This window comes from Moschus berezovskii, chromosome 8 (genome assembly GCF_049115385.1).
Source record: "Moschus berezovskii isolate FMDL1 chromosome 8, NW_MosBer_1.0, whole genome shotgun sequence".
Taxonomy (NCBI): domain Eukaryota; kingdom Metazoa; phylum Chordata; class Mammalia; order Artiodactyla; family Moschidae; genus Moschus; species Moschus berezovskii.
The window spans coordinates 109,532,235-109,675,444 of record NC_142467.1 but is presented as its reverse complement, the minus strand read 5'-3'; the positions used below and the strand labels follow the sequence as shown (position 1 = coordinate 109,675,444).

General features: G+C 45.9%; 6 protein-coding genes and 1 pseudogene across 8 annotated transcripts; 4 read left to right on the top strand and 3 right to left on the bottom strand.

The window, feature by feature from the left end:
- Positions 1-47,981: 47,981 nt before the first annotated feature.
- RNF187 (ring finger protein 187) lies at positions 47,982-52,360 on the bottom strand. The gene is made up of 5 exons (XM_088839330.1): positions 52,324-52,360; positions 50,926-51,395; positions 49,544-49,636; positions 49,111-49,332; positions 47,982-48,290 (listed from the first exon to the last, which is right to left on the bottom strand). Exons 1-5 carry the CDS (start codon positions 52,358-52,360, stop codon positions 48,288-48,290), a joined length of 825 nt encoding a protein of 274 aa, XP_088695456.1. The 3' UTR covers positions 47,982-48,287.
- On the top strand, positions 51,835-130,950 carry TRIM17 (tripartite motif containing 17). Its single transcript, XM_055428999.2, has 7 exons — positions 51,835-52,028; positions 125,862-126,295; positions 127,511-127,606; positions 128,122-128,352; positions 129,679-129,701; positions 129,792-129,892; positions 130,189-130,950. The coding sequence occupies exons 2-7, from the start codon at positions 125,867-125,869 to the stop codon at positions 130,734-130,736; spliced, it is 1,428 nt and encodes a 475-aa protein (XP_055284974.2). The 5' UTR covers positions 51,835-52,028; positions 125,862-125,866; the 3' UTR covers positions 130,737-130,950.
- LOC129558054 (protein SAAL1 pseudogene) lies at positions 74,292-77,497 on the bottom strand (annotated as a pseudogene).
- H2BC26 (H2B clustered histone 26) lies at positions 75,947-78,414 on the bottom strand. The gene has a single exon (XM_055429004.2). It carries the CDS (start codon positions 78,412-78,414, stop codon positions 78,034-78,036), a length of 381 nt encoding a protein of 126 aa, XP_055284979.1. The 3' UTR covers positions 75,947-78,033.
- H2AC25 (H2A clustered histone 25) lies at positions 78,420-84,275 on the top strand. Its single transcript, XM_055429003.2, has one exon. It carries the CDS (start codon positions 78,735-78,737, stop codon positions 79,125-79,127), a length of 393 nt encoding a protein of 130 aa, XP_055284978.1. The 5' UTR covers positions 78,420-78,734; the 3' UTR covers positions 79,128-84,275.
- H3-4 (H3.4 histone, cluster member) lies at positions 89,097-96,165 on the top strand. The gene has a single exon (XM_055429000.2). It carries the CDS (start codon positions 89,947-89,949, stop codon positions 90,355-90,357), a length of 411 nt encoding a protein of 136 aa, XP_055284975.1. The 5' UTR covers positions 89,097-89,946; the 3' UTR covers positions 90,358-96,165.
- An 838-nt stretch (positions 130,951-131,788) lies between the features above and the next one.
- Positions 131,789-139,658, top strand: TRIM11 (tripartite motif containing 11). Of its 3 annotated transcripts, none has more exons than XM_055430390.2 (6): positions 131,789-132,441; positions 134,617-134,712; positions 135,165-135,392; positions 137,150-137,172; positions 137,256-137,356; positions 137,863-139,658. In XM_055430390.2, the coding sequence occupies exons 1-6, from the start codon at positions 132,034-132,036 to the stop codon at positions 138,408-138,410; spliced, it is 1,404 nt and encodes a 467-aa protein (XP_055286365.2). In that variant the 5' UTR covers positions 131,789-132,033; the 3' UTR covers positions 138,411-139,658. The 3 variants fall into 3 exon arrangements, with proteins under 3 accessions (XP_055286365.2, XP_055286366.2, XP_055286364.2); XM_055430389.2 differs by having other exon boundaries at positions 131,790-132,441; positions 135,162-135,392; XM_055430391.2 differs by lacking the exon at positions 134,617-134,712 and having other exon boundaries at positions 135,162-135,392.
- Positions 139,659-143,210: the final 3,552 nt, after the last annotated feature.

Sequence of the window (143,210 nt, the reverse complement as noted above, 5' to 3'; positions counted from 1 at the left end):
CACTTGGCTTTTACTCATCCTGGCTAGTGTTAGCTTACGGGCTTACCGAAACTGACCGAGACAAGCGTGCAGTTCAAGACAAGGGCACGGATGCAAGTGGGACATAAAATAATGAGCTGGCCACACGTGGACTAAAATGGGTGTCAGACTCTGAGTTAAAACCTGCCTCCAAATGCAGCATAATTTTCACCTGCCACTCATTGATAGCATTTTGATGAGTCTGTAAGCAACTGGTTTATTATGGTCTCAGAGTCCTACCTCTGTGCTACTTATAATCTGTATTCGCAGCCACTCCTCAGTGCTAAGCCACTCATCACCGCATTAGTGCCACCTCAGATCATCAAGCATTAGATTCTCATAAGGAGTGAGCAACGTGGATCCCTCATATGCACAGTTCACAATAGGCTTTGCACACCTATGAAAATCTAATGCCACCGGTGATCTGACAGGAGGTAGACCTCAGTAATGTGAGCAATGGAGAGCAGCTGTAAGTACAGATTAAGCTTCACTCACTTGTCCGCTGCTCACCTCTGCTGTGTGGCCTGGTTCCTAACAGGCCACAGACTCTACTGGTCCATGGCCCTGTGGTTGGGGAACCCTCCTGTATGGGGCTCCTTCCCTGGTGGCTCAGCGGGTACAGAATTTGCTGCAGTGCAGGAGACCCGGGTTTGAAGATCTTCCTTTCCTGGGTCAAAAAGATCCCCTGGAAAAGAAAATGGCAACCCTCTCCAGTATTTTTGCCTGAGAAATTCCATAGACAGAGGAGCCTTGTATAGAATTCTACAGTATAGAATGCAGCTGTATAAAATGCAGACAAAGTCTCCAGTTTAATTTGTGGGCAGAGTGGTCAGTTAAGCTGGATCTGCCACTGGAATCCAGAGAAGTATATGACATTCAGGTCAGATCAACATGGTGGCTTAGACTGTAATATTTGGATGTCTTCACTGTGTTTCAGTTCAGTTCAGTCGCTCAGTCGTGTCCGACTCTCTGCAACCCCATGAATCACAGCACGCCAGGCCTCCCTGTCCATCACCAACTCCCAGAGTTCACTCAAACTCATGTCCATAGAGTCGGTGATGCCATCCAGCCATCTCATTCTCCGTCGTCCCCTTCTCCTCCCGCCCCCAACCTTTCCCAGCATCAGAGTCTTTTCCAGTGAGTCAACTCATCGCATGAGGTGGCCAAAGTATTGCAGTTTCAGCTTCAGCATCAGTCCTTCCAATGAACACCCAGGACTGATCTCCTTTAGAATGGACTGGTTGGATCTCCTTGCAGTCCAAGGGACTCTCAAGAGTCTTCTCCAGCACCACAGCTCAAAAGCATCAGTTCTTCGGCGATCAGCTTTCTTCACAGTCCAACTCTCACATCCATACATGACCATGGGAAAAGTGCTCAACTCTTTCGCTTGAGAGCTTTTTGAACTGTATCATAATATTTGATATATGAAATTTGATATATATTTGATATCTGAAAGTTCAGCTTCTCTGTACACCAGTGCCAAATCAAATCTCAGAGACAAAGTTCTGGGTGAAGTAGAAAGGATAGCTTCATTGCTTTGCCAGGCAAAGGGAGACACAGTGGAATGTGTCATGCCTTCAAAACCACGTGTCCCAACATGGGGAAGATAGTAAGAAGTTTTACAGTAATTATTCAAAGAAGGCATGATCAGTTCATGGACATTCTTCCAATGGGTGGATGGTGAGGCGAATAAAAGTTAACATCATCAAGCTTCAGGTCCAATTGGTCTGGGGTATGCTTGTGGTCAGTGTATCACCATTAATCATTAACTTCTCCCACCTGGATGGGATTTCAGTATCTGGGAAACAGCTCAAAGACGTTGTGTGTAACTGTTGATGGGGAAGCAGGACCTTGTCACAAGGCTGCTCTTGACTGTTTGTTTCCCCTGGTCTCACATCCTCTTCCTTCCCATCCTCTTCCTTCCCTAATTAACAACAGCTTGAATCTGCCCATTGGAACCAGGGAAGTGACCTTCTGAAGGAAGCCTAAATGAAGGTTTTTCCTTATAATCAAAGAAATGGGGGACACAGAAATTCTCTGTGCCCAGGAGACTCACAGGGCTCTGCAAGGTATCATACCGAAAAACATGAAAATCTTCACAGTTCATTTAATCAAGTGAAGGTAACCCAGATGGCAACAAACAAAGTAAAACTCAACCACTGTATTTTTTAAATTCAAATACATTGAATCAAACAGTTGCTTCAGAACTACAAAGTCATTCTTACATTAAAAATTGCATGAACATTTTTATCGTGGTCTGGTAGAGAAATGGCCCTTGATAAAACCCATAATACAGAGTGTGCAGTTTCAAAAGAAAAGCAGACAGAGAATGTAGAATGGGGAGAGGGAGAAGGAACAGAACAAACTAACCTTCCTTCTAACCCAACAATCCACTAATATAAAAACTCGGATAAATAAAAAACACATAAGAAGAGGACAGCAATAAATCCAAGTTTATCAGTAATTACTACATATGCACATGAACTGAACTTCCAATGGAAAGAAAAATACTGCCAGACTTGCATACTTATAAATCTAAGCTACACGTTAAAACATAAGGATCACAAACTTTGAAAGTGGAAAACTGGCAAAAGATATACCTGGCAAATATTAACCCCCAAAAGTTAAGAGTTACTTCATCAGGAAAAGAAAATATTCATAAACTTTCATATATTTAATAACTGAGTTTCAAAAGAAATATAGCAACAATTGACAGAACAACAAAGAGAACTGACAAATTCACTGAGTTATTCTTAAACTACTTTTTTCAGTAATTGACAGGAAAACCCCCCCCACACACTCACCAAAATCACTAGATATACAATATCTGAAGAGCAAATTAACCAACTTTGATTTAACTGACAAACATACAGAATGTTGCACGCCCAAAGCAATGAAAACACATTTTTAATCACACAGTTATGACAAATGACTTCGAGTTAGTCTACAAAACTAGCCTCAACACATTTCAAAGAATTGGTTTCATAAATATCACATTCTTTGACAACAATGCAATGAGACATTTTTTAAAAGACCAGAAACCAGAAATCAAATTTCTGGATGCCAAAGGGGAAGGAGAGCAGGATGAATTGGGAGATTGGTGTTCACATATATACACTACTGTGTATAAGTAGATAACGAAAGAGAACCTTCTACTCCATCCTGTGATAGCACATAAGGAATTATCTAAATCCAGATCAAATTCAAGGGAAGTTGTGATGCTCACTGCCCTTGTAGGAGTCCACATGTATGAAGAAGCACTGTGGAAAGAGTCGGTTAGTAGCCACCATGTCTTGGGTCCTCTGGATGACCCGCAGCATGCAACCCTCCATTCGGTGCTCCAGTGCCACTGGGGTGCCAGAGACCCATGGCTGGGTCTTTCCCAGCCCCCCACGCGCTGGATCCAGGGACTCCTGCACATTGCTGTGGCCCACGGCCATACAAAGATGGGCACAACGAAGGACAGAAATGGTATGGACCTAACAGAAGCAGAAGATATTAAGAAGAGGTGACAAGAATGCGCGAAGAAATATACAAAAAAGGTCTTCATGACCCAGATAACCATGATGGTATGATCGTTCACCTAGAACCTGACATCCTGGAATGTGAAGTGAAGTTGGCCTTAGGAAGCATCACTATGAACAGAGCTAGTGGAGGTGACGGAATTCCAGTTGAGCCATTTCAAATCCTAAAAGATGATGCTGGTAAAGTGATACACTCAATATGCCAACAAATCTGGAAAACTCAGCAGCAGCCACACGACTGGAAAAGGTCAGTTTTCTTTGCAATCCCAAAGAAGGGCAATGTCAAAGAATGCTCAAACTACCACACAATTGCACTCATTCAATGCTAGCAAAGTAATGCTCAAAATTCTCCAAGCCAGGCTTCAACAGTACGTGAATGGTGAACTTCCAGATGTTCAAGCTGGATTTAGAAAAGGCAGAGGAACCAGAGATCAAATTGCCAACATCCACTGGATCATTGAAAAAGCAAGAGAATTCCAGAGAGGGAGGGAAGAAGATTGTGGAGGAATAGGACGAGGAGACCACTTTCTCTGCCACAAATTCATCAAAAGAACATTTGAACGCTGAGTAAATTCCACAAAACAATTTCTGAATGCTGGCAGAGGACATCAGGCACCCAGAAAAACAGCCCATTGTCTTTGAAAGGAGGTAGAAAAAAACATGAAAGATAAAAAGAGAGACAAAGGGAGACAAAGTCTGGAAGGGAGGCTTAAAAAAGAGAGACGTTTCCAAACACCAGGAAACATTCTCACTGGCAAGTCTGTGGCAAGCCCTGGAATCTCAGAGGGCCACATAACCAGGAGGAAAAAGAAATAAATAATTAAAACCCACAGATTACACGCCCAACGGTAACTCCCAGCAGAGAAGCAGTGCAGACGCCGGTATCCGCCATGAGCAAGAGGGAGGCGCAGGCTGCATTGAGGACCCAGCCTGAATGCCACGAGAGCAATTTGAGAGTGCTAACTGGAGATAGCAAAGCAGACTGTGGGATAGCTACCCTGCAAAAAGGCAAAAAGCCCTAACCTAAGACTCCGCCAGACCAACTCACAGAACAAAGGACTGAGCAGAGCTAGCCGGCTGTGGACGGCCCATCCCCCGCTGAGACAGGCAGGGTAGGGCAGCCAGAGCTGGAAGGGGCAATCGCGGCCCCAGAGAGGTATCCGATACCAAACTGCAAGCAAGCTTCGTTGCTAACCAAGACTTCTTGGGTTTCTGGCCGGTCGACATCTGCCTGAGAAGGTGTGCCAGTTGTACACTCAGAAAATTGCCGGTTGTACACTCAGAAAACCGAGCAGCAGGGACTGGGGAGGTGATAAGTTGCAGCAACTGCACTTGCCAAACACCTGGTCACCTGAGCTGCTTGGACTGGGGAAGGGCACAAAACGCAGGCCCAACCAAATCTGCGCCTTTTTGGAGTACCCGAACCTGAGTGACTTAGACCTGGGAAGTGCATGCAACCCAGTGCCAGCCTCAGACAGTTCCTGGCAGAACAACCTAGAGCCTGTGCAGTGTAGACGGGGAGAGCACACACGCCGTGAGCAGGGGCAAACCCAGTGTGGCCGAGACACTGCGAGCACTCCCCACAGATGCCAGTGATATTTGTCTGCACTGTTCCTCCCTGCCCACAGCAAGACTGAACAAGTGAGCCTTTAAAAGTGCCCACCACCGCCCCCTAGTGTCAGGGAGGAAATTAGACACTGAAGAGACCAGCAAACGGAAGAAGCTAAAACAGAGGGAACCACCTTGAAAGTGACAAACGGAGAAGTCTTGAGGCTACTGCAAGAATAAGACTGAAAACCAGAGGCAGGAGGCTTAAGTCCAAATTCGGATAACACCAAAGAACTCCTGACTCCAGGGAACATTAATCGATAGGAGCTCATCAAACGCCTCCATATCTACACTGAAATGAAGCACCACCCAAGGGTCGACTAGTTCCAGAGCAAGACATACCACACAAATTCTCCAGCAACACAGGAAAAATAGCCCTGAGCTTCAATATACAAGCTGCCCAAAGCCACTCCAAACCCATTGACATCTCATAACTCATTACTGGACACTTCATTGCACTCCAGAGAGAAGAAATCCAGCTCCACCCACCAGAACACTGACACAAACTTCCCTAACCAGGGAACCCTGACAAGCCACCTGTCCAACCTCACCCATAGCAAGGAAACGCCACAATAAAGAGAACTCCACAAACTGCCAGAAGACGGAAAGGCCACCCCAAGCAAAGCAATATAAGCAAGATGAAGAGACAGAGAAATATACAGCAGGTAAAGGAACAGGAAAAATGCCTACCAACCCAAACAAAAGAGGAAGAGATAGAGAACCTGCCTGATAAAGAATTCTGAGTAATGATAGTGAAAATGATCCAAAATCTTGAAAACAAATTGGAGTTACAGATAAATAACCTGGAGACAAGGATCGAGAAGATGGGAGAAACCCTTAATAAGGATCTAGAAGAAATAAAGAGTCAATATACAATGAATAATGCAATAAATGAGATCAAAAACACTCTGGAGGGAACCAACAGTAGAATAACGGAGGCAGAAGACAGAATAAGTGAGTTATAAGATAGAATGTTAGTAATAAATGAAAGAGAGGAAAAAAGAAATTAAAAGAAATGAGGACAATCTCAGAGACCTCTGGGACAATGTTAAACGCCCCAACATCTGAATCATAGGAGTCCCAGAAGAAGAAGACAAAAAGAAAGACCATGAAAGAATACTTGAGATAATAGTTGAAAATTTCCCTAAAATGGGGAAGGAAATAATCACCAAAGTCCAAGAATCCCAAACAGGATAAACCCAAGGCGAAATACCCCAAGGCACATATTAATCAAATTAACAAAGATCAAACACAAAGAACAAATATTAAAAGCAGCAAGGGAAAAGCAACAAATAACACACAAGGGGATCCCCATAAGGATAACAGCTGATCTTTCAATAGAAACTCTTCAGGCCAGGAGGGAATGGCAGGGCATACTTAAAGTGCTGAAAAAAAATAACGTACAGCTCAGATTACTGTACCCAGCAAGGATCTCATTCAAATATGAAGGAGGAATCAAAAGCTTTACAGACAAGCAAAAGCTGAGAGAATTCAGCACCACCAAACCAGCTCTCCAACAAATGCTAAAGGACCTTCTCTAGACAGGAAACACAGAAAGGGTGTATAAACTAGAACCCAAAACAATAAAGAAAATGGCAATGGGATCATACCTATCAATAATTACCTTAAACATAAATGGGTTGAATGCCCCAACCAAAATACAAAGACTGGCTGAATGGATACAAAAACAAGACCCCCATATATCTTGTCTACAAGAGACCCACCTCAAAACGAGGGACACATACACATTGAAAGTGAAGGGCTGGAAAAAGATATTCCACGCAAATAGAGACCAAAAGAAAGCAGGAGTAGCAATACTCATATCAGATAAAATAGACTTTAAAACAAAGGCTGTGAAAAGAGACAAAGAAGGACACTACATAATGATTAAAGGATCAATCCAAGAAGAAGATATTACAATTATAAATACATATGCACCTAACATAGGAGCACTGCAATATGTAAGACAAATGCTAACAAGTATGAAAGGGGAATTTAACAATAACACAATAATAGTGGGAGAAGTGGGAGACTTTAATACCCCACTCACACCTATTGCTAGATCAACTAAACAGAAAATTAACAAGGAAACAAAAATGTTAAATGATACAATAGACCAGTGAGACCTAATAGATATCTATAGGATATTTCACCCCAAGACAATGAATTTTACCTTCTTCTCAAGCGCACACGGAACCTTTTCCAGGATAGATCACATCCTGGGCCATAAATCTAGCCTTGGTAAATTCAAAACAACTGAAATCATTACAAGCATCTTTTCTGACCACAATGCAGTAAGATTAGATCTCAATTATAGGAGAAAAACTATTAAAAATTCCAACATATGGAGGCTGAACAACATGCTGCTGAATAACAAATCATAGAAGAAATCAAAAAAGAAATCAAAATATGCATAGAAATGAGTGAAAATGAAAACACAACAACCCAAAACCTCTGGGACACTGTAAAAGCAGTGCTAAGGGGAAGGTTCATAGCAATACAGGCACACCTCAAGAAACAAGAAAAAAGTCAACTAAATAACCTAACTCTACATCTAAAGCAACTAGAAAAGGAAGAAATGAAGAACCCCAGAGTTAGTAGAAGGAAAGAAATTTTAAAAATTGGGGCAGAAATAAATGCAAAAGAAACAAAAGAGGCCATAGCAAAATCAACAAAGCCAAAAGCTGGTTCTTTGAGAGGGTAAATAAAATTGACAAACCACTAGCCAGACTCATCAAGAAACAAAGGGAGAAAAACCAAATCAATAAAATTAGAATTGAAAATGCAGAGATCGGCAGACGCGAGAGACGCCCGGCTCCGGCGCAACCGACCACGTGCAGAATCGTGGCTGAGAGGAGCTGCCCCACGCCCAGGGTTAGGGCAGTGGCCAAGAGGAGTTGTACCACGTCCAGGAGGCGGTGGCTGCTTGGGCACCGGAGGGCCGAGAGGAGCTGATCCACATTCAAAGCAGGAGGGGCGGCCTTGAGGAGATACCCCTCGTCCAAGGTAAGGTACAGTGGCTGCACCTTGCTGGAGCAGCTGGGAAGAGATACTCCACGACCAAGTGGAATATAAGAATCCAGTGTTCTGGGGAGGAAGGAACAAGATGGCGGAGGGATAAGACGGCGAGACCACTTTCTCCCCCACAAATTTATCAAAAGAACATTTGAACGCGGAGTAAAGTCCACAAAACAACTTCTGAATACTGGCAGAGGACATCAGGCTCCCAGAAAAGCAGCCCATTGTCTTCTAAAGGAGAGAGAAGAAATCCAGCTCCACCCACCAGAACACCGACACATGCTTCCCTAACCAGGGAACCCGGACAAGTCACCCGTCCAACCCCACACACAGCGAAGAAACTACGTAATAAAGAGAACTCCACAAACTGCAAGAAGAGGGAAAGGCCACCCCAAGCAAAGCAATATAAGCAAGATGAAGAGGCAGAGAAATACCCAGCAAGTAAAGGAACAAGATAATTGCCCACCAACACAAACAAAAGAAGAAGATATAGGGAATTTACCTGATAAAGAATTTCAAATTTTGATGGTGAAAATGATTCAAAATCTTGAAAGCAAAATGGAGTTACAGATAAATAACCTGGAGAATAGGATTGAGAAGATGGAAGAAAGATTTAATAAGGACTTAGAAGAAATAAAAAAGAGTCAATATACAATGAATAATGCAATAGATGAGATCAGAAACACTCTGGAGGGAACAAACAGTAGAATAACAGAGGCAGAAGACAAGATAAGCAAACCAGAAGATAGAATTGTAGAAATAAATGAAACAGAGAGGAAAAAAGAAAAACGAATTAAAAGAAATGAGGACAATATTAGAGACCTCTGGGACAATGTTAAACGCTCCAACATTCGAATCATAGGAGTCCAAGAAGAAGACAAAAAGAAAGACCCTGAGAGAATACTTGAGGAGATAATAGTTGAAAACTTCCCTAAAATAGGGAAAGAAATAATCGCCCAAGTACAAGAAACCCAGAGAGTCCCCAACAGGATAAACCCAAGGAGAAATACTCCAAGACACATATTAATCAAATTAACAAAGATTAAACACAAAGAACAAATATTAAAAGCAGCAAGGGAAAAGCAGCAAATAACACATAAGGGGATTCCCATAAGGATAACGTGATGAAAGAAAATACCCTACAGCCCAGATTACTATACCCAGCAAAAATCTCATTCAAATATGAAGGAGAAATCAAAAGCTTTACAGACAAGCAAAAGCTAAGGGAATTCAGCATCACCAAACCAGCTCTCCAACAAATGCTAAAGGATCTGCTATAGACAGGAAACACAGAAAGAGTGTATAAACTTGAACCCAAAGCAATAAAGAAAATGGCTACGGGATCGTACTTATCAATAATTACCTTAAATGTAAATGGGTGGAAATTTTCAAAAAGGCTAGGAAACAATTCTCATAGCCATCAATAGTTCAGTGTTGAGTTCATGAATAGTTTTTAAAGTTTGGGACAAACTATAGTATTTGCTATTTGAAGTACTATTTGTAATTGGCATATTACGATGTAACATTGGTCTTCATTTCCAACTTAAAACGCCTAAAAATGCCAAACAGGTTTTTAGATTTGTGAATCTTAGTTGATATGTATTTTATGATGTTACTGAACCTGCAGGAATATTGAAATATTTCAGAGAACTTATTCACTGTACATTTAATTTATTTTATTTATAAAAGTTATGAACTGTAGAAAGTTTTACTTGTTGGGTCAAATGCTTGTTGCTTCAAATGCTTGTTGCATTTGAAGTGCTAGTTACAAGAAAATCAAATACCTTCAATGTATAAATGCTATTAAGTTTTTAAAGGACTCTGGAGTATAAGTAAGTTTGTTTAAAGAAATTTAGTCTGTTCAACTTGAATCAGCTCTGTCAAACATTAATTAAAAGCCTCATTTTAAAAAAAAATAAATAAATAATGGTGGTGGGAGGGAGGGTTGGGAAGCTGGCTGGAGGTGGAGGTGGTGAAGTTTATAAATCTAATTAAAAATGAAGTTGCATTTCCATTTTCCAAAACCACCCATCCACCAGCGTATTGTGTTACTAGACATTATGTACAATTTTACTTTGTGACAGAAACCATTACATTTAAAAATTCATTACAGCAAGGTTAGTTAGACACATGATGGATGCAGCTTTAATCCTGCCATATATTATTACAGTTAAAATATAAATGATGAAAAATATTTTGTGCTTATCAACATTTATGTGGAAATGTGTTTTACAGTGATATATGGTGTTATATTTCTATTATTGTGATGAAAAAAAAAGCAATACAAAAAGACAAAGGGTTTATTAAAACGTGAAAAAAAAAAGAAAGAAATGGTTTTGCAGCACTGAAGAGATTATAGAAAGTAAATAAGCTAGATCAGACCTGTTTTATGTAGTAATTTTATAGTTTAATTATTTCAGTTGTAAAATATTGTTATACTGTTAATTAGTTCTGATTGTTCATATTAAACTATTGAAATGCAAAATAAATAAATAAATAAATTTTGAAAAAAAAAAAAAGAAAATGGAGAGATCACAACAGACAACACAGAAACACAAAGGATCATAAGAGACTACTATCAGCAATTATATGGCAATAAAATGGACAACTTGGAAGAAATGGATAAATTCTTAGAAAAGTACAACTTTCCAAAACTGAACCAGGAAGAAATAGAAAATCTTAACATACCCATCACAAGCACAGAAATTGAAACTGTAATCAGAACTCTTCAAGCAAACAAAAGCCCAGGTCCAGACGGCTTCACAGCTGAATTCTACCAAAAATTTAGAGAAGAGCTAACACCTATCCTACTCAAACTGTTCCAGAAAATTGCAGAGGAAGGTAAACTTCCAAATTCATTCTATGAGGGCACCATCACCCTAATATCGAAACCTGACAAAGATGCCACACAAAAAGAGAACTACAGGCCAATATCTCTGATGAACATAGATGCAAAACTCCTTAATAAAATTCTAGCAATCAGAATCCAACAGCACATTAAAAAGATCATACATCATGACCAAGTGGGCTTTATCCCAGGGATGTAAGGATTCTTCAATATCCGCAAATCAATGTAATACACTGCATTAACAAAATGAACAATAAAAACTATATGATTATCTCAATAGATGCAGAGAAAGCCTTTGACAGAATTCAACATCCATTTATGATAAAAACCCTCCAGAAGGCAGGAATAGAAGGAACATTCCTCAACATAATAAAAGCGATATATGACAAACCCACAGCAAACATTATCCTTAATGATGAAAAACTGAAAGCATTTCCCTTAAAGTCAGGAGCAAGACAAGGGTGCCCACTCTCACCACTACTATTCAACATAGTTCTGGAAGTTTTGGCCACAGCAATCAAAGAAAAAGACATAAAAGGAATCCAAATTGGAAAAGAAGAAGTAAAACTCTCACTGTTTGCAGATGACATGATCCTCTACACAGAAAACCCTAAAGATTCTACCAGAAAATTACTAGAACCAATGAATATAGCAGGATATAAAATCAACACACAGAAATCCCTTGCATTCCTATACACTAATAATGAGAAAATAGAGAAATTAAGGAAACAATTCCATTCACCATTGCAACGAAAAGAATAAAATACTTAGGAATATATCTACCTAAAGAAACAAAAGAGCTATATATAGAAAACTATAAAACACTGGTGAAAGAAATCAGAGAGAACACTAATGGATGGAGAAATATACCATGTTCGTGGATTGGAAGAATAAATATTGTGAAAATGAGTATATTACCCAAAGTAATTTATGGGTTCAATGCAATCCCTATCAAGCTACCAACGGTATTTTTCAGAGAACTAGAACAAATAATTTCACAATTTGTATGGAAATACAAAAAACCTCGCATAGCCAAAGCAATCTTGAGAAAGAAGAATGGAACTTGGGGAATCAACCTGCCGGACTTCAGGCTCTACTACAAAGCCACAGTCATCAAGCCACAGTCATCAAGACAGTATGGTACTGGCATAAAGACAGAAATATAGATCAATGGAACAAAATAGAAAGCCCAGAGATAAGGTGTCCATAGGGGTGTGGATTTATCTTTGACAAAGGAGACAAGAATATTCAATGGAGAAAAGACAATCTCTTTTATAAGTGGTGCTGGGAAAACTGGTCAACCACTTGTAAAAGAATGAAACTAGAATACTCCCTAACACCACATACAAAAATAACTCAACATGGATTAAAGATCTAAGTGTAAGACCAGGAACTATAAAACTCCTAGAGGAGAACACAGGCAGAACACTCTCTGACACAAATCACAGCAGGATCCTCCATGACCCACCTCTTAGAATATTGGAAATAAAAGCAAAAATAAACAAATGGGACATAATTAAAAACTTCTACACAGCAAAGGAAACTATAAGTAAGGTGAAAAGATAGCCTTCAGAATGGGAGAAAATAATAGCAAATGAAGCAACTGACAAAGGATTAATCTCAAATATATACAAAGAACTCCTGCAGCTCAACTCCAGAAAAACAAACGACCCAATCAAAAAATGGGCCAAAGAACTCAACAGACATTTCTCCAAAGAAGACATACAGAAGGCTAACACACACATGAAAAGATGCTCAACATCACTCATAATCAGAGAAATGCAAATCAAAACCACAATAAGGTATCATTTCACGCCAGTCAGAATGGCTGCTATCCAAAAGTCTACATGCAATAAATGCTGGAGAGGGTGTGGAGAAAAGAGAACCCTCTTATACCATTGGTGGGAATTAAAACTAGTACAGCCAGTATGGAGAACACTGTGGAGATTCCTTAAAAAATTGGAAATAGAACTGCCATATGACCCAGCAATCCCTGGGCAACACACTGAGGAAACCAGAATTGAAACAGACACATGTACTCCAATGTTCATCGCAGCACTGTTTATAATAGCCAGGACATGGAAGCAACCCAGATGTCCATCAGCAGATGAATGGGTAAGAAAGCTGTGGTACATATACACAATGGAGTATTACTCAGCCATTAAAAAGAATACATTTGAATCAGTTCTAATGAGGTGGATGAAACTGGAGCCTATTATACAGAGTGAAGTAAGGCGGAAAGAAAAATACCAATACAGTATACTAACGCATATATACGGAATTTAGAAAGTTGGTAACGATAACCCTGTATATGAGACAGCAAAAGAGACACAGATGTCTAGAACAGTCTTTTGGACTCTGTGGGAGAGGGCGAGGGTGGGATGATTTGGGAGAATGGCGTTGAAACATGTATATTATCATATGTGAAACGAATCGCCAGTCCAGGCTCGATGCATGATACAGGATGCTCGGGGCTGGTGCACTGGGATGACCCAGAGGGATAATACAATACAATATTGTAAAGTAATTAGCCTCCAATTAAAATAAATTTTAAAAATAAAAAATATACGAATGGGAAAAAAAATAAAATCACTGCGAATGGTGACTGCAGTCATGAAATTAGAAGACGATTGCTTCTTGGCATGAAAGTTATGACAAACCTAGACACTGTGTTAAAAACAGAGACATCACTTTACCAACAAAGGTATATAGTGTATACATATATATATACACACTATACATTAACATTGTATATACTTACATTGTATATAGTCAGTGTTATGGTCTTCACAGTAGTCACATACGGATGTGAGATCTGGACCATAAAGAAGGCTGAGCTCCGAAGAATTGATGCTTTTGAACTGTGCTTCTGGAGAACATGCAAAGATGGGCTCGATAAAGGACAGAAATGATATAGACCTAACAGAAGCAGAAGATATTAAGAAAAGGTGGCAAGAACACACAGAAGAACTGTACAAAAAAGATCTTCACGACCAAGATAGTCACGATAACGTGATCACTGACCTAGAGCCAGACATCTTGGAATGTGAAGTCAAGTGGGCCTTAGAAAGCATCACTACGAACAAAGCTAGTGGAGGTGATGGAATTCCAGTTGAGCTATTTCAAATCTTGAAAGATGATGCTGTGAAAGTGCTGCACTCAACATGCCAGCAAATTTGGAAAACTCAGCAGTGGCCACAGGACTGGAAAAGGTCAGTCTTCATTCCAATCCCAAAGAAAAGCAATGCCAAAGAATGCTCAAACTACTGCACAATTGCACTCATCTCACATGCTAGTAAAGTCATGCTCAAAATTCTGCAAGCCAGGCTTCAGCAATATGTGAACCGTAAACTCCCAAATGTTCAAGCAGGTTTAGAAAAGGCAGAGGCACCAGAGATCAAATTGCCAACATCCGCTGGATCATGGAGAAAGCAAGAGAGTTCCAGAAAAACATCTATTTCTGCTTCATTGACTATGCCAAAGCCTTTGACTGTGTGGATCACAATAAACTGTGGAACATTCTGAAAGAGATGGGCATACCGGACCACCTGACCTGCCTCTTGAGAAACCTGTATGCAGGTCAGGAAGCAACAGTCAGAACTGGACATGGAACAACCGACTGGTTCCAAATAGGAAAAGGAGTACGTCAAGGTTGTATATTGTCACCCTGCTTATTTAATTTATATGCAGAGTACATCATGAGGGACGCTGGGCTGGAAGAAGCACAAGCTGGAATCAAGATTGCTGGGAGAAATATCAATAATCTCAGATATGCAGATGACACTACCCTTATGGCAGAAAGTAAAGAGGAACTCAAAAGCCTCTTGATGAAAGTGAAAGAGGAGAGTGAAAAGGTTGGCTTGAAGCTCAACATTCAGAAAACAAAGATCATGGCATCTGGTCCCATCACTTCATGGGAAATGGTAAAACAGTGGAAACAGTGTCATACTTTATTTTTGGGGGCTCCAAAATCACTGCAGATGCTGATTGCAGCCAGGAAATTAAAAGACGCTTACTCCTTGGAAGGAAAGTTATGACCAACCTTGATAGTATACTAAAAAGCAGAGACATTACTTTGCCAACAAAGGTCCGTCTAGTCAAGGCTATGGTTTTTCCCGTGGTCATGTATGGATGTGAGAGTTGGACTGTGAAGAAAGCTGATCGCCGAAGAATCGATGCTTTTGAACTGTGGTGTTGGAGAAGACTCTTGAGAGTCCCTTGGACTGCAAGGAGATCCAACCAGTCCATTCTAAAGGAGATCAGTCCTGGGTGTTCATTGGAAGGACTGATGCTAAAGCTGAAACTGCAATACTTTGGCCACCTCATGCGACGGGTTGACTCACTAGAAAAGACTCTGATGCTGGGAAGGATTGGGGGCAGGAGGAGAAGGAGATGACGGAGAATGAGATGGCTGGATGGCATCACCGACTCTGTGGACATGAGTTTGAGTGAACTCTGGGAGTTGGTGCTGGACAGGGAGGCCTGGTGTGCTGTGATTCATGGGGTTGCAGAGAGTCGGACACGACTAAGCGACTGAACTTGAGAACACTCCTGAGAGTCCCTTGAAGAGGAAGGAGATCACATCTAAAGGAAATAAATTTTAAACACTCATTGGAAGGACTGATGCTAAAACTCCAATACTTTGGCCACCTGATACGAAGAACTGACTCATTTGAGAAGATCCTGGTGAGAAAGATTGATGGCAGGAAAAAGGGACGACAGAGAATGAGATGGTTCGGATGGCATGGACATGGGTTTGGGTGAACTCCGGGAGTTGGTGATGGACAGGGAGGCTTGGCATGCTGTGGTTCATGGGGTCGCAAAGAGTCAGACACGACTGAGCGACTAAACTTAAGCTTGATTTTCCTTGGTGCTTGACACAGCATAGCAAAGGTCGGGAAAGATGTACCACCTATAGCTCCAATACGCAGAATTCTAGTAAGCAGGCACCACGTACGATTCCTAATTACAGCTCAGTTGTTCACTAAGTACTGGCCCCAGCTCAGTTGTTCAGTGGGTTACGTACTGTCTTCACCATTTCCCAAAGTATGCTCAAATTGTTCCGTTGAGTCGGTGGTGCCATCCCGTCTTGTCTTCCGTCTACCTTTTTCTCTCCTTGCCAGTATTGCGCAGCATCAGCTTTTTGCACGAGATGACCAAAATATGGAACCCACAGCAGCCGTCCTTCCGAGGACGCATCATAATTGACTTTTTAGAGACGGCTCTCTTAGAAAGAGCACCACAGAACATTACATTTTGAACATGCCACGGCATAGTTGGCTTCCCTTTTTATAGTTTTTGTCTCCTCCCCCTGGAACCTGATTGGTTCAGCCCTATGCAAAATAGGACTTGTACCAGCTACCAAAAAGGACCTACACTCAAGGCCAATCAGGGAAGGGGGCGTGTTTGGGGCGTGTGTCCTGCCGAGGTTCTCCCTCTGGTCCTCCAGGCGTCTTTCCGAGGCTTTTGTTGTTCTGCACGTATTTCTGCCTTCCTGGACTCCTTCCTCTAGTCTTATCTGGCGGTGTCTTTCCATGTTTCAGTTACTTTTGTGGGAGTCAGTTGTTGCAGGCAAGAATTCACTTAAGTAATGGCATTTGGCTCTCCCTTTCTTGGAAGTGAAGAGTGGAACACAGCTGGGGAAAAAAAATGTTCTTCATCAGACCAGGTGCACCTATAAAGACAGAATGTGTCACTTTCTGACCTCATCCATAACATTCGTCTTCTGGCTGAGCTTCAGAAATTAGTTGATAAAAGATTTCCAGCTGATTGAAAGAGTATTTTTTTTAACTGAAATGTAAAATTAAAATATGAAACAAGCTGAGTTACATCATTTCCATTTCTGTTTGTAATGTTACTCGGGACACAATTTTGGTGTTCTAAAGCCAGGTATAAATTGTGAATCTGAGAGCAAAAAAATCGTATGGTATCCTTTTGTGCCAGAGATTGTGCCAAATCTGAAGGATGGCATTTGTCGAGGAAATTGGACCTTGAGTTTGTGGTCTTCAATCCGGTCCAGTGTCTGCTTATACAGTATTGCGTATAAGCGGCTGGCTTTTAGTGTTTCCGTGTTTCGACCACTGTGGTCTCTAAGCATTGATCTTCTGTGTGTGGGGGGTGGTATATTTCGGAGGAAATCTGGGTGTTCCAAAGTGGTCGCCCAGTGCGCTGCTCTCCAGTGAACTTGGCGGAATGTCATCGCTTGAGGGAAAATTGTGACGGCCGTGTGGCCGTGCTTGGTCAATGGGCACACGTTTTTCTGGCTGCCCAGCGGGCTGCACAGGCTGCAACATCCCCTTCAGGGCCTGTTCATATAAGGGAGGCTAGCGGGCAGACTCCGAGGAGAGAGGGGGAACCCCGCGGTTTGAAGTACCCTGGATGTGCTTTACGTGAGAAGAGTTGCTGCAAGACATTTTTTGTTGAAGACAGCACTTAAGCTTTGGGAGTTTATGCATGTTTAGCGGCTGATGTCGTAGGAGTTAATTCATTCTTAGCTGGATAAGTCGTGTTCAGTTCACAACACAAAATAACAGAACCTAGGCTGTGGTTTGTGCTGTTTAATTTGTATTTTGGGCTAGTCATGAACACTTCTATATCTAGTGTTTATCTTATAGGGACTACTCCCCGCTACGACCTGTGCCTGTCCTCAAAGGGTCTTCTGACCAGACACTGGGTTGCCAGTGGGAATGCGAAGGCCGGGAGCAAGTCGCAATGGTAAATCAGAATGTGGTTGGACAGATCAATCCTAGGATTCTTACAATCTTAATGAAATCTGTGAAAATGGAAGTAGGGTGTGAAAATGATGTTTACCCACCAAAGGCTAAAGCAGCCTATTTAATCTTTTTACCCGGAAGTGGGGAAATCTAGACTGGAGTCGGGCTGACTGAACTTCTCCAGAAACGGAGTTGCCAGTGAACAACCACAGTTCAGGGTGGGTGAAGCCAGTGAAAAACAAAACAGTCAGAAGCAGAAACCACACCCAAGGACTCTGTTTAGAGCTGTTTTACGTGTCACAGGAATTTTGCACGCAAAAAGTCGCCTGGAGTAGGTTTTATATATAAGCAGGGGAAGTTGGCTTTTTAAAGGTCGTGTTGAAAGTCAGCCTCCTGAAAGGCGCTAGTGAGGGATCTGTCACGATGTCAGTGACATGGAGCGCATATGGGAGAGAGGGGATCTGCGAGTGCAGCACTCAGAGTCTGCGTATGCTGGGGCAAGCACACAGCAGCTATGTTCCGTGAGGAAGAAAAGAATCGATTAATAATTTCTCCCAGATCAACACTGTGTCACATTTTGAGTTCCAGTAACTAGATGTCTTGCTTTGCATCTGGGAAATCAAATCACTGGGGCTGACAAATCATCAATGTTTCAGTGAAGAAAAGTCACAAATAATCGGAAATTATTGCAGACTTTGGGAAACCTGTCCCCCAAATATAGACCTAAAAGAACTTCAGATGTGGGCTAACCCTGACTCCATTCAAAACAAACGTCTTTGTCTAGGTCAGATGCATAGGTAGGTTCTGCAGAGGGGAAAATATGAGACCCAAGGCATGGAATTTATTGGTCCATCAAAGTAAAGTTTATTGGCCTATCTCCTTCAACTGTCAGCAAGCAGAAGGGGAGGAGAAGACACCTGCAGGCCAACCTGTGAGCTGGAGGATGGATGGATCTGGCTGTGCATGCATGCTCAGTCACCACAGTCATGTCTGACTCTTTGCCTCCCCATGGGCTGTAGCCTGCCAGGCTCCTCTGTCCATGGGATTCTCCAGGCAAGATTACTGGAGTGGGTTGCCACGCCCTCCTCCAGGGGATCTTCCCGACTCAGGGATCGAAGTCACATCTTTGGCATTGCAGGCAGATTCTTTACTGCTGAGCCACCAGGGAAGCCCAGATCCAGCTGTATCCAACCTTAACCAGACATGGGAAAGAAAAGGGAGTTACAATGACATTTCCCTCTGCTGGTACATCTTTACCATCTCTCTGGCTTGAGAAGGTGGTCATTTCCCTGGTTACAAAGACTCCTTCCTAGAAAGTCTAGGAGACTGTGATAGTTCTAACATACTTAAGCATACCACCATGCTCCAATTAAAAACCAGGAAGAAATCATAGGGAAAATAGTAATGCATAATCTTGATGACACTTTGCAAGTGAGTTCTGCAGACATATCTTGGCCACCAGGAGTAATGGTGATCAGAGGGCTTGTGTTACTAGCAAGAGATTCACAGCTGAAGCAGCATTCCCCTGGAGCCTTGGAGGGTGGATTCAAGTGAGTGAATATTTTTTATGAAGCAAATACTAGGAAATGTGCCCATACTGTTCATTACTCCTAGGACATCCTTCCTTTTCCTTTCCCTTTTATCAACACACAGCTCTTTTTATTCCTCATTGAAAATTTTCCTGACTTTTCTAGACATGAGGCAGTAGCTTCTTCTGAACACTGGAAGTTCCATGCTCCACTGGGGATCATGCAGTGGAGGGGTAATTGCTCTTCCTTCTGCTGAGTGACCATTCACACCCCACCCTCCCATTTGACTGTGAGATTAGCACATCACAGATTATCATTTTTGCATCTGTGTTTCTCACTCACTGTGCTGAACACTCTGATAGGCACAGAACAGGGACCCCCTGCAGCTTTTTCGAGGGAAGCTGGGCACTTGGACCTTTCCTGGTCTGTCTCACTTGATGCCCTTATAGGAATCCAACAAGTATCCAAGGGTCACATCAGCACTTCTCTGCTTTTAAAGACTAACAAGTCAATTCTTAGAGCAATGCAGGATATTCCTGGCCCTGTAGTTAGTTGGAGTCCTAGTTTGCCTTGTTATTTGTTTCTCTAGGAAGGAAATAAAAAACTTTTCCAGTAATTTAGAGCAGAGCTCTGGAACAGATATCTTCATTGATAATGTTTCTAGCTTCATACCATTTCTCAGTTTCTCAAACACATAATAAAATATGCACCTTTTTTTATATTGTTATTGGCATTATCATAATGCAAATTGTACACACACAGGACAAGAGTTGTAACGTTAAATAATACTGCATTTCCCATGAATGTGTGGCATTGTTAATTTGGTAATGCAAAATTAGCAAAATCAAACTTTAGTCTGTGGAAAAGTGACTTGTGCAAACAAGGCAAAAAGGAACCTTGTAATGTGTGTGCAAGTGCAGAGAGGGCATGAAATGGAGGGGTTACAGAGTTGGCAAACAGAATGTTCACAAAAGTGGCCCACTGAAGAAAGATAGAGGAAGCAGTAAATCAAATCAAGATGGCAGGTTTGCTGTCTAAAGCAAGATAAAAATAGCTTGTCCTATCAATTACTAGGAGGAAATCTGGAGCAAGATGTTCTGAGAAGACAGGAATGTTGGGTCTTAACCAAGAAAGTAATATAAAAATAAATATGTGTGTGTGTGTGTGAATGATCAGGTTGCCTCTGGGGCTGTCAGTCCACCCTCTAATGGTTTTCAACTCAGTAAGCCTTGAGAGAATGCAGGCTGTCTACAGGCATGAGCAACTGACCAGGCAGGAGCCCTTGACACCAGGAGTAGTAAGCCAACAGGTGCAAGTTTGGCCTCCAAGCTGCTGCCTCTGATTCTTCTCAGGCTTCAGACCAAGTTACAAAATACACTTTGCTTATTTCCTAGTAATGGAACAGTTTTGTTTTCTTTGACGCTAAGGATTATCCATGAACTTCTTGACAGTGTGCCATAAAATTTGCTCATACTGGAAGGTTGTTGCTGAATGAAAAGAGGTCAGGATTCTTGGCCTCCGGAAGAGAAGAATTCAATCCAGGGCCAGAGACAAGGCTTGATTGCTCAGAGCTTTTGTGTGATAAAGTTATATTAAAGTATAGAAGATAAGGAAAGCTTCTGACACAGGCATTAGAAGGGAGCAGAAAGAGTACCCACCTTCTAGTCTTCAGCTGGATGTTATATAGTCACAGCTGCTGCTGCTCCTGCTAAGTCGCTTCAGTAGTGTCCGACTCTGTGCGACCCCATAGACGGAAGCCCACCAGGCTCCCCCATCCCTGGGATTCTCCAGGCAAGAACACTGGAGTGGATTGCCATTTCCTTCTCCACTAGCAGTCTGTTAATGAAACAAAGGAATGTCTTAAAACTCAGAATGGCACCAGGCCCCTCATCCATAAGATGCATTTTGGGATAATCTTGGCACCAGATGATTCATCCCGGGCCATAACGATTGACTTAAATCTTGTAGAAGGGCAGATTACCATACAAATAGTTTTGTTTACATAGATTAGGGGAACAATATCTGAGTATAACATACTGGTTTGTCAAGTAGGTTCTGAGCCATCATGCGGAACCAACTTGAAGACAGAGTCTGGGGTAAATGCATAGTACCTTAACGTAGCTTAAGACAGACATTTCCATAAGAAAAATGCATTGGTTAACTCAAGGTTTGAGAATAGTTAGGGGATGACAGAGAATGATATGGCTGGATGGCATCACCGACTCGATGAACGTGAGTTTGAGTGAACTCCGGGAGTTGGTGATGGACAGGGAGGCCTGGCGTGCTGTGATTCATGGGGTCGCAAACAGTCGGACAAGACTGAGCCACTGAACTGAACTGAACTGATAATAGTTAAGATCAGGTGAAACCATGTGTCATTATGGCAACACAGTATTTTAAGAGAAACCTCCTTTTAAATTTGTATAGAGAAGAAAAATATATCGCTAGTTTGTTTCCTCCTGCCTCTTAAGAGAGATAAAAATGTCTGACACTTGCAGCCTATTTCCTCCGTTTGGAGACCCCTGGCCTTCCTGTCTGTTACCCTCTCAATATTTGGTATGAATCCCGTATATGTGGGGTAGCCTGTCATTCTCAGCCAGGAAACAAACCAATTTCATGGTTTTCCCTTGAAATATTTTACCCTTTCATTCCATCTCCAGTCCCTCCTATAAACAGAAAACGTGGAGCTTCCAACCTCTAGTGTTCTAGCCCTCTGATGTTTAGATGCCCCAGGGGAGCATGCTTAAAAAACTCATCCTGCAAGATCATATTCAGATCATTACAAAGCAGCTTCACATACAATAACTCAGTAAAGTTGGTAATATTATCCCCACTTTTATCAAGACCTAGAAGTTTGGAGGAGAGGGGAAGGAAATGGGTGGGCCATGGGAAAAGAGAACCCAATCTTGAAAGCTTGTGTTCCAGGCACTGTATGTGGACAGAAAAATGAAGCCTAGGTCTCCTACTGAGGTGGGCTCTCCACTCACATACACAGTAGCTCCCTATTTTATCATGGCAGCTAAGAGTTCATCAAATATGAATTCCAGGCTGACCTTGAGTATGTGACTTCAAGGCTCTCCATCTTTCTAGGCCTTTGCTTCCTCGTCTGTGAACTAAGTGGATTGTGCAAATATCATTTTAGGCTTTGACATTTCATTTAGTCATTAAGCCTTTTTGATGAGGCAGTCACGAGGGACAGAACAACAAACAAAACATGCCAAAAAAATAATTTTTAAAAAGCTTTGCTCTTATCCTGTAGATAGGAGCTTTAATAATTGAATTAAGTTTGTTTGTAAGTAAAATATCAAGTGGTGTTAAGTGCTATAAAAACACATAGAATGGAAGGAGGTGGAGAACATGGAAGGTCGGAATTTCAGTGGGAAGGTCCAGAAGGCCTTTTTGATGGCACCTGGGCACACATCTGAAGGAAGTGAACCCGAAGTCTGCCAGAAGGAAGCTAGAACAGAAGAGAACCTCAGAGGATTTGGGATTCCAAAGGATCTAAGACTGGTGAATAGGAGCTACGTGAGGTTCGCAAGGCTATGGTAAAACCCCACTTGTCCCCACTGCCTTGGCAGCTAATCAGCCTTGCATGCACATGTGCATGCTCAGTCATGTCTGACACTTCCCGAACTTCTGGGTTGTAGTCAGCCAAGCTCCTCTGTCCATAGGATTCTTCAGGCAAGAATACTGCTGTGGGTTGCCATTTCCTCCTCCAGGGGATCTTCCTGACCTGGGGACTGAACCCACAACTCCTGCACCTCCTGCATTGGCAGGCAGACTCTTCACCACTCCACCACCTGGGAAGCCCTAATCAGCCTTAATTAATCCTTGTTGAATCTTGCAGCCTTGCCTGACCTTCCTGCTGTCCCTGGCAAATCAGGCAGGCTTTGTGGATGAAGGAACCAAATACCTCAATATAAACCTAAGTCTCAGACTGGGAGGTCCCCTCAGCAGAGCTGTCCCCTCTGCCCCGTCAGGGACCTGCAGTGGAGCCAGATCTTCAAGAAGACTGCACACCCGTCTCCCCACCTACCCCCGCCCCAAACCCTCACTCCTTCTTGTACCTCTTTGCAGGTGTGCAGCACCCACCTCCCTGCTCCCTAGCCTCCCTGGCCACGTTGGCCCAGAGAATGGGAGGTCTGAGGGGCAGATAGGGCCAGCCATGCCAGGACACTAGTAGTCCTAATTTCTGCTTGGAAACCCATGTCCAGGATGATGGCAAGGTAAGCACAGTGGGTGGTGGGCTCTGGGCCTCAGAGGTCAGAACATGGAAGGGGGCTGATCTGTCTCGGGGGATCAGGCCCACAGTGGGTAGAGGGTCCAAGGGTGGTGTCCCTGCATGGCAGGGTCCAGGTGCAACTGGGTTTCTGTTGAGATCATCAGGGTGAGGTGGAGACTTGAGGTAAAGAGATAGGGGTCAGAGGCTGGGATGGAAGGGATCTGGCCTGTCATGAAGACGAGGTAGGGTTTGCATCTCACGGTGCATATCCACATGAGTCTACAGCCAAGAATGATCCTGTCAGGCTCTTGTAGGGGAAGCAGAGAGCCACGTCTGTTCAGTTCAGTCGCTCAGTCGTGTCCGACTCTCCGCGACCCCATGAATCACAGCACGCCAGGCCTCCCTGTCCATCACCAACTCCCGGAGTACACTCAAACTCATGTCCACAGAGTCGGTGATGCCATCCAGCCATCTCATTCTCCGTCGTCCCCTTCTCCTCCCGCCCCCAACCTTTCCCAGCATCAGAGTCTTTTCCAGTGAGTCAACTCGTCGCATGAGGTGGCCAAAGTATTGCAGTTTCAGCTTTAGCATCAGTCCCTCCAATGATCATCCAGGATTGATCTCCTTTAGAATGGACTGGTTGGATCTCCTTGCAGAATAAGGGACTCTCAAGAGTCTTCTCCAACACCACAGTTCAAAAGCATCGATTCTTCGGCGATCAGCTTTCTTCACAGTCCAACTCTCACATCCATACATGACCACGGGAAAAACCATTGCCTTGACTAGACGGACCTTGGTTGGCAAAGTAATGTCTCTGCTTTTTAATATACTATCAAGGTTGGTCATAACTTTCCTTCCAAGGAGCAAGCATCTTTTAATTTCATGGCTGCAATCAGCATCTGCAGTGATTTTGGAGCCCAAAAAAACAAAGTCTGACACTGTTTCCACTGTTTTTCCATCTATTTCCCATGAAGTGATGGGACCAGATGCCATGATCTTTGTTTTCTGAATGTTGAGCTTCAAGCCAACCTTTTCACTCTCCTCTTTCACTTTCATCAAGAGGTCTTTGAGTTCCTCTTCACTTTCTGCCATAAGGGTGGTGTCATCTGCATATCTGAGGTTATTGATATTTCTCCCGGCAATCTTGATTCCAGCTTGTGCTTCTTCCAGCCCAGTGTTCGTCATGATGTACTCTGCATATAAGTTAAATAAGCAAGGTGACAATATACAGCCTTGACGTACACCTTTTCCTATTTGGAACCAGTCGGTTGTTCCATGTCCAGTTCTGACTGTTGCTTCCTGAGCTGCATACAGGTTTCTAAAGAGGCAGGTCAGGTGGTCTGGGATTCCCATCTCTTTCAGAATGTTCCACAGTTTATTGTGATCGACACAGTCAAAGGCTTTGGCATAGTCAATGAAGCAGAAATAGATGTTTTTCTGAAACTCTCTTGCTTTCTCCATGATCCAGCGGATGTTGGCAATTTGATCTCTGGTGCCTCTGCCTTTTCTAAACCTGCTTGAACATCTGGGAGTTCACGGTTTACATACTGCTGAAGCCTGGCTTGGAGAATTTTGAGCATGACTTTACTAGCGTGTGAGATGAGTGCAATTGTGCGGTAGTTTGAGCGTTCTTTGGCATTGCCTTTCTTTGGGATTGGAATGAAGACTGACCTCTTCCAGTCCTGTGGCCACTGCTGAGTTTTCCAAATCTGCTGGCATATTGAGTGCAGCACTTTCACAGCATCATCTTTCAAGATTTGAAATAGCTCAACTGGAATTCCATCCCCTCCACTAGCTTTGTTCGTAGTGATGCTTTCTAAGGCCCACTTGACTTCTGCTGCTGCTGCTAAGTCACTTCAGTCGTGTCCGACTCTGTGTGACGCCATAGACGGAAGCCCACCAGGCCCCCCGTCCCTGGGATTCTCCAGGCAAGAACACTGGAGTGGGTTGCCATTTCCTTCTCCAATGTGTGAAAGTGAAAAGTGAAAGTGAAGTTGCTCAGTCGTGTCCGACCCTTAGCGACCCCATGGACTGCAGCCTACGAGGCTCCTCCATCCATGGGATTTTCTAGGCAATAGTACTGGAGTGGCTTGCCATTGCCTTCTCCTTGCCATTGCCTTGACTTCACATTCCAAGATGTCTGGCTCTAGGTCAGTGATCACGTTATCGTGACTATCTTGGTCGTGAAGATCCTTTTTGTACAGTTCTTCTGTGTATTCCTGCCACCTCTTCTTAATATCTTCTGCTTCTGTTAGGTCCATACCATTTCTGTCCTTTATCGCGCCCATCTTTGCATGAAATGTTCCCTTGGAATCTCTAATTTTCTTGAAGAGCTCTCTTGTTTTTCCTATTCTGTTGTTTTCCTCTATTTCTTTGCATTGATCACTGAGGAAGGCTTTCTTATCTCTCCTTGCTATTCTTTGGAACTCTGCATTCAGATGCTTATATCTTTCCTTTTCTCCTTTGCTTTTTGCCTCTCTTCTTTTTACGTCCAACAGGCGGTGGCTGCGTGGGCGCAGGAGGGCCGAGAGGAGCTACTCCGCGTTCAAGGTCAGGAGGGGCGGCCTTGAGGAGATACCCCTCGTCCAAGGTAAGGTACAGCGGCTGCACTTTGCTGGAGTGGCTGTGAAGAGATTTTCCACGACCAAGGTAAGAGAAACCCAAATAAGACGGTAGGTATTGCTAGGGGGCACCAGAGGGCAGACAAACTGAAATCATAATCACAGGAAACTAGCTGATCTGATCACATGGACCACAGCTGAATGTGGTCCCCTGGAGAAGGGAATGGCAAAGTATACTTCAGTATACTTGCCTTGAGAACCCCATGAACAGTGACAAAGGGCAAAATGATAGGATACTGAATGAGGAATTCCCCAGGTCGGTAGGTGCCCAGTATGCTACTGGAGCTCAGTGGAGAACTAACTATAGAAGGAATAAAGGGATGGAGCAAAAGCAAAACCAATACCCAGTTGTGGATGTGACCAATGATAGAAACAAGGTCCGGTGCTGTAAAGAGCAATATTGCATAGGAACCTGGAATGTTAGGTCCATGAATCAAGGCAAATTGGAAGTGGTCAAACAGGAGATGGCAAGAGTGAACATAGACATTCTAGGAATCAGTGAATTAAAATGGACTGGAATGGGTGAATTTAACTCGGATGACCATTATATCTACTACTGTGGGCAGGAATCCCTTAGAAGAAATGGAGTAGCCATCACGGTCAACAAAAGAGTCCGAAATGCAGTACTTGGATGCAATCTTAAAAATGACAGGATGATTTCTGTTCGTTTCCAAGGCAAACCATTCAATATTACAGTAATCCAGGGCTATGCCCCAACCAGTAATGCTGAAGAAGCCGAAGTTAATCGGTTCTATGAAGACCTACAAGACCTTTTAGAACTAACACCCAAAAAAGATGTCCTTTTCATTCTAGGGGACTGGAATGCAAAAGTAGGAAGTCAAGAAACACCTGGAGTAACTGGCAAATTTGGCCTTGGAGCACGGAATGAAGCAGGGCAAAGGCTAATAGAGTTTTGTCAAGAGAATGCACTGGTCATAGCAAACACCCTCACAAGAGAAGACTGTACACATGGACATCACCAGATGGTCAACACCGAAATCAGATTGATTATATTCTTTGCAACCAAAGATGGAGAAGCTGTATACAGTTAGCGAAAACAAGACCAGGAGCTGACTGTGGCTCAGATCATGAACTCCTTATTGCGAAGTTCAGACTTAAATTGAAGAAAGTAGGGAAAACCACTAGACCATTCAGATATGACCTCAATCAAATCCCTTATGATTATACAGTGGAAGTGAGAAATAGATTTAAGGGACTAGATCTGATTGATAGAGTGCCTGATGAACTCTGGACGGAGGTTCGTGACATTGTACAGGAGACAGGGACCAAGACCATCCCCATGGAAAAGAAATGCAAAAGAGCAAAATGGCTGTCTGAGGAGGACTTACAAATAGCTGTAAAAAGAAGAGAGGCAAAAAGCAAAGGAGAAAAGGAAAGATATAAGCATCTGAATGCAGAGAGCCACGTCTAGGCTAAAGCTATTCCAAACTTATTGTGGGCCTCTGGGCTCCTTTATAGAAGAATGACCAATTACCACTGCAGGTCCAGCTCAGGATCTGGCCCTCCCTTCCTGGTTGGTCATGGGAGGGTCTGGTAGACCTGAGTGTATGAGATGGGAGTCTGGAAGAGGCTCCCATACGTCTTTCCTTGGATCAGCCCCCTCCAGGAATGCTCAAAAAACTGGCAACCAAATGGCAGAGCTTGCATTCGGTCTGGGGTCTGAGTTCCTGCTCCAAAATGAGTCTGTCATGTGTAATCTCTCAAATTCTGAGTCATGGTGTTTTCTTCTTTTTCCATTCATTAATTAATATTTTTATTAAAATAAACTTTTTGTTTCATTTTAATGAGAAAACAGTGAAACATGGCAACAATAGAAGATTTGACAAAAAGACTTCTTTCTTCTCCTCTTCCCAGCTCTCTGAATACCGAGGCCCTTGGACCTGCTGACCTTCATTCCCTGTATGTGTCAATTTGGCCAGGCCATGGTGCCCAGATATTTGGTCAAACATCAGTCTAGATTTGCTATGAAGGTATTTTTTTAGAAATGATTAACATTTAAACCAGTAGACTTTGAGTAAAGCAGATGACTCTCCATAATGTGGGTGGGCCACATCCAATCAACTGAAGTCCTTAAGAACCAAGACTTGAGCTTCCACTTAGACTCTTCCCTGAGTTTCCAGCCTACCGATCTGCTCTGTAGATTTCAGACTTAACAGCCCCACAATCAAATGAGTCATTTTCTTAAAACAATTCTGTCTCTCTCTCTACAGAAACACACACACACACACACTTGATCATTCTTTTCTTTTCCAGCCAGGTCCACATCATTCAGCCATCAGAGCAGGGTTTTAAGTCCATCTGGGTTTTAAACCACTTTGTAGCTAACATATGTGTCCAAATGCTTGATTGTTGTTGTTATATAGTTTCTCAGTCATATCCAGCTCTTTTGTGATCCCATAGACGATAGCCCAATAGGTTCCTCAGTCCATGAAATTCTCCAGGCAAGAATACTAGAGTGGGTTGCCATTTACTTCTCCAAGGGATCTTCCCAACACAGGTATCAAACATGTGTCTCCTGCATTGCAAGCAGAATCTTTACCACTGAACCACCAGAAATGCTTGATTTAGAAATGTATAATAATCAAAGTGTTACTGCTGCTTTCTCTATGATCCCTAGGCAACATTGCCCTTCCACTCCATCGGTCTCATATGACCTGTGATAGCTTGGTTAAGATTCATCCCTGGGGCACGCGCTTCTGTGTGTGCCCATTGATCTAATTCTAAGCTCCATGGAACCTGGAGAACCCTTGGCACAATGGCATGCAATAGTCACACAAATAAAATTAAAATGTCTCTATCCCTGGTGGCTCAGAGGTTAAAGCGTCTGCCTCCAATGCGGGAAACCCGGGTTCGATCCCTGGGTCGGGAAGATCCCCTGGAGAAGGAAACGGTAACCCACTCCAGTATTCTTGCCTGGAGAATCCCATGGACAGAGAAGCCTGGTAGGCTACAGTCCACGGGGTCGCATAGAGTCGGACACGACTGAGCGAGGGAACGGAACGGAACGGATCCCTGACTTATACTGACAGCCTGTGCATCTTTCCCTACAGCCACTAACTTTCAGCCTGGTACAAAACTCTAAGATTTTTATGCCAAGTTCGGGAGCTTGTCCTAGAGATCCACAAGCAGACTAGATTTTCCTTCAGTGGCATTCTTTCGGACCTTCTTCCTTTCTTCCCAACTGTGAAATAATAAGAAAATACACACATTGGTTTTTGCTCCACATTTCTGACCCTTGTAAATAGAGGTGCTAGAATTTTTTGCTCTAACATTTAGTCTTTGACCCCAGTTCCTGACCCGGCACTCCTAAATCCCTTGGCATTTCCTGGGTGATAGGAGTATCTTTTATTCCAATGAGGTGACTCTGGGTGAACTCCTGGATTAGGGCTGGTTACCAGAAAGACAAAATCATTAGAAGCTTGGAATTTTCAGTCCTACTCTCCTTCTCCAGAGAGGGGAGAGGGGTTGAAAATGGAGTTAATGATCTATCATGCTTACATGACAAAACCTCCATTAAAGTCTCAATAGTAGGGGGTTGAGGAGCTTCTGGATTGGTGGACACATCCACTTGCCCAGAGGGTGGTGCACCCCAACTCTATAGGGACAGAAGCTCCCGGGCTTAGGATTCTTCGGACATTGCCCCGTGTACCTCTTCATCAGTATCCTCTATCACACCCTTTATTATACAATAAAAGGTAAATACAAGTGTTTCCTGAGTCCTGTAAGCTCTTCTAGCAAATGTTTGAATGGGACCCTCCGATTTGCATGCAAGTCAGACGGAAGTTGTGGGTAACATGGCCTTGCTATCTGTGATGACGTCTGGAGTAGGAGCAGTCTTGTGAGACTGTGCCCTCACTTGTGTGGTCTGCACCAACTCCAGCTAGTGTCAGAAATGAATTTTAGGACACCCCTCTGGTGTCACAGACAGCTACCTGGTGTGGGGAAAACCCTCACACATCTAGTTGGTGTCAGAAGTGTTGAGTGTGGTATTCGTGGAGAATAAAGAGAAACACACAGGGAGTGCTTTGCCCCACTCACCAGCCATGCTTATGCTCATTTTCTGGAGCTCTGAGTCAGTCCTGTGCATCAGGGTGCCTAGGGGATGGCTCACCATTTCGTGAGTGCTGTGTTTAGATGATTTGCTGTGTCACTGTGCACTTTTCCTCTCACTTCATCCTCATGGCTACCTGGTAGGCTTTATGAGTAGAAGTTAGTGAAACCCTCTCTCACTGAGGACATACAAACATTCAGTCTGCAATATTGTAGACTAAATGTATGTCCCCAAAAATCTTATGTTGAAATCCTAATCTGCAGTATGATGGTGTTTTTTGAGAAGTGATTACGTCATGGGGTGGAACCCTCATGAATGGGATTAGTACCCTTATTAAAGAGCACATCACCAAGCTTTCTAACCCTTTCCAGGAGAACACAACCAATAGATGGCCTTGAAGGGAACTGGCCTCTCTCTAGAGCCTAATCTGCAGCATGTTGACACTGGACTCCATAACTGTGAAAAGTATCTATTATTTATAAGCTGCAGTTTGTGGCATTTTTGTTATAGCAGCCCAGGTGGACTATGACAATACATATATATGTATTTCTCATTTTCTACATATGTAGATTGTATCTCTATTTACATACATAAGTATTTCATAATATTCTCAATATGTATTTCATATGTAAGTTATCTCTATATAAATTATACATATATAATTGTAAGCTATCTCTATAAATTATATACATATATATAATCTCTCTACATACAGATATATAAATTCTATGTATATAGACATATATAACTTCTCCCTATACAGATTTTCCCTCTCTCTATATATATGTATATATGTATGAATTCTCTCCATCAGTTCAGTTGAGTTGCTCAGTCATGTCCGACTTTTCGTGACCCCATGGACTGCAGTACCCCAGGCCTCCCTGTCCATCACCAACTCCTGGATGGAGTTGCTTGCTCAAACTCATGTCCATCGAGTCAGTGATGCCATCCAACTGTTGTCCCCTTCTCCTTCCAATCTTTCCCAGCATTAAGGTCTTTTCCACTGAGTCAGTTCTTCACAGCAAGTGGCCAAAATATTAGAGCTTCAGCATCAGTCCTTCCAATGAATATTCAGGACTGATTTTCTTTAGGATTGACTGGTTTGATCTCCTTGAAGTCCAAGGAACTCTCAAGAGTCTTCTCCAACACCACAGTTCAAAAGCATCAATTCTTTGGCACTCAGCTTTCTTTATTCTCTCTAGACATATGTCTAAATATAAATTCCCTGTATATATATTTTAAAATTCCCTCTCTATATAAATTATATATATATATAAATTCTATCTATATATACAAATTCTCTATATATCTATATATAAATTATCTCTATATATACATATATAAATTATATATGTATAAATTATTCCTCTGTCCACATACCTATATATGTGTTTGTATGTATTATGTGTGTGTGTGTGTGTGTGTGTGTGTGTGTGTGTAATCTACTGGGAATTTAAAGAGAAATCTGCCTTGTTCATGATTAAGCTGAACAGGCTGATGCTCATGCATCCAAACATACAAGGGGCTTTCTGCTGATGTTCTGAGCTGCATCTGCCTTCTCTTTTGCAGGCAAATCAAGGTAGCTTACTCCCTAGAAGGCAGAACACTTAAGGCCAGTTGCCTACAAGTCCTTAAAAATGGTGAGGGCCTTGAGTGAGCAGCCACCTAAGGGATTCCTGTCCCCTTGGGCATCAAATGGGAGGAACTATTTCCCAAACAGACACGGGGATCTCCTTCCCAAGCAGACACTGGCTTCTTCATGAGCCAGAAGGAAACAAATTTCTCTTCATACAAATCCACAGTACATTTCCATTACTGTATGGGTGGAAGGAATCTAGGGCTCCCCAAATGACCTAGCAAGTAGGTTTAATTGTTTTATCTCAGATTTAATGAAAATACCACCTAACGACAGTCAGTTTCTGAGACCAAATCAAACCTGAATCTCTCCTGATTAGAATGAAACCAGAATGGGGGAAATGCCACCACCTGGAGAATACAAATGGGAAACTGGGCCATTTGCAGCACTCATTCTAACTGCTTAACAGCCTTGTATGTAACCATCAGGGTCACACTTGTACAGATAAAGAACCCAAGAAAGCCAGGCTTCATGACAGTCTAGCTCAGAGACAAAACAATTGACCTCAAATCTATCTACTTTGACCCTGAGCATCCACCCACCACTGGCCATGCTGCTCCACGTAATCTCAAAATGAGTCCTGGAACTTATGCAAATACATAAGTGGTATGAGATGAAGCTCCCAGTCCCTTAAGTGAGATGTTTTCAGGCAGCACTTTCCTCATACAAATATATATATATAGCAATTCTTTTACTGTCCGATGCATTCTCAGTGAGAGCAATATATCCCTCTCATGGGGGCAAAAATTGATCCTTGGGGCTGAAATCCGATACACAGTGGCTTGTGGCCCTCCAAAGGCCTAGCACATAAACAGATACCCAGTGTATCTGCGGTATGATACGGCGTATTTCACAGTGATGGGAGCAGTTAGAAAACATAATGCCTAAAAAGTCTTAGAGGGACAAAATGATATAAAGGCTGAGAAGAAGTGAAGTGAAAGTCACTCAGTCGTGTCCAACTCTTTGCGATCCCATGGACTATATAGTCCATGGAATTTTCCAGGCCAGAATACTGGAGTGGGTTGGCCTTTCCCTTCTCCGGGGGATCTTCCCAACTCAGGGATCGAACCCAGGTCTCGCACATTGAGGGCGGATTCTTTACCAGCTGAGCCACAAGGGAAGCCCAAAGGCTGAGAAGCACCACCTTATACTATTACTTCTTTTCCCCTTTGAATCGAAGCTGGAATGCAGTGTTTCTCAGATGGATTCCAGGGACCAAGGAGCATGTGTAAGACAATTTGGAACCTGGGTTCCACCACAGACCTACAAGATCAGTTTCATGGAAAGGAGCAGGAATTTTCATTTTTAATAAGTTCTTGTATCAGTCAGCTTGGAATGCAAAACAAAATCACAGATCGAGTGGTTTAAACAATGCATTTATTCTCTCACAGTCCTGGAGGCTAGAAGTCGAGATCAAGGTGTGAGAAGGCCGGTTTCTCCCAAGGCCTCTTTCCTTGGCTTATAGATGGCCATCTTCTCCCTGTGTCCTCACAGTTGTCCCTCTGCCAGTATGTGTCCTAATCTCCTCTTACTATCAGAATGGGATTCATGTTGGGTTAGGGCTCGTTTCACCTTCATCACCTCTTTAAGCCTGCATATCGAAATATAGTCATATTCTGAGCTCCTAGGGATTGGGGCTTCACCATATGGATTGGGGGAAACACAGTCAACCAGTAACAATTCTCAGGATGTTTCTCACGCACTGAAAGTTTAAGACCTGCTCTGAGGGGTGAAGAGAAAGATACTGCCGTCACCCACCAGGATGAGCACACGGGGTCACTTGTTCACTCCTCAGTGTTCATTGACACCCCCTCCCAAATGCGGAATACAGAGGAATGAATGAATTACAAAAATGGAACCCGGACTTGGAACACCCTCAATGAGCCTGCGATATCAGAGAATGAGGGCAATCCCAGTAACAGGAGGTGTGTCTCAGAGCCAGGGCTGGAGGTCCCTTTGTCCAGAATGCTCCATCAGGGAGGGCACACCCTGGTAGACCTGGTGGCTGCCATATTTATGGTGGGGACTGCTACTCATTGTTAATCAGTTTTCTCTATCAAAGCATGGTCCCCATGGTATTTACTAAGGGTATAGGGTTCCTAGGGTTCCCCTGGTAGCTCAGCTGGTAAAGAATCCACCTGCAATGCAGGAGACTCCAGTTCGATTCCTGGGTTTGGAAGATCCCTTGGAGAAGGGATAGCCTACCCACTCCAATATCCTGGGCTTCCCTGGTGGTTCAGATGGTAAAGAATCCACCTGAAATGTGGGAGACCTGGGTTTGATCCCTGGGTTGAGAAGATCCCCTGGAGCAGGGAATGGCAACCCACTCCAGTATTCTTGCTTGGAGAATCCCCATGGACAGAAGAACATGGCAGGCAGAAGAAGAACATGGCAGGCAGAAGAACAAGGCAGGACAGAACATATAGTCCATGGGATCACAAAGAATCAGACATGACTGAGTGACTAAGCACAGCACAGCACATAGGGTTCCTAAGGTTTGATTTGGGGGCACTGTGTACACAAAGTCAAAGCCAGGGAAAAGCATTTCAGATGGAAGGAATAGAAGAAACAGATGTGCAGGACCATAGTAGCAATATGTGTCAGCAATGCCTTGGTCTCCTAATCTGTAAAATGGGCGTGTTAGGTACATATACCCTCCACAAAAGATAACCAAGAAGACTGGTATCAACACCCCCATTTTGTGGGTTGAATGGTGACTCCCCAAAATGACATCTATGAGCTTGGGAAGATGACTTTATTTGGAAGAAGAATCTTTGCAGATATGATTAGATGAAGATCTTGAAATGACATAGCCTTGGATTAGGGTAGGCCCTGAATCCAATGACAAATGTCCTTATAAGAAAAAAGAGGAGACACATGGAAACAGTTATGTGATGACAGCGGCAGAGTTACAGGTGACTTGGCCACAAGCCTGAGAATACCAGGGCTATCATAGAGTCAGGAAGGATCAAGAGCCAGGAAGAATCCTCCCCTGCAGCTTTGAGGGAGCACTATCTCTTTCCCTGACATGCTGTGTCCCAATCTTCTTCCTGTCCTGTTGAACCACATGTTGCTTCTGGAACATAAGCCAGTAAAACCAATTGCAGAATGAGTTGAGACTGAGTGTTCTGGACCTCCCGAAGGGTCTCTCCTTGCCCACCTTCCTTGAGCAGAACTTCCCAGACATAGATGGCAGCTCATTAGTAGCTTCTCAAATCCATATAGTGGGTAATGATCAACATTTTTCTAAATGGAACAGAAAACAAGATGTTTCAGACACAGAACGAGATGAACTCTTCATGCATGGACTGGACCATAGTGACTTTCTCCATTTGGGCCAGCTTTGCCGGCCTGCCTAGTCCTAGGCCCAGAGACGATGTGGTGATGCTTCCATCATGATCCCACCACACTGGGTCTGCAGTGCCCCTGGGAACCACCTGCATACACTTCAGAATCAGCTTCCCATCGAGCCCAGGCCAAAACGTGGGTCATGGAGAAGAACCTTGGAATGTGTCTTGTGGCAAAATACATTGTGCCATCTTTATTTTATTGAAGTAAGATATACATACCATTTACTATTTTAACCATTTTTAAGCATACAATTCTGCAGCATTAAGTACATTCACATTGTTGTACAACTATCACTCCATCTATCTCCAGAATGTTTTATCTTCCCAAACTGTAACTCTACACCCTTTGAAAAATGACTCCTCCTTCCCTGAGCCCCTGGGATCTTTCTATGTTTACGGCTTTGACTACTCTAGGGGCCTTATTCATACACATGGAACCACACATTATCTGTCCTTTTGTGACTGGCCTATTTGACTCAATATATTGTTCTTAAGGTTCACCTGGTTAGTAGAATGTATCAAAATTTCCTTCCTTTTCAAGAATGAATAACATTCCACTGTATGAAAAACCCTGGGCCCCCTCCTTACCGAAATCAAGTCTACTAAGTAATGGCCAGGTGCTTTGGGAGACCACTGCTCAGGTCGGCAAGGGAACAGGCACATCCACGAATGAACTTCAATGGATGCAAGGTTCAGCTGCCTCCGAGGTCCAAGCATATGTGAAGGACAAAGTGCCAAGCAGGGAATGACATGGGGACTGTCAGTGCTATCAGCCTATAGGTTATTAGGGAGGGGAGACTGACGGGAGAAGTCTATGTGCAGTGGACACTCCCGCAAGAGACAGGACAGGAACCTGGAGCTGGGGGCCCCTGGGCAACTCTGAGGAGGAGCTTGTGACGTGGTGTGGTGGAGAAAGTGCTGGGAGGCGGGCCCAGAAAGGCCTTTGAAGGTTCTCTTGAAGCAGCAAGACACTGTGGAAAGGCTAGTGGGGAGCGGCCCTATGGAGAAAGGAACAGGAGAGAGGGGCAAGTGACTATTCTAGGGGTCCAGGGAGAAGGGAGGCAGGTCCCAACTGTGTCTACAGGAGGGCAGAATCATGATATAATTCATGCAGTAGAACTTTTATGTTAGTTTTACATTTTTTTCCTAAAAGAGCACACAAAATTTGCAAAGAGGAGTATAACATTATAAGGACTATATATTGGTCTCTGACCCTCAGTTTTTAACACAGAGCTCCTAAAACCCTGAGACTTTCCTGTGATGAAAAGGGTAAAGGTGTTAATGAGGTGACTTTTGGAAAGCACCAAAGGACTGAGTCTGGTTGTCAGACTCAATGGCAACCATGCTTATTAGAGGGTTGGAACTTTTAGCTGCACCCCTTGACTTTCAGGGGCTTCCCTGGTGGCTCACCAGGTAAAGAATCTGCCTGCAATGCGGGAGACCTGGGTTTGATCCCTGGGTTGGAAAGATCCCCTGGAGAAGAGAAAGGCTACCCACTCCAGTATTCTGGCCTGGAGAATTCCATGGACTGTATAGTCCACAGGGTCACAAAGTGCTGAACACAACAGAAGGACTTTCACTTCACTTGACTTTCAGTCAGGGGAGAGGGGCTAAAGACAGACTCAATGATTTGACCAATCATGTCTATGTAATGAAGCCTTCATAAAAACCCAAAAGACAGGCTTCAGAGAGTTTCTAGGATGGTGATGTCAACGAAAAAATAATCAACTTTATTCAAGCCAGTCTAAGGATTATAACCTGGGAGCCAGTCTCTCAGAAAGTCCGTCAAAGCAGTTTTTGAGATAAAAGTTTATATGTTAAATGATATAAAGATAGTTTACACAATCCAGATCTGCAGATACAAAGCAAAAAGTGGGTCGCTGTGATCCCGTAAGAAGGAATGCTATCCCCTAAAGAGGTAGAGTTAATGCAGGTGCATAATACACACTGATGAGACGGAGGAGGCCCACAGGGGCAGAAAACAAATTTTACATCTAAATTTTTGTCTTTCATAAAATATGCATTTTATTTAATCAGTGAACATACATCCACATGCCATGCCAGAGGAGGGTACACTGCAAATTCTACGGGGACAGAAGCTGCTGCACTCAGGACACCTCCAAAGTTCAGAACAGCCGAGTGTTTCCTAGAGCCAGGCTTATTCGCAGACCTAAGGGATTCCCCGGGAAATGACTGGTGTTTGGACAAGCATGCAAAGTTGACATAGTGCAGACAGCTCAGGTTGAAGAAGGCAGAAAGCTGAGGCCTGAAAGCTACCCTCCCTGTTAATGAGAACACAACTGAACAGAATGATAATCATTGTCTGAGACCCTCAGGGTCATGCTCTGGGTTTTCTGTCCAGTGCTCTCCCTTTTGCTCAATTTGAGCTTCTTGGAAGATCTCCAGGAAAGAAAGGGTTATTGAGTTCTAACCTTCCCATGTATCTTGGTCTTGAGAGGGGAGTGGAGTGTGACTGCTCCTTCTGGGGTGAAGAAAATGTTTTGGAATTAGAGGTGGTGGTTGCACAACATTGTGAATGTGCTAAATGCCACTGAATTGTTCCCTTTTAAATGGCTAACTTTATGTTATGTGAATTAGACCTAATACACAGACACAAACGGTACAGCAATCCCGTGCTCCAAAGCTCAGCTTGCAGACAATACAGGATAGCCAACTGATCATGAATCTTCATGTCCAGGATCTCTTTGGTTTTTTTTAAAAGCCCCCCTTTCCATAGGCTGGTAAATTCCCCTGTGTTCCTAGATTTCTTAGCTTATTCCCATCACTGGCAAGCAAGCACCTACAAACTTTTCAGGCTGTGTCCAAATTCAGAATCAGCCAACACTTAGGCCAAGTGAGGAGAAGATTTGGGAAGAGCTCAGACACTTGTGTAACCAGGGGCTGGAAGTCAGCAGTACAGAGGAAGGTTGCCTGGATGGTAGTGTCTGCATCCTAGTAGAAATATTTGTGGTCCTTCTGCACAAAAGACCATCCTGTTAGTTCACGCATTTTCTGTCTTTACTTTTCTCTCCCCTTGCTTTGCCTCCCATACAGGGCACACGGACTCGACAGTACGAGGAGTACGAGGTCAGAACTCCAGGAGACTGGACTGGTCTCACCTCTTGGGTCATTTGTCTTAGACTTCCTCCAGGCCACAGCCATTTTGAAGGACCAGTAGCTTTGCCTACTTAGGGTTCTTAGTTGTATAATTTAGATGGCAATGGAGAAAAGGCAGCAAGTGAGTGAAAGGGGATGGAAAGGTTTTCCTTAGATTTGAATATTTTATGCTGTTTGATGAGGAGTTGTGCATAAATATGACAGGTAAGGAGGGTGAGGTAAGTATAGTGAACAGCAGGAAACTTAGCAAAGCCTGTGTGTTCAGGTTCTTGTCAGAGTTCCCTTGTTCTCAGAGATAAGGATTCTCCTTTCTTCTGGGTATTGGGAGGATATGTTTCAAGTAGGGCCTATGGGAGAAGGGGCAGGTAGGGGGAGATCAGAGTAAACTTCCTGTTTCTTTCATTTTCTCAAATCCCCTCAGCTTAAAATATTCAATATGTCAAGGTGCTATGATCAGCTGTAGCATATCCTGAACCCCATCACAAGCTAACGTAAAGTTCTATGTTCTAGATGGAATCATTGGAAAAAAAACTTCTGTATTAAAGATCTGTGTGAAGCAGTAGGAGGGCAGAGCCCAGACTGAGTCTGGCACTGAGCCAATTTATTTCCCAGAGATGACTTCTGCCCAGGTGTACCAGGCCTGCTGCGAACCAGAGGGCCTTAAGCCACCTTGGGTTGCATCCCCAGGGAGACCTGTTCATTATCCCATGTCTATATGTGCTTCCAATCCCATGCAGCATTCTTGTCGAGAACTAAGGCACAAAATGAGGTCCAATGGCCAAGGCCCAAAGTGCTTGCTGTGGCCGACGGTGATACACACTTTTCCCACTTAAGGGCCAGGGGCATTGCCAGCTGGTGCACCAATCTTTCAGCCGCACAGAGGCTAGGAAAGATAAGGACAGAGGAGAGAGGAAGTGATATATCACAGCTCTTCTCCTGGCCATGTGAGTGGCTTTGAGAAGAGCCGTTGGTGTCACAGGGCCCGTTGGTGTTGCAGCAGCACGGCCTGGATACCGGAAGGGATACTATGCTGCCGATGACCGTGTGGCTTTAGCAGCTTGTTGAGCTCCTCACCTCTGTGGAAGGCCAACAGCGGGAGGCGTGTGCAGCCCCTCCCTGCTTTGACAACCAGACTTCTCTAGGCGTGCCGCAGCCGATAGGTTTCATACTCGGAGAGTATGCCGCTGCATGCGGCAAGCGCCAATAGGATAAAAGCGCTCTGCAACCTCGTAGCCCCACTGGCTCCTCCACTACAAGCCCTATGGCTTGTCCAATCAGATGAGACCTAAAAGTCACCTCATTTGCATACGGCCTAGGATATAGGTCGCAGAGAGCCGGTTTGTGCATGCCCTTCCTTACCTATCTTTGCCTTTTCAGGGCCCAGAGAGCAACCTGGTTGTTTTTGCCGGCTGGAAGGAGGGCGGGTAGGCGTCTTGCTCCGCTACACTCCTCAGATCCCTATTCAGTCTCCGGTTTCCTCCGATGCTGTTGGCCCCAAGGGGACAGATGACCGTGCCAGGGCAGCCTGAGAGGGGCCTTCCAGGAGCCTCAGAAACTCCGAGCCCAAGACCAACTGGTCTTTGCCATAGAATGTCGTGCCAGACCCCAGGAAGTGGGCGGGACGCTCGGGTGGCTAGCTCTCCGCAGAAGCGCGGGCGGCCATAAGCTCAGCGTAGCCCGGGGTGGAGGTGCCGGGGAGGAAGCCCTTGCAGACCTGCTCGGTCTCCGGACACAGAGGATTGGTGTTCAGCAACGTAACCGTGAGAATAAAATCTTTAAAATTAACAAGAAAGGAGTCTGAGGCAAAAGCAACCAGGAGAGAGTGCTCGTGTGGAGGAAGACTTCTCCGCACTGCACGAATTCAGTGGTTGATCCAAGATGTGGGACTGAGAAATGTTACAAGACGATAGTCTTGTACTCTTGACAAATAGGAGACATGAGGAGTCTTTGTGTATATAACCAATTTGTTAGATATTCTTTTAACTTCTCAGACCTGCCTGAGAGCAACTTCTCTTCGCTGCCTTTTCCGTAGACTCCTTTCTTCCTTAATTGATACCATTGCCTGTGACAATTTAATTGATTATTCGATCATCCGTTGTATTGATGACAATGTTTAACGCACATTTCTTCATTTCTAAAATAGTTTTATAAATATTTGAAAGACTTATCAAGAGAAAATGACTCACTAGCACATACTTCTTCAGGAATGAAGGTTTAATAACCCCAAGAGTCCAAAAGGTTATTTTTAAAAACAAAGACTTGGAGGACGGGCGCTCCAGCTGCCAACCGTGAGCTAGCCGTCGGCATGCTGGGTCACCGCTGTGTCAGCCTGTTATGATCCCGTCTCCTACCAACCTGGCTACTGGAATTCCTGGTAGCAAAGTAAAATACTCAAGACTCTCTAATATAGTTGATGGCTACATGGACCTTCAGGGAGAAACTTAACTACTAAAGCCACCAGATTGTGGGAATCTTCCTTCTTTCCTGACGTAACCAGATCCAATTTATTAAAGGTATTCTTTGTGGCAAACATTTAAGAAAAGCCCTCCTAAGATCCCATATAAGGCCATTGTGCTTAATACAGTGCTGTTTTTGATTGGAGCCTTTCTCACTATCATAGGCTGCCTCCTGCTGGCAGGCTATATCACAAAGGGGGTGGGGGCTGCGGGGACAGACCGGCGGTTCCTGTTCAGATCATTGGCATCCTAGTGTTCTTGCCAGGATTTTACCACCTATGCATTGCTTACTATGCATCCAAAGGCTACTGAGGACACTCCTACAATGACATTCCAGACTTTGATGACTAGCACCCACCCCAGCCGTGAAGAAGAGTCACAGATGGAACTGAGGCCAGCTTTAAGACACTGAGCAAACTATGGCTGAGGGCTAAGGAGTTCTGCAGCTTGCAGGTGTTTAACAAAACAGTGGTCAGATTTCACAGGTCCATCCTCAAAGACGTTAACTAAGCTCACAATAACTGTCATCAGCGCATTATCTATTTTTCATTTCCTGGCCCTGGCAAAAGCTCCTGACAAGTTTTTCCACATGAATATACATCATAGCAGTATCAATCGTTTGGGAAAGTGGGAGGTTATTCTGTAGTGGGAAGTGTTCTGTCACCACCCTTTTAAGAGTTGAACATTCTTTTAAACGGTCCTCATGGTCAGTATGTTCTTGTGGCAAAGGGAAGAATACAATATGTCAGATTTCTTATTACTAATTTATTTTGAAAATATCTAGGTGTCTTATCCCCATACTCTTTAACTTTGCATTCTAGTGGAAGATGTTGGCAAAATCAAATATCAGTGTGGTGCATCTATAATATTTCCTACTTGCTTCCTTATTAACAACAACTAGGAATTTTTTAAACCTCAGAGCAAATTTTCAAAATGTAAACACTTTTCTCTGTTCACCAATCCTTGGCCAGCTCTGATCTGACTCACTGATAGGTTGGCCAGCATATAATTTGGATCATTCTTTCCTGTGTGGATCAAGGTGTTCTGTGTATCATGCCCTTACGGACTAGACTTGGGCTGTTTCCTAAGGAAAAAATACAGGCGAATAGTATTGCGTTTATAACCCTGTTGTTAGCACCTTGTATTATGTTTTTAGGGGAACCACATTGACTGAAACCGCCCACCGTGGCCAGGCTCTCTAGTAACCATTCATGAGCTGTTTTATGACAGGAGATCCTGGTAAGGAATACAGAACTAATAAGCCACCAGTGGAAACAGTGTCAGACTTTATTTTTTGGGCTCCAAAATCACTGCAGATGCTGATTGCAGCCATGAAATTAAAAGACGCTTATTCCTTGGAAGAAAAGTTATGACTAACCTTGATAATATATTAAAAAGCAGAGACATTACTTTGCCAACAAAGGTCCGTCTAGTCAAGGCTATGGTTTTTCCCGTGGTCATGTATGGATGTGAGAGTTGGACTGTGAAGAAAGCTGATCGCCGAAGAATTGATGCTTTTGAACTGTGGTGTTGGAGAAGACTCTTGAGAGTCCCTTGTACCCCAAGATCTAACCAGTCCATTCTAAGGGAGATCGATCCTGGGTGTTCATTGGAAGGACTGATGCTAAAGCTGAGACTGCAATACTTTGGCCACCTCATGTGACGAGTTGACTCACTGGAAAAGACTCTGATGCTGGGAAGTGTTGGGGGCGGGAGGAGAAGGGGACCACTAAGGATGAGATGGCTGGATGGCATCACCGACTCTGTGGACTTGAGTCTGAGTGAACTCCGGGAGTTGGTGATGGACAGGGAGGCCTGGTGTGCTGTGATTCATGGGGTCACGGAGAGTCGGACACGACTGAGTGACTGAATTGAACTGAACTGAAGCCACCACCAACCGGAAGAGTTCAGGAAAGGTCAAAAGGAGACACCGTGAGTCCATCCACCTCCCAGAATCCCCCTCGCTAGTATCCATCTTGGCTGAGTGATGTGTGCGCCACCAGGAAAGACTCTGAATTAGAATGATTGGCCAAAGACAACCTGGAAACTAATCCCATCACCATAAAACCCGAGACTGCGAGGCACGTGGCAGAGCAGTTCTGGGTTTCCTTACCCTGCTGCTCTCCGCCCCGGTGCCTTCTTCCAATTGTCTCTTGCTTTGTCAGCACATGTCTCCTCTGGCAATTCTTTTCCAAGTGTTAGACAAAAGCCCGCTTTTGGGGCCCTGAAGCCCCCACCCCCACCCCCCCCACACCCGACTTCCTACAACAATGTCATTCTGCTAAAGAGTTTAAGAATTGGCCTGGATCTCTAGAGGACTGGACTGCCTTAGCTTGATCTGCCTGTTAGCTTGCAAAAAGTGATTTGTATTCAAAAGAAATTAAAATGTCAAAAATCTAAAAAAAAAAAAAGACTTAAGGATCTTTATCTTCAAATTGATCAAGATTCTGTCAGGAAATGTAACACCTCAAGTTTGTACCACCTGACTTGGCAAAGAGTAGGGGTGCCTCAACTGTCAGCCACCTTGTGGCCTTTTTCTCCTCCCAGGCATCAGCCTTCCCAGAGAAAACACTAGCTGTACTGAGGCCATCTCTGAACCCCAGTGAGAACAGCTGACTCCACTCCTCCACACCTGGGGGCGAGTGAAGCACAGACACCCAGGGAACAGTGCTTTGAAGCTGCCACTGCTGGGGCTCAACAGAGAAAAAGGAGAAAAGAAATGAAGACATTCCAAGGTGAGAGGGCACAGCCCTCCCAAAAAGTCAGAGTATGGGGGAAGGTCGCCTGAAATCTGAGTGAGGTAGACAGCCAGACACACCCACTGAGTCTGTAAGATCAAACCGGAGTACTTGCACATTCAAGTATTCTTTGTTCACTTATTGCAAGGGCCCCCAGCTTTTTCCAGCATGCATACCACCTTAATGTTCCAAAACTTCTAAGGCTCCTTTCACACACCTAGACACCCAGATTTGATAGGGAGCTAGTTAAAGAACTAGCTTGCCACTACAGAAACCCAGAAGTGACTTGAAATACTCTGGAACCCAACTTCCTTTCCTAACATGAAGTCCTGAGTGATCTCAGGACGACCAGACTCTCCCCTTCTCATTTTCCATCCCAGTCCTGTGTGTCACCTTGGTTCTTTAGCTTTTGTTTGTCGCTATTCCCCATTCCATAGGAAGCTCCCCTAATGGATTCCATTTACCGGCTTGAAGTATTCTTCCAAGCAGACGGTGCTCTCTGCGCACACATTAAACGCTGTTTTGGTCTTCACTTTGTTTGCAGCGTGATGCTGAGCCACATGCCGTAAGCTCCACCGTGTGTCCAGCAGCTCTGCATCTCTTTATCTCAGGGCTTGGCCTGACTTCCCACCTCCCCCACTGAGGGGCACTGATGCAGAGGGTACCTAAGTGTGCATCCCCCTGTGGGCCTGGAGAAGACTAAAGAACACCTGGGAGTGGGTCACTGGGTCCAGGGTCACTCTGCCCCAAACCTGGTGACAGCTGGCAGCAGTGCTGAAGGACTCAGCAGCAGTACAGGCAACAAAACATGGCAGCTCTCCCACCTCCATCAACCCCGCAGTGCCATTACGCTTGTGGGCATGTGATTCCTCTGCCACAAAAACTAAGGAGTTTGAGCATCTCCTCCTGGGGTGCTGAGCTCTCTGGCTCCTCTCATGCACGTGTCCACATCTCTGCTGTTTTAACTCCAGGCACTTTTGGCTCTTCATGAATTTGCAGGAGCTCCTTGCAGTTTTGGTACAAACCATGTCGGTCTGGACACTGCAAACATCTACTCCTCTGTCTGTACTGACTCTGGCCATGGGACACTTGGTTGAACGGAGGAGGCCTGTTTATAAGACCAGCCAGCTCAACCGAGGAAACCATTTCCAGCACCAGATGGTCCCCAGCCTCTCAGCTGGTGGCAGAAAAGCAATGGCAGGATTCCTGTCAAACCACTGTGGGTAGTCCCTGTGTTCCTTGACCCACAGCCCCCTGGCAGGACAGAGCGAGGGGGACATCTTACCAACAGTGGCAAGAATGGGCATCAATCCATAGGTCTGCACAGAGCTCTGTCCCTGTACAGGACTGGAAGTAGCCATGATGCCTGCCCCACCCTCTCCAGCAGGTCATACCCTGGAAAAAAGCTACATCTGCATCAAGAGGTTGTCAGCAGCCTAGCTTCGAGTTCTCTTGGACGTGAAAATCAGGTTGGGACACCCCTGTGCCCATGTCATGTGGCAAAAGCAGTTCTATTGCACTGCTCCCCATGCTGACATCCCCCACTTCCACCTTTCCGGTACCTCAGTAACATGGACCTGGGTCACCTCCAACCTCCTGACGCTGCAAACGATTCAGTATCCATCCTGTGCATGTTCCCTCATAGAACCATGCTGACATCTCTCTGGCACACCAACCCAGGGCTGGAACTGCCAAGTCACATGGAGGCAAACACAGTGTAGTCAACCGGGAAGTTACTTCTGAGCCCTGACAGATATACCTGTGGGCCAGGACCACATTGGTGGTCTGACCTTTTGATGTGTAGCAGGAGTTTTGGGTCCTGTAACTCCATCTCTGGTGGGGCTGCAGGAGAGACCAGCCAGGCCGAGTGTCAGCATGTAGATGCAATGGACCCGATGAAGGCTACGGACACCGAGTCAGGTAGCCTACCCACCTCCCACAAGCCACGCTTCATCAACTGGTCACACACAGATGCTGGAAGTGACACTGTCCTGACTCCACAAGAAGACAACGCAACTGGCACTTTCCCTGATGTGTCTTTCCCCTTGGCTTGATGTTAACCTGTCTCTTCTTCCAGTGATAAACCTTCACCGTGAGCATGAGGGCCTTCAGTGAACTCTAGGAGCTTTTCTAGCAAATCACCCAGCCTGAAGAGGCACTAGTTCCCTCTAAGTTCTTGGCTGGCCTGATTCTCTCTGGTTTAGTAATTCAGTTTAACCCTCTCAGGCTGCTCTCTCAAAGGGCAGCAGCACCTCTTGGGGAATTCCCGACTCAAGCTTGAGGTCATCCTAACAGCTGGGGCAGTACCCCACTGGCCTTGCCACATGCAAGTTTCTCTGTATCAGAGTGCAAGTATCCCGTCTTATTTTGTCGTCATCAATCTGATGAAATAATTCAACCAGGAGTGTGAAAACAACCCTTAGCATTTCCCTCTGCTCCCCTTGGACAAAGGATCCTGACACCGAAAACAGGCCATAGGTACTAACTATCCACAACTTTCCTATTAAGCTCTGAGAATTAAAAGAAAAGGGATCTAGGTATTGAATGAATAAACGGATTTCTTTGAAATGTGCTCCCCACCGTTGGGCAGACAACACTCTTCTTGTCCACCTAGCCTGGGTTTCCCTTCACTCATGCCTCTGCACTGACCTCAGACATGCAGAGCCTGACATGGTCCTGAACCAGTCAAATGAACCGAGGTTGAGGAAAAGCCATACATTCACTGGTACCCTACTCAACCATGTCCTCGAGGGCAGGAGCATGCAAAGATCCTCCACTGCCAGAGGTTTCTAGAAACACCATTTCAGCAGAGATCTTAAGATGAGGGGGCCAGCCATGGAGACGTCTGGAAAAGGAACATCATTCCACAGAGAACACAGGGCCCACAGCAGAGAGGCCACTGTGAGCAGTGAGCAGGGAGCAGAGGGTGAGGGCTGACTTCAGTGAGGAAATGGCAGGAGTTGGCTGCACAGCCCAGCAACCAACACAGAGCTTTGGACACTCAGAGGTACTGCTAAGCAAGAAGTCAAATCTCACCAGAATCAACGGCCGTCTATGCTGCAGGGTTATTTGGCCAAGGTCCTATAGCTTGCCAAGAGGATAAACGCGTCTCCTACTCAAAGCCAGGCAGCTTTTCCCACCCTCTGCTTGTCCTTCTTATGTAGACATTATGAGAGAGAAAGGGAGGGGTGGCCAACGGGCTGAGAATCCTATCTACACACTGTTACAAAGAAACTAGATCCGTGCCGGTATTGGGAACTCCTATCTCTCCCCAGCACTGGGAACCCAGGGGCTATCACTTTTCTGGACTGCACACCAGCCCTGTATAGCACATCAGTCTTGAAGTAGTCAACTTCAAGGAAAACAGGCAGGCCTCCCAGCAGATCCCTGCAAAGGAGAAAAACAGGCAGCTGGATCTCCAGTCATGGGAAACTGGGGCAGCACCCCAATTTCACTCAGCAGAAGCAGGAGGTGGAGGGCTCATCAGCGAAAAGTCCAACCCACAGAAGCCCCCAACATGGCACCGTGCAGACACAGTGCTTCCTCGGAGACTGGCCAGGGTATGGGGAGGATATAGATGAAGAGGAACGTCAAGCAAACTGGCTACAGCAAGCCCTCTTCAGTAGGCTCTGTAAGTGCCGGCTACCAGCCAGGCAGGCAACCCACCCCCAAGCTCACAGACACACAAAGGCCCAGCAGTGCCAAAGGCTGTGACTCCCAGGTCTGAGAGGGTTCATCCAGAAATGGGCCACTGATCACAACCTGCACTTGCATGAACAACTCATAGCCTCAACCACCACCCTAAACGCCTGTCTGCGTCAATTCTCACACCCCTTGACCTTGTCACTTCATGCTACATTTGTGTCACTTGGAGCAATCTATACAATGACACTAAATAAGGAGTTTTGCTAAATTCATCCAGCAGAGGAAATATGAAGGGAAGTCAGAGGTACAGGGAAAATGACACACCAAGGTGAGGTCTGGGGATGGCCTGACCCTGATTTGCTCCCGCTGCCCCAGGAAAAATTCCTGGGTCAGTGAGGGGCAGAAAAGGCAGATAGAGGGCGATGCTAAGACAGTTTCCTGGGAAACCACTGGCATCCAAGGGATGGAAGATAGAGAAGAGAAATGAGAACAGGTTGAAAAGAGACACAGCCTGGAAGACATGCCAGTGAAGGGCTGCACTGTCCCCGAACACCCCAAGGTTCTCCTGTTTCTGTGGACAGACCCTGAGCCCTAGTAGGTGTAGGTTTGTGCAACATACGCTGTTCAAGGACCTCAAGCAGAGGTGACAAGTCTGAGCGGCCCACCATCCCCACCCAGGCACGCTGAGCTTTCCTTTCCCTGACAGTCGCCTCAGATTCCACCTTAACTGCTGTGCCTGCATGGGTGTGGGTCTGCGGGCCTGCGCGGGCCTGACTGGTGGAGCAGCCCCATCACGGAGCAGGTCTGCACAGCCCAAGCCTCCTGATGACCACGGCTCATGGAGATCTCAGCAAATCTGATGAGACTTGGGGCAACGAAAAGAACTTTATGGAGTCAGGATACACTTGGGTTAACTTACCCCCAATACGGATCTCTACAGTGAAAGGTTTACAGTCTGGAAACATGGACACCCAGAGGAAAAGGGAACACACACACTTTTCTGAGGAGTACTGTCGTCAGCAACCCCAGGCAGGCACCTAGAGTTCGCAGTCCACATATTCACCTAGAAGAAGACACGCAGGGCTGGGGGTGTCTTGAAGGACGACAAGGGGTCCAGAAGGAGGCAGATGGAGGAGCTGCTTCAGGCCCGGGATTAACAGCTTCCTCTGAGTTCACTGCACAGGGAGAGAAGGAACGAGTGAGTGAGTTTCCATCCTGCAAGCCAGATGACTGCAGAATCCAGCCCCACCAGACACTCGTGTCCCTTCACCCACAGTCAGCACCCACGTGGAGCTGAGTAACCACGACTGCCAGAGGAAAACGGCACCTCTCAGCTCAGAGGAGGGAAGGACAGAGCTACCAGTTCCAGGATCAGACTCAAGGGTTGCAAAGAGCCCAGAATCCCCAGGTTTAGGCAAGGCTTCAGGGCAGAGAGTAAGGAGGACATTCAGGATGAGGGCATGGCAACCACCACCGTCCCCAAGATCCCTGCCTCTTCTGACCTCATGGGCAGCTCCTACCTGTAGAGCCCAAGGACAGAGGAGTGGCCCAGTATTTCAATACTGGAATGCAAGCACCCCCTCTCTGCAAATGCGGGGGGAAGCCAGAGTCTCCTGGATTACTCATTCCTGAAATTCAGCCCCAAACGGAAGCCAGGCAGTGCTGGTCTGAAGGGTTCTCCCTTGATAAGCTGCTGCTGCTGCTGCTGCTAAGTCACTTCAGTCGTGTCCAACTCTGTGTGACCCCATAGACGGAAGCCCACCAGGCTCCCCCATCCCTGGGATTCTCCAGGCAAGAACACTGGAGTGGGTTGCCATTTCCTTCTCCAATGTGTGAAAGTGAAAAGTGAAAGTGAAGTCGCTCAGTCGTGTCCGACCCTTAGCGACCTCACGGACTGCAGCCTACCAGGCTCCTCCATCCATAAGCTACCCTCTTGCTAATTCTTGAATCTGCATCCCCGCTGCCCTCCCCTGATCAGCAGGACTGGGTGCCTACCTGGAGCAGCATACTGAGACCCAGGTTGTGGTGCCTCCTCTCCAGCTCCGACAAAGCCTGCAGCAGAGACCTGAACCTCTCTGCTGGGTCCTCATCCTCGTCCTCCAGGGACCCTTCTTCTTTCTCTGCTTCCTGTAGGAATCGCCCCTCCTCCTCGGCAAAGAAGGCCCGAAGCTTCTTGTAGTCAGTCAGAGCCTTCTTCCTCCGGTCCATTACATGTCCCTGCAGGATGGGTGGGCAGCAGGCATAACAGTGTCCTCAGGCTACCCTGAGACCCCACCCATCCACCACTGACCACCTCAAGGGAGAGTTCCCTGACTCTACGGTACATCTGACTGTACAGCGCTCAGCTTTGGTCCAAGACCCTGCCACCGGGTCAGGGTACACATCCATGTTTCCTTGCTCACATGGACTCGAACCCCACCCCACTTGCCTTCCACACAGCAGCAGCGGACTCAGCTTGGCCATGCAGATCCCGAGCATCATTCAGATCTTTCTTCATTATCTCTACAGACCCCTTGTTCTCCTGGAGAAAGACACTGGTTATGGGGTGTGTGGCCACTTCTGAAAGTCCGGGGCCCACCTAAGCCCAGTCCAGAGGGACATCACACCACTAGAATCCCATCAGGCAGTCCAGATGCCCCAGTTCATGATCTTAGCCCATCAGACATCTCAAAACTCTGCAGGCTGCAGAGAGGGTCTTAGTGACCACCTGTGCTCTCTATAGTCTGAGAGAAACATTTGTGCTAAGAATCCAACAGGGTAACTACACAAGACTATTCATTGAGGATGCTCGTGTTACTGTCTCCAGCAGAGGGACGGAGGGTGGCCCCTTTAGGGTGACCATGGGCACACACAGGGCCTGCCCAGCTCTGTGCACTGATTGGGTGGGTGGGGTCCTTCAACAGGAAGAAAGTCCAACTCCAGTACCCTGGCCACATGCTCTAACCCTAAGGAAGCCCATAACATCCCACTGCTTAAGACACACACACACACCCGCCCCCCGCCATCCCCGGGTCCCTGGGATTACCAGACCTCAGCTGTGACCAGCCTGCAATGGCAGGTTCTGGCCCAGGGCCACATGTAAACAGCTGAGAGCACAGTGGAAAAGGTTCCAGAAGAGTGGATGAAGGGACTCAAGAGAGTTCAGAGCAGGTGAGAAGAAGTGGGACAGGGCCAGAGAGGGGCCAATACCCTCAGGCCACACCCCTACTCCAATACTATTGCCTGGGAAATCCCATGGACAAAGGAGACTGGCAGGTGAGAGTTCCTGGGGTCGCAGAGTCGGACACGACTGAGCCGCTAGCACGGCCACTGGAGGACTTTGCCCGTGGGGGTGGGGCTACCACCGCATGACGTCATGCCGGGGGCAGGGCAGTGACACACGGGGGGCTGGGCGTGGGGGGCCTCAGCGGGGCTCTTAGCCAAGGCGGGCGGGGCGGGGCAGGGCGGTTCAACAGTGGGAGTTCACGCGGGTACGGGGGCGCAGGGAGGGAGAGAGAGGAGGAGAAAGTACCCCGTCCAGGCGTGGGAAAGGGGGACAGGATACTTCCAGAGACAGGGGAGTGCGGAGAGTGCAACCTCTGGGGTTAGGGAACGGGGGAAACAGGGTCCCGTCCTGGGATGGCAGAAAGGGTTCTAGGCACCAGAGGAAGGAAAGGGGACCGGGCTCTAACTGGGGTCTGGGGAGGGCAGCTGGGACACCGTCCGGAAGATGGAGATTGGGGGCCAGGGCGCCATCCAGAGAATACGGAGGGGGGACAGGGCGCAGTCTGGTGATGAGAAGAGGGACAGGGCACCCTCGGGGAAGGGCACCTTGCCGCGCAGCGCCTTCCTCCAGCGGGGCTCCCACTCGGGTGGCTCGGGCCCCGCGGCCATGCGGCAAGCTGCGCACAGCGGGCCCCCGTCGGCGCGGCACAGCAGCTGCAGCGCCGCCTCAGAGGCCGGGCCGTCGCGCGCGGGCGCCGCAGCTGCTTCCTCGAGCGCCAGCAGGCGGCGGCTGAGCGGCGGGCGGCCGGGCTCCACGGCGCGCTGCCAGCAGTCGTCGGCGCACTCGGGGCACGGGAAGGGCCCGTCTTCCTCCGCCCAGAATCGCACCACGCACGCCCGGCAAAAGCGATGGCCGCAGTCGGCGCGCACCGGGTCGCGGGGCGCGCTCTGGCACAGGGCGCAGGCGGCCTCGCCGGGGCCCGCGGGGAGCGCCAGGGCGGCAGCGGCGGGGCCCCAGGGGGCAGACAGGGATGCGAACAGGGCGCACTGGTGGCGGGGAGAGCCGGGGACCCGGGCTCACTAAGAGCGCTGCCGGAGAGCCAGGGACAGGAACGCGTTGATAGAGATGGAGCGCAGGGACAGAGGACAAGAAATGGCGACTGGGATGGCTGGGCGCCCGGCGCAGGGTCCTGGCAGGGGTGTTCTCCACGCAAGGTCCCGGCAGCGGTGTACTCCACCCCCGGGTCCTGGCAGAGGCCGCGCCACTCCGCCTGGGTCCTGGCAGCGGTTTACACGCACTCCGGCTCAGCTAGCAGAGATGCGCTTCGCTCCGACCCACGTCCTTGCACGCTGAAATCTTACAGGGATTGTCACTTCTCCAGTAAATGACTCGTGTGCGAAAAGGAAGCAGTTTCATTGGAAAACTCCGTTAGGAAAACGTTTTTTGTAAGCTGCTAGGACCTGAGCTGAAGCTCCTCCTTGCTGCGCAAGGCTAACGCGGGGTGGGGACTGGGCTGGAAAACCGCCCCGTGGGGCCTCTTGCGTGCAACCCCTCGCGTCAAATCGCTCTGTACGCGCCGAGCTGCGTGGGCTTTTCCCGTGTGCGCAGGTTAGACGCGGACTCTCAGGGGAACACGTCCTGTGAGGGCCATCCCGAAAGGAGAATCCAGGAACAGCCCGCGAAGGAGTGATCTTCCAGGGACACGCAGGTACCCACAAAGGCAAAGTTTGTTTCAAAGAGTAGAAGTAAAGAGCTCCCAGCATAGTCACTGAGAGGGGGAAAAGCGTTCCCCAAACCGCGAGAATATCTTTACTAATGTTGACCCACCTATTTGTTTTTGGTTGGTTTAGGATCCCAGTGTACATAATCCCTGGTCTAAAAATCATCATGTATGTCAGTTTGTCAATTTTTATGACCCTTTTTTCCTGATCTCCCAGTTCTTGAATTTTCTTAAGATATCGAGTCTCCATCCTCTCCCCTTTTCTCCTGTCCTCTCCCCTCACCTTTTCTGGTGACCTCAGGCCGTTGTCTAAGGACCATGTTCTAAAGTTAATAGGCCACCTGGTGTTTTTCTCCTTGATCACTTGCTGATTGTCCTGTCACAGGTTCTGGTGTTTTATGACCTTCAGGTCAAGGGAGCTTAGAGGCATTGCCTTTAAATGTCAACAAACTGGAACAGCAAACACTTATGTGAAAAATAAGGGGAGATTGGAATTCGATTTTTAAAAGACGAAATCGAGTCCTTTTTTTTTTTTCCTTTTGACCCTAGGCTACACTGACAGCCTCATATTTTTCTACCTCAACCCCACCTTAGCTGCTTAGAACCCAGGCCTTCAGTCCACTGTTTGTCCCTGAGCCACAGGAGTGGGGAATTCAGCCTCGAGAAAACTCATTAATTTAGACTGAAGACATCTGATAAGACCCAAAGCTACTAGTATCCTGGTCCGTACCAGGAAATTTGTTAGCATTTCTTTAGAAAAGACAAACAATGGTTTGGGGAGGAGCAGTCTAATAGGGTGAGGATTTTTGGATTTTTGGTTTTTGGTTGTTGTTTTTAAGCAAGCACATGGTTTAAAAAATGTAATCTTCAATTTTTAAGTAGTGAATCTTTCAGTCCATATGCGTGCAGTCTTTCTAGGTATTGCGTTTTGGTTTTGTGTGTGTGTGTGTTTTTAACCTGATGTTCACTTAACGAAAAACGCATAATGTAAAAGTTAAGTTTTTATGCCTATAGCCAGGAAGTGGGGCTTCCCAGGTGGCTCTAGTGGTAAAGAACCTGCCTGCCAATGCAGGAGACTTAAGGGATGCTGGTTTGATCCCTGGGCGGGGAAGATTCCCTGGAGGAGGACACAGCAACCCACTCCAGTTTTCTTTCCTGAAGACTCCCATGGAAGGAAAAGCCTGGCAGGCTCAGGCCCATAGGGTCGCAGAGTTGGACATGACTGTAGCAACTAAGCATGCAAGCACGCACACATACATAGCCAGGAAATAGCTGATGACTGAAGAAAATGCACAACCTAAAAGTTGAGAGTTAATATTCTATTCAGCAGATTTGCTCCAGGAAGAGAGCCTCTCAGAACCCAGGTATATAGGAGTTTTTGCAACAAAAACCAGATAGTTGAACTATCAAATTTGCTGTTGATTAAAGAAAACCAGGCATCTTAAGTTAATGAATTTGGTGCTTTTTTTTTTAATGTATGGGAAGATGTATTCATCTGGGATTATTAGAATCATTCCTTTGATAGGGACCTTAGCCATCTAAAGGGCTAGTATCCTGTTCTCCTTCCTAAATCCCCTCAGGATGTACCATTAGCCAGTTGCTGTGCCACAACACCATTTGTTTACTGATAAGGCAAGCTTGTCCTCATCCACACAGCCTCTCCTTACCTCTGAAGGAGGAGGAGGAAAGGAGGAATGTGTGTGTGTGTGTGTTAGTCGCTCAGTTGTGTCAGACTTTTTGTGACCTAATGGACTATAGCCCGCCAGGCTCCTCTGTCCATGGGATTTTCCAAGGAAGAATACTGGAGTGGGTTGCCATGTCCTTCTCCAGGGGATCTTCCCAACCCAGAGATCAAACCTGGGTCTCCTGCATTGCAGGCAGATTCTTTACCATCTGAGCCACCAGGAAAGCCTGAGGGGCTGCTCCAAAAAGATAGGGAATGAGCCAGTATATAGAAGAATTGTTTTGATTGGCAAATACTTGTAGTCAGACATACATCTTGATAAGAGTACTGCTAATCACAACAGATATCTCAAGTTGCCAACTTTAGTGCTCTTCTGTCTATGGGAAGATGCAAGAATATGGAGTCACTGAAACTGTTCCGTGGTTACACATTTTAACTGTCTAGGGGCTTGGTAAATCCAAAGTGCAGAATGTTTCATCAGTTTTTCCTGTCTTGAATTCCCCTCAGGACACATTGTCAATGGGCAACTGCAGTGGGCAACTTACCCCTTTCCATATCAGGATAATGAGTGACCCTCTTTATTCTCTTCATGTGCATTGGCATAGACTTAAAAATGCACTAAATGGGCAGTCAGAAGTGTGGCTACTAAACTGAGGTTAGTTCTGTGGAGTGGTCAGAAGGAGAAAAGCGCTTGAAGAAGAGCCTAGCTGATTTGTTGGGTAAACTAGGAACATAATGGAGAGAAAAGTGGAAAGAAAAGAAATCAATGAGCAAAGTCCATAATAATCCTGTGAGTGTGAAAAATAATCAGGCACAATCATCAAAGGAAAACAGCCAAACTAGGAAACTGCCAGCCAAAATATACAAAGAATTCATAAAATTCGAACAGAAAATGTCAGTGGAAAAATACCACTGGAATTTTTCACTTAGTTCACAAAAATATAAGTAAAAGCAAATGCTGAATAGAAAAATTATACACTCTACCCAGTTACTAAGAAGTAAAAATATAAATTGAGATTTTTTTCACTATTAAGTTGGGAGAACTTGTTAGTGAACCAAACTTGGCTCCACTCATCTGTCTCACAGCAAAGCCAAGCTTTTGTGTGGTGAAAGAAAGTACATTGTTTTTTAGCAGGGCTCTAAGGAAGGGGGGCTTCCCTAGTAGCTCAGCTGATAAAGAATCCACCTGTGATGCAGGAGACCCCAGTTCAATTCTTGGGCCAGGAAGATCTGATGGAGAAGGGATAGGCTACTCACTCCAGGACTCTTGGGCTTCCCTGGTGGCTCAGCTGGTAAAGAATCTGCCTGCAATGCGGGAGATCTGGGTTCGATCCCTGGGTTGGGAAGGTCCCCTGGAGAAGGGAAAGGCTACCCACTCCAGTATTCTGGCCTGGACTGTATAGTCCATGGCATCGCAAAGAGTCTGACATGACTGAGCCACTTTGACTTCACAAGCAAGGAGAATGGACAGCATGTGTTCAAAGAACCCAAACTCCCCAATGGTTTTAGGGAAAGATGTTGGGTTCTTGTTTGTTGTTTGTTTACTGTTTGTTTGTTTTAATCAGAGGAGAATTGCTTTACAATGTTGTGTTGGTCTGTCAGGGTCGGCCCCCTGTGCTTGCAGTACCCACATTATCTCTGCTCTTTGTTCTTAATAAACTAAATGGAATAAACTTAATAAAATAAATGGAATCCCTTCTGAAATGCTCTGTCTGGGAATTCTTTTCCAACCTGCGCTTGGACTTCCTCAACACATCACTTCCCTAATTAGAGCCTGAGTCTGCTCTTCGGAACTCAGAGAAGACCAAGGATACTAAAGCCTTTTTCTACAAACAAGAGACGGGGGACATGGAGGGGCTTTTGTACCTGGGAGGGCCCTCCCATTGGGTTTCAATCAAAAGAAAACTCTGATTTTGCAGATACTGCTTCAGGGAGACAATGTAGCAAAATGTTTTAAGAATCTTCAGGTTTTTCATAACCTTTGGAATCCCTTTTCTCAAAATATGCTCTATAAAAATAACCTCAAGTGGAAATAAATTCTCATCATTTGGTTTGATTTGGAGAAATGACTGTCATATCAATATTTGGGAGGGGTGGAATCTTGAAGTGCAATAATGGGGGAATGACTCAGCAAATTGTACTAGCCATCAATTTGAAAAGTTGTGTATGATAGAGTTTTGGGAATGAGGAATGGCAAACAGTATTATAATCCATCTATGATCTGCTCCCAGTTCCAATGTGTGGATTTTTCCCCACAGCAGGCAGTTCTTTGTGTTTACAATTTAACATAATTTTGACAGTATTATATGCAGAGTACATCATGAGGAACGCTGGGCTGGAAGAAGCACAGGCTGGAATCAAGATTGCCGGGAGAAATATCAGTAACCTCAGATATGCAGATGACACCACCCTCATGGCAGAAAGTGAAGAGGAACTAAAAAGCCTCTTGATGAAAGTGAAAGAGGAGAATGAAAAAGTTGGCTTGAAGCTCAACATTCAGAAAACTAAGATCAAGGCATCTGGTCCCATCACTTCTTGGGAAATAGATGGGGAAACACTGGAAACAGTGTCAGACTATTTTGGGGGGCTCCAAAATCACTGCGGATGCTTATTGCAGCCATGAAATTAAAAGACGCTTACCCCTTGGAAGGAAAGTTATGACCAACCTAGATAGCATATTAAAAAGCCAACCAAGGTCCGTCTAGTCAAGGCTATGGTTTTTCCTGTGGTCATGTAGGGATGTGAGAGTTGGACTGTGAAGAAAGCTGATCGCCGAAGAATGGATGCTTTTGTTTTTTTTATTTTTTTTGATTTGAGAAAATCTTTATGTATTCACTATGCATCATACACAAAAAATTAATTTCAGATATGTTAAGCCAATGAAAAGAGAAACAACTTAAACTAGAAAACATTTAAACAGTTAACTGATTTTTAAATAATAGAATCTTCTAAGTCTAAAGGCAATGGGGGTGGGGCACAGAGGAAAAGATAATCGTTCTTGGTAGACATTGAGGGCTTGCCACAAAATTGAACCTCAGAAAATCCTTTCCTAGTATCAGAGGTGGTAAAGACTCCAAAAAATCAATCTATGTGTTATATGACAGATCCAAAGATGTCTTCCTGTAATATTCTGTGAGTCACTTTGTTTTTTTTTTTTAATAAATTAAAAAAATCTATCTGCCCCGAATGGATGCTTTTGAACTGTGGTGTTGGAGAAGACTTTTGAGAGTCCCTTGGACTGCAAGGAGATTCAACCAGTCCATTCTAAAGGAGATCAGTCCTGGGTGTTCACTGGAAGGACTGATGCTAAAGCTGAAACTCCAATACTTTGGCTACCTCGTGCGAAGAGTTGACTCACTGGAAAAGACTCTGATGCTGGGAGGGATTGGGGGCAGGAGGAGAAGGGGATGACAGAGAATGAGATGGCTGGATGGCATCACCGACTCGATGGAGTTGAGTTTGAGTGAACTCTGGCAGTTGGTGATGGACAGGGAGGCTAGGCCTGCTGTGATTCATGGGGTCGCAAAGAGTCAGACACGACTGAACGACTGAACTGAATTGAACTGATCTGGCTGAACCAGATCAGTTCAGTTCAGTCATTCAATCATGTCCAACTCTTTGAGACCCCATGGACTGCAGTATACCAGGCCTCCCTGTCCTTCACTATCTCCCTCTGCTACCACCTTCTCCTCCTGCCTTCAATCTTTCCCACCATCAAGATCTTTTCCACCATCAAGATCTTTTCCAAGGAGTCAGCTCTTCACATCAGGGTCCAAAGTATTGGAGTTTCAGCTTCAGCATCAGTCCTTCCAATTCAGGGTTGATTTCCTTTAGGATTGACTGTTTTGATTTCCTTGCCATCCAAGGGACTGCCAAGAGTCTTCTCCAGCACCACAGTTCAAAATCATCAATTCTTCGGTCCTCAGCCTTCTTTATTGGTCCATCTCTCAAATCTTTTGACTATATGGACCTTTGTCAGCGAAGTGATGTCTGCTTTTTAAATAGGTTGTCTAGGTTTGTCATAACTTTTCTTCCAAGGAGCATCTTTTCATTTCATGGCTGCAGTCACCATCTGCAGTGATTTTGGAGCCCAAGAAAATAAAGTCTGTCACTGTTTCCATTGTTTCCCCATCTATTTGCCATGAATCTATCTGCCAAGTTTTTTGAATGGTGAGTTTTAAGCCAGCTTTTTCACTCTCCTCTTTCACTTTCATCAAGAGGCTCTTTAGTTCCTCTTCCCTTTCTGCCATGAGGGTGGTATCATCTGCATATCTGAGGTTATTGATATTTCTCCTGGCAATCTTGATTCCAGCTTGTGCTTCATCCAGCCCGGCACTTCGCATGATGTACTCTGCACATAAGTTAAATAAGCAGGGTGAGAACATATATCCTTGACGTACTCCTTTCCCAATTTGGAACCAGTCCATCGTTTCATGTTCTAGTCTAGCTGTTGCTTCCTGACCTGCATACAGATTTCTCAGGAGATCTGGTATTCCCATCTCTTTAAGAATTTTCCACAGTTTGTTGTGATCCACACAGAAATAACTACATGTCAAAATGTGTGGGACCCAATAAGCCATACTTAAAGGCAATGTTTCTTTAAACTTATTTATGGGTGTGGGGATGTGAGGGTGGGGGTGGGGGTGGGGGAGAACTAACCATAGAGGACCTAACCATTTGCTATGAGTTGAATGGAGTCCTGCAAAAAAGATAAAAGAAGTGTTGAAGTTTGCTAACCTGAAACAAGTGAATTTATTTGGGATCAGCAGAGAATTGCAACTTGGGGTCTGCAACCATGGCGAGCCACATTCATATTTTCACACAGCAAAGGAAGAACACTTTTATCAAGAGGAAAAGAAAGTTGGGAGGACTCCAGTAAACAAAGAGTCCATATTTTCATTGGCTGAACAGTGAATAGTGAAGTTGCTCAGTCGTGTCCGACTCTTTGCAATCCCATGGACTGTAGCCTACCAGGCTCCTCCATCCATGGAATTTTCCAGGCAAGAGTACTGGAATGGGTTGCCATTTCCTTCTCCAGATCTTTCCGACCCAGAGATCGAACCTAGGTCTCTCACATGACAGGCAGACACTTTACTGTCTGAGATACCAGGGAAGCCCAAAGTCCTTGCCAAAAAACGGGAGCATTCTTCTTCCTATTGGACTCTGTTATCATTGCAGCACAGGATAGCTCCCCCTTCTGGTCTCCAAACTCTACTTAGGAAACCCAGCAGGACTCTGCAACGCCTTCCCTGCAGAGAGACTCACTTCCACCTAGTTCCAAACAACTTAATCAGAGAAATGAGAAAATGCAGAAACAAAGGAAAACAGTCAAACAAGACAGAATAGTTTAGCCACAAAACAAAGTCAAGAACCTTTAGTTCTTTCCCAAGACCAGGTTGTCTATGCTTCTGAGCCACTGACTATAGATCAGAGGTTTCCATACCTTCCTCCTCAGTTCCATCAATTTGCCAGAGTGGCTCAAAGAATACAGAAATACATCACCAGTTTATTATAAAAGCACGTAACCTGGAAACAACCAAGTGAAAGAGTTGCATAGGGCAAGATATGGGGAAAGGGTACAGAGCTTACATGCTCTTTCTGGGCATAACACTCCAAATCTCTAGATATTCACTGACCTGAAAACTCTCCAAACTGCATCCTTTTGAGCTTTTATGGAAGCTTCATTACATAGCCACGATTGATTAAATCATTGGCCACTGATAATGGATTCAACCTCTAGCCCCTCCCCTCCCAGGAGGTCAGGGTGGCATTAAAATTTCCAACCCTAAGTTGGTTCCCCTGGGGACTGCTCCCATCCTCAAGGACTTTCCAAAAGTCACCTTACTAACACAGTCTGGTGTCATCAACAGAGGTTTGTTTTGAATATCAAGACGTTTTTATGATTCTCATCACTTAGGAAATTCCAAGGGATTTTGGAGCTCTGTGCCAGGAATAGGGAGGAAGACTAAATACATATTTATTATATATCACATCTTCAAAATATTTACAGTACTTCATTAGACTTTATTAAAAAGTGCACTGGAAAGCAGGCAAGCAAGAAAAATGGGCAGAGGGAAGATATTTGGGAATATACATATTTACACATTTATATATACATATATTTATCTGTAAATAAACAAGAGGTGGTGCATACTCCAATCGGTGATAGTAATGAGCCCTGAGCTGTGAAGTGTCATTAGCAACTCGTATGAACAGCAGAATATAAATAATAACTGAATATTATACTATACACTTAAAAACTATTGAGAGTTAATCTCATGTGTTTTTTACCAAAATAAAATTTCAAATCTCTTCCTGGATTTTTAAAATTACTCAAACCTGTTCTTCCTTAACTAAAATAAGTCAAATGAATGACTACTGTCTTATCCCACAGAGCTCTTAAATCTAGAATAAAAAATAAATGGGCCAGTCTGCATCAGCTCAAGTAAATACTAGTATAATACTTTAATAAGGTGGCACAAATAAATTTTCTAGGAAATGAAATCCATTTCATCTTGATGTGTCAGGACCAAAAGTGACAAAGTAATTTGAACCATAGGACTGAAAATGGAGGTGGCTCCTCATCTCAGCCCACTTGGATTGTTATACCACCATAGACTGTGTGGATTAAAAGCAACAGATATTTATTTTTCATAATTCTGGAGGCTGGTAGGACTTGGTGTTCCAGCATAGGACTCTGGGAAGAACGCTGGACCAGAACCTAAGGCTGTTAGACAGTACCAAAGGAAGGCAAGCCTGGGGTCTCGGCTCACCTCGAAGGAGTCTCCGGGGGAGACCTGGCGGTGAGTTCTTTGCCCTGTCCAGACCCCTGAGTGATTTCCAAACCCAACCCATCATCGCACTCCGCTCCCCGGCCCCCCACCCCAACTCTTCTCTTCCTAAAGGTGTGGGGGAACTCAGTCGTTCCCAAAATTCTGGACCCCACCCCCTTGCCAAGACAACGAAAGAAAAACCAAGGGCACTCAGAAAAGCCCCACAAGTCACTTGACAACGCGGGTGGCCTGAGAACAGCTGTGCCCTTGCCAGCCTCTCTGTCTCAGGACGGCTCCCCGCGGAGGTGCCTCGAGCGGTGAGGGTCGGTGACCCGCAGAGTCGCTCCAGGCTGGCCTGGCGCTGGGATCCAGCGCGAAGGGGCTTCCAGGACACACACAGTAGAGCGCAGAAGGGCAGCAGGGCTCAGAGTCTGCAGCGGTGCAACGAGGCGCGATAGAGGGGCCCGCGGACAAAGGATTGCAAGGGAGCTGCAGGGTGGAGCTCAATGGCGCAGGAGAGCCGCATTCCCAGGACGCAAGCGGATGGCAAGCGGCACAGGTTGCCTAAAGGCGCAGGTTGGGTGGAGGGTTGGGGCCGGGTGCGGGGACTTTCCCTTCAGTCTCTGCTCCACAGTACAGTCGGGCGACTGCCGGGGCAGGAACCAAGTGAGCAGCTGCCTCCGGTATTTCCCCCAAAAGGGCCCATGTGGATTGGTTCAAACTCAATCTCGTTCTCCCCTCACGACAAGCGCTTCCTTGGTGGCTCTGCTGGTAAAGAATCCGCCCATAGTGTGGGAAACCTGGGTTCGATCCCTCGGTTGGGAAGATCCCCTGGAGAAGGGAAAGGCTACCCACTCCAGTATTCTGGCCTGGAGAATTCCATGGACTGTATAATCCATGGGGTCGCAAAGAGTCAGACACGACTGAGCGACTTTCACTCACCACAAACCTATTGGCTAAGGCGCCTCTTTGGGCTTTCCAATGCTTTCCCTTATTCCACCACTTCTAACGCGTCCTTCAAATTAGTGTCTGAGTTTGGAATTTCTTGTATTTTATGCACATTTGGGCCTTAATGTTTTCACCAGTATCTTTGGATATTATCCCGATTTCCTGCCGCGCTGGTAACAGGAATGCTGCTGCTTTGGGGAGGGAGGGGGTTGGGTGAGGAGGGCTTTGGACGAAACCACCCAGTGGAGGCTGGGTGTCCACTGGGGTATGCCGAGGCCTCAGGCACCTTTCGTTAACCTCCACTCCGCCCATCTCCCAGAACCCTTCCCAGAACCCTTCCTCAGCCCCCGACTTTCCTTCCCGAAAAACCCTTCACTCCCATCCCTTCTCCCACCGGGCTCCTGGCCTCCTCCCGACACCTCTTCCCCCCGCAGCCCCCAACACCCCGCTCTACAGCCCTCCTCGCGCACCCCCAGCTCTCCCCTTTCCCAGGTCCAGACTATGTCTCCTGAAAATACCAAAAATGTAAAATATATCAATAACATATAGAAAATTATTGCCATAAAATCTCAAGTCTTGTGTTTTCTGTATTTCCTCAATACTGCTGGGAGCTGCTGGATTCAGTTTCAACACACCTTACGATCTTGAAATTAATGTAGTTAGATAGGAGCTAGGAGAAAAACACGGTGTGTACACGCCGGAGGTGGTGGCGTTCCCCTGGAAGAACAATCAGAACGTCCTTGTTCCGCGGCTTCGCACGGGTTGTGGGGAGGGGGATGGGTGCTTTCGACCCCAGACCCCAGCCTTGCCTCTGACGCCTTCTGCAGCCCCACGGCCCACGCGGGTGCGACTGTCTCAGCTCAGAAGTCGGTGGGTGAGCATGTCCTGCCTCTGTGTGTCCATGGGCGCTGAAAAGAAATGACAGTCCTCAAGCTGTCCCTCCACGGCTGCTTCTCAGATTTCATTTCCCGGTCCTCTCTCACTTCTGCAGCTGTGATTTCCGTCCTTCACTCACACCTGGCTCTGGGATTAGACTGCAGCCCTACTCATCTAATTTGCTGAAATAAAATGGGCACAGAAGTCGCTTGGCCAACACGGGCGTTTGGAAAAGACTTCAGGAAGCGACCCTAGTCATCTTGCAAAGGATGCGGGCCAGCAGCTCTGCCTATCTCGCGTCCTAGGCGGGCGGGGCAGTTCGATGGGCCCCGGATGCCAGCGCTGCAGTGGGAAAGGCACAGGAGACTGGGATCCCCAACCCTGTGCCGCGCGGGGCATCCCTCGGTGGTAGCAGGATGGTTTTTGTCCGCAGAGTGTACGCTGGAAACCATGCGGAAGGACAAAGGCTGTCTAAACCGTCTTTTACTTCGCAATCCCGCAAGCATCGCGTGAAGTTTACCATTTCTCTGCAAAGCTCCACAGCACACCCTGTGATTTCCACTACCACCTTTCTTGCAGCACTCAACTGTAAAGAATTAAAACCTTTCTTCAGATAACCTTTGTGTTGTCTTTTCTTTACCTGTGGGGTGCTATCTCTGCAGAATCTGCCTCCCTCCCCGCAGGCTCTGTGTTAACTAGCAAGTAACTAGCGTGTGCGATCTGGAGAGAACATTCTATTGAGGGAGGGGGAAAAAACAAACACAAATGTTTGTCATTGCATTGTTTGAGTTGTATGAAATGCTTGTTTGTGAGAATTTTAAAATGATTTGGCTTCTTCGCTGAGTGAGGAGAGGGCTTACTGCACATTCACCTAGGGGGAAAGGATAGCTTCATTCATATATCACAAAAATCCGGGATGATAAAACTGTGCTCATTTCAAGCACGCAACCCTTTACTCAATGTATTTATGCAATCTAGGCATGGCACTCTAGCGATTATAAATGGGAGGTGTTTATTTGGGAGGAGGTGCTTCTTCGGAGGGAGGGTTAAAAATTATCCAACCCCCTTTTAAACTACTTTTACAGGCTGTTCCCAAGCACTGTCTGCCCTTGACGGTTAAGCCGGAGACCCTGTTTCTTTGCTTTTCTTTCTCTGCCTTTCCTCCCCTCTCTCACTGTCTCTTTCCTTCCTTCAGTCACCTTTTCACTCTTTTCCAAACAGTTCATGAGCTTTTGTTTCGTTTCTTTGGCCGTGCTGGGTCTCTGTTGCTGCAAGTGCTTTTCTCTAGTTGCCACGGTCGGGGGAGCCACCCTTCAGTTGCAATGGGTGGGCTTCCCACTGCTCCCCTTGTTGCAGAGCACAGGCTCTAAGGCACAGGGACTTCAGTAGTATGGTGTGTGGGCTTAATGGTTGAGGCTTGTGAGTTCAACAGTTGTGGTTCCCTGGCTCTAGAGCACAGGCTCAATAGTTGTGGCACATGGGCTTTGTTGCTCCTGGCATGTGGGATCCTTCCAGATCAGGGGTCAATCCATGTCTCCTGCATTGGCAAGCAGGCTCTTGACCACTGAGTCACCAGGAAACCGTCTTTCTTTCTTTCCTTCCTTCCTTATTTCTGGAAAACCTCACGCCTGCACTATAGGGTTCCATCTGTCAATACAAAATATTGCTCTTGATACCGAGGACTGTCCCTTCTCCATTTGGGCTGCTATGACAGAATACCACAAACTGGGGAGCTTAAACAGCAGAGTATAGCACTCATAATTCTGGAAGCTGGGAATAGAGAGATCAGGGTGCCAGTGTGGGTGGGTTCTGGTGAGGACCTCTTCTAAATTGCAGATGGCTGCCCTCTTTCTGTGTACTAGAACTGAGAAAGAAGAAGAGATGGTTTTCTATGCCAGATGCCTGGGATAAATCCTTTTGCTACTGAAAGCATTCCAGATGTATCATCCCCAAATATGCCGCACTTGTCATATTGATTATTTGGGACTGAAATCACTTGAGAAAGAGCAAACACTGTGAGAAACTGAGTTCTCTGAACTCCCCCTAACTGCCTAAAAACCGTTCCTTCAAAATGAATTTAACTGTCATCAATTCCCTCCTGAGAGTTTCCCCAGCAGAGGAATACTGATTCACCACGAGAGAGACTAGACGTCAATGCCACACCCAGACAGTCACAAACTATCATACCTCCTGTCTAGACTCCTAAGGGCCTGTCATCTTTCCTAATATCATTTACTCTTCTCTATGAGGACTACTTCTCCCCTTCTACTAAGATGGTATATAAGCTCAAATCTCATTGCTTTTGGGGTTATTCACTTTTTTCCCTTGCAATAATAATTTACTTTTTCCATGCACATAGTATTTAAAAATGAATAAATTTGCATAACTTTTCTCCTGTTATTCTGCCTGTAGTCAGTTTATTCATAAACCTACCTACTGAACCCAAGAGGGTGGAAGGAAAGTTTTTTTCTCTGTAACATTACAAACGTATCAACAACTTCAATAACTACCACCAATGAGTCTTAACTGAGACAGAAAGACCTGCTCAGAACAGTGAGTTTTAAGAATAAAAGACAGCTTTCATTCTGAGAAGTCTATACCAACTAGATCTACAGGCGAAACAAAAGAGATTTTTGTTTGAGTGTACCACCGGTGCAAGATCAAGCTTCAGACCTTTTCCAAGGGTGAGACCAATCATTTTATACATTGGTCATTAAGTCTCTGGTATAAAATAATAATGGTTACAAAAACAGTGTGAATAAGTGATCCAGAAGCAAGCATTTGTCTATTTTATAAATGTGTCTTGTATTCAAAAACTATTTTTAAAAAATTGAATTGGATTGGGAATGTGGAATTGAGTGAAATTTCATCTGCAGTTCTTTCAGCTTTCTACTGCAGTAGAAATTTTAAGATCTGACTGGTGTTTTTCCCTGGAAATTTAAATTTAAACTCAGGGCAATGCATTTTAATATTTTTTCCCATATATGTATTATTTCCTCTTCAATATGATACATATGTATATATAATACATATATATATATAATATATATATCATGTGTATTATTTCCTCTTCAAAATGAAATTCCACATCCAAAGCCAAAACAACCTAGGTGTAGTTAGCACAAAGCTTTGTACTGCTGGCCTAATTTCCAAGGCTAGTTATCTCATCAGCTGTTTCACTTGAGAAGTGTTTTTTTTCTGCCTTTTTCTGTCCCATCTGCAAAATGGAGTTAATAATACTGCATACGTGGAAAGGATGTTATAAGCACTAAATTGAATTAAGTATTCATTAAGTGGATTCCCTGGTGGCTCAGACAATAAAGAATCTGCCTGCAATGTGGGAGACACAGGAGATGCAGGTTCCATCCCTGGGTTGGAAGACCCCCTGGAGAAGGGAATGGCTACCCACTCCAGTACTCTTGCCTGGAGAAATCCATGGACAGAGGAGCCTGGTGGGCTATAGTCCATGGGGTCGCAAAGAGTCAGACAGGACTGAGCAATACTCTCATTTTCACTACCACTTGATAACAATGAGCTCTCTAGAAATGTTTAAGTAAACTACAAATTTTTTAAACAAACAGATAAAATAGTTAATACTGAACACATTCAAAGCAGCTCAGTTCACAGACTTGCAGGTAGGGGACACTGCCTCAGCTCACAGACTTATTCATTCAACAAACACTGGCTGAATCTCCACTATGTGCCAAGCTCTGTGTTCCACCTTAGAGATTTAGAAGTGAAGGACACATCTCTTGCCCTGGAGTTTACAGCTTAGTCCATGTTCTAGCGGACAAGAGAAAGGGTTATGTTCCATATTTACGTGATGTAGTTCCCCTGGCACAGAGGGAGCTCAGCTGAGGCATGCATCCCTGGCTGTGACTGGATCTCTTCTGAGAAGGACAGGATGAAATGGAACCAACAGGACTTGAGCACTAAATATATGACCACATCCTGCCATCTGCCTGACACACATTCACTCACAGCAATCCCATTAAGTAGGCATCCACAGCCTCACTCCACAGATGAGGAAGTAGAGGGGCAGAGATGGTAAATTATTAGCCCCAGATAGGGAGCTAAGCGCAGGCTATCTGAAGAGTGGCCCCCTGGCATCTCTCCTCCACTTTCCTCATACCCAAACTTTCTAAGACAAATAATATCCCATTTGGGTTTCTTCAAACTCGTATCTTGAAAGCACTTTGCTAACTGCTCTGAACTCAGTGAGCCACTCTGTCTTTTGTGGGTGCTGTTAAATGTCCTCCTCTGTTTGGATAATGCACTGGATGGCTAAAGTTACCAGGTAAATGACCTCCACACCAGCGCTGGAAAACTGTGATGTGCTTAGGAATCTGCTTAAAATGCAGATTCAGGCTCAATACATTTCAGGTGGGGCCCAAGCATGTGCGTTTCTAACGGGGTTCCCCAGGCATTATGTGACACAACTGAGAAATGTGAATTCATAAGCCCTTCTGTTTCTATCTTGGGAGTCAATATAATAGGGGAGTTTAATTTTCTGTATATAGGAATTAATTTAATAGGGAGTCAACTTAGGGACTGATGACTTCAATTAAAAATAAGATAGGCCCCAAATGGAGTATCTTATGCTAAGCCCCATATTACCAAACCAAGACTTGACTTAATTACAGTTTCTGCTTTCCTAAAAATAGAATCTTAAACCAGCCAATCAGGAATTGCCTGATCAACACTAGTTAGGTAATCCGCCTAATTAGAGCTCTGCCATCTCCTGAAGAGAAGTAACCTTAGAGTAACCAAGCTGCCTTTTTGCCTAGTATATCTACCTTGTTCCTGCTTCCTTCTGGCTGTAGAAGTCTTTCATTTTGTACAGCCCCTTTCTAACAGCTAGATTGGATGCTACCCAATTTGAATCATTTCTGCTCAAATAAACTCTTTAAAATTTTAATATATCTCAATTTATCCTTTAATGGTTCCATAAGTAACCCTTCATACATATACACTTAGCATATAGCTGTCACTTCAAAGGGGGTTGTTCAGTCAGTATTAATAATAACAACAATATAAAGGACTAATGTTTCCTTTGAAACCCATTCATTTCCTCCCTCCAGTTAAATATCTGCCTTGTTGCATCCTATGTAAGTACCTTAGTTTGTTTTCTGTACTTCTGAAAGAACCGTTCGCATTTACTCTTGAATTCTGAAAGGAATTATCTCTTCGGCCTTCGGGGTGAAAAAATGATAGGAAACAAATGATTGGAATGGTGGTTGGAAGCTGCCATTCCCCTCTGCTAAATAAGCACAAGCTCACCGTCTCAAGAAATGTCCCCTTGTGTTTGTCTCCTATCCAGGAAAATCGGAGACGCGGGATTAAAGCGGGTTTTTATTACCTTCATCATTTTTTTGTCCGGTACAGACATGGTAACTAAACAAACACCCAGCTCCAGTTACAACAAAGGGTTTGAATAGAAATCCGCAACCTGACTCGAGAGGCCTGGCTAGCTGCTGCCCATCGGGTCGGAAAGAGGCGGACACTGAGCGACTGAACTGAACTGATCTGAACCGAACCTGACTCCACTCGTGGCCTCGGATTGGTTGACTTATTGTCCAATAGGAAATAAGAGCTGGCATCTACTATTTACATAAATTCTTTGTAACCAGGCAGAGCGGGACCGACCGTCCAATCCAATTCTAGGGAGTTGGAGCCCTCATTTGAATATGGAGATAATAAATAGTCATCCCCGCCGCCCGCTGCAGAGCTGGCTCCGCCTGCCTTCAATTTCGGAGGCGCGGCCCAAGAACCGCTCCGAGACCGCTGTCTGGGAGGCTTCAGTTCAGTTCAGTTCACTCGCTCAGTCGTGTCCGACTCTCTGCGACCCCATGAATCACAGCACGCCAGGCCTCCCTGTCCATCACCAACTCCCGGAGTTCACTCAAACTCATGTCCATCGAGTCGGTGATGCCATCCAGCCATCTCATTCTCTGTCGTCCCCTTCTCCTCCCGCCCCCAACCTTTCCCAGCATTAGAGTCTTTTCCAGTGAGTCAACTCGTAGCATGAGGTGGCCAAAGTATTGCAGTTTCAGCTTTAGCATCAGTCCTTCCAATGAACACCTAGGATTGATCTCCTTTAGAATGGACTTGTTGGATCTCCTTGCAGTCCACGGGACTCTCAAGAGTCTTCTCCAGCACCACAGTTCAAAAGCATCGATTATTCGGCGATCAGCTTTCCTCACAGTCCAACTCTCACATCCATACATGACCACGGGAAAAACCACAGCCTTGACTAGACGGACCTTGGTTGGCAAAGTAATGTCTCTGCTTTTTAATATACCATCTAGGTTGGTCATAACTTTCCTTCCAAGCAGTAAGCGTCTTTTAATTTCATGGCTGTAATCAGCATCTGCAGTGATTTTGGAGCCCCAAAAAATAAAGTCCGACACTGTTTCCACTGTTTTTCCATCTATTTCCCATGAAGTGATGGGCTTAAGATAAGCGAAAGAATAAGCGCAGCCACAAGCAGAGCTAATGTATCTATGTGTATAAGGTGGTGAAGCTCCCCAGCACAGGTATCTCTCCCAAGGCCATGGATATCTTGAACTCGTTGGTCAAGGGCACCTTTGAGCTCACGCTTCAGCGAGGCCTCAGCTCATTACAAGTGTTCTTATCAACAAAATGCACATCTGCACTGCTGCCCCATGTGCAGTGTGCCGTGTCCGAAAATACCGAGACTGCCAACGACGCGAGCTCCAAACAGGTGGGCCGCACTACTCTGAAATTCAAAGGCTCGTTTCACAGCCACTTCAGTGCTCAAAAAAAGAGCCTGCCTCCTGGTGTGGTTATGAAATGCTGTTCAGTCAGGATTATGGAGGAGATGGCGTGCGCTCCTGAAATAAAGCTAAGCTTTTTAAAAATGGCATATTCACCAAAAAGACCTGCTGTGTTAGCTTCAGCCCCAGTCAGAAGCCTGAGAGGGCGCAGCCCTGACGCTTGAGTTCTTGAACCCCATCCAGGTCCTTCTGTCTGCAAGTGGCAAGTGCCTTGCAGGTGAGGGGGTCACTTCCAACAAGGTTTAGTGTCAACCTCCCTCTCTAACCATACTCCCTCGTGTGTCACGCCAGGGTGTGCTGGACATGACACTTGGTGAGGCTCTGAGTGTTGAAGCACAGACCAGGCTGTGACTTTGGGGGGCGTCCTTCCAACCTTTGCCACGGCAAAGCGCATGAGCTTCTTTCCTCAAGCATTTAAGCAGCATTGAGTTTGAGCAGCTCCTTATAAGTACTAACGCTGTTCCTGTTTAAAATATCAGAAGTGCGGAAGAACAGGTACTGGTCTAGACCCTCAAGACTCAGCTAAAATCCCTCGAACTAGGTTGGTTTTTTATCCGAAAAACATGTATGCCTTTTTGACATACGCTTCATAAACGGTTTCAGTTGGGGTTTTTTTTCCTCCCCGGTGTTATTGAGGTATAATTAACATACAGCATTGTATAAGTTAAAAGGAACTGAAAGTTGTACCTTTTGACTGCCTTCATCCAATTCCCCATTCCCTCCCCACCCCTGCCTCAGGTAACCACAAATCTGATCTCTTTTTCTATGAGTTTTGCTTGTTTTTGAAGTGTAAAATACCTACAACACTATGTTAATTCCTGATACACAACATAGTGATTCCATATTTCTAAAGATTTGAAAATTATCACCATGATAATCTAGTTGTCATCTGTCAGCATACAAAAATATTATATAATTATTGTGTGTGGTTAGTGGCTCAGTCATGTCCGACTCTTTGCAACCCCATGGACTGTAGCCCGCCGGGTTCCTTGGTCCATGAGGATTCTCCAGGCAAGTACCCTGGAGTGGGTCCCATGCCTTCCTCCAAGGGATCTTCTCAACCCAGGGATCGAACCCAGGTCTCCCACATGGCAGGCAGGTTCTTTACCGTTTGAGCCACCAGGGTAGCCCATATAATTGTTGACTGACTATACTTCCCAGGCTGTACCTTTCATATCTGTGACTCATCTTTTCAGGTGCCTATTGGCCATCTGTATGTTTTCTTTGGAAAAACATCTGTTCAGATCCTCTGCCCATTTTTTACAACAATTGGGTTGTTCTATATTGTTTGGGGGTTTTATGTTGAGTCATATGAGTTTTGTATACTTTGGATATTAATTCCTTGCAGACATATCATTTACAAACATCTTCTCCCATTCAGTAAGCAGTCTTTACATTTTGTTGTTGATAGTTTCATTCACTATTCAAAAGTTTTTTAGTTTCAGATAGTCTCATTTATTTTTTCTTTTGTCGCCCTTGCCTGAGGAGACATATCCTTTGGGAGAAGAACCCCGCATTGGCAGGCTATTCTTTACCACTGAGCCACCATATTCCTTTCATAGTTAATAAGATTAGGGACAGCTGTGATGTGCTTTCAAGGTCCCCCCGCCTCCACCAATTCACATGGCCCCCTAGTTACAGCCTCATTCCCTATTATTTTGACGATGTTAAACTAGTTTTTATTCCAAGCCATCCGTGATATTGGCCTGTAATTTTCTGTTGTTGTGATATCTTTGTCTTATTTTAGTGGCAGGGTGATGCTGGTCTCAGAATGAGTTCAGAAGCATCTCTCACTCTGCAAATTTTTGGAATCATTTGAGATGGATAGGTTGTTAACTTTTCTCTAAATGTTTGGTAGAATTCCCCTGTGAACCTGTTTGGTTGAGGATTATTATTATTACCCAGTTTCAATCCTGGTGTTAATTTATATTTTCTATTTCTACCTGGCTCAGTCTTGGAAGATTGTACATTTCTAGAAATTTGTCCATTTCTTCTAGGTTTTAAATTTTTTTGGTGTGTAATTACTCATAGTAATCTCATGACTGTTTATAATTCTGTGATGTCTGTTGTAACTTCTTTATGCTCCTTTGAAGAGGCTTTTCAATAAAACAAATGTAGTACTTTTTAGAAAACTTCAGAAAATTGTATACGAAATAAATGTTGCCTGTATGACACATTTAATAACAATTAAGGCATGTAAAGCTTTACGGGCCCACGCTGTTCTCTATCTAAAAAATATATCATAGTGCTGGTGATTCCCAAACCATGAAAAACACCTTCACAGAACATCCCAATCTACAAGAGCCAAAATGCTTTGTGAGGTTTGGATTCACAGCTGTGTTCCCTCAGGTGGACAGTGGCCATCTGAGCCCTCCCTCAGGGACTTCACACACATCATTTCCAGTGACTGCTACCCTTTAATCAATATTTAACCTCTTGCACAGTAAATTCTATTTTGCATTTGTAATTTCTTATTAAAGAGAGTTTTTCCTTCCCCAAAATATTTACTCCATAATAATTAACAAATTTGACTTCAAATTTCTGAGATGAAAAAGGGAGTCACCTAGATGCATTTCAGATTGTGTATCTGCAAAATTCCTCCAGTTCCTTTCAGATCCTTAATTTTAAGCATTTACCGTTGTTATTTCAGAGAATTTGAAATTGTCGTTATTCTCTGGAGAATGACTCCATTGTGCTGAGTCCCAGTTTTCCTTACCTCTATGCATTCTCAAGTATTTGGTTACCTGCTCTAGTTTAACTTTCCACTTAGTGTAAGAGACCATATATTTCTCTGTCATAACAATATGATAGACATAGTTTCTGTATTCATTTTTTTCTCAATTTTCTTAATCATAGAATCTCTATAGCAGAGATTCCATTTGCCTTGCCTCTTACTTAACAGATTTTCCTCCTAGGAGAGGGCCAAATCAGGTCCATTCTGCACCTGGGGCTGTGTGTGCAGCCTCCACTGGACTATTCAGCAAATAGGGGCAGCCTTTTAAACTTCAAGCTAATTCTCTGTGCTAGTATAAAAAGTACTAAGAAATTAATTGGTGTTTTGCATTATTCATAGAAAGCTGTATTTTTTCTAGAACTATATTTGTAAATTATTGTAAAATGATTTTTACTTCTTAATTTTACTTTTGATACTAAACAGTGCTGTTGCCACTGCTAGCACTTTCTATCACAGTTTCTGCTTTAGACAATTTTCATTTGTTAGACCTACCTATGGTTTAAGCTTATTAAAGAATCATGTGGATCTGTGAAACTAGTTTCATATGATTGTAAGTTTTCATTAAGATAGTGACTCCCAATCTAACTTGGTAGGAGGCTGAGGGCTTGGACCTAGAAGCAGGCCCCTATTTAAAAGTGAAGAACTGAATTTTTTAAAAATGTATTTAATTGGAGGCTAATTACTTTACAATATTGTATTGGTTTGCCATACATTCACATGAATCAGTCACGGGTGTACACGTGTTCCCCATCCTGAACCCCCCTCCCACCTCCCTTCCCATCCCATCCCTCAGGGTCACCCCAGTGCACCAGCCCTGAGCACCCTGTCTCATGCATCGAACCTGGACTGGCGATCTGTTTCACATATGATAATATACATGTTTCAATGCGATTCTCCCAAATCATCCCACCCTTGCCCTCTCCCACAGAGTCCAAAAGACTGTTCTATACATCTGTGTCTCTTTTGCTGTCTCGCATATAGGGTTATCGTTACCATCTAAATTCCATATATATGCGTTAGTATACTGTATTGGTATTTTTCTTTCTGGCTTACTTCACTCTGTGTGATAGGCTCCAGTTTCATCTACCTCATTAGAACGGATTCAGATGTATTTGAAGAACTGAATTTTGTAGGTTTTAAGAGTTTAACCGATTGGATTTTAATTTTGTAGTTCAATTTTTTTGGCAGGGTACTTTCAGCATTAAAACTACCCCAAAACTGGAAATTATATATTTCTTACGAATAGCACAGGGCAAAAGTCACTCAAGGAAAGAATACAATGTGTGAGGCAAGACCAAAGCTTTAAAGCATAAAAGATTCTGCAATATACTGAGACGAGGCTATACCAGAAGAGAGGCTTAAAAAGCTGGCTATTTCACTCATAACTGATGTTTTCTGAAAATCTACTAAAAGTCCACTTTCAGCAACTGAAATTATACAAACTGGGTACTTCCTGTAAGTGTACCTGGTTGATCCTCTGAGTAATTTCATTAGGAAGCACTATAAGGCAGATGGAGTGTGAGAGGAAAATCGCGTATACCAGTTTGTGAGCAACCAGATGCTATGAAGCTTCCTCACTGTTAATTTTAAAAATCTGAATTCACTCAAGCAAATCACTTTCTGAAATTAAACCAGAGAATTTTGCTAATGTTCTTTCATCAGAGTGTTAGCATTTCCATTTTCATACGTAAAACACTGGGAAAAACCTGAACTGTAACAAAACTAAACTGGTAATTACTTTTGATTGCTACTAACAACCTAGCATGGCATCAATACAATTAAAATGGATAGAAAGGTTTGCATATTGTGGCAAAAACCATGAAGTGGGTATACTCAAAAACCACTCGGATCTCCTTTCTCTCTTGCCTTTCTCTCCTGTAGAGGCCAGAAAGAAAAAAAGTACTTGATTTCAAATACCTGCAGTTAGGGACGGACATAAGACACGGTTCTGGCCAGGGAGGGCTGTCCTTTCCAAATAAAAAGTAAAGATTTGCTAAGAGAAAGCCCTTTAGCCTCTTTCTCTTTTTTCTTCCCTGAATGTGGAAGGACCAGAGATATTATAGTCCCTTTAACCAAATGACAATAAAAATGAACACAAAGGTCTACCCGGCAGACCACACAGACGTGTGAAAGGAGTCAGTGTCCCTGAACCACCTTCCCAGGGCTGGACTGCCCACCTCTGGACTTCTGATTGCGTAAAATACATACAAGCTAACAGATTAAGCTACTATAGTAGGGTTTTCTACTAGTGCAGCTGAATGCACTTGTAGTAGATATGAATATAAAATTCCGAGTAAAAATCCAGTTAAGAGTTATGAAGAAAATCCTCAGCAAACCCTCAAATATTCTTAAAAGGACCTCGATGATAATTTTGTTTTCTTTACCTGAAGAAGACAAATACTGTAAAACCAATACAAAAAAAAAAAGGAGGGGAGGGAGATGATGTTTGATGGTGGTGAGACTATTCCAAAGCCAAACAAAAATGAGGTAAGACTTGAGAAGAGCATGACTATAATACCAAACAATTATGGTCGAGTATTTCCTATTTGTCTGTTTCAACAGTCAGCGAATCCATTTCTTGGGCAGAGGGATTCTAATATTTTTTAAGTCTGAAACTTCAAACTTGGGAACTTTTCCTCCAGGTTACCAGCAAGGGTCTTATCAACTTCACAGAGGATTTTAAGAAAGTCTTCCACCAGAGGGCTACAGGAAGGAAGAAGAGTCTCAAATGCACAGGAACACTTTTGTTTGCTTAACTTGCCGTCCTTTAATCTCTGAGTTACCTTTCTCCTTTGTTAATACTTGGAAAATATTAGAAAGAAATTCACATGAAATATCCTTCAAGATTACCATCTTGGGTTAAATCAGACTTTTAGCTTCTTCTGTGTTAGACTCCGTTGAGTTCTCTGGATTCTTCTGACAATGTTCCATATTTTGTAAGACACAATCGGGCTGTCAGGAAAAGTGGATCTTCCTCTTTAGATACTCCTGTTCAGTCTGTGAAGCATGGATGGCGGACAACACTGAAGAAACAGAGGTTAGCATTGTTTTCTCTTCTTGCAGTATGATGGGTGGATCATCAGACTGGCAGAATTCATGGCACACCAGGTCAAAAAGTATATTCCAAGTGTCTTTCCCAGCGTCAGGACACTGTACAATTGCTTAAAATCCATCATCTACTGTGGTGAGCAGCTGTAAGACATGCATGTAAACGTCAAGCCCTTCTGGATTTTCAGAGTGCACTTGTTTGGCAGTTTCAAGTACACAGGGCACAATTTGAAACACTAGCTGCTGTTCAGAATCTTCCTGGGGTTGGTCCAGAGCCTGAACAGCCCCACTTCTAATCCATTCCAACTTTAGCTTCTCATCCAAATCAAGCAGCTTGTCTACAACCTCCCCAGCCTTTACCAGCAAGTCAACATTTGTTGAACTTGACATAATGAAACAAATGCTATCATAAATAGCTGGATTTTCTCAGGTTCTTTCAACCCAGACACTGGCCACTTCTGTCTGGGAAGGGCAAGTAACAACCTGCTTATTTCCAACAGAGTAGGCGGGTCTGAATACCTGGCCAAGATTTTTATCACTGCTGATAGACACACATATCTCCTGGAAACAGGCCATATTACCTAAAATTCCCACACATATTTCTCTTAATCAAGGACATTTTGATTTGGCCAGTACTCCCATAAATATGTCATAAGCATTAAATTCTTGGAGAAACAAAGCCACATGCTCATCCATTGACATATCCCATACTCTGCAAATTTCATTCTCCATTTCTTCATCAAGCTCCATCTGCTGCTCCTCATCATCAGAGCTAGATTTGGCATTTTCAGGGCTATCCATCTGGATGAGCCCATTGAGGATGCTGAAAAGCCAGTGCTTGCTGTAGACAGGGCTGCCTGTGCAGTCCCCCACGGCTGCCTCCTCTGCCGTCCCGACTGGAGCTTAACTGGAAGCCAGTAGTTTTTAATATGAACCAGATATCTACCGAGAAAATGAAAGGTGTTGTCTTTTGATGACAGATCACGGTCTCAATTTTGTATTACAATTAGGAAGGCAAAGAAGTAAGTAAAACTGCTAGGACAAAATTTCCATTTCGAAGTATTTATTTTTATAAACACTGTTTCAGACTATAAAAAATACCTTCGAACACTAGATATGTTCGTATAGGTATGTTCAAATGTATAGACATGTTCAAACATATACAGATAGAACAAACAGATACATTCAAACACTCGTGTCTATAAAAGAAAACAAGAGGAAAGAAATAATGCCTGCACACTGCTATCACTAACTATAACAATACTATATACACCCATGAGTGCACAAACTAACTCAGGCACAAAGGAAAGGAGGGTGTGGGAGGCAGAGACCACTGTCCATATCTTTAAATGAGGCAGTTTTCACTAAAGTTTTATTACCGGTTTTATATATACCTATCAAAACTTCTTTATATTTAAACAATTGTGTGTTGTCCAGATGATTTTTAAACTTATTTCTGCTCACCAAAAAGTTTTTAAATTTCAATTTCCATTTTTGTGTATAAAGGAGGTAGATAAAACAATGCTAAATACACATATCTTACATTAGGATGAAATGCTGAATCTGAAGTTGAATGAAAATATGAGTTCAAGGTGAAAAAAGAATTACCTAAACTGTGTTAACAAATAATTTAATAGTGTATTCTATAAAGTGATTGTGGTACTGAATAGCTATTTCAATAGAAACCTTTAAAAAGCTGATGTGAGACCATTTTGTTTTGTAAAACGTCCTATATTGTGATTTGCATTCTTGCAACTATTAACTAACCATAAAGTATTTTGGACGCCAGCTTTAAAATGTGTGGGATTTTAGAAATCTTTTACAGTAGACCCATGCAGAAAAAGGAATGAGGTGGGCGTTTTCCAGCCGCTGTGGTTGAGGACACGGTGGCGGTGGGCACGTTTTCTCCCCAGCCCTATCAACCGAATCAAGCATGCAACCTTCTTCCTTAGGAGATGATTTGCAAAAGCCCGATTGTTAGCCTTTAATTGAACGTCAGTTCTTTGCCCGAGATGATGACACGACCTTTCAACACATCTAATTCTCAAAACAGCTCAAGAAAGTGATTATTGGAAATCCCCTTCTTACAAATAAGAAAAAACAGGCAAAAAATGTAGGCGATGTCTTCCTCAGAGTGAACTCTTCACGCTAAAGCACTTTCTCTGAACTAAGATGACACTTTCCAAATGAATGCCATTAACTCAAAGGGAAAATTCTGCGTCACTAGTGCGTCACTGAGAATAAGGGAGCTGAAGTGGAAGTTTACATTTGCTGAGAAAAAGGTTAATTTTCTCTTAAATTGCCCTCCTCTCCCGACCCCCACCCCTAGCTACCTGCAGCCGGGGTGGGCTTATTACATCCAGTTCCCGAGCACAGAGCGCTGTGTTCCACCACGCTTCCATTTTCCTTTCGGTTTCAAACATCCCGCCTTTGAAGAATCCAGACATGTAGACATCCTCCAGTAAATGTTCATTGCCATAGGTTAAAGATATCTGGTCTGGGCGGAGATGCATCGCCAGGCGCCAGCGCCAAAGCTGTACAACACCCCCGGGGGTCTCACCCAGCGCGTCTATCAGTGCATCTTCGGGCTCACTCATTAATGAACACGGAGGTATTCGAATGGCATACGGTCCCTCTGGAGAAGCGGGGGATGGGGGTGGTGATGACCCGCGCCACCCACCCACAGGCGAACATCACGCGCACACAAAATTGTACCATGCCCGCAAGCCTCGGAAACGGCACTCTCCAGACCCTAAAGACACTTGAACTCCACGTTCCTATTTTGCTTAGTGAAGCGTCGGTAGCTTTAAGCGGAAGCAGGGGTGGACACGCAGCCTTTTCATTGTTTCCCGCACTGTTGTTTTTCCTCGCCAGCCCACCCCCGACCACTGACAAAATACAGGTACGCTTTCGCATTCTGCTCGCATACACACGCGCGCACACATCTATGGGGCAGGGGGTGGGGTGGGGGTTGGGGGAGGAATCCGGGCGCCCTCCCAGGAACGCAGGAGTCGCTACGAAGTAGACAAGGGATGCTTTTACACAAAAAACCCTTCACGTGTTCGACACCCTTTCTCGATCTTGTGAGTGGCTCTGAAAAGAGCCTTTGGGTTTCGGGGCACCGAGGTACACCTCATTTAGAGCTGGTATATTTGGTGACGGCTTTGGTACCTTCCGAGACAGCGTGTTTGGCCAACTCGCCGGGCAACAGCAGGCGCACAGCCGTCTGCACCTCCCGGGACGTGATGGTGGAACGCTTGTTGTAGTGCGCCAAACGGGAGGCCTCGCTAGCGATACGCTCGAAGATGTCGTTCACGAACGAGTTCATGATGCCCATAGCCTTGGAAGAGATACCGGTGTCCGGGTGCACTTGCTTCAACACCTTATACACGTAGATGGAATAACTCTCTTTGCGGCTGCGCTTACGTTTTTTGCCATCCTTCTTCTGAGCTTTAGTAACAGCTTTCTTGGAGCCCTTCTTGGGTGCGGGAGCTGATTTGGACGGATCAGGCATGACGGCGGACCCTTCCAAATAGGAAAAAAAAAGCCGTTTTGAAGAGCAACTCAATTTATACGTCCTGTATTCAAATGAGGGGTCCAGAGTTTCTAATTTCTGATAGGATAAGGCAACGCGCAACGTCATCACTGGAAAAGGCAGATGCAAATTAGGGGGAAATGGTGACTTTCTTTTCTGGTTGGTCACCATCACTACCCAATCGGGAGGCGCCGGCTGCACTACCTCAAGACCATATATAAGGACTCTCTGACTATAGTGGGTTTGTTGGTTGGTGTTCTGTGTTTTGGCTGTGTATTGTCGTTGTGCGTGAGTGGGAGATGTCCGGCCGAGGCAAACAGGGCGGTAAGGCGCGCGCGAAAGCGAAGTCGCGCTCTTCGCGCGCGGGCTTGCAGTTTCCTGTGGGCCGAGTGCATCGGCTGCTGCGCAAAGGTAACTATTCTGAGCGTGTGGGTGCTGGCGCGCCTGTCTATCTGGCAGCCGTGTTGGAGTACCTGACGGCTGAGATCCTAGAGCTGGCGGGCAACGCGGCGCGCGACAACAAGAAGACGCGTATTATCCCACGCCATCTGCAGTTAGCCATCCGTAACGACGAAGAGCTCAACAAGCTGCTGGGTCGCGTGACCATCGCGCAGGGCGGTGTCCTGCCCAACATCCAGGCCGTGCTGCTGCCCAAGAAAACGGAGAGCCACCACAAGGCCAAGGGCAAGTGAGGCGGCGGAGGCGGGCCGGAAACGGCTGTGCTCCCCAGGGGCCCCCTGACACCAAAGGCTCTTTTCAGAGCCACCCACAGTGTCTAGAAAAGAGCCGTACTGGCCCAGGACTGTCTTCCGCGCGAATCTGAGCAAGGCTGGGCTTGCGGGAAATCGAACCAGAGACATGGTTTGGGTGCGCATAGGGGCTCAGTGGGCTGTGTGTTCATTTGCAGCAGGGAGTGTCTGACATTTTCTCTTGAATCTCACCCCCAAGGTCATGGAGTTTTAATCCCACTCATCCTTAAGAATTTGTTATTACTGATGACAAGCTACTTTGGACTCCGGAAAGTCATTACTGTAACATTCAGACGCCAAGTACGGACTGTTTTCTTATCCCAGGAGAAATCCATAGATGGAACTGGTATTGAAAATATTTAATCTTAGAAGAAAATTTGCCATTTGAGGTTCTGATAGATAAACGTGATTTCCATCTTGAAAGGTATGAATCCACGAGTTAGATTTTTAGAGAACATGAGATCAGAATTGTCTATTGTATTGCGAGTTTTAAGGTCTTGGGAAGGGTATGTCTTGCTAGATGCATTTTCAGCATTTGAAATGTATCAGTTTACATTTTGAAAATAGGTGCACATTTTTAAAGAAAATTTTATTGTATACAGAATAATTACTTAAAGGAGTTTAAATTACTATATTTGGGTTGGTTAAACGTTGATAAGGGATCCCCTTAAACTGATACCTAAAATCAAAATAATACATTGAATTTGATAAAATTACTTTTGTGAATTCAGTAAATTTGAAATGAACAGTGTTAGGACCAGATTAAGTAATATATATGTGTATATTTCAAAAGATGATTGTTCATGAATTCTACATGCTGTTACAAATAAGGGGTGGAGTGTCCCAGATATACTTCTGCGAAGTTTACTGAGAAGTGAAGATGTTAATCGCACTTACTTCGTGGGGTTAAAGGGATTAAATGAGTAAATACATAGTAATCCCCATGTTTAAAAATCTCCAGCACACTGAGTTCAGTAAATGTTATTCTTGCTGTCATCCTTACTGACTCCATTAATTTTTTTTATTATTATAAATACAGGCCACTGAAACAATTTAGGAATGTTATATAATAAGTATTTATCCGACAAAATTAGATGTACTCAAACCAGGGCTCCCTAGACACTATCTAGAGCTAACCACATATTTGCTAGTCTTTAGAAAATATTCTAGCAATATAAAACTGTTTGCACCAAAAATTGGTAAGAACCATCAGTGTGGATGGAAACAACACACAACTCCTCTGCAGTGTAGGTATATAGTAGCATTCCCATTGCCTAATGGGACCCATTTCAATGAAACAAACTTCAAGGATGATGCAAGAGAGTCTTCTGGAGATCTATACATTGTGCTTCCGGTGACAGCTTTCAATTCTACTTTAAACTTTATTTTTGTGTTGATGTTCATGTAGCTCATTGTATGTCTTCACCCCCTTCAGTGTTATTTAAGAAAGAAAGGTTTCTCGGGAACAGGGAGAGCTCGGGTCTTCCAAGTGTCATCACTGAGCTCCAGATTTTCAGTTCCTCAAGTGGACTGTTAACAGGGAAGCGTGAAGTGGGAGGTGCTCCAAGAGGAAGCCCTTCTTTTGTCACTTCTAAGGCTGAGTTTATATAGCTACAAGCCCTGATTAATTTTCAGTTAATTAAAATTAAATACAAAGGTGCAGTTTGTCAGTCATCCTAGCCACACATGGCTAATGGCTACCACACTGGGCAGAACAGATAGAGAAGGTCTCCATCATTACAGAAAGTTTTGTTGGGCAGCTCTGGTCTGATCATCTATCAGGGTTATCAGGTTTAGAAACATGATGCAATATGCAGAGCTGCCTGCCTTGCATAGAGAAAGCTCATCCAACTCATGCTTAAAGAAGAAAACAGCGTATGGCCCAGCCATACCATCCCCCAGATATGTACAGGACTCGGCTACCCAGACACCCGTCTCACATTCACAGCAGCATCCCAAAGACAGAAACAGCCTGAATGTCCATAACAGATGAATGGATAAACAAAATGTGGTCTAGCCATATCAGTTTAGTTCAGTCGCTCAGTCGTGTCCGACTCTTTGCGACCCCACGAATCAGCACGCCAGGCCTCCCTGTCCATCACCAACTCCCGGAGTTCACTTAAACTCATGTCCATTGAGTCGGTGATGCCATCCAGCCATCTTATTCTCCGTCGTCCCCTTCTCCTCCCGCCCCCAATCCTTCCCAGCATCAGAGTCTTTTCTAGTGAGTCAACTCGTCGCATGAGGTGGCCAAAGTATTGGAGTTTCAGCTTTAGCATCAGTCCTTCCAATGAACACCCAGGATTGATCTCCTTTAGAATGGACTGGTTGGATATCCTTGCAGTCCAAGGGACTCTCAAGAGTCTTCTCCAACACCACAGTTCAAAAGCATCAATTCTTCGGCGATCAGCTTTCTTCACAGTCCAACTCTCATCCATACATGACCACTGGAAAAACCATAGCCTTGACTAGACGGACCTTTGTTGGCAAAGTAATGTCTCTGCTTTTTAATATGCTGTCTATAGTGGAATGCTATTCAATCATAAAAAGGAATGACATGTTCATGGGTGAACCTCAAAAATGTTGTGCTAAGTTAGAAAAGCTGGACACTTAAAGTCACAGATTGTATGATCCCATTTATATGATAGCGTACAGAACAGACAAATTCATAAGGACAGTAGATTAGTTGTTGGTAGTTAGTTGTTGTGTATTAGAGGAATATGCAGTATTGTTCACTTCTGGGGTAATGAAAATATTTCAGAGATGGAAAGAGGTGATTGTGAATGCCTATATGTCACTGAATTGCTCACTTTAGAATGGTTTATGTGAATTTCATTTTGATTTAAAAAGATAGGTGAACCTAATACAAGGATATGCACTAAAAAGAAGAGGAGTTTGTGTCTCCACCACTTTGATCCAGTAGGTGGAGTGTGGGCTGGCCTGCTTGCACAGTAGCATCCCTCAGACCACGTGGGGAGAGGGGCATGGAGTCTTTGGGTAGCCACAGCCTTTCCTTCTGCCTGCCTCGGTGGAGTTTCAAGCCCTCTTCCCAGCCAACTGACACATATCATACATTCCCTTCAACGGAATTATCTTGGTCATTCTCCCCATATTCCTATGGGTGGGCACTGTATTAAGAAAGATAAGTGGAAGGGAGATCCGAGAAGAAGAGTGCAGTCTGGGTGGCCTCAGGAGCACCCATGCTCACTGCAGATAAAGTGTCCTAGTTTCTGGGATTCTCAGCTTAGCCTGGCCCGAGTCTGATAGGCCATCCCACCGCTCTAGGTGTGGCCTGTGCCCAGCCTCTGCTGCATGTCTAGTCTTTCTTCCCTGCAGTATCATTTTCTGTATATCCACCAACAAATTCAAAAATCTTCCAAGTGAAAAAGCAAATGGACTCCTCCCTTTCCCCCAAAGTTTCTGTGCTCCCCTAGACTAGGGAGAGCAGAGGAACTTAGGATCAGCACTTGAAGTACTGGGTCACCCAGTTCTAGTGCCATCAGATCTCTGGCTGAGCTGAGCTGTTCTCCTACATCATCCTGAGACATGGCTGCCCCAGCCCTGGTCATCAGAATCTGCCTAATGCTTCCCCCTCCACAACTTCCTACCTCCAGCCAGGGTCTTATTTCTATGCATTGCCCACAAAGCCTCATGAAGCTTTGATTTTCTCCAGTGCATGCCCAGCAAAAGCTTAAAACTGCATCCCTTTCTCTGCCTGCTTCTGTCCCTCCCAGTTCCTGGTCAGCTGGGTTCTACTGCCTCCTGCAGAGGTCTCCAGGGACACCAGGTCTTGGCGCTTCTCTCCTCTCTCAACTTTGGACCCAACAGTTCTTCCTGTCAGTGCTGCCCATGGGCCTCCAGAACCCCTCTGCCTCTGCTTCCCTGTCCTCAGCTCACTCCCAGCCACATGCAGCCCTCTGGGTCACGTCGTTCCAGGTCACTCCTGCAGGATAGCAGATCTGCCCCCAAATGTCTTAGAGAGCATGTGGGTCAGCAGTCTGAACCGAATTCCATCACCTCCACTAGCTTTGTCAGTGATGCTTCCTAAGGCCCACTTGACTTTGCACTCCACGATGTCTGGCTAACGGTGAGGGATTATCGTGGTTATCTGGGTCATGAAAATCTTTTTTGTATAGTTCTTTGTATTCTGGGCTTCCCTGGTGGTTCAGATGGCAAAGCATCTGCCTGCAATGTGGGAGAACCAGGTTCGATCCCTGGGTCTGGAAGATCCCCTGGAGAAGGAAATGGCAACCCACTCAAGTACTCTTGCCTGGAAAATTCCATGGATGGAGGAGCCTGGTAGGCTACAGTCCATGGGGTTGCAAAGAGTCGGACACGACTGAATGACTTCACTTGCACTTTTTGTGTATTCTTGCCACCTCTTCTTAGTATCTTCTGCTTCTGTTAGGTCCATACCATTTCTTTCCTTTATTGTGCCCATCCCTGCATGAAATTTTCCCTTGGTATCTCTCATTTTCTTGAAGAGATTTGCTAGTCTTTCCCATCAAAAGGCAAAAAAAAAGAGTCCAAATTGATTTAAATAAGCACAGAACCAGACTCAGATATGACACAAGTGTTGAAATTATCTTTCAGACCAGAATTTTAAAACTAAGACGTTAAAGGCTCTAATGGATAAAGTAGAGGGCAAATGCTAAGAAAGTATCAAAAGGGAATGTGAGAAATCGAAAACATTGTAACAAATGAAGACTGCCTTTGATTTGGGCTCATTAGCCAACTTCCTACAGTCTAGAAAAGAATCCATGAGCTTGAAGAAATGTCAATAGAAATCTCCCAAACTGAAATCCAAAATAAAAAAGAAAGTAGGGAAAACCACTAGACCATTCAGATATGACCTCAATCAAATCCCTTATGATTACACAGTGGAAGTGAGAAATAGATTTAAGGGACTAGATCTGATTGATAGAGTGCCTGATGAACTCTGGACGGAGGTTCGTGACATTGTACAGGAGACAGGGACCAAGACCATCCCCATGGAAAAGAAATGCAAAAGAGCGAAATGGCTGTCTGAGGAGGCCTTACAAATAGCTGTGAAAAGAAGAGAAGCGAAAAGCAAAGGAGAAAAGGAAAGATATAAGCATCTGAATGCAGAGTTCCAAAGAATAGCAAGGAGAGATAAGAAAGCCTTGCTCAGCGATCAATGCAAAGAAATAGAGGAAAACAACAGAATAGGAAAAACAAGAGAGCTCTTCAAGAAAATTAGAGATTCCAAGGGAACATTTCATGCAAAGATGGGCTCGATAAAGGACAGAAATGGTATGGACCTAACAGAAGCAGAAGATATTAAGAAGAGGTGGCAGGAATACACAGAAGAACTGTACAAAAAAGATCTTCACGACCAAGATAGTCACGATAATGTGATCACTGACCTAGAGCCAGACATCTTGGAATGTGAAGTCAAGTGGGCCTTAGAAAGCATCACTACTAACAAAGCTAGTGGAGATGATGGAATTCCAGTTGAGCTATTTCAAGTCTTGAAAGATGATGCTGTGAAAGTGCTGCACTCAATATGCCAGCAGATTTGGAAAACTCAGCAGTGGCCACAGGACTGGAAGAGGTCAGTCTTCATTCCAATCCCAAAGAAAGGCAATGCCAAAGAATGCTCAAACTACCGCACAGTTGCACTCATCTCACACGCTAGTAAAGTCATGCTCAAAATTCTCCAAGCCAGGCTTCAGCAGTATGTAAACCGTGAACTCCCAGATGTTCAAGCAGGTTTTAGAAAAGGCAGAGGCACCAGAGATCAAATTGCCAACATCCGCTGGATCATGGAGAAAGCAAGAGAGTTTCAGAAAAACATCTATTTCTGCTTTATTGACTATGCCAAAGCCTTTGACTGTGTCGATCACAATAAACTGTGGAACATTCTGAAAGAGATGGGAATCCCAGACCACCTGACCTACCTCTTGAGAAACCTGTATGCAGGTCAGGAAGCAACTGTTAGAACTGGACATGGAACAACAGACTGGTTCCAAATAGGAAAAGGTGTACGTCAAGGCTGTATATTGTCACCTTGCTTATTTAACTTATATGCAGAGTACATCATGAGGAACGCTGGGCTGGAAGAAGCACAAGCTGGAATCAAGATTGCTGGGAGAAATATCAATAACCTCAGATATGCAGATGACACTACCCTTATGGGAGAAAGTGAAGAGGAACTCAAAAGCCTCTTGATGAAAGTGAAAGAGGAGAGTGAAAAGGTTGGCTTGAAGCTCAACATTCAGAAAACAAAGATCATGGCATCTGGTCCCATCACTTCATGGAAAATAGATGGAAAAACAGTGGAAACAGTGTCAGACTTTGTTTTTTTGGGCTCCAAAATCACTGCAGATGATGATTGCAGCCATGAAATTAAAAGACACTTCCTCCTTGGAAGGAAAGTTATGACCAACCTTGATAGTATATTAAAAAGCAGAGACATTACTTTGCCAACAAAGGTCCGTCTAGTCAAGGCAATGGTTTTTCCCATGGTCATGTATGGATGTGAGAGTTGGACTGTGAAGAAGGCTGACCGCCGAAGAATCGATGCTTTTGAACTGTGGTGTTGGAGAAGACTCTTGAGAGTCCCTTATACTGCAAGGAGATCCAACCAGTCCATTCTAGAGGAGATCAATCCTGGATGTTCATTGGAGGGACTGATGCTAAAGCTGAAACTGCAATACTTTGGCCACCTCATGCGACGAGTTGACTCACTGGAAAAGACTCTGATGCTGGGAAAGGTTGGGGGCGGGAGGAGAAGGGGACGACAGAGAATGAGATGGCTGGATGGCATCACCGACTCTGTGGACATGAGTTTGAGTGTACTCCGGGAGTTGGTGATGGATAGGGAGGCCTGGCGTGCTGTGATTCATGGGGTCGCGGAGAGTCGGACACGACTGAGTGACTGAACTGAACTGAACTGAACAATAAATAGAAAATAGAATATCCTAGGACTGGGATAATTAGAAAAGCTGTAGCATACGTGTAATTAGAATAGCAGAAAGAGAAGAGAGAGTAGAAGAAACACTTGAATAATGGTTGAGAATTTTCCAAAACGATGGAGACTAAACCACAGATCCAGGAGGTTCAGAGACCACCAGTAAAAAAGAAATCTACGCTGAGGCCCATTACATTCTATTACAGAAAATCAACGATGAAAATACCTTGAAAGAACCAGGGTGGGGGGTGAGGCAACAGTAACTACAGACAAAGTTAAGACCTCTCATCAGAAATCATGAAAGAAAGTGTGGCATGACATATATACAAATTATTGTATTTTAAAAAATCACTAATTTAGAAATTTGTATCCGACAAAATCATTCATCAAAAGTGAAGGAAAAAATAAAAGACCCCGAATAGACAAAGCAATCTTGAAAAAGAAGAATGGAGCTGAAGGAATCAACCTTCTTGACTTCAGATTATAACAAAGCTACAGTCATTAAGACAATGTGGTATTGCCGCAAAACTAAAAATGTAGAGCAATGGAACAAGATAGAAAGTCCAGAGATAAACCCAAGCACCTATGGGCATCTTATCTTTGACAAAGGAGGCAAGAATATACAATGGAGAAAAGACAGCCTCTTCAACAAGTGGTGCTGGGAAAACTGGACAGTTACATGTCAAACAATGAAAATAGAAGGCTTTCTAACACCATACACAGAATAAACTCAAAATAGATTAAAGATTCACATGTAAGGCCGGAAACTATAAAGCTCTCAGAGGAAAACATTGACAGTATACTCTTTGACAAACACCACAGCAAGATTCTCTTTAATCCAGCTCAAAAAAATTTACCTATTATTAATAACTGATAACTGTTCAAATAGTAACAGCAACAATAGATTGGATGATAATGACAGCAATGTTAGGGATGGAAGGGAGGAAATGGTAATATTCTGTTATTCCTATTTATAAGTTTCCTGCGCTAACCCATGAAATGAAATAGTGTCATTTGAAAGTGGACTGAGATTGGCTATAAACCTATATGTCAAACTCTAGGAAAATCACATTAAAATTGGTATGCTAAATAGAGAATAGGGTATGGAATCATATCACAATACAGCCATGACAGAGATCTCTAAATATCTTTAATGTTCATAATTACTTTGAAATGACAGTAGTTGTACATCTTCCCCAATTAGAAGTTGTTTAATCATTGATAAAGATACACATTTATAATGATGTGACAAATTTATATTTTGATAGTATGTATATATTTTGGTAACAATATAATTGATTCTTTGTATTTTTTAAAAAATTTACACATTTAAGAACATTGAGGCATTCCACCTTATGGATTAAAAATATTTTTAAATAGTCTTGAGCTTTACCAAACTACCATCATCTATCCATCCATCATCATTCCCTTTAACCATGGGAACACGCAGAGATTCTGACACTGCCTATTCCGAATGAGTGATGGCTTTGAGGAGATTAACCAGTGTGTCCCAGTAGGATGAAGAGTCTGTCCCTAGTCAGACCCACGTCATGCACACCAGGGCTTGCTTAGGATGGTCCCTGTGGTCCTTCTGCCTCCTAGCCAACCACACCTGACTTGAAGGGGGTGGCAGGACTTTGTGCAACAATCACTGTCAAATGAAAAATCCAGGTACAGTAAGCAGAGGTTTTCATTTGAAAAGATTATTGCAAGGGAGGGGAAAGGGCTGTTGCCATAGGAAAGGAAAATTATTCTACCCATCTTAGTTCTTAGCTGGGGATCTGTTAACAGAAGATGAATTAATAAGAGCAAAACGTTAAAGTTCTGCCATGACTCAGGAGCCTTCATAAGGAAATGAATACTCAAAGACAAAAGCTAAATGCTTTTGTGTTAGATGGAACAATGAAAGGCAATTATGGAAAAATGACTAAAATATACCTGGGAGGCTACAAGAAGACAGGAATTATCTTAAGAAGGTCAGTTTGTGCAGAATCCTCTTTGGTCTCAATATTTCACCCTTGATGACAAGACTGTTTCTTCTTGCATAGGGCAGGCATCTTTCCTGAGGGAGTTTTAACTCGCGTTTTCAGTAAGAAAGAGGAGACATCAGAATGCTCTCGCATCAGCTGTTTTTCGAGTGTCTAGTTTTAGACAGTCCTTCGGCTCAAGTAGCGTAATATTTGGGGATGGCACATTCTGGCACCCTTCAGCTTTGTCCTTAAGGTCTAGAAGCCTCTCACGAGTTTAGGTAGTGAAGGATCTTCTTGTATACTGAGAAGTGAGCAAGACTAGGAGGAATCGGGTATGAGAAAGTGGAATGCCAGGGCGGTCAATGGGACGGTAGGTCAGGGAAGGCTTCACCCTGAGCCCAGTCAGTTTGCAGGTTAGGGCCCGGAGATAGGATACTGAACCAAAGCTGAGCGGGTAAGCATCTTGTTCAGAACTGTCAGGCTGGTGTATTTCAGTCGGTTCTCAACATAAGAGATTTGAAACACCAAATTAACTACAGGATTATCTCAGCTTTCCTCCGGTATAGCAAGGTTATGGCCCAGTAAGAGCTCAGGCAAGCAAAACTATTAAAAATGTAACAGATAAGACACCGTCATGACAGAAGGGAGGACCAACCCTGGAGAGGTCTGGATCCTGTTTGGTTTTTCCTTTGTATTCGTGCTGACTCCTCCTTTTGGTTCAGTTTTATGCAAAATAAGGCTTCTACCTGCCACCAATCAGGGAAAAGAATGCAAATAGCATGTGCCCAAGGCCAATCAGGGAAGAGGGTACGTCTTGGGGAGGGCAGTTTCCTGCCAGAGGTCCTCCCTTCGGTCCTCTACTTCATCTTTCTTATTTTGGGGCTCCCACTTCCCACCTCCACCCCCACCTCCACGCCCCCACCTCGCCACCCCCATCTTGAGTGTCATCAAAGTCATTTGGCGAAGGTGGTTCACTGAAGGGCACAACGATTGAGGGAATAACTTTAACCATCAAGAAAATTCAAATTGTCACCACCAGTTGGACTGTGAAGAAAGCTGATCGCCAAAGAATTGATGCTTTTGAACTGTGGTGTTGGAGAAGACTCTTGAGAGTCCCTTGGACTGCAAGGAGATCCAACCAGTCCATTCTGAAGGAGATCAATCCTGGATGTTCATTGGAAGGACTGATGCTAAAGCTGAAACTCCAATACTTTGGCCACCTCATGCTAAGAGTTGACTCACTGGAAAGCTGGGAGGGATTGGGGGCAGGAGGAGAAGGGGGCGACAGAGAATGAGATGTCTGGATGGCATCACCGACTCGATGGACATGAGTTTGAGTTGGTGATGGACAGGGAGGCCTGGCGTGCTGTGATTCGTGGGGTCGCAAAGAGTTGGACACGACTGAGCGACTGAACTGAACTGAACTGATAGGCCAAATGCAGAGTGTAAGCTTCTAGAACTTTCTTCCCTCAGCCCATAGGGGAGGACGAGAATGCTGAGGAAAAACAAGGGAGCTGTATAGGGAGTTGCAACACACACAATGCCGCCCACCTGAACCTAGACCTGATGCCCACCCCCATCCAAGCCAGACCCACTTGGTTTTCAAGCAACCCTGTGAGCTCCAAGACGTCAGCCTGTGAGGCCAAGCCCTCGCGTCGTGAAAATAAGGGGCAGGCGCCCATACAGTAGTCCTCCTTGGACCAATCAGAGCTTAGCCTGCCTTCACGCCACCCAGCAATTGGCCAATGGGAAGGCTCCACCCTCTATAAAAGAGCAGGCTTCGCGCTTACGGCTGTTGGCGAGAGACGGAGGAGACTGTAACAGCTGTTCCTGTTTAGGCGACAGAAGTGGCAGAGGCATGGCCCGAACAAAGCAGACTGCCCGCAAGTCCACCGGCGGCAAAGTGCCTCGTAAACAGCTAGCTACCAAAGTTGCTCGTAAGAGCGCTCCAGCCACCGGTGGCATGAAGAAGCCCCATCGCTATCGGCCTGGAACCGTAGCTCTGCGCGAGATCCGCCGCTTCCAGAAGTCTACCGAACTTCTGATTCGGAAGCTGCCGTTTCAGCGCCTGGTGCGGGAAATTGCACAGGATTTCAAAACCGATCTGCGCTTTCAGAGTTCAGCTGTGATAGCACTGCAGGAGGCCTGTGAGACGTATCTAATCAGTCTCTTTGAAGACACCAATCTCTGTGCCATCCATGCAAAGCGTGTCACCATCATGCCTAGGGATATTCAGCTGGCACGGCGAATTCGTGGAGAACGTGCCTAGATTTTTTTTACGTGGCTGCCAATCTTTGACCCCAAAGGCTCTTTTCAGAGCCACTAGCTGCTCAAAAAGAGTGCTGCACACGGACGAGTTGGCTCCCTTTGAGTTAGAGGCCTGACTGATTATTAAGCATCCATACGATTTCTTGCGGGGTGTGTGTGTGTGTGAGTCGCTCAGTCGTGTCCTGCTCTGCGATGCCAGGCTCTTCTGTCCATGGAATTCTCCAGGCAAGGGTACTGGAGTGGGCGGCTATTTCCTTCTCCAGGGGCGCTTTGTGACACTGGGATTGAACCCAGGTCTCCTGCAGCGCAAGCAGCCTTTTGACCATCTGAGCTATCGGGGAAGCCTCAGTGAAATCATGGCTTAGTACCAAGTATTACCCTTTCAAGGAGAGAGCTTTGCTATGGAAGTTAATTAGCCGATACTTCGGCCACCCAATGCAAAGAACTGATTCTTTAGCAAAGACCTTGGTAACTGGGAAAGATCGACGGCAGGAAAAGGGGACAAGAATCAGATGGTGGGATGGCCTCACGGAGTCAATGAATATGAGTTTGAGCAAGCTCGGGGAGTTGATGGACAGGGAAGGCTGGTATTCTGCTAGACCACGGGGTTGAAAAAGTCGGCATAGACTGAGGAACAACTGATAACTTGGCAGCACGTGGTAATGAGTTTTCCATCCCCATTGAGTGAACTTGCTGAGGAAACGGTGGTTAACCTTACTTTAAGTAGTGGAGCTCTGTGGAGATGATGGGAGCATGCATTTAGGGGGTAAAGAATTTTCTTTCATTGGTGATGCTTCAGTTCTCCACTGAGGCTTTATTAAGTTGATCAAAAGCCTGCTAGATTTGCTGGTAATGCAAATGGATAAGATCCATTCCCTACTTTACTTGTTTGGGCTACACTTTTGGGACGTGTATGGTTGAAATGATGAAGCCTTTATGTAGCTGTTTACTAGAGCAAGAGTACTACTTCATTGGTCCTCAAAGTCCACCCCTGGGTGAGAGGGAGAGAAATAACCAACGTTGATTTTTTCACTTACTAGATTTCTGGCTTAACTATAAAAGATTAAAGGCTATAAATAAATATGAGATGTGTACTCGGGCCCCAAATGGGATCTTCTGCTCCCATGGAGTTGTGGTGCACCACTCTCCAGGCATGTGTATGAGTTCCTGCTAACCAACCTGGAAACTCCAGTCCTACAGGGATTGTTATGGAAGCCTCATCACTCAGGCACGGTTGATTGAGTCATTGGTTATCGGTGAACGCAATCTCCAGCTGCTGTCCCTTTCCTGGAGATGGGCTTGAAGGTTTCAAACCTCTAATCACAACGTTCATTCCACCAAAGGCTTGATGATAAACTTCGAACAGGCCTGGTCTGTGTATCTCGGAAAAGCTTCAATTCCAGATGTTGTCTGCTTCATTCCAGGAACTCTATAATTTCAGGTCACCAGGTGACATGCAGATCCAGTCTGGGTTCGCTGCTTTCAATGAATTAAATCTATTCCTTGCAAGATAAATACACAAAGCACAGAAAAGGCAGGTTGCAGACTTCAGGTTATTTAAAAGGAGATAAGTATTTCAAGTTAGCACCAGCTTTCTTTGTTTTTCATCTTCCAACTCTGCTATTTTGGTGCCTGTTGTTTTATTCTGATTTTTTTTTTTTATCCCATGACAATAAAAGCTGTGACCAATAATTCCAGGCTGGTGCTAGGGATTATTGAAACAGCAGGACCCTATGGTACTTGCCTGCCCCCCACCCCCACCCCATGTCGTTTACTTGCCTTTTGTCTGTGGAAAACTGTAGTCAAATAAGTTTAATGTGAGAAGTGGGAAATGTGGAAACAAAGGAAAACAATCCAAGGAAACCAAATAATGACAATGTAGTCAGTAAGTATAGTCAAGAAACTTTAGTTCTTTCTCAAGGGCTATAGGTAATATTCTGAGCCATATCCTGTGAGCTGTCTTATAGATACTAAAAGGCTAGGGTGAAAAATTAACTACATAATGACCAGACTGTACCCATGACATAAGCTGCCACAATTCTGAGAACTGGCCTTGAAGAAATGGGAACAAATGGACCCTGGATCTAAAGATTAACTGTACCTGAAATTACCAAGATGATGCTGGGCAGACCACCAGTGACCAATGTAAAGAAATCTGTACGAACTGACTGCTATTTCTAGATGTAGCTGTCCCCCACTTTTGTCTAAAAAAAGCTCCTGCCTCACTAGTTTCCAGGACATCTGCCCTCCCCCAACTCTAGTTGCCGGCATCTGAAATAAAGCAAATTTTCCTTTCCACCAACCAGGCCTGCTTATTGCCTTTTCAGTAAAGAGCAGCCAGACCCTACATTTGGTGATACTATAATATTATGATGTCACTGTTCATAACGACCTGCCTGATCAGGGCCCTGATAAGGATATAAATGTGCCATGATTTTAAACCAGTTTAAGTTGGGGTTTGCAACCAAGAATTCTAAGAAATGGAACCCTACCCTTAGGGTGACTTATCATGACTAAATTGGTTTACTCTAATAATTCACAACTGTAGAAAATACACCCCACAAGAGACTGACTCAGACTTGCCTGTCAGTGTCCAGGAGTCTGGTGGAGGTGTGGGTTGATAATGGCCTGCTGCAGGGTCAGGGGCACTGAGTAAAACAGTGTGTGCCCAAGACATTTGAAGGAGATCACCATTATCTTCATTACCCCTACACCAAGTTTGGTCTCAGGTGAAACAGCAGGGAGGGAATACAGCCCCACCAATCAACAAAGTTGGGTTAGACTTACTGAACATGGCCCTGCCCATCACAATAAGACCCAGTTTCCCCCAATGGTAACCCACTTCAGTACTCTTGCCTGGAAAATCCCAAGGACAGAAGAGCCTGGTAGGTTATGGTCCATGGGGTCGCAAAGAGTTGGACACGACTGAGTGACTTCACTTTTCCCCCAGAGTCAGTTTCTGCCATTAGGAAGCTTCCATAATCTTCTTATCTGTCAGAGGGCAGACTGAATGAAAACCACAATCACAGAAAACTACTCAAAACTGATCACACAGACCACAGCCTTGTCTGACTCAATGAAATTATGAGCCAAGCCATGTAGGGCCACCCAAGATGGACGGGTCATGGTGGAGAGTTCTAACAAAACGTGGTCCACAAGAGAAGGGAATGGCAAACCACTTCAGCATTCTTACCTTGAAAACGCCATGAACAGTATGAAAAGGCAAAAAGATAGGACACTGAAAAATGAACTCCCTAGGTCGGTGGTGATGCTACTGGAGAAGAGTGGAGAAAAAACTCCAGAAAGAAGGAAGAGACAGAGCCAAAGTGAAAACAACACCCAGCTGTGTATGTGACTGGTGATGGAAGTAAAGTCCGATGCTGTAAAGAACAATACTTCAGAGGAGCCTGGAATGTTAGGTCCATGAATCAAAGTAAATTGAAAGTGGTCAAACAGGAGATGGCAAGAGTTAATATCAACATTTTAGGAATCCACAAAATAAAATGGACTGGAATGGATGAATTTAATTCCAATGACCATTATATCTACTACTGTGGGCAAGAATCCCTTAGAGGAAATGGAGTAGCCATCATGGTCCACAAAAGAGTTTGAAATGCAGTTCTTAGGAGCAATCTCAAAAATGAGAGAATGATCTCAGTTCACCTCCAAGGCAAACCATTCAGTGTCACAGTAATCCATATGCTCCAACCACTAATGCTGAAGAAGCTGAAGTTGAACGGGTCTATGAAGACCTATAAGACCTTCTAGAACTAATACCCAGAAAAGATGTCCTTTTCATTATAGGGGACTGGAATGCAAAAGTAGGAAGTCAAAAGATACCTGGAGTAACAGGCAAATTTGGCCTTGGAGTACAAAATGAAGCTGGGCAAAGGCTAACAGAGTTTTGCCAAGAGAATGCCCTGGTCATACCAAACACCTTCTTCCAACAACACAAGAGACAACTCTACACATGGACATCACCAGATGGTCAATACTGAAATCAGATTGATTATATCTTTGCAGCCAAAGATGGAGAAGCTCTATACAGTTAGCAAAAACAAGACTGGGAGCTGACTGTGGCTCAGATCATGAACTCCTTATTGCCAAATTCAGACGTACACTGAAGAAAGTAGGGAAAACCACTAGACCATTCAGGTACAACCTAAATCAAATCCCTTACAATTATACAGTGAAAGTGACAAATAGATTCAAGGAATCAGATCTGATAGTGTCCCTGAAGAACTATGGATGGAGGTTCGTGACACTGTACAAAAAGGAAGTGATCAAGACCATCCCCAAGAAAAAGAAATGCAACAAGGTAAAATGGCTGTCTGAGGAGGCCTTACAAATAACTGAGAAAAGGAAAGAAGCTAAAGACAAAGGAGAAAAGGAAAGCTATACCCATCTGAATGCAGAGTTATAAGGAATAGTAGGGAGAGATAAAGTCTTCCTCAGTGATCAATGCAAAGAAATAGAGGAAAACAATAGAATGGGAAAGACTAGAGAATTTTTCAAGAAAATTAGAGATACCAAGGGAACATTTCATGCAAAGATGGGCACAATAAAGGACAGAAATGGTATGGATGAACCTAACAGAAGAAGAAGATATTAAGAAGAGGTGGCAAGAATACATAGAAGAACTGTAAAAAAAGATCTTCCCGACCCAGATAACCATGATGATGTGATCACTAACCTAGACCCAGACACCTTGAAATGCAAAGTCAAGTGGGCCTTAGGAAACATCACTATAAACAAAGCTAATGAAGGTGATGAGCTATTTCAAATCCTAAAAGATGATGCTATGAAAGAGCTGCACTCAATATGCCAGCAAATTTGGAAAACTCAGCAGTGGCCACAGGACTAGAAAAGGTCAGTTTTCATTCCAATCCCAAAGAAAGGCAATGCCAGAGAATGCTCAAACTACTGCACAATTGCCCTCATCTCAGTGCTAGCAAAGTAATGCTCAAAATTCTCCAAGCCAGGCTACAGCAATATGTGAACCATGAACTTCCAGATGTTCAAGCTGGGTTTAGAAAAGGCAGAGGAAACAGAGATTAAATTGCCAACATCTGCTGGATCATCAAAAAAGCAAGACAGTTCCAGAAAAACATCTGCTTTATTGACTATCCTAAAGTCTTTGACTGTATAGATCACAACAAACTGGAAAATTCTTAAAGAAATGGGACTACAAGACCACCTTACCTGCCTCCTGAGAAATCTGTATGAAGGTCAAGAAGCAACTGTTACAACTGGACATGGAACAACAGACTGGTTCCAAATTGGGAAAGGAGTATGTCAAGGCTGTATTTGTCACCTGCTTATTTAACTTATATGCAGAGTACATCATGTGAAATGCAGGGCTGGATGAAGCACAAGCTGGAATCATGATTGCCAGGAGAACTGTCTCCCGGCACATTATAATGTCAGATACACATATGACACCACCCTTATAGCAGAAAGCAAAGAAGAACTAAAGAGCCTCTTGATGAAAGTGAAAGAGGAGAGGGAAAGAGATGGCTTAAAACTCAATATTCAGAACACTAAGATCATGGCATCTGGTCCCATCACTTCATGGCAAATAGATGGGGAAACAACAGAAACAGTGAGAGACTTTATTTTTGGGGGCTCCAAAACCACTGCAGATGCTGATTGCAGCCATGAAATTAAGACACTTGCTCCTTGGAAAGAAAGTTATGACCAACCTAAACAGCATATTAAAGACCTGAGACATTATTTTGCCAACAAAGGTGCATCTAGTCAAAGCTATGGTTTTTCCAGTAGTCATGTATGGATGTGAGAGTTGGACCATAAAGAAAGCTGAGCACTGAAGAATTGATGCTTTTGAACTGTGGGGCTGGAGAAAACTCTTGAGAGTCCCTTGGATTGCAAGGAGATCCAACCTGTCCATCCTAAAGGAAATCAGTCCTGAATATTCATTGAAAGGACTGATGCTGAAGCTGAAAGTCAAATACTTTGGCTACCTGATGCAACGAACTGACTCATTAGAAAAGACCCTGATGCTGGGAAAGATTGAAGGTGGGAGGAGAAAGTGATGACAGAAGATGAGATGGTTGTATGGCATCACTGACTCGATGGACATGAGTTTGAGCAAGCTTCCAGAGTTGGTGATGGATGGGAATGCCTGGCGTGCTACAGTCCATGGGGTCACAAAGAGTTGGACACGACTGAGCGACTGAACTGTACTGAACTGAAGAATGCTTTGATCTTGAGATTGCCCTTGGTACAACATATGAGGTCATTACATCTTAAACTTTATACTAAACTTTATCCTTAAACGATTTGCTCCTTAAACTTTATCTTAAACTATATTTTCACTTTATCCAGGGTGTGCAGGCATGAAGATCTTTGTTTTATTTTCTCTTAAATCACCCAGTGCAGAGTTGTACACAAAATTTGTATTTGACTATTGTTACTGACATGCATATTGGCCTTCATATTGATCATCATTGTGACTGGCCTGGGAAGCCTCTTCTTGATGAGCATAGACTGGCATGCTACAATCCATGGGGTCACAAAGAGTTGGACATGACTGAGAGATGGAACTGAACTGAACAGAAAATAAAGGACTTAATTGCATCTTAGCTTTAGTACAGCAAGCCTTGGTGGCCATTGCCTAGAGGACCTTGTTAAAAAAGGATAGTGATGGTGCTAAGAGTCCACTCTGCCTACATGCACACCTGAACCTGTTGAATTATCAGTTCAGTTCAGTTCAGTTCAGTCACTCAGTCGTGTCCGACTCTCCGCGACCCCATGAATTACAGCACGCCAGGCCTCCCTATCCATCACCAACTCCCGGAGTACACTCAAACTCCTGTCCACAGAGTCGGTGATGCCATCCAGCCATCTCATTCTCCGTCGTCCCCTTCTCCTCCCGCCCCCAACCTTTCCCAGCATCAGAGTCTTTTCCAGTGAGTCAACTAGTCGCATGAGGTGGCCAAAGTATTGCAGTTTCCGCTTTAGCATCAGTCCCTCCAATGAACATCCAGGATTGATCTCCTTTAGAATGGACTGGTTGGATCTCCTTGCAGTCTAAGGGACTCTCAAGAGTCTTCTCCAACACCACAGTTCAAAAGCATCAATTCTTTGGCGATGAGCTTTCTTCACAGTCCAACTCTCACATCCATATATGACCACGAGAAAAACCATTGCCTTGACTAGACGGACCTTGGTTGGCAAAGTAATGTCTCTGCTTTTTAATATACTATCAAGGTTGGTCATAACTTTCCTTCCAAGGAGTAAGCGTCTTTTAATTTCATGGCTGCAATCAGCATCCGCAGTGATTTTGGAGCCCAAAAAAATAAAGTCTGACACTGTTTCCACTGTTTTTCCATCTATTTCCCATGAAGTGATGGGACCAGATGCCATGATCTTTGTTTTCTGAATGTTGAGCTTCAAGCCAACTTTTTCACTCTCCTCTTTCACTTTCATCAAGAGGCTTTTGAGTTCCTCTTCACTTTGTGCCATAAGGGTAGTGTCATCTGCATATCTGAGGTTATTGATATTTCTCCCAGCAATCTTGATTCCAGCTTGTGCTTCTTCCAGCCCAGCGTTCCTCATGATGTACTCTGCATATAAGTTAAATAAGCAAGGTGACAATATACAGCCTTGACGTACACCTTTTCCTATTTGGAACCAGTCTGTTGTTCCATGTACAGTTCTAACTGTTGCTTCCTGACCTGCATACAGGTTTCTCAAGAGGCAGGCCAGGTGGTCTGGGATTCCCATCTCTTTCAGAATGTTCCACAGTTTATTGTGATCCACACAGTCAAAGGCTTTGGCATAGTCAATGAAGCAGCAATAGATGTTTTTCTGGAACTCTCTTGCTTTCTCCATGATCCAGCGGATGTTGGCAATTTGATCTCTGGTGCCTCTGCCTTTTCTAAAACCTGCTTGAACATCTGGGAGTTCACGGTTTACATACTGGCTTGGAGAATTTTGAGCATGACTTTACTAGCGTGTGAGATGAGTGCAACTGTGCGGTAGTTTGAGCATTCTTTGGCATTGCCTTTCTTTGGGATTGGAATGAAGACTGACCTCTTCCAGTCCTGTGGCCACTGCTGAGTTTTCCAAATCTGCTGGCATATTGAGTGCAGCACTTTCACAGCATCATCTTTCAAGACTTGAAATAGCTCAACTGGAATTCCATCACCTCCACTAGCTTTGTTAGTAGTGATGCTTTCTAAGGCCCACTTGACTTCACATTCCAAGATGTCTGGCTCTAGGTTAGTGATCACGTTATAGCTGAGTACTATTCCATTGTATGTATGTATTACATCTTCTTTATCCATTCCTCTTTTGATGGATATTTATGTTACTTCCATGTACTGGCTACTGTAAATAGTGCTGCAATGAACATTTGGATTGCATGCATTTTTTTGAATTCTGATTTTCTCTGCATAATGTGGTAGTTTTTAGTTTTTTAAGGAACCTCCAGACTATTCTCCATAGTAGCTGTATCCCAACAGTGTAAGAGGGTTCCCTTTTCTCTACACTCTCTCCAGCATTTATTATTTATAGATTTTTTTTGATTATGTGATTCTGACCATGTGAGTTGATACCTTGTGTTGCTGTTCAATCACTAAGTCGTGTCTGTCCCTTTACAAGGGTATTGACGGTAGCATGCCAGGCTTCCCTGTCTTTCACTATCTCCTGGAGTTTACTCAAATTCATGTCAATTGAATCAGTGATGCTATCCAACCATCTCATCCTATGCCACCCTCTTCCCCTTTTGCCTTCAATCTTTCACAGCATCGGGGTCTTTTCTAATAAATCAGCTCTTCAGTCAGGGGGCCAAAGTATTGGAGCTTCAGCATCAGGCCTTCCAATGAATATTCAGGATTGGTTTCCTTTAGGATTGACTGGTTTCATCTCCTTGCTGTCTAAGGGACTCTCAAGAGTCTTCTCCAGGACCATAATTTGCAAGCATCGATTCTTCAGCCCTTAGCCTGCGTTATGGTCCAACTCTCAAATCCATACATGACTACTAGAAAAAACATAGCTTCGACTATACAGACATTTGTCCGCAAATTGATGTCTCTGCTTTCTAATACACTGTCTAGGTTTGTCATGGCTTTCCTTCCAAGGAGCAAGGGTCTTTTTAATTTCATGGCTACAGTCACCATTTGTGGTTTTTGGAGCCCAAGGAAAGAAAGTCTGTCACTGTTTGCAATTTTTCCCCTTCTACTTTCCACAAAGTGATGGGACAAGATGCTATGATCTTTGTTTTTGAATGCTGAGGTTTAAGCTCGCTTTTGCACTCTCTTCTTTCACTCTCATCAAAAGGCTGTTTAGTTCCTCTTCACTTTCTGCCATCAGAGTGGTCTCATCTGCATATCTGAGGTTGTTGATATTTCTCCCAGCAATTCTGATTCCAGCTTGTAATTCATCTAGGACAGCATTTTGCATAATGTATTCTGCATGTAAGTTAAATAAGCAGAGTGACAATATTCAGCCTTATTATACTCCTCTCCCAATTTTGAACCAGTCAGTTGTTCCAAGTTCAGTTCTAACTGTTGCTTCTTTGCCTACATACAGGCTTCTCAGGAGACAAGTAAGATGGTCTGGTATTCCCATCTCGTTAAGAATTTTCCAGTTTCTTTTGTGATCTAAAGAGTGAAAGGTTTTAGCATAGTCAATGAAGGAGAAGTAGATGATTTTCTGGAATTTCATTGCTTTCTCTATGATCTAATAAATATTGGCAGTTTTATCTCTGGTTCCTCTCCCTCTTCAAAACCCAGCTTGTACGTCTGGAACTTCTTGGTTCAAGTACTGCTGAACATTAGCTTGAAGGATTGATTGAACCTTAGCTAGCTTATGAAATGAGCACAATTTCATGGTAGTTTGAACATTCTTTGGCATTGCCCCTCTTTGGGATTGGAATGAAAACAAACCTTTTCCAGTCCTGTGGCCACTGATGAGTTTTCCAAATTTGCTGACATATGGTGTGTAGCAGTTTAATAGCATCTATCTTTTAGGATTTTAAATAGCTCAGCTGGAATTCCATCACCTTCATTAGCTTTGTTCATAGTAATTCTTCCCAAGGTCCACTTGACTTTGCACTCCAGGATGTCTGGCTCTACGTAAGTGACCCCACCATCGTGGTTATTAAGACTTTTTATACATAGTTCTGTGTATTCTTCAGTTCAGTTCAGTTCAGTCGCTCAGTCGTGTCCGACTCTTTGCGACCCCATGAATCACAGCACTCCAGGCCTCCCTGTCCATCACGAACTCCCGGAGTTCACTCAAACTCATGTCCATCGAGTTGGTGATGCCATCCAGCCATCTCATTCTCTGTCGTCCCCGTCTCCTCCCACCCCCAATCCCTCCTAGCATCAGACTCTTTTCCAGTGAGTCAACTCATTGCATGAGGTGGCCAAAGTATTGGAGTTTCAGTTTTAGCCACCTCTTAATATTTTCTGCTTCTGTTAGGTTCTTAAAATTTCTGTCCTTTGTTGTGTTCATCCTTGCTTGAAATATTCCCTTGATATCTCCAATTTTCTTGAAGAGATTTCTAATCTTTCCCATTCTACTGTTTTTCTTTATTATTATTTTTTTTTGCATTGTTTACTTAAGAAGGCTTTCTTATCTCTCCTTGCTATTCTCTGGAATTCTGTATTCAGTGGGGTCTATCTTTCCCTTTCTCCTTTGTCTTTCTCTTCTTTTCTCAGTTATTTGTAAAGCCTCCTGAGACAAGTGTTTTGCCTTCCTTTTTCTTTGGGACGGTTTTTGTCCATGTCTACTGTACAGTGTTACAAACCTCCATCCATATTTCTTTAGGCACTCTGTCTACCAGATACAATCCTTTGAATCTATCTGTCATTTCCACTGCATAATCATAAGGGATTTTATTTAGGTCACACCTGAGTGGCCTAGTGGTTCCCCTGCTGCTGCTAAGTTGCTTCAATCGTGTCCGACTCTGTGTGACCCCATAGACGGCAGCCCACCAGGCTCCACTGTCCCTGGGATTCTCCAGGCAAGAACACTGAAGTGGGTTGCCATTTCCTTCTCCAATGCATGAAAGCGAAGTCGCTCAGTCGTGTCTGACTCCTAGCGACCCCATGGACTGCGGCCCACCAGGCTCCTCCGTCCATGGGATTCTCCAGGCAGGAGTCCTGGTGTGGGGTGCCACTGCCTTCTCCCAGTAGTTCCCCTACTTTCTTCAATTTAAGCCTCATCTTTGCAATAAGGAGCTCACGATGTGAGCCACAGTAATCTCCAGGTCTTGTTTTTGCTAACTGTATAGAGCTTCTCCTTCATCAGCTGCAACGAATATAATCAACCTGATTTTGGTATCCATACCTCAAGTAATTTTTTAATAAATTTATTTATTTATTTTGTCTGCATGGTTCTTCATGATTGCACAGGCTGTTCTCTAATTTGTGGCCAGAGGGAGCTACTCTCTAGTTGCTTCTCATTTCACTTTTCTCTTGCTGCAGAGCACAGGCTTAAGGGCTTCTATAGTTGCAACTCCCAGGATGTAGAGCACAGGCTCAGTAGTGTGATGCAGAGGCTTAGTTGCACGTGGGATCCTCCCAGAACAGGGATCGAACTCATGCCTCATGCATTGGCAGGCAGATTCTTTGCCAGTGGGCCACCAGGGAAGCCCCTCATGGAGTTTTGATTTGCATTTCTCTAATAATGAGAGCTGTGGAGCATCTTTTCATGTGTTTGTTATCCATCTATGTCTTCTTTGGAGAAATGTTTATTTAGTTCTTCCTCCCCATTTTTAAATTCTATTCCCCCCCACCCCGATACTGAAATGCATGAGCTGCTTGTATATTTTGGAGATTAATCCTTTGTCAGTTGCTTCATTTGCAATTTTTTCTCCCATTTGAGAGTTGTCTTTTCATCTTTTTCATGGTTTCCTTTGCTATTTAAAAGCATACATTTAATTAGACCACAATTGCTTATTTTCATTACTCTAGGAAGTGGGTCAAAAAAGATATTGCTGTAATTTAAGTCAAAGAATGTTCTTTGTTTTCCTCTAAAAGTTTTAGAGTGTCTGGCCTTATATTTATGTCTTTAATCCATTTCGAGTTTATTTTTGTGTATGGTAGAAGGAAGTGTTCTAATTTCATTTACATGTAGCTGTCTAGTTTTCCCAGCACCACTTATTGAAGAGGCTGTCTTTTCTCCACTGTATATTCTCATCTAATGATCATAGACTAGGTGACAACAGTGCATAGATGCATAGATTAGGTGACACAGGTGTGTGGGTTTATCTCCAGGTTTTCTATCCTGTTCCATTGATTTCTATTTCTATTTTTGTGCCCGTATCCTACGGTCTTGATTACTGTAGCTTTGTTTTATAGTCTGAAGTCCAGCAGCCTGATTCCTGTAGCTCAGTTTTTCTTTCTCAAGATTGCTTTTTGTGTTCAGGGTCTTTTGTGTTTCCATATAAGTTGTACAGACTTTGTTGTTGTTGTTCTAATTATCTGGAAAATGCCATTTATAACTTGATAGAGATTGCACTGAATATGTAGATTGCTTTGGGTAGTATAGTCATTTTCACAATATTGATTCTTTCATTCCAAGAACATGGAATATATCTCCATGTGTTTGTGTCATCTCTGATGTATTTCATCAGTATTTTATAGTTTTCTGAGTACAAGCCTTTTGCCTCTTTCTGTTCCGTTCCGTTCCATTCAGTTGCTCAGTCGTGTCTGACTCTTTGCGACCCCATGGACTGTAGCCTATCAGGCTTCTCCGTTCATGGGATTCTCCAGGCAAGAATACTGGAGTGGGTTACCATTTTGCCTCTTTAGGTAGGTTTATTCCCAGGCATTTTATTCATTTGGTTGCAATGGTAATTGGAATTTTTTCTTTAATTTTTCCTTCTGGTCTTTCATTGTTAGTGTAAGAATGGCATCCCCAATGGCCCAGTAGATAAAGAATCTGCCTCCCAATGCAGGAGACCCAGGTTTGAACCCTGGATCAGGAAGAGGAAATGGCAACCCACTCCAGTATGTTGTTCAGTTGTTCAGTAGTGTCCAACTCTTTGCCACCCCATGGACTGCAGCATGCCAGGCTTCCCTATCTTTCACTATCTCAAACTCATGTCCATTGAGTCCATGATGCCATCCAACCATCTCATCCTCTGTCTTCCCCTTCTCCTCCTGCCCTCAATATTTCCCAGCATCTGGGTCTTTTCCAGTGAGTCAGCTCTTTGTATCAGCTGGCCAAAGGACTGAAGCTTCAGCTTCAGCATTGGTCTATCCCATGAATATTCAGTGTTGATTTCCTTTAGGATTGACTGGTTTGATCTCCTTGCTGTCCAATGAACTCTCAAGAGTCTTTAGCACAACAGTTAGAAAGCATCAATTCTAAAGTGCTCAGCTTTCTTTATGGTCCAACTATTACATCCATGCATGACTACTGGAAAAACCATAGATTAGTCTAGACAGATTTTGTAGGCAAAGTGATAATTCTGCTTTTTAGTATGCTGTTTAGGTTAGTCATAGCTTTTCTTCCAAAGAACAAGTGTATTTTAATTTTGTGGCTGCAGTCACCATTCACAGTGATTTTGGAGCCCAAGAAAGTAAAATCTGTCATTGTTTCCATTTTTCCCCATCTATTTGCCCTGAAGTGATAGGACCGGATACCATGACCTTAGTTTTCTGAATGCTGAATTTTAAGTCAGTTTTTTCACTCTCCTCTTTCACTTTCATCAAGACGCTCTTTAGTTCCTCTTTGCTTTCTGCCATTAGGGTGGTGTCATCTGTATGTTTGAGGTTATCAATATTTCTCCTGGCTATTTTGATTCCAGCTTGTGCTTCATCAAGCCTGGCATTTTGCATGATGTACTCTGCATAGAAGTTAAATAAGCAGTGTGACAATATACAGTCTTGATGTACTCCTTTCCCAATTTGGAACCAGTTTGTTGTTCCATGTCCGGTTCTAACTGCTGCCTCTTGACCTGCATACAGGTTTCTCAGGAGGCAGGTAAGGTGGTCTGGTAGTCCCATCTCTTTAAGAATTTTCCACAGTTTGTTGTCATCCAGACAGTCAAAGGCTTTAGCGTCGTCAATGAAGCAGAACTAGATGTTTTTCTGGAGTTCCCTTGCTTTATCTATGATCCAACAGATGTTGCCAATCTGATCTCTGGCTCCTCTGCCTTTTCTAAATCAAACTTGTACATCTGGAATTTATCGGCTCAAGTACTGTTGAAGTCTAACTTGAAGGATTTTGAGCATTACCTTGTTAGCATGTAAAATGAATGCAATTGTGTAGTAATTTGAATATTGTTTGTCATTGCCATTCTTTGGGATTGGAATGAAAACTGACCTTTTCCAGTCCTGTGACCACTGCTGAGTTTTCCATATTTGCTGGTATATTGAGTGCAGCACTTTAACAGAATCATCTTTTAGGATTTGAAATAGCTCAGCTAGGATTCCATCACATCCACTAGGTTTGTTTGTAGTAATGCTTCCTAAGGCCCACCTGACTTCATACTCCAGGATGTCTGGCTCTAGGTGAGTGCCTAAACCACTGTGGTTGTCCAGGTCATTAAGACCTTTTTTGTGTAGTTCTTTTGTATAGTCTTGCCACCTCTTCTTAATCCCTTCGGTTTCTGTTAGATCCATACCATTTCTTTCTTTTGTTGTGCTCATCTTTGCAGTAAATGTTCCCTTGGTATCTCTAATTTTCTTGAAGTGATCTCTAGTCTTTCCCATTCTAATGTTTTTCTCTGTTTATTTGCATTGTTTACTTAAGGCTTTATCTTTCCTTGCTATTCTTTGGAACTCTGCATTCAGATGAGTATATCTTTCCTTTTCTCATTTGCTTTGCACTTCTTTTCTCAGCTATTTGTAAGGCCTTCTCAGACAACCATTTTGACTTTTTTCATTTCTACTTCTTGGGGATTATTTTGATCACCACCTCCTGCACAATGTTATGAACTTGTGTCCATTGTTCTTCAGGTGCTCTGTCTACCAGGTCGAATGCCTTGAATCTGTTTGTCACTTCCACTGTATAATCATAAGGGATTTTATGTAGGTCATACCTGAATGGCCTAGTGGTTTTTCCCTACTTTTTTCAATTTAAGTCTGAATTTTGCAATAAGGAGTTCCAAAAAAAACCAAACAAAAAACCCCATGTCCAAGGACAAAGGAGAAGCTGCAACAAGACAGTAAGAGGGGCACAATCACATTTGAAATCAAACCTCATACCTGCCAGAGATGCTTGGAGGCACAAACGGAACCTTGTGGGCACCAGGGCCCAGTGAGAGGAGCAGTGGCCCCACAGGAGGCCGAGCCAGACCCACCTGGGAGTGTCTGCTGCCGCGAGCCTCCACAGGCCCGCCATGGGATGGGCGGCCATGGGACGAGCGGCCACAGCCTGGGAGGCACGGCGTGTGGTGCCCGTCCTCGTAAAGGGGACTGCATTAGCTCCACCCTAGAGCTGCCAGGTGGGTGATCTGCAAACTGGAGAATGAGTATACCAAAGAGGTTCTCACAGTGTCGCAAAACTTCTAGGCCCCGCAATAGACTTCCAGTTTAACCTGGGGATCTGGTGCAGGGACTAAGAATCCCAGGGGAATCTGACTTTGAAAGTTAGTGGGATTTGATTACAGAACTTCCACAAGACTGGGGAGAAAGAGACTATTCTGGGGCACAAAAGTCTTGTGCACATCAGGGCCCAGGAGAAAGGAGCAGTGACCCCACAAGAGATTGAGCCAGACTTGCCTGTGAGTGTTTGGGAGTCTCTGGTGGAGGAGTGAGTCAAAAGTGGCCTGCCATGGGGTCAGGGCACTGACGGCAGCAGTCCTGGGGGTGCGGCATGCTGGTATAAGTCCTTTCGTTCAAGGTCAAAATTACCACCATACCTTTACCATAGTTTGGCCTCAGGCCACCCATACCCCCACCCCCCACCCCCCTCCATCAGTAGAAAATTGGATTAAAAATTTAATGAGCACAGCCCCGCCCACCAGAGCAAGACCCAGTTTTCCTCACAGCCAGTTCCTCCCATCAGGAAGCTTCCACAAGCCTCTTATCCTCAAGATAAGTTTATCCTTCATCAGAGAGCAGACAGAATGAAAACCACAATCACAGAAAACTAACCAAAATGATCACATGGATCACAGATTTCTGTAACTCAATGAAACTATGAGCCATGCCATGTAGGTCCACCCAAGATGGATGGACCACGGTGGAGAGTTCTGACAAAACCTGGTCCACTGGAGAAGGGAATGGCAAACCACTTCAGCATTCTTGCCTTGAGAACCCTATGAACAGTATGAAAAGGCAAAAAGATATGACACTGAAAGATGAACCCAACCCCCTAGGTTGGTAGGTGTCCAATGTGCTACTGGAGAAGAGCAGAGAAAACTCCAGAAGGAATGAAGACGCTGAACCAAAATGGAAATGATGCCCAGTTGTAGACGTGTCTTGTGGTGAAAGTAAAGTTCGTTGCTATAAAGAAAAATATTACATAGGAACCTGGAATTAAGGTCCATGAATCAAGGTTAATTGGAAGCAGTTAAACAGATGGCAATAGTGAACATCAACATTTTAGGAATCAGTGAACTAAAATGGACCAGAATGGGCAAATTTAATTCAGATGACTATTATATCTGCTACTGTGGGCAAGAATCCCTTGGAAGAAATGGAGTAGCCCTGATACTCAACAAAAGAGTCTGAAATGCAGTACAATCTCAAAAATGACAGAATGATCTTGATTCATTTCCAAGGGAAACCATTCAATGTCATAGTAATCCAAGTCTATGCCCAACCACAAATGTTGAAGTTGAACATTTCTATGAAAACCTACAAGACCCTCTAGAACTAACACCTAAAAAAATGTCATTTTTTTTACATAGGAATGGAAAAGTAGGAAGTGAAGAGACACCTGGAGTAACAGGCAAGTTTGGCCTTGGAGTACAAGTGAAGCAGGGCAAAGGCTAACAGGATTTTGCCAAGAGAAGGCACTGGCCATAGCGAACACTCCAGTATTCTAGTCTAAAATCCCATAGACAGAGGAGCTTGGTGGGTTATAGTTCAAAGTGTCATGAAGACTGCAAGAGAATTCTGTGCATTAATTCCAAGCAAACAAAAGTCCAGGACCAGATGTGCATTAATTCGGTATCCTGTAATTTTGCCAAATTCATTGATTAGCTCTAGTAGTTTTCTTAGGGCTTCCATGGTGGCTCAGATGGTAAAGAATCCACCTGCGATGAGGTAGACCTGGGTTCAGTCCCTGGATTGGGAAGATCCCCTGGAGGAGGGCATGCCAACCCACTCCAGTATTCTTGCCTGGAAAATCCCCATGGACAGAGGAACCTGGCAGGCTGCAGTCCATGGGGTCGCTAAGAGTTGGACACAACTGATTGACTAAGCACAGTAGTTTTCTGGTGGCATCTTTAGGATTTTCTATGTATAGTATGATGTCATCTGCAAACAGTGACAGTTTTACTTCTTTTCCATTTTAGATTCCTTTTATTTCATTTTCTTCTCTGATTGCCATGGCTACAACTTCCAGAACTTAATATGTTGGATAATAGTGGTGAAAATGGACATCCTTGTCTTTTTCCTGATCTAGGAGGAAATGCTTTCAGCTTTTCACCATTAAGAATGATGTTTGCTGTGGGTTTATCAAATGTGGCCTTTACTGTGTTGAGATAGAGTCCCTCTATGCCCATTTTCTAGAGTTTTCATCACAAATGGGTATTGAATTTTGTCAAAAACTTTTTCTGCATCTATTGAGATGATCGTATTTTTACTCTTCAATGTTAATTTGGTGTATCATGTTGATTGATTTGCATATATTGAAGAATTCTTGCATCCCTGGGAAAAATCTCACTTGATTGTGGTATATGATCCTTTTAATGTGTTGTTATATTTTATTTGCTTGTATTTTGTTGAGAATTTTTATGGCTATGTTCATCAGTGATATTGGTCTATAATTTTCTCTTTTTATATATTTGTCTGGTTTTGGCATTAGGATGATGGCAACCTCATAGAATGAATTTAGGAGTGTTCCTGCCTCTGCATTTTTTGGGGAAGTGTTTGAGAAGAGAGATGTTAGCTTGTCTCTAAACGTTTGATAGAATTCACCTGTGAAGCTATCTGGTCCTGGACTTTTGTTTCTCTGAAAGTTTTTTAATCACAGTTTCAATTTTATTACTTGTGATTGGTCTGTTTGTGATTTCTGTTTCTTTCTGGTTCAGTCTTGGAATGTTGTACTTTTCTAAGAATTTGTCCATTCCTTCCAGGTTGTCCATTTTATTGGCATATAGTTGCTTGTAAGAAATTTCATTCTTTTACAGAGCTGAGTAGATGCAACCCATTCAATACTTTAGATACATTTTGCAAGGGATAGTTAGGCTCATTTCCTCCAAGGAAGTTGGGAAATGGGCAATATATTCATTGATGATTATTAAGAGAGTCCAAATATGCCACTCCAAACTATGCTACTTTGGCATATGGATTATTTTGAGCTGATGCCAACTGAGAATCAATAGACATAGAAAGACACCTCAGAGCTTCCCTTATCTAACTGAAAGCAAAAACTTCTGAGAAATTAGGACTGCCAGAAAGCCCCTCCCTGAGGGAATTTTATGGGCATGAAGAAGATGGAAAGTTAGCACCCTGATGAGTAACAAACAAACCTTATTAAACGACATTTACCTGCCATACATTTGTTACTCACCTTCCCACAATTTAATACCTTTTGGTAAAATGATATATAAGCTTCTGAGTCAAACCATTCTTGGATTTTCACTTTTTGCTATGAGTCTCCACAAGCATGTAAAAATATTATCGTCAATACAATTTGTATGCCTTTTCCCCTGTTAATCTGTCTTTTGTCATGTTAATTTGCAGGCCTCAAATACTGAATCTAAGAGGGCAGAGGAAAAGTTTTTTCCTTCCCTACAATTACATTTCAGAGATGAGTTCCAGGTGCTTGGGGAAACATTCCTGAGATATGAGACTATAAGTTTAGCCACTAAAAAGATTTACATAGATGTGAAAAGGGCTGAGGAAGAAATTATGAAAGAAAAAGAAGGGGGACATGTCCCCTTAATTTCCACAGAGAGAATTAAGTTGTTTATTTTTAATTTGTATTTTCTTTTGTACATCAGGTTATACAAAACCTGTTGCCCCCATATCAGCATGATGTGGGATATATAAGAGGTATTTGTAAAAATGTTACATCAGCCCCAGACATTCATTATTAATGTCCTATTTGTTTGCCTCAGGTTACTGGTCAGAGAAATATATCACCTTCATGATGAAATAATTGGAAACAATCTCAAAGCTTCAAAGGGGAAAATGTGAAGTCATTAAGAAGAATCAGATAGTTCTTACATGTCCTGGTAACTTGGTAGGTTTAACTAAATGCAAGTTGTAGAACACTATGCATGATACGGCATCATTTAAATAAAAATAATAGACACTTGAATATGCACCTTTTAAAGAATATACAAGAAATCAATCTCAAAAATGGAAACTTGGAACTGAGAAAACCTTCAATTGAGAGAGACTCAAAATTTCACTGTCAGCCTTTTGGAATTAAGTTTTATTCCATTTCCATGGTTTCTGAAAATAAAATTTAAAAAAATATTTAAGTTTAACATCAGCAACGTAAATTCTGAAACATGTCTTATGCCTACTATTGCAAGGTAAGTGTCACTGGAAATGACCGATCTCTTTCCCAGAATAAAACCGATCCAGGCACATGTTTAAACAGAAGGTCAATGTCTGCTTTTCCAGATGTTCTTTCTTGTCCTGTCTTATGTTTATCAGACAACACCATGAATTTGCTTAAAATAAAAATCAACTTTCCTGTCACCAGTGGTCACTCAGCCAACAGATCTTTCTGAGTTCTCGCAGATCATTTCTCCTCCATGGCACATTTATAAGACTTGTGCCTCAAGAGGGCACAGAATAGCAGGCATGATTTATGCCATGAGACCCTCCTTTAACCAAGGAGGGGTCAAAATCTGAGGTTCTCCTGTTCCCCACGTGATGTGCCGCCCAGGGTTAAGACCTGCGACTTCCTTTTTACTTCAAAGAGACTTTATAGAACCATCTTCTAAACTCCTATTGACATAAAATTGGCATAGTGAAGTAAGTGAAAATTGCTCAGTCATGTCCAATTCTTTGCGATCCCATGTACTATACAGTCCATGGAATTCTCCAGGCCAGAATACTGGAGTGGGTAGCCTTTCCCTTTTCCAGGGGATCTTCCCAACACAGGGATAGAACCCAGGTCTCCTGCATTGCAGGCAGATTCTTTACCATCTGAGCCACCAGGGAAGCCCAAGAATACTGGAGTGGGTAGCCTATCCCTTCAGCAGATCTTCCTGACCCAGGGACCAAATTAGGGTCTCCTGCATTGCAGGTGGATTCTTCACCAGCTGAGCTACCAGGGATGCCCATAATTGGCATATAACAATACATGAGTGTAGGGTATACAATGTGTTGATTTGATACATTTGTATGAAAGTGAAAGTCACTCAGTCATGTCCAGCTCTTTGCAACCCCACGGATCTACAGTCCATGGACTTCTCCAGGCCAGAATACTACAGTGGGTAGCCATTTCCTTCTCCAGGAGATCTTCCTGACCCAGGAATCAAACTGGGGTCTCCTGCATTGCAGGCAGGTTCTTTACCAGCTGAGCTACCAGGGAAGCCCATAATTGGCATATAACAATGTCCATCTAGTCAAGGCTTTGGTTTTTCCCGTGGTCATGTATGGATGTGAGAGTTGGACTGTAAAGAAAACTGATCACCAAAGAATTGATTCTTTTGAACTGTGGTGCTGGAGAAGACTCTTGAGAGTCCCTTGGACTGCAAGGAGATCCAACCAGTCCATTCTAAAGGAGATCGATCCTGGGTGTTCATTGGAGGGACTGATGCTAAAGCTGAAACTCCAATACTTTGGCCACCTCATGTGACGAGTTGACTCACTGGAAAAGACTCTGATGCTGGGAAAGGTTGGGGGCGGGAGGAGAAGGGGACGACAGAGAATGAGATGGCTGGATGGCATCACTGACTCGATGGACATGAGTTTGAGTGAACTCCGGGAGTTGGTGATGGACAGGGAGGCCTGGTGTGCTGTAGTTTATGGGGTCACAAAGAGTCAGACATGTCTGTGTGACTGAACTGAACTGAATGCATGAATGTAGGGTGTATGTGTTGATTTGATACATTTATATATTGCAATGTAATTACCACCATAATACTAATTAACACCTCTTAACACCACTTATTAACATCACATAATCAGCATTGCTTATTTGCAGAAGGAACAATTAAGATCTAATCTGTTAGCAACTTTAGGTTTATAATACAGAACTGGTGACCATACTCACTATACTGTACAATAGATCTCTAGGACTTATTTATCTACTGGTTATAAGTTTATACTTAAGCAACATCTCCCCTCTTCCCTCTTCACAGGACCTGGATCCAGGAAGTTGGTACTGCAATCTAGGCAGAACAGAGTTTTCCAATAGGTCACCACTTGCCTGCCCCCTTCCTTAAGAGGACAGACAGGTTTCTTGTGTGATGGACCCCCAGGAACTCTTTCTGATGGCCCACCTGCCCTGACCTTGAGAGAGAATGTAGGTAGAAACTGAATAAAGCAGAGGAAGGAGCCCTGGCTCACATTCATCGCTTCCCAGATCCAGAGAGTACAAGCTGGACAGAGGGTCATAGCGGCTGTTAGCTGGGAAGAAAGGCTTCCAGAAATGGGTAACCCCAGATACCTAAACAGAAGAATCCTCTGCATCTAATAAAATCAGCTCTGGACCATCATGGACTGAAGGGTCATGTATCAGCTTGCTGTCTTCTCCTTTGTCCCAGGAGACTGTGCACAGCTCCTCTGCTGGGAGTTGGCTGTTGCAGTGAGCCCACAAATCCAACAGAGGAGAGTCCAGACAGGCTCTGTGTTCTCAGGCTGCCTGGACTGGGATGTCCACTGGGTTGCCACCACTTCCTAAGGTAGCTGATGCTACTAGCTATCACTAAAGAGACCTGTGTCTTGGGTCCCAGTGGCTCAAAATAATTGAGGGCTTCTTAAGCCAGAGGGTCACCCACTGGCATTTTTTGGAGTAACTGGCTTTGAGAGCTGGTGACCCCCATCCTGGCAGTTGGCAATGTTCCAGATGGTATAGTCTGTAAACTGGCCGCCTGAAAGAAGATGCATTGCAGTAAAATCCCCAGAGAGGCTAAAGGGGCTCAGGACATGCCACCCCAAAATAGGCTCATTTGCTCTGTTGATGATTTTGAGCTTCTCTCTCTGCTTACAAAAGGGAAAGGCTAGCCACTCCAGTATTCTGGCCTGGAGAATTCCACGGACTCACATGGGTCACAAAGAGTTGGGCACAACTGAGCGACTTACACTTCACTCTGCTTATAAGCAGGGCAGAAGTTTCCCATTTTTAAAGAAAATCTCCATTTGTAAAGGTACCCCCTCTCTCTCATATCAGAAAAAAGGAGAGGGACTCATCACCTGCGATGGGACTGAGAGGAGTCTACATAAAAGCCCTTATCTATCATTGGTTACTCCTACACATTTCCTGTGGCTTCCCTGGTGGCTCAGCTGGTAAAGAGTCTGCCCACAATGTGGGAGACCTGGGTTCGATCCCTGGGTCGGGAAGATCCCCTGGAGAAGGAAATGGCATCCCACTCCAGTATTCTTGCCTGGAGAACTCCATGGACAGAGGAGCCTGATGGTCTATAGTTCATGGGGTCACAAAGAGTCGAACACGACTGAATGACTAACTTTCTTTCACTTTCATACATTTCCTTAGTTACCGTCCCACAACCCCCTCCTCCAAACCCAGAAGTCCAGATCCCCTTCCCTTAGTCTAGTCACTTCTCCACAGTTTATTGTCCTTTTTTAAAAAATGGTAAATAATCCCAGGGTCTAGCTACCAATTTGTGTTTTCAGTTCTTTCTAGGAAGTGGCCATACACATAGACTTAATGACATAGGATAAAAATCGGTATCTTTTTTATTCCATTAACCCACTCCAGTGTTCTTGGGCTTCCCTTGTGGCTCAGCTGGTAAAGAATCCGCCTGCAATGCAGGAGACCTGTGTTCGATCAATGGGTTGGGAAGATCCCCTGGAGAAGGGAAAGGCTACCCGCTCCAGTATTCTGGCTGGGAGAATTCCATGGACAGTCCATGGTGTCGCAAAGAGTCAGACGCAACTGAGCAACTTTCACTTTCACTAATCTGGTCTGCTGTCAGTTTAATTCATAGACCTTGGGAAAGCAAAACAGGATGGGTGGAAAATGTTTTTCCCCTCCCCTACAAGGTCCATGATGTACATACAGTAGATGTGAGAAATAAACTTCGTATGGTACATCTTCAGGATGTGGGGCTGTTTGTTACTACAACAAACTCCTGACAGGTACAGCAGGCTGTCTATGGTAACTACAGAGAAAAACTATCATGCTGGTGAAATGTCTGGAGACCAGGCCAAGGCGGACGGTGACAGCAGTGCAGGTATTAAGGCTAAAGAATAGACAACCTGTTGGAGAGGGTCAGCAGGCAAGGTGTGGGGGGAAAACAAAATGGATACCTCTGGATATTTGAAGGGCTACATGAGATAGAAGAAAGAAAGGATTACTCTGTTATTTTAAAAGGAAAACCTGGAACCAGGCCTGGAAGTTGCAGGGCTGCAGATACTTGACCTAAGCCCATTCCCACCTTATTCCACAAGGAGGACAGGCATACGTCTTATTCACCAGGAGGTGGGTGCCTGTCTTGAGGATAACTGTATAAAGGACCCCACTTTGACAAGATGGGTGGAACATCAGGGTCCCATCTGACACCAAGACCCAACAGCTCTGTGGAATGATACCCCCAAAGCAATACTGTATGCATTTCAATTTTCCCAATATTACATTCCATAAAACACCAACTTCAAAGTTTCTAAGAATGCTGACAGTTCTCCCAGTCATTCTGGATATCACGGCAAAGCATGCAAATGCCCATCAGCTCCCACAAACCAGAGGGCAGGCAACTTGCAGTGCCCCGAAGTCTTAATGCAAGTTCAAGCTTTAATCATGTCAAAGACTCTTCTTGACCAAATGCCAGCCAGGCTCCTCTGAGCCCTCATCTAGACAAGGCTTCTGTGTTCATCTTGGGCTTCTGTGTTCGTCTTGGGCAGTGCCTTTAGCAAAGGATCATGCTAGGTCAATTTAGTAAGAGATGCTCGATGCCCCCAACCCATGATGTCTAGTTTTTTATTCCCCACCTTTGGTGTATATGTACATCCTTGACCTGCCTTGAGCAAAATCCTGTTAGGCAGTGCTGTAGACCATTTGATGGCCTCCCAAAATTCATATATTAAAATTTAACCCCCGAGGTGCTGGTATGAGAAGGTGGGGCCTTTTTGGGAGGTGATTAGGTCAAGAAGGTAGAGCTAAAGAAACCCCAGAGAGCTCCCTGATTCCATGTGGGGACACAGTAAGAAGGCAAGTCTATGAAACATAAGGTGAGTTCTCACCAAATCTGTCAGCACCTTGATCTTACACTTCCAGCCTCCAGAACTGTGAGAAATGTCTGTTGTTTATAAGCCACCGAGAGAGTCAATTCTTAGGTAGGTTGATAAGAAGTCTAGGGTCCCCAAGAAGAAGAAAGCAGTCTGGGGCTCTCGAGAAGAAGAAAAGGACAAACTTATTTTCTTCATTTCTTCATTGCTATATAATAATGTATCTTACTCAAGGACAAGAAACTTCTGACTAATCTTGTTCTCTTAATCTTATGTTTTAGGAGTGGGTCTGGTAAGACATTTCTGTTGTTTGTTCTAATCCTGTTATCTTATATTGTGGGAGTGGGTCTGCTAAGACTCTTTACTGTAATAAAGTATATAGCTCCCTTGATAAGACTAGCAAGGGGGGCATTCTCTGTCCCCCTCCTGAAATTGATGTCAGAAGCTTTCTCTGTCCCTTTTTATACTTTAATAAAACACAAAAGCTCTTGAGTGATCAAGTTTGTTCCCTGGTCCCGCTATGGTATCCTATTCAGTTCAGTTTAGTCGCTCAGTCACGTCCTACTCTTTGCGACCCCAAGGACTGCAGCACGCCAGGCCTCCCTGTCCATCACCAACTCCCAGAGTTTACCCAAACCCATGTCCATTGAGTCGGTGATGCCATCCAACCATCTCCTCTTCTGTCGTCCCCTTCTCTTTCCACCTTCAATCTTTCCCAGTGTCAGGGACTTTTCAAGTGAGTCAGTTCTTCACATTGGAGTATTGGAGTTTCAGCTTCAGCATCAGTCAGTCCTTCCAATGAACATTCAATACTGATCTCCTTTAGGATGGACTGGTTGGATCTCCTTGCAGTCCAAGGGACTCTCGAGTCTTCTCCAACACCACAGTTCAAAAGCATCAACTCTTCGGTGCTCAGGTTTCTTTATAGTCAAACTCTCACATCCATACATGACCACTAGAAAAACCATAGCCTTGACTAGACGGACATTTGTTGGCAAAGTAATGTCTCTGCTTTCCTCTCAGTCAGTCTCTCCCATCAGGAAGCTTCCATAAGCCTCTTATCCTTCTCCATCAGAGGGCAGACAAACTGAAAACCACAATCACATAAAACTAACCAATCTGATCACATGGACCAAAACCTTATCTAACTCAGTGAAACTATGAGTCACGCCATGCAGGGCTACCCAAGATGGATGGGTCAAGTTGGAGAGTTCTGACAAAATGTGGTCCACCGGAGAAGGGAATGGCAAACCACTTAGTATTCTTGCCTTGAGAACCCCATGAACAGTATGGTATCCTATTACAGAGAGTTGACTCATTGAAAAAGACCCTAATGCTGGGAAGGATTGGGGGCAGGAGAAGGGGACGACAGAGGATGAGATGGCTGGATGGCATCACCGACTCGATGGACACGGGTTTGGGTAGACTCCAGGAGTTGGTGATGGACAGGGAGGCCTTATGGCAGAGAGTGAAGAGGAACTAAAAAGCCTCTTGATGAAAGTGAAAGAGGAGAGTGAAAAGGTTGGCTTGAAGCTCAACATTCAGAAAACAAAGATCATGGCATCTGGTCCCATCACTTCATGGGAAATAGATGGGGAAACAGGGGAAACAGTGTCAGACTTTATTTTTTGGGGGCTCCAAAGTCACTGTGGATGCTGATTGCAGCCATGAAATTAAAAGACGCTTACTTCTTGGAAAGAAAGTTATGACCAACGTAGATAGTATATTAAAAAGCAGAGACATTACTTTGCCAACCAAGATCCGTCTAGTCAAGGCTATGGTTTTTCCAGTGGTCATATATGGATGTGAGAGTTGGACTGTAAAGAAAGCTGATCGCTGAAGAATTGATGCTTTTGAACTGTGGTGCTGGAGAAGACTCTTGAGAGTCCCTTGGACTGCAAGGAGATCCAACCAGTCCATTCTAAAGGAGATCAATCCTGGGTGTTCATTGGAGGAACTGATGCTAAAGCTGAAACTCCAATACTGTGGCCACCTCATGCGACGAGTTGACTCACTGGAAAAGACTCTGATGCTGGGAAGGATTGAGGGCGGGAGGAGAAGGGGACGACAGAGAATGAGATGGCTGGATGGCATCACCGACTCAATGGACATGAGTTTGAGTGAACTCCGGGAGTTGGTGATGGACAGGGAGGCCTGGCATGCTGTGATTCATGGGGTCACAAAGAGTTGGACACGACTGAGCAACTGAACTAATTAACTAACTAAGGGAGGCCTGGCGTCATAGGGTCGCAGAATCAGACACGACTGAGCGACTGAACTGAACTGAACTGAAAGACTGACAGCCAGTTAAGCAAGACTCCCCCTAGTGGATGGAATTTTCAAATATTGATGTATGGTAACCGTCATTCTGGGTTATGCATGATACAACTTGAATTTCATACTAACTAAAATAGCTGGTTTGTGGTCTATGAAACATACCTGGACATCTGCTTTAATCATTAAAGAAAAATTTGCATTGATCAGATGTAAAGAATGTCTATTTTAAAGATAAAGACTATGGACATCCTTGGTGGTCCAGGGGACATCCACCTTGCAATGCAGGGTTCATGGATTTGATCCCATCCAACATGCCACAGAGCAACTAAGCCTGCATGCTACAACTTCTGAGCCTGTGAGCTCCAGAGCCCACACGCCACAACGAAAGAGTCCACATGACAGAATGAAGACCCCACTTGTCACAACCAAGACCTGATACAGTCAAATAAGAAAGATTTTTTTCTAAAAAGGTAAAGATTAAATGCCTTCTTTAGGATGCCATTACTAGTACTCCTTTGATGATAAGACTCCCTTCCCCGGTACCAAGGCCATACTGATTCACTGTGCACATGTTGCTCCGGGTTTTGTGGGGTTTTTTTTTTTGCAAGCCTTGAATGAATGTACCTCCTGTCTGTTTGATGTTCTCTCTTCTGACAAGATATAAAGCTCTGGTGAAAAACATGCTTCTCCAGCACAGTTCCTCAGAGCCGCCTGTGAGGCTGTCTCCCTGGCTATCATCCTCAGTTTGGCTGAAATAAAACTTTTCTATTCCTATTATAGATTATTTCTGTCAACACCCCCTTCCCACTGATGTTCCCTCTTAGTAACTTTCCAACCACTGACCATCTCTCTCCGTTCACGGGCTACAAATCCCAGTTGTCTTTGTTGTATTCGGAGTTGAGATCAGTTCAATACCAAGGTCTCTTTCCCTTCTTCTAATAGTATGGGATGAAATCTGTCTTCAGCACCTTTAACTAGTATCTGGCTTTATCTTTGACAACAACCTTTGTGTTTAGTTGCTCAGTTGTGTCCAACTCTTTGCGACCCCATGGACTGTAGCCCGCCAGGCTCCTCTCTGTCCATGGAGATTCTCCAGGCAAGAATACTGGAGTGGGTTGCCATGACCTTCTCCAGGATCTTCCCAACCCAGGGATTAAACCCAGGTCTCCCACATTGCAGGCGGATTCTTTACCAGCTGAGCCACCAGGGAAACCCAGAATACGTGCCTGGTTTGTGCCAGTCTCAGCCTGACAATAGTAACGCTATTGCCTAGAAATGCCTGGGGGGTGGGGAGCACTCCTCTGAGCCTGGTGAGTTTCCCACAGAACCCTGTGCAAATTAATGTTAGCAATGGACCAACACTTGTGGGTTTTATTATGATTTTGCAAGATGTTCTTCAGCAATAACTAGTAGGAGACTTGAAGAAAAAATAATTTTTTACTTATAGTTCTTGGAACACAGAAGGCATGTCAGTGGTGAGTCAGGTAGTGCACACTCAAGCCCTGGTTGTTTAGTCGTATAGCTGGCAGTGTATTTATCTGAGATAGCCTTCAGAATGCCCCTTTGAAGTGGACACCTTAGCAACCAAAGCGTAAGTCAGGCACCTACTTTATAAAAATAAACCGTTACAGCTTACACATCCACTCCAGTGTTCTTGCCTGGAGAATCCCAGGGACGGGGGAGCCTGGTGGGCTGCCGTCTATGGGGTCGCACAGAGTCGGATACGATTGAAATGACTTAGCAGCAGCAGCAGCAGAGCTTACACACAATGCTACTTTGAAAGAAAGTGAAAGTCACTCAGTTGCGCCCGACTCTTTGTGACCCCATGGACTATACAGTCCATGGAATTTTCCAGGCCAGAATACTAGAGTGGGTAACCTTTCCCATTTCCAGGGGATTATCCCAACCCAGGGATTGAACACAAGTTTCCCTCCATGCTGGCAGATTCTTTACCAGCTGAGCCATAAGGGAAGCCCTAGAATACTGTAGTGGGTAGCCTATCCCTTCTCCAGGGGATCTTCCCAACCCAGGAATCAAACCGGGCTCTCCTGCATTGGAGGCGGATTCTTTACCAACTGACCTATCAGGGAAGCCCCAATTGTCATACGCTTATTTTGAGCTGAAGTCAGTTGAGATAAAGCAGACACAGGATGAACTCTCTGCCCTCCTGCTATCTGCCTAAAAGCAGACCATAAGGCCCCCTTGTGTAGGTGTCCCCTGACCTCTGTACCAGAAAAATGGGATCACCAAAGAGGGAGTCAATACTGAGATGCATCTGCATAAGCAAAACTTGCTGTATAACCCATGTGTCTGTGTGTTAGTCGCTCTGACATGTCTGACACTTTGCAACCCCACGGTCTGTCCATGGACTTCTCTAGGCAAGAACACTGGAGTAGGTTGCCATGCCCTTCTCCAGGTGATCTTCCTGACCCCGGGATGGAACCAGGGTCTCCTGCATTGCAGGTGGATTCTTTACCATCTGAGCCACCAGGGAAACCCCAATACCTACCATTAATTTCCCCACTTATTTACCTGCCTACAATTCACCACTACAAGAAGCTCAAACTGTTTTTTCTTTTTTTTCTGAAAGTCGCTCAATTGTGTCCAATTCTTGGTGACCCTGTGGACTGTAGCCTACCAGGCTCCTCTGTCCATGGAATTCTCCAGGCCAGAATACTGGAGCGGGTAGCCGTTCCCTTCTCCAGGGGATCGTCCCAACCCAGGGACTGGACCCAGGTCTCCCACATTGCAGGCAGATTCTTCACCACCTGAGCCACCACAGAAGCTACTACCCCCCCCCCCTTTTTTTAACTTCTCCACAATTTATCACCTTTGTTAAAATCAATATTGCCAACTAAAAATTAGCATGTGCCATTTGCCTCTACAAAGACTAATTCACTTGCCAATATAGTCACTGACACACACACACACCCCAAAAGGAGTTCGGTGTGGAGATCAGGACCGAGGCACTCTGAGCTCTGGGAAAAATGGGCAGAACAGGCCTTTGGACAGTTCAATATTTTCAGCAGAAGATTATGAGCCCAGTTCTTGCACCTTGTGTCTAGAAAAGCATTACAGTCATTAACAGAGACATCTGCTCCTCATGACTAGCAGCAACCTAATGCAACAATGTGTGCTTGATTGTACGTATATCCTCTCACCAAAATCAGATACACTGACCGCCCCCGACTGCTTCCAAGCAGTTCCTCAGAAGTATCTGAAACACTGTCTCCCAGGCTACAGTCCTCATTTTGTCCCAATAAAACTTAATTCCCGAAGTCACATTGTTTATTGTTTTCCGTTAACAAAATAGGCCCTTGAGCCTTTTTTTTAGGTGGGGGGGTGGTTTACAGTTCTTGTCTGTGAAGCCCTCAAGCACATAAATTTTCTAAAAATAAAATGAAATAAAATGTTTATGCTTTTCTTGTTATTCTTTTATTGGTTTAGTTCACATGCCTCTAAAATAGTAGAGGAAATGATTTTCCTTCCCTATACTTGGCTGGATGGCATCACCGACTCTGTGGACATGAGTTTGAGTGAACTCCGGGAGTTGGTGATGGACAGGGAGGCCTGGCGTGCTGTGATTCATGGGGTCGCGGAGAGTCGGACACGACTGAGCGACTGAACTGAACTGAACTGATACTTCAGAAGAATAAATGCTACAAACACATCAAAATCATCATTTGAAAGCCTATATTTCCTTTACACTTAGCTTTGTAGATTTCAAAGAAAAAGTCTGACTTTTAATTTTTTGCTTCTGTCCCGCTGACTAAAAGTGGCAAATATAAATGGAAACGAAAACTCTAAGTGAAATGATTCAAACTTCACAAAAGTAACTACATAGAAAAAAGAACCAGAAGTGAAGTTGTAAGTCTGTGTCATCAGAAGGCCACAGACTCAGGCACACAAAGGCCTCAGGAGGAGGGAATCCTTCCAAGGCCTAAAATGGCCTCTTGTCCAATGGTCAGAAACAAGTTGTCCAAGGAGACACACGTGCTGGCAAAACAAGACTTCACTGGAAAGGGGCACCCGGGGAGAGAATGGTAAGATAAGAGAACCCAGGAGAACTGCTCTGCCAAGAGGCTCACAGTCTCAGGTTTTATGGTAATGGGATTGGCCTTCTGGGTTTGCTCTGGCCAATCTTCTTGCTTGCTGCCCCTGTTGGGTCTGACTCAGAGTCCTTGGGAGTGTACGCGCCTCTCAGCCACAGTGGAGTTCAGCATGAAGGTTTCTGGAGGGTTGGCAGGACCTGTTACGGGCTGGTGTGCCCCTCCTTTTGGCGGTCACTTACTAGCTCTGCGCTCCTTATCTGGACCTCCTGTTGTGTGATAGCTCTTGCAAGCAGCCATTGTGCCGCCTGGCCACAGCAGGCGGTCTCAGTCCGTGGCTCCCTAACACATGTGCTCCTTAGTTTTAGATTATGCTTTTATGTTTCCCATCCTGCTTTCTCTCAGATCCACAGCCTTCCTCTACTGTCTCCAGGTACTGCAGCCTGAGCTGATTCTCTGCAGCTAAGTTGAGCTCTCCAAACAGTCAGGGTGAGGGAACCACCCAGCACAGCTTCAGGATAGGCAGGAAACCACTGCCCCACATGTAGTCTCGAAGTATTCCTCTAGAAACCATCAGGTGAGAAGAACAGCTCTCCCAGGGTCAGACAAGCCCTGATCTAACTGCAGCTTCATTCCAGTGGGAGACTGAACATCCAAACAGTAGCCAGACCATATATAAAAAGAAAACTCTGACCCACAATGTGCAGCAGTCTTGTCTTAATCTGCTCTGACTGCCATAACAAAATATCAAGACCGGGCCACTCATGAACCACAAACTTTTATTTCTCACAGTTCTGGAGGATGTAAGTCCAAGAGCAAGGTACCAGCTGGTTTGGTGTCTGGTGAGGGCCTGCTTCCTGGGTTACAGACATCCATCTTCTTGTTATGTCCTTACCTGATAGGAAGGATAAAGGAGCTCTCTGGGAGAAGGGAGTCTCTTTTTCAAGTGCACTAATCCCATTCATGAGGGCTCCACCCTCCTGACCTAATCATCCTCCCAAAGGCCCCACCTCCCAGGGCCTACATTTCAACATATGAATTTTAGGGGCACACATTCAGTCCATAGTAAAACTGTCCAAGAAGCCAACATACCCTTTACATTAATCAGCCCAGAAAGCCAATTTGCTGTCAGACTTGCAGGACATTAGGCTGTTATCTCCGGCAACAATCCAGGACACTTCACTTCTAGTCAGTTGCTCCAGTTTCCCAGACCCAAGCCTCCATCAGGGCACACCTAAAACCTTCTCTAAAAAGAGAAGCTCTTCTCCAAGAAGCAGCTCTTGCACACTACTGACTGACCCTGAATTGCTGCCAAGGGATGGCGGTCATCTCCCGTGTTGCAGAGAGCTATGAGTAAATGCCCTCTGCTTGTTCTCATGGGCTGTTTCCATTTACTTCCACGTTGGAAAGAGAATAAGGAGTCTTGTGGGGCAGAAGCTGCATCTTGGAGGATGCATGTTCTGTGCTGTTACCTGGATGGTTTGAGTCCATGTGTCCTTCTGAGCAGGTGGCATGGTGCTGCAGCCAGTAGTAGAAGCTCATAAAGGACCAACAACCTGCCCGCAGGCTTCCAACAAGCTACACAGATGATGCTGGGTCATGGTTCACAGTCTCCCTGTCTCAGAGTCTCAACAGTGACCCAAGGCTGTTAAACCACAGTCTTGCTAGTTCTGTAAAAAAACTTTGGTTCTGTAGCACCTGCAAGCCCACCTACACCTGTACACAATACTCTTGGTAAAGACACGTGAGCCTGCATCTGATCACTGTTAGTTCTCAACTTTTGCTGCACATTAATGGGGAAATGTACAACAAAATCTGCTCCCAACCCAGAAAACCACTCACAGAGAAAAGAAAGAGAAAGAAAAAAGAAAAAAAAAAACAATTTTATTATTGAGTTAGAACAAGAACGTGATGCCGATCCCAAGCAATAGCTACAGGGTTGCAGAGATGGAAGGGAACCTCTTCTCCTATGGCTAAGTGAATACAACCGATTACTTTCATGTCTCCATGATAATGTTGCTAATTTTCTCCTTCAATTATGATCAAAAATGATTTGAAGTTAGATGAAAAGGTAGGCCCATATCCTCCCAGGACTCTGGGAAATGATTGCATTTCAGAAAGGCTCCTAGGTCTTTGAATCTTTCTTGATATGAGATGGGCCACAGGCTTATTTAGCCAGAAAAAAAAAAAAAAAAGAGCTACGCACAGTTGAAAAGCACAAAGAAATGTTTTTAAAATCCTGTGATTCTATATTCTAAATTGAAAGAAACTGTCAGCCCAGACTCACCTTACATGCGGAGCAGGCTCAAGGACTTTCGGGGTATTCTAATTAGCAACCGAGAGCCTGCGGGGGCTACAGTCCCTGTGGTCGCAGAGTCGGACAAGGCTGAGCGACTAACACACACTTTGCCTCATTCAACTAGCTTTCTGGCCCCCACCCCCACCCGCTGCCCTGAGCCTTGAACCACCGGACTCTGTCCTGGAGATGTTAGCAGAAACGCACACAGTTCAGCCAGCCGGGCGGGGTCGGGGTGGGGGCCGGAGCCTCCGGTCGACGAGAGACCCCCCTCCATCTCCGCCAAAGGTGTGCCGACCCCCGCTGCCCCGCCCGTCCTCACGCCCCTCCCAATATGGGATCCGCTCCCTGCCGCCCCACACGTCTTCCCCTCCGCAGGCAACAAGGCTCCCTCCACCGTCTACTCCTCCCCCTTCCCGCCGGACTACCTAACCCCACACCCTGCCCTGTTCCCGCTCCGTCCCCCGCCCCCTCAGCTCCGGCCTGCTCTGTGAGGCCTCCTTACCCACCAGGAGAATCCTGCCCCCATCCCTAGGCTGCTGGCAACCGCTCGCCCACGAAACCTCCGCGTCCCCACCTGATAACGGCCCCGCCCCTCGACCGCGGGCTCCTGCTGACGCCACAAAGCCCCGAAGCCCGGCGCCCTCGGCTCCCCGCCCGGGCGGTTTCCATCGCCCCAAAGCAGGCTTTTCTGGGCCGCGTTTGGAGGCGTAGTTCGGGGTGCCTGGCGAGGTGCAGCGTGCACCGCTTCACCCCGTATCACCCCCTCGAGGGAGCCGGCGGGTGGTCACCTTGTGGTGCTGAGGCTCAGGTTGGGACCCCGTGCACCCTCTGCCCTAGTGGAGTGACTGTCCCAGCTTTGAAGGTGGTTGTAAACTGGAACCAGAGGAGCCCTCTATTTTAGCCCTGCATTTACTGAGTAACATTCCTGGGTCAAGGAAGGCCCGTCCGCCATCACTGGCCCAGAGCCCTTGGATGGGTTCCCCCAGAACCTGAGCCAGAGCCTAGCGCCCAGACTGCCCCACTCTCACCCAGCTTCTGCTGGGTGGGCAGCAGTCGGGACGAAGGGCAGCTGAGAGCAGAGGGAGAGACTCACGCCAAAGGCTCTTCCCAGAGACAAAGTGAACCAATGTTAGGGATTCAGGAATCTGCAGAATCCAGCCGCCTGGGTAGAAGGGAACCTGGACAGTGCTTGCATTAATAATTCAGAAATGACGTTTAAATCCACTCTAACTCAGCCCTAACCACCACCCTGTGAAGTGAGTCCAGGAGGACTGGATCTCCACTGCATCAAGTCATGGGTGTTCCAGCCCCAGAGTGCGTGTGTATGTGTGTGTGTGTTCAGGTGTCGGTGCACGTGTGTAGGTGCCTCTGCACGTGCCTTTGTGTGTGCCAGTGTCTAAACATGTATGCACGTGTACATGTGTGTGCCTGTGCATGTGTGTGAGCATGTGTGTGTAATGACCCTCCTTTAGCTTTTCTGAGCTGGATGGCAGAGGGGTAAAAACAGGTTTTGTTTGGGACTATTGAAATAGGAAGAAATATATTAGCATAGAAACTGGGGTTCCATAGAAACTGGGGTTCTATATGGAACTAGACCTTCTATAGAGAATTGTGAAGTTCAGTTCTGAATATAGCATGGGCCAGTGGGGATTTTTAAGGAGTAGGGTAGGGTCAGTTACAAGAAGTTACTAGGAGGAAACATCTTAGTAGCAGGGAGTGGGGGGTGGGGGGACTGGTTAAACACACCTAGCGGGATTTCTGCTAAACTTGAACAATGTAGAGACAAACATGTAAGTCCGAGGCTTGGTTGGAAAATTCTGGAGTCTGAGCAAGAGTTGGTTAAAGGGAGAAACTTTGTCAACCCTGCTCCCTAATGAGAGATTTTTCCTCTTAAACTCCCTTTTTCCTTTGTTCTGCGGAGTTCTGTTAGAAACCTATTTAACTGCTTGTTAAAATAGTAAGCAAGATTGCTGCAGTGTCATCTCGGAACGCAGCTGACACAGCTGCAGATCTGTAGCCAAGGAGCGGAGCGATGCGGAGAGTGATGGAGAACCACCCAGAGGTGCCGTGAGGAGGGGGCTTACTGCTAAACAGGCCTAGCAGGATTCTCGCTCGAGGAGGGTCAAGGACATCAATTCATTATAGGAACTGAGGAACTAGATCACATATCACAGCCGGAGTACTGTGAGCCTGGGTGGGGCAAGCCAGAGACAAGCCTGCAGCTCTGGGGAAGCTGGCTGGGGTTTGCTGAAGGAGCGGGTCTTTGTCAGCTTCCCCCTTATTGAAGGTGAGTCAGGGTATCCTAAAACCCCAGGTTCAGACTCCCGTCTTCAACAGGAGGCCAAGAGAGTGCTATTGAAGAGCTCAGGGCTCCAGGCAGAGGATGTGGCAGGACACTCTATTCCTTCCCCAGGCGCCATGGATGCTGTGGAACTTGCCAGAAAGCTGCAGGAGGAGGCCACGTGCTCCATCTGTCTTGACTACTTCACAGACCCCGTGATGACCACCTGCGGTCACAATTTCTGCCGAGAGTGCATCCAGATGACCTGGGAGAAGGCCAAAGGCCGGAAAAAGAGGAGAAAGCGGAAGGGCTCCTTTCCCTGTCCTGAGTGCCGTGAACTGTCCCCCCAGAGGAACCTGCGGCCCAACCGTCTGCTGACCAAGGTGGCCGAGATGGTGCGGCAGCACCCCAGCCTGCAGAGCACGGACCTGTGCCAGGCGCACCAAGAACTGCTCAAACTCTTCTGTGAGGATGACCAGACGCCCATCTGCATCGTCTGCAGGGAGTCCCAGGAGCACCGGCCCCACAGGGTGGTCCCTATCGAGGAGGCCGTGCAAGAGTACAAGGTGGGTCCTGGCTGGGGGCCAGGACAGGGGGCACGGGTGCCCAAGTACGTGCATGTGTCAAGGAGGGTATTAAACAGAGAATGGCTGCTGTAACAAACAGCCCCATATGTAGGGCCACACAGTGGAAGGGTTCCCTCACTCCGCAACAAAGCAGGTTGGGGGCCATGCCATCTCAGTGTCACCTCTGTGATTAGCAGGAGTCCAGACTGACCCAGTCCCCACCCAGCCCCATCCACATTCCCTGCTCCTTGTGCAGCCATCTGGGTGGGCAAACCAGGCAACCCCCTGACAGGCAGAGGGAGGGGAGCCTTTTCCCTCCATCCACCTGAGGCTCTGTGGCTAGAGGCCCATGAATTAGATTGAGCAAAGACAAATTGAAGAGAAAGGCAAACTGTTTACTAACATATGCCTGCTATGCCAGTCACCTGGGAGAAACTGCAGCAAGTTAAAAAAAAAAAATGTCAATTAGAACTTGGGCTTATATAGCATCTTAACAAAGAACAGTACATTTGGAGAAAAGCAACAGGACAAAGGTAAACGTTTCAGGCTCCCAAGGCTGGCAGACTGTGGGAAAGTGTCTCAGTAACAGAATTCCACAGACTGGGTGGCTTGTAAGCAGCAGTTTATTGCTCACAGTTGGAGGCTGACGTTAGAGGCTGGCGCACACGTGGCCAGCGTCTCGCTGTCCTGTCTCGGGTCTCTTTTATAATGGCACTAATCCCATTCATGTGGGTCCTACTGTCACAACCTCATCACCTCCCAAAGGCCCCACCTCTGTCATCATGTTGGGAGTTAGGGTGTCCGTGTATGAATTTGGATGTCGGAGGGACACAAACATTCAGGTCATAGCAGAAACATATATATAAACAGGGAGAAAGTAAAGGAAGATAGGAGTTTTTTGTGTAGGTTGTGGTGTCAGGTTGTCCTGACACCAACTTGCCATCTTCTTCGTGGGCACAGACCATCCCTGGTGAGATGCTTCTGATCAGATAATGGGAGCCCCTGGAAGGCATCTTTCTGCATCTGTTGATTCTTAATTGCCTCCGGCTCAAAATAATCCTTCTGTCAAAGGGACAGATTTGGGGGTGGCATATTTCCATCCCTTGTACCCCATTAGGATGGTTCGGGGTGGATGCAGCTCAGAGGGCACTGTCTGGACGTGGGGCATGCAGGGGCCCACTGACCCCCAAATCCCATGGTTTGGGCGCACTGCAGCTGAAGCTGGAGGAAGACATGGAACAGCTTCGAGAGGAGATGATGAAGACTGGAGAGCTGCAGGCCAAGGAGGAGCAGACGCTGGCCGAGTGGCAGGTCGGTGCCGGGGCTGCCGCACAGTAGCCGGGCAGGGTGGGGACAGCCCAGCTGGGCCCCCACAGGCCTCCTGACCTGTGAAGCCCCTTAAGGGGGGAAATTACTGTCCTGTGTGGATGAGGACACAGGACCCCAGAAAGGCAATGATTTTCACAGAATTCCTGCCCAGTCAGGACTGAGAAGGGTGCCCTTGGCACAGGCTGTCCGTTTCAAAGATGCGGGAGCAAGGGCACACAGGCACTTGGACGTCGCCATTTGGGGCTTAGAGCAAAATCATGCCCCAGTGACATTCGGGGGGCCTCTGTGTGACCCCTGTGTGATCCCTGGCTCCCAGCCCTGCCTGCTTGGCTGGTTTTCTGTGGCTCACTGGGATCCAGGGGAGATGTGCCATTGTTGCCTGAGCAGCCCTTCCAAGCTGGTGTGTGTGGTTGGTGGGTGGATTTTGAAGGCAGACACTAGGGGTGGTAGGTCCCCGGGTGGGGCTCACCTCCAGGAGCCCACCCACCCCCACACAGGAGAAAGTGAAGGAGAGGAGGGAGCGCATCATGGTCGAGTTTGAGAAGATGGGCCTCTTCCTGATGGAGGAGAAGCAGCGCCTGCTCCAGACCCTGAAAAAGGAGGAGGAGGAGACAGTGGCAAAGCTGCAGAAGAGCACAGCCTCACTGAAGCAGCAGAGTCACTCCTTAGAGAGGCTGCTCCTGCAGTTGGAGGACAGAAATGAGCGCACACCACTCCAGATGCTGCAGGTAAGGTGGCATGCCTATGTACCTGGCTGGGGGTGGTGGATGGGGGCTTGAGCTCTGGCTCAGGTACAGTCAGGGTGGGCTGACCTGTGGCCAACAGGGAAAGCTCTGTCTCAATCAGCTCAGGCTGCGTAACAAATACCACAGGCTGGGTGGTTTAAACAACACACATTTCTTTCTCACACTCCTGAAGGCTGGAAGTCTGAGCTCAGGTTGTGGGCACAGTTGGTTCTCCTGAGACCTCTCCTTGGAGTATAAGCCACATTCTCCCAGTGTCCTCACATAGTCATTCCCCTGTATACAGTCTATAGCCTCCCCTTATAAAGACATCATCAGATTGGATTACAGCCCACCCTAATGATCTGATTTTATCTTAATCACATCTTGAAGACCTTATCTCCAGATACACTCATACTGAGGTACTGTGGGGTTTGAGCTCCACAATAAATGAATCTGGGGAGGGAGCCAATTCAGCCCACGACAGGCTTCAGTCCTACTGGGCTGTGTTCATCCCCTTCATAGCCCAGGGATGTGGCTTGAGGTCAGCTGTTGTCCACACAATGATGCAGGGCATGGGCATACTGGCCCCAGAGAGGCACCCGTGACTTCACAGGCAAGAGCAAGTCACACGATCGCACCTGCCAGCTGTGCAAGTGGGGAGAGGGTGCAGCTGGCCTAGCAGGGATGGGCCTGCACACTTAGGCCCTGGAAGGGGCAGTTAATATTGGCAGAAAAGTGGGTAACTGGTTCAAGTGTGCAGAGTGAGGGACTCCACAGCAAAAAAACACATTTCACATTGCAAGTCATTATACACATATTCTCAGGAATGTGTTTATACAACTTAAGCAAATGCCACATGCAGGGTGTTTAGATCTCCCAGTATGCCTGGGTCAGTCAGTTTTATGCCTGTTATCCCAGGACCCTGTGGGTTTTGTTGCCAGTAAGTGTCCTGGTGTTGACAACAGATTAGACACTCTCTCTACCTTTGGGGGAATACTTTGCCTTATATCAAAATGTAATCTGTTTGCAACCCACTAAACTGACTCCTGACCCACTCAAGGCCCGAGGCCCACAGAGGCCTTCATGGTGTGTCATGAGCTGGACAGCTTCCCTGTGTCCTCATTCATTGCGATGGGGAAGAGGAGGCCCGGGCAAGTCAGATAAATGACACTGTGCATAGCCAAGACAGGATTACTCTCTAGAAACTGGAAATGGGGCCATGGCAACACATAAAGCCCTTCTAGCTCTTCTGGCCAAATGTCAACACGGGGTGCTTAGGAACACCACAGACCCTGCCAGTCTCTCTGCTTTCTTCCATGTCTTTTGAAGGATATGAAAGGCCTCCTCGGCAGGTACGTACCACCTGCGGTGGGGGTGGTGATGGGCGCAGGGAGGACTGTAAGCGTGGCCGGAGGGAACAGTGAGCCCTGTATCCACCGGAGGAAGAGCAGGCTGAATGTGCAGTACCCGGAGGCTGCCTGCATCATGCTGAAGACCATCTGCAGGGTCCCAGGGCAGATAGAGGTCCTCAAGAGTTTCCAAGGTACGTGGGGGCCCGGGGGCTCTTGGCAGTGCCCCACCCTGCTCTCAGCCACTCAAAGCAAGAGCCACCAACAGGAGAGGGGTTCCCCAAATGGTACCCCAGCCCCATCTCCTTGGCACTGCCAATATCCACAGTTGGGATATAGGATCATGCAGTAAACTCCAGGTTCACGGCGGAACTCAGCCAAAGGGAGGCCTGGGTGGGGGTTAGGATGAACGGTCCCTGCTAGGGCCTTGCCCTCCCCACGTTGGCCCTGAAAGCTCCCCCTCTCCCCTCCACCCCGGGCCTGTCTCCAGAGGATGTGGTGCCCGATCCCTCCACGGCATACCCCTACCTCCTCTTGTATGAGAGCCGCCAGAGGCGCTACCTGAGCACCCCAATGGATGGCGCACCCCGTGGCAAGGACAGGTTCCTCGCCTATCCCTGTGCAGTTGGCCAAGAGACCTTCTCTTCAGGGAGGCACTACTGGGAGGTGGGCATGAACCTCACCGGTGATGCACTGTGGGCCCTGGGCGTGTGCAGGGACAACGTGAGCCGGAGGAACAGGGTCCCCAAGTCCCCAGAAAATGGGTTCTGGGTGGTGCAGCTATGCAAGGGAAAGAGGTATGCACCTGCCACGTTTCCCCCAAATCCCGTCACACTGACCGAGCCTCCGAGCCACATGGGCATCTTCCTGGATTTTGAAGCTGGAGAGGTGTCCTTCTACAATGTGAACCACGGGTCCCACCTGCACACCTACGCTCAGCCTGCCTTCCCTGGCCCCCTGCAGCCCTTCTTCTGCCTTGGGGCCCCCAAATCAGGCCAGATGGTCATCTCTACAGTGACTCTCTGGGTGAAGGGATAGGGGCGCAGGCTGGTGGAGCCTGGGCAACCCTCCTTTCTCCAGAAGGTGAGGTGGTCCTGCTCAGCAAGGCCCACCTGCCCAGCTTATTGCGAATGAGGCATCTGCAAGCCATCGGCTGTGCAGGCTGGTTTTACAAAGTGGAAACAGAATCATGATTAAAGCAGCTGAGCACTAAGAGTCGATATTTACAGATGCTTCATACAGAAAACTTTCATAGCGGGTCAGTTTCTAAAGACATACACGTGTATGTACGAGGCAGTGTGGTGTCGTGTTCTTTAGCCATGTCCCCCACTCTCCACTTAGAGATGCTGCCATTCACTGGTGGCCAGCGGTTCAGGTTTTTATATGTAGAGCCAAGGCTTCAAGTGTCTACCTTCTTTGTCCCCAGCAAATTCCATATCTGGGTCCTTCACAGGGGGAAAATGAAAAAGTGAAGGGATTTTTCAAGCTGAATTCCTACAAGCCTCAGAGCTGCCCACCTTTGCTGTAGGGGCAAAATTCAGAGTAGGATCAGACAGGGTCCCTTCCTTTAACTCACGCTCCACTGCCCATCATACCCCCGACCCCCGCGATTGCAGACGCATTAACAACAGGGGAACAGTGTCCAGAACCCCAGAATTCTGGCCAATGTACTCTGACCCCCAACAAGGCCGGTAATCCCAGTGGGCCGAGACCCCGACACCATAAGTTCTGATCGTTCCCTGCCCGGGGACTTGGGAGGACCCAGGAGCGCACGGGGGAACGACTTGGGGCTCCCCGGCACAAGCTCGGCTTCCCCTTGTCCTCGCCGCCTCTGCGCATCGCGGAGAGCCCGGCGCCCGTGCGGAGCGGCCCCGGCCCCTGACCCTCGCGTTCCCCGAGGTCCGAGGGAGACAGCAGGTACCACAAGGCCGCAGCACCCCAGAAAGAGCCGCGAACTCGCGCGCAGGTGCGGCGGCGACGCAGGGTCAGCGGGCGAGCGGCCGCCAGCTGGGCGCCGCCGGAGGCCGCGTGACAGAGCGCGGCCAATCCGGGGCTGCAGTGGGCCGAGAGCCGCTTCCTGCTTCCGCTGCTGCGGAGCGCCCCTTCCTGCCTGCAAACGCGGCCCGTGGGCCCTGCCTTCCTGCAGTCGCCGCAGTCCCGGAGCCGTGCGCGCCGCAGCCTCGGGATCGAGAGGCCTCGGACCCCGGAGACCCTGCGCCCGAAGCTCCCGCGCCCCCCGGTGCCCTGCACCGCGCGTGTCCCCGCCGCCTCCCGAGTCCGGCAGCGGCCGCCCGACCCGGCAGAGGACGCGGCCCCCGTCCGCTCCGTCGGGGCCATGGCCGCGCCCGACCTGTCCACCAACCTCCAAGAGGAGGCCACCTGCGCCATCTGCCTCGACTACTTCACGGATCCAGTGATGACCGACTGCGGCCACAACTTCTGCCGCGAGTGCATCCGGCGCTGCTGGGGCCAGCCCGAGGGCCCGTACGCCTGCCCCGAGTGCCGCGAGCTGTTCCCGCAGAGGAACCTGCGGCCCAACCGCCCGCTCGCCAAGATGGCCGAGATGGCGCGGCGGCTGCACCCGCCGTCGCCGGTTCCGCAGGGAGTGTGCGCCGCGCACCGCGAGCCGCTGGCCGCCTTCTGCGGCGACGAGCTGCGCCTCCTGTGCGCGGCCTGCGAGCGTTCGGGGGAGCACTGGGCGCACCGCGTGCGCCCGCTGCAGGACGCGGCCGAAGACCTTAAGGTGTGGGCAGGCCCCGGCAGAGCACGGCTTGGCGGGGGGTCGTCGCGGCGGGGTGGGGGCCCGGGCCTGGATGGAGCGCTTCCTGCTCGATGTCGCGGGCTCAGGTTCCAGCCTGCCCCGGGTCTCGGGGGTGTGTAAGGGGGGTGCAGCCTGTCCCAAACCAGCATCCTAGGCGGGTGGGGCACCGCCCGCCAGTTTGGAGCTGGCCTAGGAACCTGGGCGTGGGGGGAGAGGGCGGGGAGGGGACGAGCTTTCTGAAGTCTAGGTCCCAAAGAGGTGGTGGGAGGGCTGTCCGGGTAGGGGACTGGGCAGTTTTGGCTGACCATTGGCAGAGACGGAGCCGAGAGTAGGAGAAAAGTGGGAAGGGAATGGTGGCTGGTCCCAGATGGACGTGAATGGATGTGGACTCTTGAGTTCTCAGAGTTTTGTGGGCAGAGTAGGGTTGTGGGGCCCACGCCAGTGCTGATGTTCTGATTAGACCAGAGGGAAGGCAGCCAGGAAGCTGCTGGAGAGCTCCAGGCTGGGATCGACGTAGGATGGAGCCATTGCTCTGGGGGCCAGAGCTCACCAGTGTTTCCCGTTTGGATACTCTGCCAGCAGACAAGGCAGGGCTCAGTCCTGCTGTGAGCCCAGGCAGAGAAGCCTTGTTTCTCTGTTATGGAAATGTATTTCTTAAAATCCAAACTAACACCAGCACTCTCCTCTGCTGAGAGCCTCAGGACAAACACTTAACCTGGCCAGCTGCCTGCTACCTCCCTGGTCTGTGGGCAGGTTTGCTTCTGAAACCCAAAGTAAACAGTCTGTGGGTGATACTTTCAAACTTTTTGACTGTGATTTTCATTTCTCTTTGTGGCCAGTACTGTCTGCTGCTGAGGTGCCTCAAGTACACAGTTTAGTGATTGTTAGGATTGCTATTCTGTCACTATCATAGAATAAGCTTCTGGGACAACAGAATAAACCTGTGCCGAACCCACATCACCGGACTTGTCCTAACACGTTCTTGTGGTTTTTTCTCACTTTGAGGCATAATATGCACACTTGAACACCCACTCCTTGTATCAGTCTGGCAGATTTGCACTCCTGTCGTTGAGGATCCTGGTCAGGGCGTGGATATTGACTGGAAGAGCAGAGGAGTAGTTCTCTGGAGGCCTCTTCCAGCTGACCTGATAAAGTCTCCCATGGTAGCACTTAACCCTCCCTCTCCCAGGGGAGGAAAAGCCTTTTCCTCTAGCATATCACGTTCTGTAACTCAGGCTTGCAAATGAGAGTGACAGAAGAGATCAACAGGTGAAAAGGTAGATTCATCTCAGTGTCAACAGCTTGCCTCTGGGTGATGAGTGTTCTCCCCTTCCTGGTAAAGGGTAGGGACCTTTCTCTCGGAAAATGCCGAAAGGAGGAGAGCAGAGAGCTCTGCTGTTTCTCAGTCATCTCAGCTCTAAATAATGTAGATACCATAGTGTCAAGTTCTGGGATGTCATGACCCAATCCCCTTCCCTGTTCCGGTGCTTGCTTTTAGTGCTGGGGAAGGTGCCCAGCAGAGGGCTCTGGCCGGTATTTGCACAGCCAGGAAGCGCTGACCTACAAAGTGCAGCCTCTCGGGGCCCTGGTGTGTCTAGAACAGTAGAAACCCCACGAGTGCCGCCGTGGTCACTCTTGTGATAGTCCTTTAGGTCTTCTGGCTTTACAAGGTGCCGAGTGTGTCATAAACAGGGTTGAGGGCAGTGTCAGGCATAGGCCTGAAATCAGGACCAAGGAACTGGATACAGATGTAACCCATCTTGCCATGTGTTAGAGTTAGCTGAAATCCAGCAAGCCCAGTCCAGGCAGAGAGAAGTGACGGGGTTTGGAAGAAAGAAGGTGGTGACGCAGTGAAAACGGTTGTGGGAAAGTTGCCCTGAGCTGAGGGAGGCATGGGAACCACAGAAGAAAGGAGATTCAGCCAAAGGGCAGTGGCAGGAGAGCCGTGCTTGTGAGGACAGTGGTGGAAGGGCCACACCACTTAGAGGGCCTCTCCCGGCAAGCTTGGGACTTACCGTGTCCCAGACCCATTTTTCCACTGCTGGTCCCTGCCAGCTGAGTTCAGGCTTAGCTGGAGTTGAGCAGGTGGGAGCATGTATAAGAGCGAGCTTAGAGGCCTGGCCTGGCTGGGGTCACTCTGGCCTCACCTCCCTGCAGAGCAAGCTGGAGAAATCCCTGGAGCATCTGCGGAAGCAAATGGAGGATGCGCTCCTGTTCCAGGCCCAAGCGGAGGAGACCTGCTCCCTGTGGCAGGCAGGTGGCCAGGCGCCCAGTGTGGGCAGGGGTGGGGGGCATGAGGGCCCCCCCCACAGGACTCTGCTGTTCACATTCAGCCTCATGCTGCTCCTCAGGCAGCGCTCTTGGTCCAGACCTCGTGTATAACCCAACTCAGGGTGGGTTTGGCACTTGGGAATGGGTGTCAGGGAGGGCCAGGTGTGGGGGGGGTCCCAGGTGGGGAGGTGTGGGGAGGGATGGGTGTGGGGGCTATCCCAGATAGTGGCTTTGAGGGTTCGGGAAATGGAAATTGGGTTGCTTTGGGTGGTAAGATTGGGATTTGGGGGGATACTAAGTCCCCCTGGATTTGTTGGGTGCCCTTGTGGTGCAGTGCTTTGGGGTCAGGAAGGAGTGGGTGTGGGGGACCCTAGATGGAGTAGTGAGGCTCCAGGTCCCAGGCCCTCAGCCATCCTACCTGGCCCCCACAGAAGATGGTGGAGACCCAGCGGCAGAACGTACTGACAGAGTTTGAGAGGCTGCGCCGTCTGCTCGTGGAGGAGGAGCAGCTGCTGCTGCAGAGGCTGGAAGAGGAGGAGCTGGAGGTGCTGCCCCCCTTGAGGGAGAGCGCGGCCCGCCTTGGACAGCAGAGCGCCCAGCTGGCTGAGCTGATCACCGAACTGGAGGGCCGCTGCCAGCTGCCTGCCCTGGGGCTGCTGCAGGTGAGCTGGCACGCCTTCTGGGGGTCGGCATGTGGGGTCTCGGGGGAAGGCCAGGCATGGAAAGGGAGAGCAGGAGAGTGGGAGAAGCGTTGTGCAGAGAAAACCGACTACCTTGATGCTTGCCTGGACCTCCCAGGTCAATAGCTAGTCACCTTCCCGTGAAACATGCAGAGTAGACCGCAATGCTGAGCTGCATGAACTGCTATTAGTGCCTGTCCTGGGAGCCCTCCTGGAGACTGGCCAGGCTACAGGGTGGGTGGCATTCCAGGATCCAGAGCCACTGGGTCGCCACCGCCCAGCTCTCTGAAGGTTTGGGCTCACTGGGCTGAGAGGAAAAGCCAGCAGGTCTCCCATAGTGATTCCTGCGTGGGCCCAGTGCTGCCCCTGAGAATCTGCTGGACTCGTGGCCCCAGCAATTTGTGCCCTCAGGTGGGAGTGAGGACACTGCATGTGCAGTCCAGGGGGCTTCCTGCAGGAGGTGACCCTCAGCTGAGTGAACCTTTAAGGACTAGCTTCAGGCTGCCCCCCTGGGGCTAAAACATTCCCTTGGCCTGTGCTGAGCCAACAAGTGATTTTTCAGCCTGGGAAGCAGGAAGAATCCTGGTCAAGTGTGTGGCGGGCGTTGAGGGAAGTCAGCAGAGGTCAGTGAAGTGGGGCTGGGCAGGCAGCTGGGGATGATAGGGAGCAGCCCTCCAAGGTGAGTGAGTGGTGCTGGAAAAGCTGCAGGAAGCAGAGGTTCTAGAGGGAGGACAGACTGGTCCGGGAAGTAAGATGAGAACCGCAGATTTATATGAAATGCAATGTGGGGTCTCAGCTGAGGTCTCTCAGTGAGGGATTGACCTCGGCTGGCCTGGCTGCATTTCCTGCCCTTCGCTCCCCGCTGCCTGGTCCTGTCTGCCCCCCACTGCTCACCACTGCTCCCCTGCCTTCCCAAGTGCGCATATCGCCTGGCCTTTGTCGGCCTCTCAGTTCCCTGTTCACTTGGCTGGCTGGCTGCAGAAAAGATGCACCCCCTCACTCCCCAGCCCCAGAGCTTCCCTTTGCCTGTGCGGGGGGACGAGCAGCCCTGGGTGGCACCGTGTTTCTTGAGAGGTGTGGAGGAGGTCAGGTGGGCTGACCCTTGGCCCACAGTGTTGGTCAGGAGACCTGCTGCAGGGAGTGCCTTGGACTTGGGGGACACAATTGTTTTATGACATTCGAGTAAACCGTTCTCACATATCATTGCGCGAGAGAGGAGCATCCAGGCAGAGAGGCCTTACCAGGAATGTCAGCTGTGAGTGGGGACTGAGGGATGGCAGCCGGTGCAGGCCAGGCGGGAGCGCCTGTAGGACAGGGGGCCAGAGACTGCGGACACCAGACCACCAGCTGCCTAGCTCCTGGGGGGCAGGAAGTGCTCGCCTGATAGAGGCATGGCTCCGGGCTAAGGTGGAAACAGCCTTCAACCCCACCCCACCCCACCTCACCTCTCCTGGCACCCAGGGGTGCCTAGGGCTCTGTGGGTAAGGGGGCTGGCAGCCAAATCCCCTGTGCCCTCCAGGCATGTGAAGGGGATGCAGCCGGGTCTGCAGGGCTGGGCGTGCCCAGAGCTTCTCTGCAGTGACCTCATGCCTGACTCAGGTCAGCTCCAGGGCGGTTTTCCACCACATAAGTGTGTGTGTCCATGGAGGTTTGGGGGCACTCTGGTGTAGGGCCAGGCCAGGGTGAGGGCAGGCCCGAGACTAGGAGAGGGGTGCTGACCCTGTGTGTCTCTCCCACAGGACATCAGGGACACCCTGCGCAGGTAGGAGCTTCGGCCTCTCCCCAGGGAGGGGGGCAGGGTTCAGGTGGGCCCCCCACAGGGGTGACATCTGCACTGCCCTCTAGAGTCCAGGACGTGAAGCTGCAGCCTCCCGAGGTGGTACCTATGGAGATGAGGACCGTGTGCAGGGTCCCTGGGCTGGTAGAGGCCTTGCGGAGGTTCCGAGGTGAGTGCCGTGCGTAGGCCGGGGGGTCCCGCCTTCTGTCTCCAGATCAGAGACGGTGCCAGTCCTGAGCTTCTGCTGGTGGTCTGGGGTAGACGAGCACGTGAGCTCGCAGTTCATGGATGAGAAACTAGAAGGGATCCAGGCCCTTGGGCAGATGAGGTAGCAGGTCAGGTCCAGACTTTTCACTGATGCATTTAGGAAGAGCAGAAATACCAGAGCACCTGTGGGGACCCCAGGCTTGGGGAGCCTGCTGCCCTGGAACACACTCACTTCCCTCTGGGGACAGAAAGCACTCCGGATTTCCTTCTGTCCTCTAAAGGAGGGTGAATCACAAGGAAGCATGAACTACTTCCTAGAATGTTCCAAGATACAACTCGAAGTATTTGCGTGATCTTTTTGAGCGGCAAGGGGTGTGGTCAGTTTGTGGTCACTCACAAGCTGTGATTGAGAGGGTGTAGGGATCTGCAGCAGACAGCTGGCAGGGTTGACCGCTGCTTTGTCTGCAGGGGACATGACCCTGGATCCTGACACAGCCAACCCTGAGCTGGTGCTGTCCGAGGACCGGAGGAGCGTGCGGCGCGGGGACCTGCGGCAGGCCCTGCCCGACAGCCCCGAGCGGTTCGACCCTGGGCCTTGTGTGCTGGGCTGGGAGCCCCTGACCTCGGGCCGCCACTACTGGGAAGTGGAGGTGGGGGAGCGGGCCAGCTGGGCCCTGGGTGTCTGCAGAGAGAACGCCAACCGCAAGGAGAAGGGCGAGCTGTTTGCTGGCAACGGCTTCTGGATCCTAGTATTCCTGGGAAGCTACTACAACTCTTCCGAGCGAGCTTTTGCCCCTCTCCGAGACCCACCCCGGCGCGTGGGCATCTTTCTGGACTACGAGGCTGGACACCTGTCCTTCTACAGTGCCAATGATGGGTCACTCTTGTATACCTTTCCTGAGACACCCTTCTCAGGGACCCTGCGGGCCCTCTTCTCTCCTTTGTCTAGCAGCCCAACCCCTATGACCATCTGCAGGCTGAAAGGTGGGCCTGGGGATGGGCTGGCTCCCCAGTGAGCAGGTCTCTCACAGCCCCCTTGTCCTGCCTTCTGAGTCTGAGAGATGCTTGGAAAACCCGAGGGGACGGTGCTTGTCCTCTGAGCTGTGGAAAGCACCCATAGTACCACTCAGATCAAGGAGCAGACTGAACTCTGTCACTGCCACTCCCAGGAAGCCATGGATGAGTGTGTACAGCCTGGGCTGTCCTCCCCCCAGGACCCTGCAAGGTCATCAGGTACTGAGACCCCATTCACCAATGCATCACACCCACAGTCCTTTGCGGAGCCCTGAGCCTGGGGCCCTGGTAGCTCTGGTTCCCGGAGTCTCGGCAGCCTGCCCTGCCCAGCCTCAGTCTGGGGTGAGACGAGAGCCTAAAGAATTTACTCAGGCTGCAGTGTGAGCCCCCCAGACCCTGGGCCACCCCTTAAGAAAGCTACTATCTTGTGAGACTGCTTGGCCAAGAGGTGGTTCAAAGCCCACCAGCCTGACTTGGGGTCTGGTCCAAACTGCTGGGGACGTCTGTGGTTGTCTCCGATTAATTGGGGGTGCAACAGAGTCCTCAGGTGACAGGTGATGTGGAAAGTGAGTCGCCAAATAAAGGGGTTGATTAACTGGGACACACTGACATCCTCAAATCCCCCTGAGCGTGGCCCACCCAGGGCTTCTGGAAAAAGGTCCTTCCCTGGTCCCCAGCGCAGAGGTTCAGTTCTGGGAGTTCTGAGTGCGTGGAAGTGAGTGTAAGCTTCACAGTTTCCACCTGAGTGGCACTGAGAAGAGCAGCCTGGCCTTGCCCTCTCAAGTATGTCCCTTCAGTGACCCGTGGGGCTATCCCTGAACTCAGAACCCAGAGTGTCACTCCTGCCTGGGGGAGGGAGTGAGGCCACAGAGAACCCTGGCTTACAGAATCCAGGATTCGTTTTTGCTTTAACTTTTCACTTCTTCACCCTTCTCAAGAAGGTGTGATGCAGTGTCTGCACCACTAGATTTTGATTAACTGTAAGGGCCATTCTCATAGTAAATAAACTAACAGTTGTCCTTAAGTTTGGAGAGTGGGGAAATCCTCCAGAGGGCCCACCCTCAGGGAGGGATGCAGAAGCAGGATGTTCACTGGCCGTCAGGGATGCAGCTGCTGCCCACACAAGTACAGCAACTAGATGCCATCTCCATGTCCTTTGACTCAGCACGTGTGTTTGTCTCCTGTGGGCACTGTGGGGATTTTCTCCTTTTTACAGATAACCTGATAAACATTTCCTGTGCTCCACTGTGTTCAGTATCCAGTACTTTTACTTACTCAGTCTCCCATTCTCGGGCTTTTTTGTTATTGTGACCATATATACACCACTTTTGAATATCTTTAACAGCAGTTTCCTCAAGTTACATACAACAGGGGAAAGTATTTTCCCAGTTGAGTCAGGGGTCTGGCCATTTTTTTGGTTTTTGGCGAGAAAATTATTCCCATATGATTTCCCAAGTAACTGGGCCCACTGCTTCATTTCCTCCTGGAAATCTGAGCAAACTATTTGGTTCCTGCCTGGAGAAAGATTCGGATTTTAAGGTTTGGGACTTCAGCAATGGCTTTTGGAAACCTAGTCTGTGGAACAGCCTTGTGGGTTTAATGAATGAGCATAGAACTGCTGCCAGGACACCAAGATACTTCTGGGTTCGGCTTTCAAACAAAGCTGATCACAAGTGTTGGGGAGGAAAAATCATTTTCCCCCAACCCTTCTGAGTTCTTGGCTGAGATCTTTAAATAAAAAATAAACAGGAAAACAAAAGTTTATTGACATGTATGCCTCAGGTATGCATAGAAGAAGCCCCAGGAAAATGAGTGACTTAGAACAGCAGCTTAGATCTCTGGCTTAGATCAAAGAGATCTGTCTTCAACAAAGGACAATGTTTATGGAGAAGTGACAAGACAGGGATGGCAGCCTTAGGCTTCCAAGGGTGGCAAAACACGCAAGTAAACTGATGGTAGCTAAGGCTAGTTAGTATGGCTTGTTATATGTAGATCCCCATCCCCTCAATCTCGAAACTGATAAGATCTAGAGTCTCCAAGTCTTTCCTGTGGAGGGGGGACAGAGATATCTCTGAAAATGTGTGCTCTGCTTTTAGACAGAAGGGGAAAGGATGCTAAAGCTGAAACTCCAATACTTTGGCCACCTCATGCGAGGAGCTGACTCACTGGAAAAGACTGATGCTGGGAGGGATGGGGAGCGGGAGGAGAAGGGGACGACAGAGAATGAGATGGCTGGATGGCATCACCGACTCGATGGACATGAGTTTGAGTGAACTCCTGGAGTTGGTGATGGACAGGGAGGCCTGGTGTGCTGTGATTCATGGGGTTGCAAAGAGTCGGATACGACTGAGGAACTAAACTGAACTGAAACACCTCCAGCTTAAAATAATTGTTACCAAACCAAACTTGAGTTGGCTTGCCAATAAGCAGTAAAGCCAGTCCACTAACCCTGGGTATGCAGTATTGTAAAGGCAGCAATACAAGGAGGGGAGGGGCTCTCAAACCCCAAACTCCCTCTGAAGGGTTTCAGCAAGGCATTTTTAAAGGCCAGGTCCCGGAGGGGGGATCTCAGGGTATGTGATCAGCTCACGCACACAGTTCTCCAGTTGATGGTGAGATAGCAGAGTGGCTAGTATTAACCAACCGTAGGCTCCAGTAGGTCTAGGGGTCCAGCTCATCAAGTACTTTCTTCCATCTGATGGTTTTAGCATCTGTAAAAACATCAGGGATTGTGCATCAGATACTGTTATCTGTCTGCTTCAGAGAGGAACCACAGCAGAGGACATGGGGGAAGGGTCTGTCCCGAGAAAGCCCCATACGCTCTGCGTGGTTACATAATCTGTGGCAAAGGAGATGTTTTGGGGTGACATTCTGCTACCCTCCACCAATCGAGAGGGAAAAAAAGTGAGCTTCACTGACACCTATTGGCAAACAGACTGATTTTCAGCTTTACAAATATGCCTGCATCCCAGCGGTACCACCCAGGGTTCCAGGCTCAGCGAGCCCACGAAGAACATGCAGACTCACGAAATCTAGCGAGTGATGGGTGACACCAACGGATCCTGCAGTGGGTGAGCCCCTACACTAGCAGTCGACATCTGCATTGGCACTAGGCGGGAGCTCTCACGTTGGCAGTCAGCACTAGCAGCTGGTGATTCCCACATTAGCAATAAATGATTTACACCAGCAGTTGATCTCCTACGGTAGGAGTAGCTGAGGTAAGACTATCTGTTGGTGAGCTCTTGGGTAGTCAGTGAGCATTCTGGAGGAAAATAAAGCTGGATGAATGTAGAGTAAGCCAGGGCAGTGTAGCATGTGTCAGCCATTCCTGGGTCTTCAAAACAACCATAAGGATTGCCTTGTTAGCTGCTAAGTCATGTCCAACTTGTGATCCAATGAACTAGTCTGCCAGGCTCCTCTGTTCATGAGATTTCCCAGGCAACAATATTGGAGAGGGTTGCCACTTCCTTCTCCAGGGGATCTTCCTGATCCAGGGATCAAACCTGTGTCTCCTGCATTGGCAGGTAGATTCTTTACCAGTGAGCCACCAGGGAATCCCAAGTATTGCCTACCAAGTTTTAAAATGCCCAGCACCCCTCCTACCACGTGACTCAGCAGAACAATGGGGAAACAGGAAAAAAGTGAAGATAAGCATTTTGGGTTGAAAGTGAGTGTTATTTGCTCAGTGTCTGACTATGACCCCATAAACTGTAGCTCACCAGGCTCCTCTGTCCATGGGATTCTCCAGGCAAGCATACAAGAGTGGGTTGCCATTTCATTCTCCAGGAGGTCTTCCCCCACCCAGGGATCGAACCCAGGTCAGGTCAGTGCTGAAAAGCAAATATTCAGGATGGCATGGTGGAGACCTCAGAAGTTGGAGGGAGTAGCTACTACAATACTAAAGGCATTAGTAAGTAGTCATGTATGGATGTGAGAGTTGGACCATAAAGAAAGCTGAGCAGTGAAAAATTGATGCATTTGAGCTGTGGTGTTGCAGAAGACTCTTGAGTCCCTTGGACAACAAGAGATCAAGCCAGTCAATCCTAAAGGATCAGTCCTGAATATTCATTGGAAGGACTGATACTGAAGCTGAAACTCCAATACTTTGGCCACCTGACGCGAAGAACTGACTGATTGGAAAAGACCCTGATGCTGGGAAAGATTGAAGGCAGGAGAAGATGGGGACGACAGAGGATGAGATGGTTGGATGGCATCACCGACTTGATGGACTTGAGTTTGAGCAAGCTCTGGGAGTTGGTGATGGACAGGGAAGCCTGGGGTGCTGCAGTCCATGGGGTCGCAAAGAGTCAGATGACTGAGCAACTGAACAACAGTAGTTGCTTTACACGGCTGTTAGCAGTTTCTGTTGTACTGCAAAGGGAATCAGCCATACGTATCCATACATATGTTCCCTCTTGGGTTCCCATCCCATTTACGTCACCACAGATCACCGAGTAGAGTTCCCTGTGCTGTACGGTTGGTTCTCATTAGCGATCTGTTTTATACATAATACTGTGTATATGTCAACCCCAACGTCCCAATTCATCCTACTCCACCTTTTCTCCTTGATGTCCATAGGTTTGTTGTCTACATCCGTGTCCCTATTTCTGCTTCTCAGATAAACTCATTGATAGCATTTTTTGAGATTCCACATGTATGCATCAATATACAGTGTTTGTTTTTCTCTTTCTGCCTTGCTTCACTCTGTATGACAGACTCTTAAGTCCATTGACATCCTTGAAAATGACAGTTTCTTTCCCTTTTATGGGACTTCCCTGGTGGCTCAGATGGTAAAGTGTCTG

Excerpts from the sequence above, each read along its gene's own strand:
- TRIM17 (XM_055428999.2), top strand. The coding sequence starts at position 125,867 with ATGGATGCTGTGGAACTTGCCAGAAAGCTGCAGGAGGAGGCCACGTGC. Across the intron at positions 128,353-129,678 it reads CACCACTCCAGATGCTGCAG|GATATGAAAGGCCTCCTCGG; the intron begins GTAAGGTGGCAT and ends TGTCTTTTGAAG. Across the intron at positions 129,893-130,188 it reads GGTCCTCAAGAGTTTCCAAG|AGGATGTGGTGCCCGATCCC; the intron begins GTACGTGGGGGC and ends GCCTGTCTCCAG.
- H2AC25 (XM_055429003.2), top strand. The coding sequence starts at position 78,735 with ATGTCCGGCCGAGGCAAACAGGGCGGTAAGGCGCGCGCGAAAGCGAAG.
- H2BC26 (XM_055429004.2), bottom strand. The coding sequence starts at position 78,414 with ATGCCTGATCCGTCCAAATCAGCTCCCGCACCCAAGAAGGGCTCCAAG.
- H3-4 (XM_055429000.2), top strand. The coding sequence starts at position 89,947 with ATGGCCCGAACAAAGCAGACTGCCCGCAAGTCCACCGGCGGCAAAGTG.
- TRIM11 (XM_055430389.2), top strand. The coding sequence starts at position 132,034 with ATGGCCGCGCCCGACCTGTCCACCAACCTCCAAGAGGAGGCCACCTGC. Across the intron at positions 134,713-135,161 it reads AGACCTGCTCCCTGTGGCAG|AAGATGGTGGAGACCCAGCG; the intron begins GCAGGTGGCCAG and ends TGGCCCCCACAG. Across the intron at positions 135,393-137,149 it reads CTGCCCTGGGGCTGCTGCAG|GACATCAGGGACACCCTGCG; the intron begins GTGAGCTGGCAC and ends TCTCTCCCACAG.
- RNF187 (XM_088839330.1), bottom strand. The coding sequence starts at position 52,360 with ATGGTCCTTAGACAACGGCCTGAGGTCACCAGAAAAG. Across the intron at positions 51,396-52,323 it reads GCCTGAGGTCACCAGAAAAG|CCCGGGTCCCCGGCTCTCCC; the intron begins GTGAGGGGAGAG and ends GCTCTTAGTGAG. Across the intron at positions 49,637-50,925 it reads GGAAGGCGCTGCGCGGCAAG|GAGAACAAGGGGTCTGTAGA; the intron begins GTGCCCTTCCCC and ends GTCTTTCTCCAG.